The sequence below is a fragment of the Patella vulgata genome, chromosome 7 (assembly GCF_932274485.2).
Source record: "Patella vulgata chromosome 7, xgPatVulg1.2, whole genome shotgun sequence".
In the NCBI taxonomy this organism is placed as follows: Eukaryota; Metazoa; Mollusca; class Gastropoda; family Patellidae; genus Patella; species Patella vulgata.
In genome coordinates this window covers 25,731,952-25,861,076 of record NC_065885.2, presented here as the reverse complement: position 1 = coordinate 25,861,076, position 129,125 = coordinate 25,731,952, and the positions used below count along the sequence as shown (strand labels likewise).

The window sequence follows — 129,125 nt, the reverse complement described above, 5'->3', positions numbered from 1 at the left end:
TTGCGCTTCCCTCGAGGGGACATTTTTGCGATTTCGTTCTACTGTGTTGATATTGGTTGGTTTTGTTTGTTATATGTATTTTGTCATTCCTATTTTTTCAACAAAGTCCCAGATAAGCTGAGATGTCCAGTATCTCTCATTAGGTGATGGAGAGAGTAGGGATTTAAGACAGAGAGTTTTTCCCCTCTCCGTTAGTTTTTTGATCATTGGTTGACGTTCATCGTATAGTTGATTACAGTTGATTAGCAGGTGTGGTGTGGTTGCAATTTGTCCACACGGGCATTTTATTGGTGTATAGGTGAAATCTCTGATTACATTTACTGTTTTAAGCCTAGTGATTAGTTTGCATATTTTGATGGAAGGATGGTTGATGTAAACCTTGTCGACAAGATTGCTATCTATTTGATAGCGATGGGTGTTTTCTTGTTGTAGACGGGTTTTCCATGCTTCTTTGATCTTTGTTTTAGCTATGCTTGTAAATTCCTGGCTGCTGTATTCTAAATAGTCTAATTCCTTGAGTGACGTCCCCTCCTTGGCTAATGTGTCGGCTTTTTCGTTGCCGAGAATATTGATGTGGGAGGGGATCCACGCAAGGATTACCTCCCTTCCGTTGTTTCTAATTTTTTGGTTGATATCCCTAATTTGACCGATTATGTCCTGCCTACTTTTTGAGGAATCTGATTCTATGGATTTCACGCTACTCAGGGAATCGGTCAGGATTACGGCTTTTTGGTGCGTTTGCGTGGCTAGCCATTCTAGTGCAGTTTTAATGGCCATCAGTTCAGCGGTGTACACAGAACAGTGTTCTGGTATCCTTTTCCTGATGTTTAGCTTTGCTTTGGGTATGTGTATGCCGTACCCTGTAGATCCCTGTGTGGTATTTTTGGATCCGTCTGTGTAGATTTTGAGATGATCTGCCCATTTGCTGTTTATCAGTTGGAGTGCTAGAGCTTTAGCTTCTGTGGGATTTACATGTTTGTTTGTAATGTTGCTTAGGTGCGTGTTGGTGATTGGATTGCTTAGTTTCCAAGGTGGGATGGTAGGATATGTTTTTGTCTGTATAATTGTACCTTTCAAGCTATGTTTGTTTAAAATATCGTTGGACATTTGTCCGAATGTCATAGGACGGGTGTTTTTCCTGAAGCCTATACGTTGGAATTGATTGAGGCACTTGTATGTTGGACATCTCTCTTTTAACATTTGTAGTTTTCCCCAATACTTGAGTGACAGTTCCTCCCGCCTGAGATCAAGCGGGAGTTCTCCCATCTCTTGTAATAGGGCAACTGTTTTGGTTCCTATGGCGGCTCTTGTTATCAGTCTTAGTGCTTTGTTTTGTATTATGTTTAGTTTGTTTAGTTGTGCATCACTTGCATTGGCATAAGCCAAACATCCGTAGTCGATTACCGAGCGGATTAGTGATCTGTAGATTAGCATGAGTGTATTTCTGTCTGCGCCCCATTGCGTCCCTCTGATATATTTCATCATGTTGAGTGTTTTAGATGTTCTGTTTATTAAGCCATCAATATGAGGTTTCCAAGATAGTTTTGAGTCGAATGTCATGCCAAGAAATTTGGCCTCTGTTTTGAATTCAATTCTTGAGCCATTGAGGTTTAACTCGATTATCCTGTTATTGTCTGTTGGATGAAACAGTATTGCTACTGTTTTGCCTTCTGAAATTTTGAATCCCCATTCGTTTGCCCATTTTGAAATTTGTTTTAGTGTGTATTGAAGAGATTTTTTGATTATGCCTAGGTTGTCTGAGGCTTTCCAGAATGAACTGTCATCAGCAAAGAGTGCGGATTCAGTGCCGTTCCCTACGTAGCTAATAAGATCGTTAATCATTATATTGAAGAGTATTGGGCTGATGACGGATCCCTGTGGCGTTCCGTTTTCCATTTTAAATTTGTCACTTAAGCAATTTCCTACGCGTACCCTGATATGCCTATCGTTGAGGAAGTCTTCTATCCACTTGTACATTCGGCCTTTGATTTTTGCATTATGGAGTTTGTGTAAAAGACCATCCACCCATACTAGGTCGAAGGCCTTTGTTAAGTCGATGAAAATGGCACAAAGGTATCTGTTATGTGTAAATGCTCTGGAGATGTCATGTTGTAATCTAATGATGTGGTCTGCTGTTGATCTTTCGGACCGATAGCCGCTTTGTTGCTTTGTGAAAATGTTGTTGCTTTCGCAGTGAAATTTTAGCCTATTTGTGATTATTGTCTCTAGTGTTTTGCATAAGGTGGATGTAAGACTTACTGGACGATATGACGATGTTTCATTTTTGTTTTTGTTCTGTTTATGTAAAGGAACGACTGAGGCAGTTTTCCATTCTTGTGGTGTTTTTCCTTTGGACCATGAGAGATTAAAGACATCTAAGACTAATGATAGTGCTTTCTCGGGTAGATTTTTTAACATTGTGTATTTCACACAGTCTAGCCCTTCTGCACTATCGGATTTAGCCCGCAATGCTTTTTTCAGCTCATCTATATTAATGGGTTTATTTATATCTGATTCATTATCTGCTTCTTCGTGTATTATTGGCTGTTGATTTTTTAAGAATGTATTTTTGGTGATTTTGAATGTTTCATTATGTTGGCTGTTGCTAGAGCCATCAGCATAAGTCTGTCCTAACAAGTTTGCTTTGTGCGTGTTGTTTAAAGCTGTTTCGTTTTTATAGGTTAATAAAGGAATTTTTTCTCTTACTTTTTTACCGGTGATTCCTGATATTTTGTTCCATACTGTTTTTATATTTGATCGGTCATTCAGGGAGGTACAGAAGTTTTGCCAGTTTTCTACTTTGGCCTTTTTTATTTCTATTTCTGCGACATTTTTTGCTTCGAGGTAGTCAGTTCTAGTTTCCTCATTCGGTCTACGCTTGTATTTTCGTAGCGCCGATTTTCGGGTGTTGACTAGAGTTTGTAGATTATCTGACCACCAGGGTTTAGGGGATTTCCTGTTAGTTTCCTTTGATCGGGGAATAGATTGTTCTGCTGAACTTATTATAGCCTCTGTTAGATTGTTTGAAAATGTGTCTATATTGTCATGTCTAATTGATTCAAAATCCCAACAATTGCACAAGTTTTTGTATAGATCCCAATTTGCCTTATCCATTTTCCATTTAGCCTGACATTTGGTGTTTTCTGTATTGGTTTTGCAAGATATTGAAGTGTGTATTGCTATATGGTCACTGCCTAAAGTTTCGTTGCCTATTTCCCAATTGCAATGCGGGAATATTTTTGTTGAGACTAATGTCAAGTCTATGTGGGTTCCTTGTTTACTATTTTTCCCTACAAAAGTTGGTTCACTGTTGTTTTCGTTAAGTAGTAGAAGACTGCTGTCTTCTATATACTCATATAATTCCTTCCCATCTGTGTCGCTTGTTGGTGAGCCCCATGTTGTGTGATGGCAGTTGAAGTCCCCGCATATAATTAGATTGTCACCCTGAATTTGTTTAAGTATCCTATCATAATCTTTACTTTTTAATTTGTTAACTGGTGGGTTGTAAATGTTTATTATGTTTAGAGATTGATTGTTTTCTATAGTAATGTTAATCGCCATTAGCTCTAATTTGTTTGTTTGTTTTACTGTTAGTCTGCTGTAAGAGATGTTGTTTTTGACGTAAATGGCAAGGCCGCCTCCGTTTGATTGACCCGGTCGATCGTGCCTTGCCATTGTGTAATTATCTAGTTTGATGTCTTTGTTTTTGTGAGTGAGCCGTGTCTCTTGTAGGCATAGTATGTCTGGATTGTTTTGATAGACATATTGTTTGAGTTCAATCAAACGAGACCGCAGCCCATTCACGTTGAGTTGAAAGATTGTGAGTGGTTTCGCCATTGTGACAGATAGTGATTTGTTTGTTTAAGGTATTAGTGTGTTTTACAATGCGTCTTCCCTACTGCTTACACTACAGCTGCGTTTGTTTTGATTAGGTATTTCGGCTTCTGTGATCATTGGATTAGCCCCGTGTCTTAGTGAAATGTCTTCGTCTTCTGTGACTACTAAATTTATGTTCCTTTTTGCCGATTGCTTTGTTTGGCTTCTGCTTCTGCTTCGGTCCTTTGTTTGTTTAGTTTCGGAGGGTGGGGGCATTTGACTGTTTGTTGGGGTCTTCTCTGCTTGAGAAGGCTTTCCCTTATTTTTGGGGGTTTGGCTAATTTCAACTATTTTCGATGTGTTCGACACATGGGTTAGAATGCACTTCCCTATCTCTATATTTCTTTCATCCTCGTTTTTAATGCTTCCTAGTTTTGTTAGTTCCCTGCAGAAATTTACAAATTCTTTTGTGTTTTTGAAGGTCGGTGTGAAGTGTTTTTGTTCTTTTGTGTGTACCTCTTTGCTAGGAGGGGTTACCTCTTTCTTTTGTTCTGGTGTGGTTTTATTATTGACGTGTGAGGTCGCTTCCTTGTGGGATATGCCATGTACATATTGCATGGTCAAGATGGATTTTGTATTTATGTATTTAGGGCATTTTGGAGAATCAGCTCCGTGATTCCCTTTGCAGTTGACGCATTTTGCCTGTGATGCCCTGCATTCTTCAGTTTTGTGGTTATTACCACATTTGCCACAGATGGCTGTACCCCTACAAAATTTTTCTAGATGCCCTATTCTTTGGCATTTAGTGCATCGTTTTACCTTTGGAATGTAGGGGTGGACAGGCCTTCTTTCGTAAAGCATGTAGATGATGCCCTGCGGGGTATCATCTTTTTTAAATGTTAGTTGTACTGTTCTGATTGCTTTACCCTGTCTTATCGGGTATTGATAAATTGCTAGGGGATTGTAACCTCCCAGTCTAAGATTTTCCAGTATCTCGTCGTCCGAGTAATCCTTGGGAATGTTGTAAATTATCACCCTTTCAGTTTGGTTGAACTCCGACGTGGAGACTTCAACCTTGAAGTTGCCTAGCCGTTGGATGTTGGTTGCTAGTTGGGCATCCTCCATGTTTTGAAAACCTAGTTTTAGGTTTCCGTTAGCCAGTACTCTAATGTCGGGGAGAGCTGCTGTTCCCCATTTTTGTCGTATTTCGTCTCCTATTTTGGAGACTTTTGTGCCCTTGAAGGATTTCCCCTCTTTAGGCGTACATAGCACTATATGCTTGTACTCTCGCACCAATCTTGATGCCAGAGCCGGTTGGGTTTGTCTTGGTGAGTTAACCAAGGCGTTTGCATAGTTCATGGCCATTATGATGATATTCAATACAGTAGAAAATAAAAAAAAAAGGAGAAAAATAGAAACAATAATAAAAATAAAAGGAATAGGAGTGGTATAGGGACAATTAAAGTTGTGAAAAGGGGTGGGAGATTTGGAGAGGGAGTCGAAAGTGACGAAAGTCTGAAGCCTAACTTTGTTGAACAACTAAGATTAGCCCGCCCGCTAACTTGAGTTGTTCAGATGACGAATTATTTAGTTAAATTTTAGAACAAATAACAAATAAGATAAGAAGAAAATAAATTTGACTTACAGTGTAGAGTAATCCTAGTAATCCCAGTAATCCAATAATCCACTAAGCACAGCTAGTTGTTAACTCGCCAGAAGCTAATTAACAAGTGAGTAGCGAAAACTAGTTAGTTTTCCTTTTATGCCCGCCAAACAGAGTCGGGGGCTGTATATCATGCTTACGATGAGGTCCGCGCGATCGTCGCTAGCACGCTCGATCCGATTTCCCGACTCACATGGTCTGTATAAAAGGCTTTTTGGCCAGTTCGGGCCAACATTCACTGTTCTAACTTGTTACAGCAGTCATGCCACCAAAGGTCTCATCGAAAGGCGCCAAGAAAGCCGGAAAGGCGAAAGCCGCACGCTCCGGGGACAAGAAAAGGAAGAGGAGACGAAAGGAATCGTACAGCATCTACATTTACAAAGTCTTGAAACAAGTCCACCCCGACACCGGTGTGAGCAGCAAGGCGATGTCCATCATGAACAGTTTCGTCAACGACATCTTCGAAAGAATCGCTGCCGAAGCCTCAAGACTGGCCCATTACAACAAAAGATCAACCATCACAAGCAGGGAGATCCAGACTGCCGTCAGACTTTTGTTGCCCGGTGAATTGGCTAAGCACGCCGTCAGCGAAGGTACCAAGGCTGTCACCAAATATACCAGCAGCAAATAAATGTTTCCCACCCGAAACCGAAACAAAAACGGCCCTTTTCAGGGCCACCGAAATCATTCAGAAAGAAAACCTTCATGTTCTATACGAATCAAATGCCACACCCACCCCGTTCCATTCAGTTCAATGCGATCCAACCCCAACCCTAAGCCTAACCCTAAAGCGATAATTGGAAAAGAAAAATTACATCAAAGTACATATATCAAATATATAAATAGACAGACAAAAAGAAAACAAACAAATATATAAATAGACAAAAAAAAAACCCAGAAAACAAATACATAAACATACAAAGAACGATCTCGCACAATATGACAAACAGTTTACCTGAAAAATGACACTTCTCAATATAGCACTGATTACGACTTGGGTCTACTCGTCTATCCCTGGCTGATAGACGCGTAAGACAAGGGGTACGGGCGTGAGGTGAGGTGACAAGGGTGAATGACGACAGATCAATTCATATGATTATATAGGCACAAGCTCCTCGTGCATGTTTTCATAGCATGTTTTCTTAGCAATTAAGTTGAGGCAAGTCTCGATGCCCAGTCTTGTCTTATGAAAACACGGAAGCTCCCGAAAAAGCATGAGCGAGCGAGCGAGCGAACGAACACAAAACAAAAACAAAAAAAAGAAACGAACAAGCGATAAAAGGAAACGGGGGGAAAAGAAAAAGAGTAGAAAGGAGAGGAAAGGGGAAAAAGAAGAAGGGTAGACAAGAACCAGAAATGCAGTTTGGGACATGCATTCTAAAATCGGATCGAGAAATGGAGTTGGGAAACAGTGTTGGAATTCAACCAATGAAAGCGTTTCATTTTGAACCAATGGGAGGGCCGGATTCTGGCTGAGGCGACCAATGGCGTTGCGTGCCGCGCTTTGCGAGCTTTGTGAATTTGTGTGTGTATTTATAGTAGAAGGAGAGGTGTTTGGTGTTTCATTTCTACTCGGACTCGACAAGAAGAAGAGAAGACTAAAGTAAAGATGGCTCGAACCAAGCAGACTGCCCGTAAATCGACTGGAGGCAAAGCCCCACGAAAACAGCTCGCCACCAAGGCCGCTAGAAAGAGTGCCCCCGCCACCGGCGGTGTGAAAAAACCCCATCGATACAGGCCAGGTACCGTGGCTCTCCGAGAAATCCGTCGATACCAGAAGAGCACCGAGCTTCTCATCCGAAAGCTCCCCTTCCAGCGATTAGTCCGTGAAATCGCCCAGGATTTCAAGACCGATCTCCGGTTCCAGAGCTCCGCCGTCATGGCCCTGCAAGAAGCCAGCGAGGCTTACCTGGTTGGACTTTTCGAAGACACCAACTTGTGCGCCATCCACGCCAAGCGAGTCACCATTATGCCCAAGGACATCCAGCTCGCCCGAAGAATCCGAGGAGAACGAGCCTAAATTACTTGGCTTTGTGTTATTAAAACGGCCCTTTTCAGGGCCACCTAACTCGTTCAGAAAGAAACGTTTCCATGTTCTATAATAAAAGCAAAGCAAAGCAAAGCAAAGCAAAGCAAAGCAAAGCAAAGCAAAGCAAAGCAAAGCAAAGCAAAGCAAAGCAAAGCAAAGCAAAGCAAAGCAAAGCAAAGCAAAGCAAAGCAAAGCAAAGCAAAGCAAAGCAAAACATTACATTACATTACATTACACTCCCCCCTCCCCCCTATCAAATGAAATGAAATGAAATCATGGAAAGAAATTACGCACGCACACACAGGGAATACATCTGCAGAATAGAATAACAGATGGATGAATGAATTTCACTTGTCGATGGCATGAAGCAATAAAGCCCGTCCGTAATGGCGGTTCATTGAGTGAACGTGTTTTTAGTGTCCGCGTGGGAATCCTGCCACAGCCCTTCGTGCCGTATCAATTTGAAAGAAAATGGGCTGAACTGCAAGTCTGATGTTTCTTCTAGTCGGCTCTCGCCCCCTGCACGAAATCAAAGCTAAAATTCGAGGGTAAAAGTGAGTGTAAAAGGACGGGTTTGTATTTGAGAGACTCAATGTGCGCCTTTCAAGCCTGGTTCTCAGACTAAGTATACACTGGGAGTACACAATATTTGTATGAGTGTAAAGCCCGATTTCTTCTCTTTCGAATGGCGTAGTCCAATTTTTCTCCCATCTAAAACTAAGTTTGAATTTGGGAGAAAATGCGAAGCAATAAACACATAGTTGTGGTGATTTGCGTCCGGGGCGAATAAGTGCTCTCTACGAAGTCCGCGCCCGCCTGGTATGTTTTTTCACGAACCATCGCGGCTCATTCCCTAGTTGACAGCGGAAGAAGTACGACGTTTTTGCATCCTACGCAAACACAGACCTTATTCTAGTGAAAATGGCAGATGTAGCAGCTCAAGCACCCGCGACAAAATCACCAAAAAAGAAGATGGCATCCAAGCCCAAGGCAGCCGCCACACACCCGAAATACGTTGACATGATCCGCGCTGCCATTGGCAGTTTGAAGGAAAGGAGTGGTTCATCACGACAAGCTATCTTGAAATACGTCATGGCTAACTACAAGGTCGGATCCGATTCGAACATGGCTAACTCCCGGGTAAAAACCGCCCTGAAAAACGGTGTCAAGTCCGGAGTTATTAAGCAGGCCAAGGGCACGGGAGCAGCCGGTTCCTTCAAACTTGGTGACGTAAAGGCCGAAAAACCCAAAGTGAAGAAAGCCGCTAAAAAGTCTCCTGCTAAGAAAACGGCCACCGCCAAGAAACCCAAGGCAAAGAAAGCAGCACCCAAGAAAGCCGCTACACCGAAAAAGGCTAAAGCCGCCGGAGCCAAGAAGACAGTAAAACCAAAGAAGGCCAAGTCACCCAAAAAGGTGAAAACCCCTAAAAAGGTTAAAACCGCAAAGCCAGCCAAAAAGGCAGCCCCCAAGAAGAAAGCTGCCGCCAAACCTAAAAAGGCCTAAATGTCTTTCCCCGAGCTTTATTGCACGACTGTAAAACGGCCCTTTTCAGGGCCACCCCAAATTTCCACGAAAGAATGCCTTTCCATATTCTAATCGAAAAAATGTAACCATTTGTCGCATAGTAAGTGATCAATTCACACATAAAGCCTATCCCCTGACCTGTCGTGTTTATTGTCCTATGTACATATATATGAAAACCTAATCATCCTATTATTTCTCACTAATCACATTGTAAATTAATGCACCTTGTACACATAACACGTCATTGTCTGAGATATCACCTCGGTGGAAGCGGACGTAAAATACAACTAACCCATCATCATCTGTCGGGCGAGCACGCATGCTGAATACTACTCTATAAGAGTTTCCAGATATTTTAAGTCCTAAATGGACGCTTTTAGCCGAAAGCGCTAAATTCTGTTCTTGTGTATTAAAATTAGTCCTTATGCTTGTAACAGGTGGGAATTGGAGTCGGGTCGCACCACAAAACAGTATACCAACCAATTGTTGAATAGGGGGCAGATATATATCGCCGAAGTAGAGTACATAGTTCTCCGGAGTGGACATTGGCACCTTGAACATGGAGGCTGTCAGCTGAAATGTGTCGGGTTGTGCGCGAGTATTATGTGTGTAAAGAACTACTTGAAGCATTAAATCGGGTACGGCACGGGTCTTATGGGTCGCCCTAAACTACCGCACCTCTTGTTTGTGCTATTTTCTGAAGGGGGTCGGGTTTTTTTTTTTTTAATTTTTGTTTTGTTTGGGTTTTACTAATTAATTAGAATATGAAGGTTTTCTTTCTGAATAATTTAGGTGGCCCTGAAAAGGGCCGTTTGATATGCTTTGTGAGCGTTGTCAGATCTAACCTCCGAAACCGTACAGAGTTCGGCCTTGTCTCTTCAAAGCGTAGACGACATCCATGGCTGTGACGGTCTTTCGCTTGGCATGCTCGGTGTATGTGACAGCATCTCGGATGACGTTTTCCAAAAATACTTTAAGGACACCACGGGTTTCTTCGTAGATCAAACCAGAAATACGTTTTACACCACCTCGTCGGGCCAAACGTCTGATGGCTGGTTTAGTGATACCCTGGATGTTATCACGAAGGACTTTCCTGTGACGTTTGGCTCCTCCTTTTCCCAAACCTTTTCCTCCCTTTCCTCGTCCAGACATTTTGCAAGAGTTGATTCGATGTTGCTCGTTCAAAGAAAACAGCAAGTATGATTACCCTACACTGAATTTCGGTTATTATAGGAGTTAAGCGCGGACCTGTGAGAGAGACTGTGTTTTCTCGTTCACGCCAGCTTCAATTTTCTGCGTTCCACCACACATCACATATATGTCCTGTAATGTCAATCTTTCTTCCCTACTTTTTCATTCATTCATTCATTCATTCATTCATTCATTTATTCATTCATTCACTCCTTCATTCATTCACTCACTCCTTCATTCATTCGTTTCTTCTTTTTCGGTGAATGAATGAATGAATGAATGAATGAATAAATAAATAAATAAATGAATGAATGAATGAATGAACGAACGAACGAACGAACGAACGAACGAACGAATAATGACCGCACGCACGCACGCGCGTACGTACGTACGTATGAATGAATGAATGAATGAATGAATGAATGAATGAATGAATGAATGAATGCGCCTATGTCATTATGTTATGGCGTGGCGTGGCATCTCATATAATCTTATGGTTTCATTTGATTGGATTCGTAATTTGTTTTGTTTTCTTTTCCTTTCCTTTTATTTCGTGTTGAATTGAATTGAATTGGATTGGATTACGCCGGCTGCAGATAATAAGGGTAGTGATAGTAATAATTAAGGTAAGGGGTGGGGGTAAGGTAAGTTGATGTTTTGTGTCGAGTTTCAGGCTTGGGGCTGCGCACATCTACATGTACGTAATTTTGCGAATATTAGAATATGTTCGTTTTCTCTCTGATATATTTAGGTGGCCCTGAAAAGGGCCGTTTTTTTTTTATCAACAAAAAGCTGCTTTTTATTTTGAAGTAGCCTTCTCGGATTTCTTGGGCAGGAGCACAGCTTGGATGTTGGGTAGAACACCACCTTGGGCGATAGTTACTCCGGACAACAGCTTGTTCAATTCCTCGTCGTTTCGGATGGCCAACTGGAGATGACGGGGAATGATTCTGGATTTCTTGTTGTCACGGGCGGCGTTGCCAGCCAACTCGAGAACTTCGGCAGCTAGGTACTCAAGGACTGCAGCCAAGTAAACTGGGGCTCCGGCTCCAACTCTCTCGGCATAGTTTCCCTTTCGGAGAAGTCGATGGATACGACCGACGGGGAACTGTAATCCAGCCCGGGATGATCGGGTCTTACTCTTTCCCTTTACTTTTCCTCCCTTTCCTCGTCCAGACATGTTGAATGATGATCGTTCGTCGTTTAACTTAAACAGACAAATGAGTAGCGAAAACTGTGTGTGAGTTAGTTTTATTTAACGTCCGCTTCCACCGAGGTGATATCGCAGACAATTACGTGTTATATGTGCATGGTGATAGTATTTACAACGTGATTAGTGGATTAGTGTGGATTAATTAGGTTTTTTTTTTTTTTTTTTTTTTTTTTTTAATAGATATATATGTGCCACGAATATACAGAGACGAGACGTGATTTAACAGGTGTAACAAGTGCAAACTGGGACGGTTACAGACATATGGTAGGACAGACATGGACATGGACGAACATTTACACAGACAGAGACATTTGTATACACACATTTTACAGACATGAAGGTGGACGAACATATATATATATCTATTTTGTTATCTTGGTTGGTCAGGTCGTTCTGTCCGGTCGAATGGCAGGGCGGTGCAACTCTTCCTTGGGGCTTGTTGGTGAGTTTTAGGGCCTGGTCCATTCTTCCTTCCATTTGGATATGTTGTCCGGTATGGTGGTATTGTTTGTATTTTGTTTCTATGGTTCATTCCTTTGTTGTTGGTTCTCAGAAGGAAGAATCCAGCTCCTGAAAAGAGAGAAGGAAAAAGATAGTATCTGGTCTTACAGTGATATGTGTGACGGTTTCGTCTGGTTAGGCTTCTGGGTGGTGGGGGGGAGGGGGCTAAAAATAATAATAATAGTAAAGAAGATAATAAGAGTAAAACAAAAATGAAAGTAAGAGTAATTAGATAAGAATAATAATAGTAGTAATTTACTGTAGAGTAAGATGAATCTGGAAGGTAATAATATTGAATGATGTTAGGGGTATTTAGGTTTTTAATACAATAGTAGTAAAAGAGTTTTAAAAGATACTTATTGAGTCATGGAAGAGACTGAGGCAGTTGTCGATCTTCCATGACTTTCCTATGTACTGTGGTGGTTTTTCTATCCCATAGTAATATTGGGCTGTTTCATATATTAATATTCGTATCATGTCCATTAGATTTTGGTGTTCCGTGTCGTTTAGGTGGATTCCGTCTGTCTGGAGCATCTTTTCCGTAGCCTTTTTCCATTTGTTCGTCTTGTAGGAGTAGGTGCCCCCGTAGTGCAGCATGGGGTGTTCGGCCAGTTTCCTGAGCATGTGCTGATTTAACCTCTCTTGTATACGAATATACTTGAGGGGATCAGCGAAGTATCTGGGTAATAGCCTTGGGTATGAATTTATCCAGATGACAGGTATCATCCCCACTCTACCCTGGATGGCAAGCATGACCTCGATGATGTGGTCAGCGAGTGTTTCAGGGTCAGTGCGGGGTCGAATGTCGTTGCCCCCGATATAGACAAGTGCTATATCTGTGGCTCTGGTTATTTGGTTTACCCTACTTCTGCATTTGGCAACTGTGGCCCCACCTACTCCGTAGTTCTGAATGTTGTGGTGATGGTGGATTGGTTGGTTGGTTTTCCTGGCGTACCTCTGGAGATGCGTCATATACGAAGATCCTGTTAGTGCGACGTTCAATTTACTGGCCATGACGATGAATGATTTGCATTTTTTCGTGAGTTAATTTATACCATCTGTTTGACACCCTGGGCGTGATTGATTTGTGTAAGCTGGGTCTCGGCTGTTTGTTTGATTGCCAAGACGCTCGGCTTGCCGTAGAGTTTTTGATTGAGAGATGATAAATCGATAATCAGTTGCAGTATTCGTTAATTATTAGTGGTAGTACTAGGGGTAATGAGTTCCGTTTATATAGTCAATCTTTATTAATAGACAATCAGTTACAATATTTGTTAATTACAAGTGGTAAAAATCCGTTATGGCATATATGTTAATCAATATACAATCAATATTTATTTAATCGACATGAAGTAATAAAAAATATGATCTATAAACTAATTTTATTCAAATTTCATAAGGTACAATAAAGCATATATGGTTGATTATTTAGATCTACAATCAATGTTTTGTTTAGTCGAATTAAAATAAAGATGATATAATCCATTGAGTTTTCAGGGTATGTAGCGTTTCCCTCGGTGGGGACAGTTTTGCGCCAATACCCTGCTGCCAAGTATTTTTAGAGGTGTAGAATGAATGAGCTTCCTTCGAGAGGACGTTTTTACTCATCATCCTGCTGTGTGATTTTGTGTGAATGTGCTTGGTTAATTAGTTTTAATGTAATATTATCTGTGTCGTAGAACGATTTGCGCTTCCCTCGAGGGGACATTTTTGCGATTTCGTTCTACTGTGTTGATATTGGTTGGTTTTGTTTGTTATATGTATTTTGTCATTCCTATTTTTTCAACAAAGTCCCAGATAAGCTGAGATGTCCAGTATCTCTCATTAGGTGATGGAGAGAGTAGGGATTTAAGACAGAGAGTTTTTCCCCTCTCCGTTAGTTTTTTGATCATTGGTTGACGTTCATCGTATAGTTGATTACAGTTGATTAGCAGGTGTGGTGTGGTTGCAATTTGTCCACACGGGCATTTTATTGGTGTATAGGTGAAATCTCTGATTACATTTACTGTTTTAAGCCTAGTGATTAGTTTGCATATTTTGATGGAAGGATGGTTGATGTAAACCTTGTCGACACGATTGCTATCTATTTGATAGCGATGGGTGTTTTCTTGTTGTAGACGGGTTTTCCATGCTTCTTTGATCTTTGTTTTAGCTATGCTTGTAAATTCCTGGCTGCTGTATTCTAAATAGTCTAATTCCTTGAGTGACGTCCCCTCCTTGGCTAATGTGTCGGCTTTTTCGTTGCCGAGAATATTGATGTGGGAGGGGATCCACGCAAGGATTACCTCCCTTCCGTTGTTTCTAATTTTTTGGTTGATATCCCTAATTTGACCGATTATGTCCTGCCTACTTTTTGAGGAATCTGATTCTATGGATTTCACGCTACTCAGGGAATCGGTCAGGATTACGGCTTTTTGGTGCGTTTGCGTGGCTAGCCATTCTAGTGCAGTTTTAATGGCCATCAGTTCAGCGGTGTACACAGAACAGTGTTCTGGTATCCTTTTCCTGATGTTTAGCTTTGCTTTGGGTATGTGTATGCCGTACCCTGTAGATCCCTGTGTGGTATTTTTGGATCCATCTGTGTAGATTTTGAGATGATCTGCCCATTTGCTGTTTATCAGTTGGAGTGCTAGAGCTTTAGCTTCTGTGGGATTTACATGTTTGTTTGTAATGTTGCTTAGGTGCGTGTTGGTGATTGGATTGCTTAGTTTCCAAGGTGGGATGGTAGGATATGTTTTTGTCTGTATAATTGTACCTTTCAAGCTATGTTTGTTTAAAATATCGTTGGACATTTGTCCGAATGTCATAGGACGGGTGTTTTTCCTGAAGCCTATACGTTTGAATTGATTGAGGCACTTGTATGTTGGACATCTCTCTTTTAACATTTGTAGTTTTCCCCAATACTTGAGTGACAGTTCCTCCCGCCTGAGATCAAGCGGGAGTTCTCCCATCTCTTGTAATAGGGCAACTGTTTTGGTTCCTATGGCGGCTCTTGTTATCAGTCTTAGTGCTTTGTTTTGTATTATGTTTAGTTTGTTTAGTTGTGCATCACTTGCATTGGCATAAGCCAAACATCCGTAGTCGATTACCGAGCGGATTAGTGATCTGTAGATTAGCATGAGTGTATTTCTGTCTGCGCCCCATTGCGTCCCTCTGATATATTTCATCATGTTGAGTGTTTTAGATGTTCTGTTTATTAAGCCATCAATATGAGGTTTCCAAGATAGTTTTGAGTCGAATGTCATGCCAAGAAATTTGGCCTCTGTTTTGAATTCAATTCTTGAGCCATTGAGGTTTAACTCGATTATCCTGTTATTGTCTGTTGGATGAAACAGTATTGCTACTGTTTTGCCTTCTGAAATTTTGAATCCCCATTCGTTTGCCCATTTTGAAATTTGTTTTAGTGTGTATTGAAGAGATTTTTTGATTATGCCTAGGTTGTCTGAGGCTTTCCAGAATGAACTGTCATCAGCAAAGAGTGCGGATTCAGTGCCGTTCCCTACGTAGCTAATAAGATCGTTAATCATTATATTGAAGAGTATTGGGCTGATGACGGATCCCTGTGGCGTTCCGTTTTCCATTTTAAATTTGTCACTTAAGCAATTTCCTACGCGTACCCTGATATGCCTATCGTTGAGGAAGTCTTCTATCCACTTGTACATTCGGCCTTTGATTTTTGCATTATGGAGTTTGTGTAAAAGACCATCCACCCATACTAGGTCGAAGGCCTTTGTTAAGTCGATGAAAATGGCACAAAGGTATCTGTTATGTGTAAATGCTCTGGAGATGTCATGTTGTAATCTAATGATGTGGTCTGCTGTTGATCTTTCGGACCGATAGCCGCTTTGTTGCTTTGTGAAAATGTTGTTGCTTTCGCAGTGAAATTTTAGCCTATTTGTGATTATTGTCTCTAGTGTTTTGCATAAGGTGGATGTAAGACTTACTGGACGATATGACGATGTTTCATTTTTGTTTTTGTGTGTGTGTGTGAGTTAGTTTTATTTAACGTCCGCTTCCACCGAGGTGATATCGCAGACAATTACGTGTTATATGTGCATGGTGATAGTATTTACAACGTGATTAGTGGATTAGTGTGGATTAATTAGGTTTTTTTTTTTTTTTTTTTTTTTTTTTTTTTTAATAGATATATATGTGCAACGAATATACAGAGACGAGACGTGATTTAACAGGTGTAACAAGTGCAAACTGGGACGGTTACAGACATATGGTAGGACAGACATGGACATGGACGAACATTTACACAGACAGAGACATTTGTATACATGAAGGTGGACGAACATATATATATATCTATTTTGTTATCTTGGTTGGTCAGGTCGTTCTGTCCGGTCGAATGGCAGGGCGGTGCAACTCTTCCTTGGGGCTTGTTGGTGAGTTTTAGGGCCTGGTCCATTCTTCCTTCCATTTGGATATGTTGTCCGGTATGGTGGTATTGTTTGTATTTTGTTTCTATGGTTCATTCCTTTGTTGTTGGTTCTCAGAAGGAAGAATCCAGCTCCTGAAAAGAGAGAAGGAAAAAGATAGTATCTGGTCTTACAGTGATATGTGTGACGGTTTCGTCTGGTTAGGCTTCTGGGTGGTGGGGGGGAGGGGGCTAAAAATAATAATAATAGTAAAGAAGATAATAAGAGTAAAACAAAAAATGAAAGTAAGAGTAATTAGATAAGAATAATAATAGTAGTAATTTACTGTAGAGTAAGATGAATCTGGAAGGTAATAATATTGAATGATGTTAGGGGTATTTAGGTTTTTAATACAATAGTAGTAAAAGAGTTTTAAAAGATACTTATTGAGTCATGGAAGAGACTGAGGCAGTTGTCGATCTTCCATGACTTTCCTATGTACTGTGGTGGTTTTCCTATCCCATAGTAATATTGGGCTGTTTCATATATTAATATTCGTATCATGTCCATTAGATTTTGGTGTTCCGTGTCGTTTAGGTGGATTCCGTCTGTCTGGAGCATCTTTTCCGTAGCCTTTTTCCATTTGTTCGTCTTGTAGGAGTAGGTGCCCCCGTAGTGCAGCATGGGGTGTTCGGCCAGTTTCCTGAGCATGTGCTGATTTAACCTCTCTTGTATACGAATATACTTGAGGGGATCAGCGAAGTATCTGGGTAATAGCCTTGGGTATGAATTTATCCAGATGACAGGTATCATCCCCACTCTACCCTGGATGGCAAGCATGACCTCGATGATGTGGTCAGCGAGTGTTTCAGGGTCAGTGCGGGGTCGAATGTCGTTGCCCCCGATATAGACAAGTGCTATATCTGTGGCTCTGGTTATTTGGCTTACCCTACTTCTGCATTTGGCAACTGTGGCCCCACCTACTCCGTAGTTCTGAATGTTGTGGTGATGGTGGATTGGTTGGTTGGTTTTCCTGGCGTACCTCTGGAGATGCGTCATATACGAAGATCCTGTTAGTGCGACGTTCAATTTACTGGCCATGACGATGAATGATTTGCATTTTTTCGTGAGTTAATTTATACCATCTGTTTGACACCCTGGGCGTGATTGATTTGTGTAAGCTGGGTCTCGGCTGTTTGTTTGATTGCCAAGACGCTCGGCTTGCCGTAGAGTTTTTTGATTGAGAGATGATAAATCGATAATCAGTTGCAGTATTCGTTAATTACTAGTGGTAGTACTAGGGGTAATGAGTTCCGTTTATATAGTCAATCTTTATTAATAGACAATCAGTTACAATATTTGTTAATTACAAGTGGTAAAAATCCGTTATGGCATATATGTTAATCAATATACAATCAATATTTATTTAATCGACATGAAGTAATAAAAAATATGATCTATAAACTAATTTTATTCAAATTTCATAAGGTACAATAAAGCATATATGGTTGATTATTTAGATCTACAATCAATGTTTTGTTTAGTCTAATTAAAATAAAGATGATATAATCCATTGAGTTTTCAGGGTATGTAGCGTTTCCCTCGGTGGGGACAGTTTTGCGCCAATACCCTGCTGCCAAGTATTTTTAGAGGTGTAGAATGAATGAGCTTCCTTCGAGAGGACGTTTTTACTCATCATCCTGCTGTGTGATTTTGTGTGAATGTGCTTGGTTAATTAGTTTTAATGTAATATTATCTGAGTCGTAGAACGATTTGCGCTTCCCTCGAGGGGACATTTTTGCGATTTCGTTCTACTGTGTTGATATTGGTTGGTTTTGTTTGTTATATGTATTTTGTCATTCCTATTTTTTCAACAAAGTCCCAGATAAGCTGAGATGTCCAGTATCTCTCATTAGGTGATGGAGAGAGTAGGGATTTAAGACAGAGAGTTTTTCCCCTCTCCGTTAGTTTTTTGATCATTGGTTGACGTTCATCGTATAGTTGATTACAGTTGATTAGCAGGTGTGGTGTGGTTGCAATTTGTCCACACGGGCATTTTATTGGTGTATAGGTGAAATCTCTGATTACATTTACTGTTTTAAGCCTAGTGATTAGTTTGCATATTTTGATGGAAGGATGGTTGATGTAAACCTTGTCGACAAGATTGCTATCTATTTGATAGCGATGGGTGTTTTCTTGTTGTAGACGGGTTTTCCATGCTTCTTTGATCTTTGTTTTAGCTATGCTTGTAAATTCCTGGCTGCTGTATTCTAAATAGTCTAATTCCTTGAGTGACGTCCCCTCCTTGGCTAATGTGTCGGCTTTTTCGTTGCCGAGAATATTGATGTGGGAGGGGATCCACGCAAGGATTACCTCCCTTCCGTTGTTTCTAATTTTTTGGTTGATATCCCTAATTTGACCGATTATGTCCTGCCTACTTTTTGAGGAATCTGATTCTATGGATTTCACGCTACTCAGGGAATCGGTCAGGATTACGGCTTTTTGGTGCGTTTGCGTGGCTAGCCATTCTAGTGCAGTTTTAATGGCCATCAGTTCAGCGGTGTACACAGAACAGTGTTCTGGTATCCTTTTCCTGATGTTTAGCTTTGCTTTGGGTATGTGTATGCCGTACCCTGTAGATCCCTGTGTGGTATTTTTGGATCCATCTGTGTAGATTTTGAGATGATCTGCCCATTTGCTGTTTATCAGTTGGAGTGCTAGAGCTTTAGCTTCTGTGGGATTTACATGTTTGTTTGTAATGTTGCTTAGGTGCGTGTTGGTGATTGGATTGCTTAGTTTCCAAGGTGGGATGGTAGGATATGTTTTTGTCTGTATAATTGTACCTTTCAAGCTATGTTTGTTTAAAATATCGTTGGACATTTGTCCGAATGTCATAGGACGGGTGTTTTTCCTGAAGCCTATACGTTTGAATTGATTGAGGCACTTGTATGTTGGACATCTCTCTTTTAACATTTGTAGTTTTCCCCAATACTTGAGTGACAGTTCCTCCCGCCTGAGATCAAGCGGGAGTTCTCCCATCTCTTGTAATAGGGCAACTGTTTTGGTTCCTATGGCGGCTCTTGTTATCAGTCTTAGTGCTTTGTTTTGTATTATGTTTAGTTTGTTTAGTTGTGCATCACTTGCATTGGCATAAGCCAAACATCCGTAGTCGATTACCGAGCGGATTAGTGATCTGTAGATTAGCATGAGTGTATTTCTGTCTGCGCCCCATTGCGTCCCTCTGATATATTTCATCATGTTGAGTGTTTTAGATGTTCTGTTTATTAAGCCATCAATATGAGGTTTCCAAGATAGTTTTGAGTCGAATGTCATGCCAAGAAATTTGGCCTCTGTTTTGAATTCAATTCTTGAGCCATTGAGGTTTAACTCGATTATCCTGTTATTGTCTGTTGGATGAAACAGTATTGCTACTGTTTTGCCTTCTGAAATTTTGAATCCCCATTCGTTTGCCCATTTTGAAATTTGTTTTAGTGTGTATTGAAGAGATTTTTTGATTATGCCTAGGTTGTCTGAGGCTTTCCAGAATGAACTGTCATCAGCAAAGAGTGCGGATTCAGTGCCGTTCCCTACGTAGCTAATAAGATCGTTAATCATTATATTGAAGAGTATTGGGCTGATGATGTTTTTGTTAGTTAGTTTTCCTTTTATGCCCGCCAAACAGAGTCGGGGGCTGTATATCATGCTTACGATGAGGTCCGCGCGATCGTCGCTAGCACGCTCGATCCGATTTCCCGACTCACATGGTCTGTATAAAAGGCTTTTTGGCCAGTTCGGGCCAACATTCACTGTTCTAACTTGTTACAGCAGTCATGCCACCAAAGGTCTCATCGAAAGGCGCCAAGAAAGCCGGAAAGGCGAAAGCCGCACGCTCCGGGGACAAGAAAAGGAAGAGGAGACGAAAGGAATCGTACAGCATCTACATTTACAAAGTCTTGAAACAAGTCCACCCCGACACCGGTGTGAGCAGCAAGGCGATGTCCATCATGAACAGTTTCGTCAACGACATCTTCGAAAGAATCGCTGCCGAAGCCTCAAGACTGGCCCATTACAACAAAAGATCAACCATCACAAGCAGGGAGATCCAGACTGCCGTCAGACTTTTGTTGCCCGGTGAATTGGCTAAGCACGCCGTCAGCGAAGGTACCAAGGCTGTCACCAAATATACCAGCAGCAAATAAATGTTTCCCACCCGAAACCGAAACAAAAACGGCCCTTTTCAGGGCCACCGAAATCATTCAGAAAGAAAACCTTCATGTTCTATACGAATCAAATGCCACACCCACCCCGTTCCATTCAGTTCAATGCGATCCAACCCCAACCCTAAGCCTAACCCTAAAGCGATAATTGGAAAAGAAAAATTACATCAAAGTACATATATCAAATATATAAATAGACAGACAAAAAGAAAACAAACAAATATATAAATAGACAAAAAAAAAACCCAGAATACAAATACATAAACATACAAAGAACGATCTCGCACAATATGACAAACAGTTTACCTGAAAAATGACACTTCTCAATATAGCACTGATTACGACTTGGGTCTACTCGTCTATCCCTGGCTGATAGACGCGTAAGACAAGGGGTACGGGCGTGAGGTGAGGTGACAAGGGTGAATGACGACAGATCAATTCATATGATTATATAGGCACAAGCTCCTCGTGCATGTTTTCATAGCATGTTTTCTTAGCAATTAAGTTGAGGCAAGTCTCGATGCCCAGTCTTGTCTTATGAAAACACGGAAGCTCCCGAAAAAGCATGAGCGAGCGAGCGAGCGAACGAACACAAAACAAAAACAAAAAAAAGAAACGAACAAGCGATAAAAGGAAACGGGGGGAAAAGAAAAAGAGTAGAAAGGAGAGGAAAGGGGAAAAAGAAGAAGGGTAGACAAGAACCAGAAATGCAGTTTGGGACATGCATTCTAAAATCGGATCGAGAAATGGAGTTGGGAAACAGTGTTGGAATTCAACCAATGAAAGCGTTTCATTTTGAACCAATGGGAGGGCCGGATTCTGGCTGAGGCGACCAATGGCGTTGCGTGCCGCGCTTTGCGAGCTTTGTGAATTTGTGTGTGTATTTATAGTAGAAGGAGAGGTGTTTGGTGTTTCATTTCTACTCGGACTCGACAAGAAGAAGAGAAGACTAAAGTAAAGATGGCTCGAACCAAGCAGACTGCCCGTAAATCGACTGGAGGCAAAGCCCCACGAAAACAGCTCGCCACCAAGGCCGCTAGAAAGAGTGCCCCCGCCACCGGCGGTGTGAAAAAACCCCATCGATACAGGCCAGGTACCGTGGCTCTCCGAGAAATCCGTCGATACCAGAAGAGCACCGAGCTTCTCATCCGAAAGCTCCCCTTCCAGCGATTAGTCCGTGAAATCGCCCAGGATTTCAAGACCGATCTCCGGTTCCAGAGCTCCGCCGTCATGGCCCTGCAAGAAGCCAGCGAGGCTTACCTGGTTGGACTTTTCGAAGACACCAACTTGTGCGCCATCCACGCCAAGCGAGTCACCATTATGCCCAAGGACATCCAGCTCGCCCGAAGAATCCGAGGAGAACGAGCCTAAATTACTTGGCTTTGTGTTATTAAAACGGCCCTTTTCAGGGCCACCTAACTCGTTCAGAAAGAAACGTTTCCATGTTCTATAATAAAAGCAAAGCAAAGCAAAGCAAAGCAAAGCAAAGCAAAGCAAAGCAAAGCAAAACATTACATTACATTACATTACACTCCCCCCTCCCCCCTATCAAATGAAATGAAATGAAATCATGGAAAGAAATTACGCACGCACACACAGGGAATACATCTGCAGAATAGAATAACAGATGGATGAATGAATTTCACTTGTCGATGGCATGAAGCAATAAAGCCCGTCCGTAATGGCGGTTCATTGAGTGAACGTGTTTTTAGTGTCCGCGTGGGAATCCTGCCACAGCCCTTCGTGCCGTATCAATTTGAAAGAAAATGGGCTGAACTGCAAGTCTGATGTTTCTTCTAGTCGGCTCTCGCCCCCTGCACGAAATCAAAGCTAAAATTCGAGGGTAAAAGTGAGTGTAAAAGGACGGGTTTGTATTTGAGAGACTCAATGTGCGCCTTTCAAGCCTGGTTCTCAGACTAAGTATACACTGGGAGTACACAATATTTGTATGAGTGTAAAGCCCGATTTCTTCTCTTTCGAATGGCGTAGTCCAATTTTTCTCCCATCTAAAACTAAGTTTGAATTTGGGAGAAAATGCGAAGCAATAAACACATAGTTGTGGTGATTTGCGTCCGGGGCGAATAAGTGCTCTCTACGAAGTCCGCGCCCGCCTGGTATGTTTTTTCACGAACCATCGCGGCTCATTCCCTAGTTGACAGCGGAAGAAGTACGACGTTTTTGCATCCTACGCAAACACAGACCTTATTCTAGTGAAAATGGCAGATGTAGCAGCTCAAGCACCCGCGACAAAATCACCAAAAAAGAAGATGGCATCCAAGCCCAAGGCAGCCGCCACACACCCGAAATACGTTGACATGATCCGCGCTGCCATTGGCAGTTTGAAGGAAAGGAGTGGTTCATCACGACAAGCTATCTTGAAATACGTCATGGCTAACTACAAGGTCGGATCCGATTCGAACATGGCTAACTCCCGGGTAAAAACCGCCCTGAAAAACGGTGTCAAGTCCGGAGTTATTAAGCAGGCCAAGGGCACGGGAGCAGCCGGTTCCTTCAAACTTGGTGACGTAAAGGCCGAAAAACCCAAAGTGAAGAAAGCCGCTAAAAAGTCTCCTGCTAAGAAAACGGCCACCGCCAAGAAACCCAAGGCAAAGAAAGCAGCACCCAAGAAAGCCGCTACACCGAAAAAGGCTAAAGCCGCCGGAGCCAAGAAGACAGTAAAACCAAAGAAGGCCAAGTCACCCAAAAAGGTGAAAACCCCTAAAAAGGTTAAAACCGCAAAGCCAGCCAAAAAGGCAGCCCCCAAGAAGAAAGCTGCCGCCAAACCTAAAAAGGCCTAAATGTCTTTCCCCGAGCTTTATTGCACGACTGTAAAACGGCCCTTTTCAGGGCCACCCCAAATTTCCACGAAAGAATGCCTTTCCATATTCTAATCGAAAAAATGTAACCATTTGTCGCATAGTAAGTGATCAATTCACACATAAAGCCTATCCCCTGACCTGTCGTGTTTATTGTCCTATGTACATATATATGAAAACCTAATCATCCTATTATTTCTCACTAATCACATTGTAAATTAATGCACCTTGTACACATAACACGTCATTGTCTGAGATATCACCTCGGTGGAAGCGGACGTAAAATACAACTAACCCATCATCATCTGTCGGGCGAGCACGCATGCTGAATACTACTCTATAAGAGTTTCCAGATATTTTAAGTCCTAAATGGACGCTTTTAGCCGAAAGCGCTAAATTCTGTTCTTGTGTATTAAAATTAGTCCTTATGCTTGTAACAGGTGGGAATTGGAGTCGGGTCGCACCACAAAACAGTATACCAACCAATTGTTGAATAGGGGGCAGATATATATCGCCGAAGTAGAGTACATAGTTCTCCGGAGTGGACATTGGCACCTTGAACATGGAGGCTGTCAGCTGAAATGTGTCGGGTTGTGCGCGAGTATTATGTGTGTAAAGAACTACTTGAAGCATTAAATCGGGTACGGCACGGGTCTTATGGGTCGCCCTAAACTACCGCACCTCTTGTTTGTGCTATTTTCTGAAGGGGGTCGGGTTTTTTTTTTTTTAATTTTTGTTTTGTTTGGGTTTTACTAATTAATTAGAATATGAAGGTTTTCTTTCTGAATAATTTAGGTGGCCCTGAAAAGGGCCGTTTGATATGCTTTGTGAGCGTTGTCAGATCTAACCTCCGAAACCGTACAGAGTTCGGCCTTGTCTCTTCAAAGCGTAGACGACATCCATGGCTGTGACGGTCTTTCGCTTGGCATGCTCGGTGTATGTGACAGCATCTCGGATGACGTTTTCCAAAAATACTTTAAGGACACCACGGGTTTCTTCGTAGATCAAACCAGAAATACGTTTTACACCACCTCGTCGGGCCAAACGTCTGATGGCTGGTTTAGTGATACCCTGGATGTTATCACGAAGGACTTTCCTGTGACGTTTGGCTCCTCCTTTTCCCAAACCTTTTCCTCCCTTTCCTCGTCCAGACATTTTGCAAGAGTTGATTCGATGTTGCTCGTTCAAAGAAAACAGCAAGTATGATTACCCTACACTGAATTTCGGTTATTATAGGAGTTAAGCGCGGACCTGTGAGAGAGACTGTGTTTTCTCGTTCACGCCAGCTTCAATTTTCTGCGTTCCACCACACATCACATATATGTCCTGTAATGTCAATCTTTCTTCCCTACTTTTTCATTCATTCATTCATTCATTCATTTATTCATTCATTCACTCCTTCATTCATTCACTCACTCCTTCATTCATTCGTTTCTTCTTTTTCGGTGAATGAATGAATGAATGAATGAATGAATAAATAAATAAATAAATAAATGAATGAATGAATGAATGAACGAACGAACGAACGAACGAACGAACGAACGAACGAATAATGACCGCACGCACGCACGCGCGTACGTACGTACGTATGAATGAATGAATGAATGAATGAATGAATGAATGAATGAATGAATGAATGCGCCTATGTCATTATGTTATGGCGTGGCGTGGCATCTCATATAATCTTATGGTTTCATTTGATTGGATTCGTAATTTGTTTTGTTTTCTTTTCCTTTCCTTTTATTTCGTGTTGAATTGAATTGAATTGGATTGGATTACGCCGGCTGCAGATAATAAGGGTAGTGATAGTAATAATTAAGGTAAGGGGTGGGGGTAAGGTAAGTTGATGTTTTGTGTCGAGTTTCAGGCTTGGGGCTGCGCACATCTACATGTACGTAATTTTGCGAATATTAGAATATGTTCGTTTTCTCTCTGATATATTTAGGTGGCCCTGAAAAGGGCCGTTTTTTTTTTATCAACAAAAAGCTGCTTTTTATTTTGAAGTAGCCTTCTCGGATTTCTTGGGCAGGAGCACAGCTTGGATGTTGGGTAGAACACCACCTTGGGCGATAGTTACTCCGGACAACAGCTTGTTCAATTCCTCGTCGTTTCGGATGGCCAACTGGAGATGACGGGGAATGATTCTGGATTTCTTGTTGTCACGGGCGGCGTTGCCAGCCAACTCGAGAACTTCGGCAGCTAGGTACTCAAGGACTGCAGCCAAGTAAACTGGGGCTCCGGCTCCAACTCTCTCGGCATAGTTTCCCTTTCGGAGAAGTCGATGGATACGACCGACGGGGAACTGTAATCCAGCCCGGGATGATCGGGTCTTACTCTTTCCCTTTACTTTTCCTCCCTTTCCTCGTCCAGACATGTTGAATGATGATCGTTCGTCGTTTAACTTAAACAGACAAATGAGTAGCGAAAATTTTGTGTGAGTTAGTTTTATTTAACGTCCGCTTCCACCGAGGTGATATCGCAGACAATTACGTGTTATATGTGCATGGTGATAGTATTTACAACGTGATTAGTGGATTAGTGTGGATTAATTAGGTTTTTTTTTTTTTTTTAATAGATATATATGTGCAACGAATATACAGAGACGAGACGTGATTTAACAGGTGTAACAAGTGCAAACTGGGACGGTTACAGACATATGGTAGGACAGACATGGACATGGACGAACATTTACACAGACAGAGACATTTGTATACACACATTTTACAGACATGAAGGTGGACGAACATATATATATATCTATTTTGTTATCTTGGTTGGTCAGGTCGTTCTGTCCGGTCGAATGGCAGGGCGGTGCAACTCTTCCTTGGGGCTTGTTGGTGAGTTTTAGGGCCTGGTCCATTCTTCCTTCCATTTGGATATGTTGTCCGGTATGGTGGTATTGTTTGTATTTTGTTTCTATGGTTCATTCCTTTGTTGTTGGTTCTCAGAAGGAAGAATCCAGCTCCTGAAAAGAGAGAAGGAAAAAGATAGTATCTGGTCTTACAGTGATATGTGTGACGGTTTCGTCTGGTTAGGCTTCTGGGTGGTGGGGGGGAGGGGGCTAAAAATAATAATAATAGTAAAGAAGATAATAAGAGTAAAACAAAAATGAAAGTAAGAGTAATTAGATAAGAATAATAATAGTAGTAATTTACTGTAGAGTAAGATGAATCTGGAAGGTAATAATATTGAATGATGTTAGGGGTATTTAGGTTTTTAATACAATAGTAGTAAAAGAGTTTTAAAAGATACTTATTGAGTCATGGAAGAGACTGAGGCAGTTGTCGATCTTCCATGACTTTCCTATGTACTGTGGTGGTTTTTCTATCCCATAGTAATATTGGGCTGTTTCATATATTAATATTCGTATCATGTCCATTAGATTTTGGTGTTCCGTGTCGTTTAGGTGGATTCCGTCTGTCTGGAGCATCTTTTCCGTAGCCTTTTTCCATTTGTTCGTCTTGTAGGAGTAGGTGCCCCCGTAGTGCAGCATGGGGTGTTCGGCCAGTTTCCTGAGCATGTGCTGATTTAACCTCTCTTGTATACGAATATACTTGAGGGGATCAGCGAAGTATCTGGGTAATAGCCTTGGGTATGAATTTATCCAGATGACAGGTATCATCCCCACTCTACCCTGGATGGCAAGCATGACCTCGATGATGTGGTCAGCGAGTGTTTCAGGGTCAGTGCGGGGTCGAATGTCGTTGCCCCCGATATAGACAAGTGCTATATCTGTGGCTCTGGTTATTTGGCTTACCCTACTTCTGCATTTGGCAACTGTGGCCCCACCTACTCCGTAGTTCTGAATGTTGTGGTGATGGTGGATTGGTTGGTTGGTTTTCCTGGCGTACCTCTGGAGATGCGTCATATACGAAGACCCTGTTAGTGCGACGTTCAATTTACTGGCCATGACGATGAATGATTTGCATTTTTTCGTGAGTTAATTTATACCATCTGTTTGACACCCTGGGCGTGATTGATTTGTGTAAGCTGGGTCTCGGCTGTTTGTTTGATTGCCAAGACGCTCGGCTTGCCGTAGAGTTTTTGATTGAGAGATGATAAATCGATAATCAGTTGCAGTATTCGTTAATTACTAGTGGTAGTACTAGGGGTAATGAGTTCCGTTTATATAGTCAATCTTTATTAATAGACAATCAGTTACAATATTTGTTAATTACAAGTGGTAAAAATCCGTTATGGCATATATGTTAATCAATATACAATCAATATTTATTTAATCGACATGAAGTAATAAAAAATATGATCTATAAACTAATTTTATTCAAATTTCATAAGGTACAATAAAGCATATATGGTTGATTATTTAGATCTACAATCAATGTTTTGTTTAGTCGAATTAAAATAAAGATGATATAATCCATTGAGTTTTCAGGGTATGTAGCGTTTCCCTCGGTGGGGACAGTTTTGCGCCAATACCCTGCTGCCAAGTATTTTTAGAGGTGTAGAATGAATGAGCTTCCTTCGAGAGGACGTTTTTACTCATCATCCTGCTGTGTGATTTTGTGTGAATGTGCTTGGTTAATTAGTTTTAATGTAATATTATCTGTGTCGTAGAACGATTTGCGCTTCCCTCGAGGGGAGTAGCGAAAACTAGTTAGTTTTCCTTTTATGCCCGCCAAACAGAGTCGGGGGCTGTATATCATGCTTACGATGAGGTCCGCGCGATCGTCGCTAGCACGCTCGATCCGATTTCCCGACTCACATGGTCTGTATAAAAGGCTTTTTGGCCAGTTCGGGCCAACATTCACTGTTCTAACTTGTTACAGCAGTCATGCCACCAAAGGTCTCATCGAAAGGCGCCAAGAAAGCCGGAAAGGCGAAAGCCGCACGCTCCGGGGACAAGAAAAGGAAGAGGAGACGAAAGGAATCGTACAGCATCTACATTTACAAAGTCTTGAAACAAGTCCACCCCGACACCGGTGTGAGCAGCAAGGCGATGTCCATCATGAACAGTTTCGTCAACGACATCTTCGAAAGAATCGCTGCCGAAGCCTCAAGACTGGCCCATTACAACAAAAGATCAACCATCACAAGCAGGGAGATCCAGACTGCCGTCAGACTTTTGTTGCCCGGTGAATTGGCTAAGCACGCCGTCAGCGAAGGTACCAAGGCTGTCACCAAATATACCAGCAGCAAATAAATGTTTCCCACCCGAAACCGAAACAAAAACGGCCCTTTTCAGGGCCACCGAAATCATTCAGAAAGAAAACCTTCATGTTCTATACGAATCAAATGCCACACCCACCCCGTTCCATTCAGTTCAATGCGATCCAACCCCAACCCTAAGCCTAACCCTAAAGCGATAATTGGAAAAGAAAAATTACATCAAAGTACATATATCAAATATATAAATAGACAGACAAAAAGAAAACAAACAAATATATAAATAGACAAAAAAAAAACCCAGAAAACAAATACATAAACATACAAAGAACGATCTCGCACAATATGACAAACAGTTTACCTGAAAAATGACACTTCTCAATATAGCACTGATTACGACTTGGGTCTACTCGTCTATCCCTGGCTGATAGACGCGTAAGACAAGGGGTACGGGCGTGAGGTGAGGTGACAAGGGTGAATGACGACAGATCAATTCATATGATTATATAGGCACAAGCTCCTCGTGCATGTTTTCATAGCATGTTTTCTTAGCAATTAAGTTGAGGCAAGTCTCGATGCCCAGTCTTGTCTTATGAAAACACGGAAGCTCCCGAAAAAGCATGAGCGAGCGAGCGAGCGAACGAACACAAAACAAAAACAAAAAAAAGAAACGAACAAGCGATAAAAGGAAACGGGGGGAAAAGAAAAAGAGTAGAAAGGAGAGGAAAGGGGAAAAAGAAGAAGGGTAGACAAGAACCAGAAATGCAGTTTGGGACATGCATTCTAAAATCGGATCGAGAAATGGAGTTGGGAAACAGTGTTGGAATTCAACCAATGAAAGCGTTTCATTTTGAACCAATGGGAGGGCCGGATTCTGGCTGAGGCGACCAATGGCGTTGCGTGCCGCGCTTTGCGAGCTTTGTGAATTTGTGTGTGTATTTATAGTAGAAGGAGAGGTGTTTGGTGTTTCATTTCTACTCGGACTCGACAAGAAGAAGAGAAGACTAGAGTAAAGATGGCTCGAACCAAGCAGACTGCCCGTAAATCGACTGGAGGCAAAGCCCCACGAAAACAGCTCGCCACCAAGGCCGCTAGAAAGAGTGCCCCCGCCACCGGCGGTGTGAAAAAACCCCATCGATACAGGCCAGGTACCGTGGCTCTCCGAGAAATCCGTCGATACCAGAAGAGCACCGAGCTTCTCATCCGAAAGCTCCCCTTCCAGCGATTAGTCCGTGAAATCGCCCAGGATTTCAAGACCGATCTCCGGTTCCAGAGCTCCGCCGTCATGGCCCTGCAAGAAGCCAGCGAGGCTTACCTGGTTGGACTTTTCGAAGACACCAACTTGTGCGCCATCCACGCCAAGCGAGTCACCATTATGCCCAAGGACATCCAGCTCGCCCGAAGAATCCGAGGAGAACGAGCCTAAATTACTTGGCTTTGTGTTATTTAAACGGCCCTTTTCAGGGCCACCTAACTCGTTCAGAAAGAAACGTTTCCATGTTCTATAATAAAAGCAAAGCAAAGCAAAGCAAAGCAAAGCAAAGCAAAGCAAAGCAAAACATTACATTACATTACATTACACTCCCCCCTCCCCCCTATCAAATGAAATGAAATGAAATCATGGAAAGAAATTACGCACGCACACACAGGGAATACATCTGCAGAATAGAATAACAGATGGATGAATGAATTTCACTTGTCGATGGCATGAAGCAATAAAGCCCGTCCGTAATGGCGGTTCATTGAGTGAACGTGTTTTTAGTGTCCGCGTGGGAATCCTGCCACAGCCCTTCGTGCCGTATCAATTTGAAAGAAAATGGGCTGAACTGCAAGTCTGATGTTTCTTCTAGTCGGCTCTCGCCCCCTGCACGAAATCAAAGCTAAAATTCGAGGGTAAAAGTGAGTGTAAAAGGACGGGTTTGTATTTGAGAGACTCAATGTGCGCCTTTCAAGCCTGGTTCTCAGACTAAGTATACACTGGGAGTACACAATATTTGTATGAGTGTAAAGCCCGATTTCTTCTCTTTCGAATGGCGTAGTCCAATTTTTCTCCCATCTAAAACTAAGTTTGAATTTGGGAGAAAATGCGAAGCAATAAACACATAGTTGTGGTGATTTGCGTCCGGGGCGAATAAGTGCTCTCTACGAAGTCCGCGCCCGCCTGGTATGTTTTTTCACGAACCATCGCGGCTCATTCCCTAGTTGACAGCGGAAGAAGTACGACGTTTTTGCATCCTACGCAAACACAGACCTTATTCTAGTGAAAATGGCAGATGTAGCAGCTCAAGCACCCGCGACAAAATCACCAAAAAAGAAGATGGCATCCAAGCCCAAGGCAGCCGCCACACACCCGAAATACGTTGACATGATCCGCGCTGCCATTGGCAGTTTGAAGGAAAGGAGTGGTTCATCACGACAAGCTATCTTGAAATACGTCATGGCTAACTACAAGGTCGGATCCGATTCGAACATGGCTAACTCCCGGGTAAAAACCGCCCTGAAAAACGGTGTCAAGTCCGGAGTTATTAAGCAGGCCAAGGGCACGGGAGCAGCCGGTTCCTTCAAACTTGGTGACGTAAAGGCCGAAAAACCCAAAGTGAAGAAAGCCGCTAAAAAGTCTCCTGCTAAGAAAACGGCCACCGCCAAGAAACCCAAGGCAAAGAAAGCAGCACCCAAGAAAGCCGCTACACCGAAAAAGGCTAAAGCCGCCGGAGCCAAGAAGACAGTAAAACCAAAGAAGGCCAAGTCACCCAAAAAGGTGAAAACCCCTAAAAAGGTTAAAACCGCAAAGCCAGCCAAAAAGGCAGCCCCCAAGAAGAAAGCTGCCGCCAAACCTAAAAAGGCCTAAATGTCTTTCCCCGAGCTTTATTGCACGACTGTAAAACGGCCCTTTTCAGGGCCACCCCAAATTTCCACGAAAGAATGCCTTTCCATATTCTAATCGAAAAAATGTAACCATTTGTCGCATAGTAAGTGATCAATTCACACATAAAGCCTATCCCCTGACCTGTCGTGTTTATTGTCCTATGTACATATATATGAAAACCTAATCATCCTATTATTTCTCACTAATCACATTGTAAATTAATGCACCTTGTACACATAACACGTCATTGTCTGAGATATCACCTCGGTGGAAGCGGACGTAAAATACAACTAACCCATCATCATCTGTCGGGCGAGCACGCATGCTGAATACTACTCTATAAGAGTTTCCAGATATTTTAAGTCCTAAATGGACGCTTTTAGCCGAAAGCGCTAAATTCTGTTCTTGTGTATTAAAATTAGTCCTTATGCTTGTAACAGGTGGGAATTGGAGTCGGGTCGCACCACAAAACAGTATACCAACCAATTGTTGAATAGGGGGCAGATATATATCGCCGAAGTAGAGTACATAGTTCTCCGGAGTGGACATTGGCACCTTGAACATGGAGGCTGTCAGCTGAAATGTGTCGGGTTGTGCGCGAGTATTATGTGTGTAAAGAACTACTTGAAGCATTAAATCGGGTACGGCACGGGTCTTATGGGTCGCCCTAAACTACCGCACCTCTTGTTTGTGCTATTTTCTGAAGGGGGTCGGGTTTTTTTTTTTAATTTTTGTTTTGTTTGGGTTTTACTAATTAATTAGAATATGAAGGTTTTCTTTCTGAATAATTTAGGTGGCCCTGAAAAGGGCCGTTTGATATGCTTTGTGAGCGTTGTCAGATCTAACCTCCGAAACCGTACAGAGTTCGGCCTTGTCTCTTCAAAGCGTAGACGACATCCATGGCTGTGACGGTCTTTCGCTTGGCATGCTCGGTGTATGTGACAGCATCTCGGATGACGTTTTCCAAAAATACTTTAAGGACACCACGGGTTTCTTCGTAGATCAAACCAGAAATACGTTTTACACCACCTCGTCGGGCCAAACGTCTGATGGCTGGTTTAGTGATACCCTGGATGTTATCACGAAGGACTTTCCTGTGACGTTTGGCTCCTCCTTTTCCCAAACCTTTTCCTCCCTTTCCTCGTCCAGACATTTTGCAAGAGTTGATTCGATGTTGCTCGTTCAAAGAAAACAGCAAGTATGATTACCCTACACTGAATTTCGGTTATTATAGGAGTTAAGCGCGGACCTGTGAGAGAGACTGTGTTTTCTCGTTCACGCCAGCTTCAATTTTCTGCGTTCCACCACACATCACATATATGTCCTGTAATGTCAATCTTTCTTCCCTACTTTTTCATTCATTCATTCATTCATTCATTTATTCATTCATTCACTCCTTCATTCATTCACTCACTCCTTCATTCATTCGTTTCTTCTTTTTCGGTGAATGAATGAATGAATGAATGAATGAATAAATAAATAAATGAATGAATGAATGAACGAACGAACGAACGAACGAACGAACGAACGAACGAATAATGACCGCACGCACGCACGCGCGTACGTACGTATGAATGAATGAATGAATGAATGAATGAATGAATGAATGAATGAATGAATGAATGAATGAATGAATGCGCCTATGTCATTATGTTATGGCGTGGCGTGGCATCTCATATAATCTTATGGTTTCATTTGATTGGATTCGTAATTTGTTTTGTTTTCTTTTCCTTTCCTTTTATTTCGTGTTGAATTGAATTGAATTGGATTGGATTACGCCGGCTGCAGATAATAAGGGTAGTGATAGTAATAATTAAGGTAAGGGGTGGGGGTAAGGTAAGTTGATGTTTTGTGTCGAGTTTCAGGCTTGGGGCTGCGCACATCTACATGTACGTAATTTTGCGAATATTAGAATATGTTCGTTTTCTCTCTGATATATTTAGGTGGCCCTGAAAAGGGCCGTTTTTTTTTTATCAACAAAAAGCTGCTTTTTATTTTGAAGTAGCCTTCTCGGATTTCTTGGGCAGGAGCACAGCTTGGATGTTGGGTAGAACACCACCTTGGGCGATAGTTACTCCGGACAACAGCTTGTTCAATTCCTCGTCGTTTCGGATGGCCAACTGGAGATGACGGGGAATGATTCTGGATTTCTTGTTGTCACGGGCGGCGTTGCCAGCCAACTCGAGAACTTCGGCAGCTAGGTACTCAAGGACTGCAGCCAAGTAAACTGGGGCTCCGGCTCCAACTCTCTCGGCATAGTTTCCCTTTCGGAGAAGTCGATGGATACGACCGACGGGGAACTGTAATCCAGCCCGGGATGATCGGGTCTTACTCTTTCCCTTTACTTTTCCTCCCTTTCCTCGTCCAGACATGTTGAATGATGATCGTTCGTCGTTTAACTTAAACAGACAAATGAGTAGCGAAAACTGTGTGTGAGTTAGTTTTATTTAACGTCCGCTTCCACCGAGGTGATATCGCAGACAATTACGTGTTATATGTGCATGGTGATAGTATTTACAACGTGATTAGTGGATTAGTGTGGATTAATTAGGTTTTTTTTTTTTTTTTTTTAATAGATATATATGTGCAACGAATATACAGAGACGAGACGTGATTTAACAGGTGTAACAAGTGCAAACTGGGACGGTTACAGACATATGGTAGGACAGACATGGACATGGACGAACATTTACACAGACAGAGACATTTGTATACATGAAGGTGGACGAACATATATATATATCTATTTTGTTATCTTGGTTGGTCAGGTCGTTCTGTCCGGTCGAATGGCAGGGCGGTGCAACTCTTCCTTGGGGCTTGTTGGTGAGTTTTAGGGCCTGGTCCATTCTTCCTTCCATTTGGATATGTTGTCCGGTATGGTGGTATTGTTTGTATTTTGTTTCTATGGTTCATTCCTTTGTTGTTGGTTCTCAGAAGGAAGAATCCAGCTCCTGAAAAGAGAGAAGGAAAAAGATAGTATCTGGTCTTACAGTGATATGTGTGACGGTTTCGTCTGGTTAGGCTTCTGGGTGGTGGGGGGGAGGGGGCTAAAAATAATAATAATAGTAAAGAAGATAATAAGAGTAAAACAAAAATGAAAGTAAGAGTAATTAGATAAGAATAATAATAGTAGTAATTTACTGTAGAGTAAGATGAATCTGGAAGGTAATAATATTGAATGATGTTAGGGGTATTTAGGTTTTTAATACAATAGTAGTAAAAGAGTTTTAAAAGATACTTATTGAGTCATGGAAGAGACTGAGGCAGTTGTCGATCTTCCATGACTTTCCTATGTACTGTGGTGGTTTTTCTATCCCATAGTAATATTGGGCTGTTTCATATATTAATATTCGTATCATGTCCATTAGATTTTGGTGTTCCGTGTCGTTTAGGTGGATTCCGTCTGTCTGGAGCATCTTTTCCGTAGCCTTTTTCCATTTGTTCGTCTTGTAGGAGTAGGTGCCCCCGTAGTGCAGCATGGGGTGTTCGGCCAGTTTCCTGAGCATGTGCTGATTTAACCTCTCTTGTATACGAATATACTTGAGGGGATCAGCGAAGTATCTGGGTAATAGCCTTGGGTATGAATTTATCCAGATGACAGGTATCATCCCCACTCTACCCTGGATGGCAAGCATGACCTCGATGATGTGGTCAGCGAGTGTTTCAGGGTCAGTGCGGGGTCGAATGTCGTTGCCCCCGATATAGACAAGTGCTATATCTGTGGCTCTGGTTATTTGGCTTACCCTACTTCTGCATTTGGCAACTGTGGCCCCACCTACTCCGTAGTTCTGAATGTTGTGGTGATGGTGGATTGGTTGGTTGGTTTTCCTGGCGTACCTCTGGAGATGCGTCATATACGAAGATCCTGTTAGTGCGACGTTCAATTTACTGGCCATGACGATGAATGATTTGCATTTTTTCGTGAGTTAATTTATACCATCTGTTTGACACCCTGGGCGTGATTGATTTGTGTAAGCTGGGTCTCGGCTGTTTGTTTGATTGCCAAGACGCTCGGCTTGCCGTAGAGTTTTTGATTGAGAGATGATAAATCGATAATCAGTTGCAGTATTCGTTAATTACTAGTGGTAGTACTAGGGGTAATGAGTTCCGTTTATATAGTCAATCTTTATTAATAGACAATCAGTTACAATATTTGTTAATTACAAGTGGTAAAAATCCGTTATGGCATATATGTTAATCAATATACAATCAATATTTATTTAATCGACATGAAGTAATAAAAAATATGATCTATAAACTAATTTTATTCAAATTTCATAAGGTACAATAAAGCATATATGGTTGATTATTTAGATCTACAATCAATGTTTTGTTTAGTCGAATTAAAATAAAGATGATATAATCCATTGAGTTTTCAGGGTATGTAGCGTTTCCCTCGGTGGGGACAGTTTTGCGCCAATACCCTGCTGCCAAGTATTTTTAGAGGTGTAGAATGAATGAGCTTCCTTCGAGAGGACGTTTTTACTCATCATCCTGCTGTGTGATTTTGTGTGAATGTGCTTGGTTAATTAGTTTTAATGTAATATTATCTGTGTCGTAGAACGATTTGCGCTTCCCTCGAGGGGACATTTTTGCGATTTCGTTCTACTGTGTTGATATTGGTTGGTTTTGTTTGTTATATGTATTTTGTCATTCCTATTTTTTCAACAAAGTCCCAGATAAGCTGAGATGTCCAGTATCTCTCATTAGGTGATGGAGAGAGTAGGGATTTAAGACAGAGAGTTTTTCCCCTCTCCGTTAGTTTTTTGATCATTGGTTGACGTTCATCGTATAGTTGATTACAGTTGATTAGCAGGTGTGGTGTGGTTGCAATTTGTCCACACGGGCATTTTATTGGTGTATAGGTGAAATCTCTGATTACATTTACTGTTTTAAGCCTAGTGATTAGTTTGCATATTTTGATGGAAGGATGGTTGATGTAAACCTTGTCGACAAGATTGCTATCTATTTGATAGCGATGGGTGTTTTCTTGTTGTAGACGGGTTTTCCATGCTTCTTTGATCTTTGTTTTAGCTATGCTTGTAAATTCCTGGCTGCTGTATTCTAAATAGTCTAATTCCTTGAGTGACGTCCCCTCCTTGGCTAATGTGTCGGCTTTTTCGTTGCCGAGAATATTGATGTGGGAGGGGATCCACGCAAGGATTACCTCCCTTCCGTTGTTTCTAATTTTTGGTTGATATCCCTAATTTGACCGATTATGTCCTGCCTACTTTTTGAGGAATCTGATTCTATGGATTTCACGCTACTCAGGGAATCGGTCAGGATTACGGCTTTTTGGTGCGTTTGCGTGGCTAGCCATTCTAGTGCAGTTTTAATGGCCATCAGTTCAGCGGTGTACACAGAACAGTGTTCTGGTATCCTTTTCCTGATGTTTAGCTTTGCTTTGGGTATGTGTATGCCGTACCCTGTAGATCCCTGTGTGGTATTTTTGGATCCATCTGTGTAGATTTTGAGATGATCTGCCCATTTGCTGTTTATCAGTTGGAGTGCTAGAGCTTTAGCTTCTGTGGGATTTACATGTTTGTTTGTAATGTTGCTTAGGTGCGTGTTGGTGATTGGATTGCTTAGTTTCCAAGGTGGGATGGTAGGATATGTTTTTGTCTGTATAATTGTACCTTTCAAGCTATGTTTGTTTAAAATATCGTTGGACATTTGTCCGAATGTCATAGGACGGGTGTTTTTCCTGAAGCCTATACGTTTGAATTGATTGAGGCACTTGTATGTTGGACATCTCTCTTTTAACATTTGTAGTTTTCCCCAATACTTGAGTGACAGTTCCTCCCGCCTGAGATCAAGCGGGAGTTCTCCCATCTCTTGTAATAGGGCAACTGTTTTGGTTCCTATGGCGGCTCTTGTTATCAGTCTTAGTGCTTTGTTTTGTATTATGTTTAGTTTGTTTAGTTGTGCATCACTTGCATTGGCATAAGCCAAACATCCGTAGTCGATTACCGAGCGGATTAGTGATCTGTAGATTAGCATGAGTGTATTTCTGTCTGCGCCCCATTGCGTCCCTCTGATATATTTCATCATGTTGAGTGTTTTAGATGTTCTGTTTATTAAGCCATCAATATGAGGTTTCCAAGATAGTTTTGAGTCGAATGTCATGCCAAGAAATTTGGCCTCTGTTTTGAATTCAATTCTTGAGCCATTGAGGTTTAACTCGATTATCCTGTTATTGTCTGTTGGATGAAACAGTATTGCTACTGTTTTGCCTTCTGAAATTTTGAATCCCCATTCGTTTGCCCATTTTGAAATTTGTTTTAGTGTGTATTGAAGAGATTTTTTGATTATGCCTAGGTTGTCTGAGGCTTTCCAGAATGAACTGTCATCAGCAAAGAGTGCGGATTCAGTGCCGTTCCCTACGTAGCTAATAAGATCGTTAATCATTATATTGAAGAGTATTGGGCTGATGACGGATCCCTGTGGCGTTCCGTTTTCCATTTTAAATTTGTCACTTAAGCAATTTCCTACGCGTACCCTGATATGCCTATCGTTGAGGAAGTCTTCTATCCACTTGTACATTCGGCCTTTGATTTTTGCATTATGGAGTTTGTGTAAAAGACCATCCACCCATACTAGGTCGAAGGCCTTTGTTAAGTCGATGAAAATGGCACAAAGGTATCTGTTATGTGTAAATGCTCTGGAGATGTCATGTTGTAATCTAATGATGTGGTCTGCTGTTGATCTTTCGGACCGATAGCCGCTTTGTTGCTTTGTGAAAATGTTGTTGCTTTCGCAGTGAAATTTTAGCCTATTTGTGATTATTGTCTCTAGTGTTTTGCATAAGGTGGATGTAAGACTTACTGGACGATATGACGATGTTTCATTTTTGTTTTTGTTCTGTTTATGTAAAGGAACGACTGAGGCAGTTTTCCATTCTTGTGGTGTTTTTCCTTTGGACCATGAGAGATTAAAGACATCTAAGACTAATGATAGTGCTTTCTCGGGTAGATTTTTTAACATTGTGTATTTCACACAGTCTAGCCCTTCTGCACTATCGGATTTAGCCCGCAATGCTTTTTTCAGCTCATCTATATTAATGGGTTTATTTATATCTGATTCATTATCTGCTTCTTCGTGTATTATTGGCTGTTGATTTTTTAAGAATGTATTTTTGGTGATTTTGAATGTTTCATTATGTTGGCTGTTGCTAGAGCCATCAGCATAAGTCTGTCCTAACAAGTTTGCTTTGTGCGTGTTGTTTAAAGCTGTTTCGTTTTTATAGGTTAATAAAGGAATGTTTTCTCTTACTTTTTTACCGGTGATTCCTGATATTTTGTTCCATACTGTTTTTATATTTGATCGGTCATTCAGGGAGGTACAGAAGTTTTGCCAGTTTTCTACTTTGGCCTTTTTTATTTCTATTTCTGCGACATTTTTTGCTTCGAGGTAGTCAGTTCTAGTTTCCTCATTCGGTCTACGCTTGTATTTTCGTAGCGCCGATTTTCGGGTGTTGACTAGAGTTTGTAGATTATCTGACCACCAGGGTTTAGGGGATTTCCTGTTAGTTTCCTTTGATCGGGGAATAGATTGTTCTGCTGAACTTATTATAGCCTCTGTTAGATTGTTTGAAAATGTGTCTATATTGTCATGTCTAATTGATTCAAAATCCCAACAATTGCACAAGTTTTTGTATAGATCCCAATTTGCCTTATCCATTTTCCATTTAGCCTGACATTTGGTGTTTTCTGTATTGGTTTTGCAAGATATTGAAGTGTGTATTGCTATATGGTCACTGCCTAAAGTTTCGTTGCCTATTTCCCAATTGCAATGCGGGAATATTTTTGTTGAGACTAATGTCAAATCTATGTGGGTTCCTTGTTTACTATTTTTCCCTACAAAAGTTGGTTCACTGTTGTTTTCGTTAAGTAGTAGAAGACTGCTGTCTTCTATATACTCATATAATTCCTTCCCATCTGTGTCGCTTGTTGGTGAGCCCCATGTTGTGTGATGGCAGTTGAAGTCCCCGCATATAATTAGATTGTCACCCTGAATTTGTTTAAGTATCCTATCATAATCTTTACTTTTTAATTTGTTAACTGGTGGGTTGTAAATGTTTATTATGTTTAGAGATTGATTGTTTTCTATAATAATGTTAATCGCCATTAGCTCTAATTTGTTTGTTTGTTTTACTGTTAGTCTGCTGTAAGAGATGTTGTTTTTGACGTAAATGGCAAGGCCGCCTCCGTTTGATTGACCCGGTCGATCGTGCCTTGCCATTGTGTAATTATCTAGATTGATGTCTTTGTTTTTGTGAGTGAGCCGTGTCTCTTGTAGGCATAGTATGTCTGGATTGTTTTGATAGACATATTGTTTGAGTTCAATCAAACGAGACCGCAGCCCATTCACGTTGAGTTGAAAGATTGTGAGTGGTTTCGCCATTGTGACAGATAGTGATTTGTTTGTTTAAGGTATTAGTGTGTTTTACAATGCGTCTTCCCTACTGCTTACACTACAGCTGCGTTTGTTTTGATTAGGTATTTCGGCTTCTGTGATCATTGGATTAGCCCCGTGTCTTAGTGAATTGTCTTCGTCTTCTGTGACTACTAAATTTATGTTCCTTTTTGCCGATTGCTTTGTTTGGCTTCTGCTTCTGCTTCGGTCCTTTGTTTGTTTAGTTTCGGAGGGTGGGGGCATTTGACTGTTTGTTGGGGTCTTCTCTGCTTGAGAAGGCTTTCCCTTATTTTTGGGGGTTTGGCTAATTTCAATTATTTTCGATGTGTTCGACACATGGGTTAGAATGCACTTCCCTATCTCTATATTTCTTTCATCCTCGTTTTTAATGCTTCCTAGTTTTGTTAGTTCCCTGCAGAAATTTACAAATTCTTTTGTGTTTTTGAAGGTCGGTGTGAAGTGTTTTTGTTCTTTTGTGTGTACCTCTTTGCTAGGAGGGGTTACCTCTTTCTTTTGTTCTGGTGTGGTTTTATTATTGACGTGTGAGGTCGCTTCCTTGTGGGATATGCCATGTACATATTGCATGGTCAAGATGGATTTTGTATTTATGTATTTAGGGCATTTTGGAGAATCAGCTCCGTGATTCCCTTTACAGTTGATGCATTTTGCCTGTGATGCCCTGCATTCTTCAGTTTTGTGGTTATTACCACATTTGCCACAGATGGCTGTACCCCTACAAAATTTTTCTAGATGCCCTATTCTTTGGCATTTAGTGCATCGTTTTACCTTTGGAATGTAGGGGTGGACAGGCCTTCTTTCGTAAAGCATGTAGATGATGCCCTGCCTTGCCATTGTGTAATTATCTAGATTGATGTCTTTGTTTTTGTGAGTGAGCCGTGTCTCTTGTAGGCATAGTATGTCTGGATTGTTTTGATAGACATATTGTTTGAGTTCAATCAAACGAGACCGCAGCCCATTCACGTTGAGTTGAAAGATTGTGAGTGGTTTCGCCATTGTGACAGATAGTGATTTGTTTGTTTAAGGTATTAGTGTGTTTTACAATGCGTCTTCCCTACTGCTTACACTACAGCTGCGTTTGTTTTGATTAGGTATTTCGGCTTCTGTGATCATTGGATTAGCCCCGTGTCTTAGTGAATTGTCTTCGTCTTCTGTGACTACTAAATTTATGTTCCTTTTTGCCGATTGCTTTGTTTGGCTTCTGCTTCTGCTTCGGTCCTTTGTTTGTTTAGTTTCGGAGGGTGGGGGCATTTGACTGTTTGTTGGGGTCTTCTCTGCTTGAGAAGGCTTTCCCTTATTTTTGGGGGTTTGGCTAATTTCAATTATTTTCGATGTGTTCGACACATGGGTTAGAATGCACTTCCCTATCTCTATATTTCTTTCATCCTCGTTTTTAATGCTTCCTAGTTTTGTTAGTTCCCTGCAGAAATTTACAAATTCTTTTGTGTTTTTGAAGGTCGGTGTGAAGTGTTTTTGTTCTTTTGTGTGTACCTCTTTGCTAGGAGGGGTTACCTCTTTCTTTTGTTCTGGTGTGGTTTTATTATTGACGTGTGAGGTCGCTTCCTTGTGGGATATGCCATGTACATATTGCATGGTCAAGATGGATTTTGTATTTATGTATTTAGGGCATTTTGGAGAATCAGCTCCGTGATTCCCTTTACAGTTGACGCATTTTGCCTGTGATGCCCTGCATTCTTCAGTTTTGTGGTTATTACCACATTTGCCACAGATGGCTGTACCCCTACAAAATTTTTCTAGATGCCCTATTCTTTGGCATTTAGTGCATCGTTTTACCTTTGGAATGTAGGGGTGGACAGGCCTTCTTTCGTAAAGCATGTAGATGATGCCCTGCGGGGTATCATCTTTTTTAAATGTTAGTTGTACTGTTCTGATTGCTTTACCCTGTCTTATCGGGTATTGGTAAATTGCTAGGGGATTGTAACCTCCCAGTCTAAGATTTTCCAGTATCTCGTCGTCCGAGTAATCCTTGGGGATGTTGTAAATTATCACCCTTTCAGTTTGGTTGAACTCCGACATGGAGATTTCAACCTTGAAGTTGCCTAGCCGTTGGATGTTGGTTGCTAGTTGGGCATCCTCCATGTTTTGAAAACCTAGTTTTAGGTTTCCGTTAGCCAGTACTCTAATGTCGGGGAGAGCTGCTGTTCCCCATTTTTGTCGTATTTCGTCTCCTATTTTGGAGACTTTTGTGCCCTTGAAGGATTTCCCCTCTTTAGGCGTACATAGCACTATATGCTTGTACTCTCGCACCAATCTTGATGCCAGAGCCGGTTGGGTTTGTCTTGGTGAGTTAACCAAGGCGTTTGCATAGTTCATGGCCATTATGATGATATTCAATACAGTAAAAATTAAAAAAAAGGAGAAAAATAGAAACAATAATAAAAATAAAAGGAATAGGAGTGGTATAGGGACAATTAAAGTTGTAAAAAAGGGTGGGAGATTTGGAGAGGGAGTCGAAAGTGACGAAAGTCTGAAGCCTAACTTTGTTGAACAACTAAGATTAGCCCGCCCGCTAACTTGAGTTGTTCAGATGACGAATTATTTAGTTAAATTTTAGAACAAATAACAAATAAGATAAGAAGAAAATAAATTTGACTTACAGTGTAGACTAATCCTAGTAATCCCAGTAATCCAATAATCCACTAAGCACAGCTAGTTGTTAACTCGCCAGAAGCTAATTAACGAGTGAGGGATGATCGGGTCTTACTCTTTCCCTTTACTTTTCCTCCCTTTCCTCGTCCAGACATGTTGAATGATGATCGTTCGTCGTTTAACTTAAACAGACAAATGAGTAGCGAAAACTAGTTAGTTTTCCTTTTATGCCCGCCAAACAGAGTCGGGGGCTGTATATCATGCTTACGATGAGGTCCGCGCGATCGTCGCTAGCACGCTCGATCCGATTTCCCGACTCACATGGTCTGTATAAAAGGGACATGGCGACCGCACATCAAATATGTGGTAACACGTACTCAGCGCATCCTGAACCTTATGAGGAAAATAACGGGACGTGAATGGGGAGCAAACCGAGTTGCCCTCATGATGATCTACCGTTCTCTAATACGTCCTGTATTAGATTACGGCTGCATGGCTTTCTTAAATGCAAGACCCGTTACACTAAGCCAGTTGGACACGATACAATACAAAGCCATTTGTATTGCCACAGGCTGTGGCTTAGGTGCCAAGCGCGAGTCGTTACTACAGGATGTCGGCGAACTCCCTCTGTCACTCCGAAGAAAGAAACTGACCCTGGGGCATTGGGCCAAACTAAGCCGATTGGGTGAAAGGTGTCCAGCCTTAAACGAAATCTCGAGGTTCAAAAGAGTCAGGGACCCTACCAAGAAGTCATACGGCCAGGCAGTCGGCGAAATGGTTAGGGACTACGGTCTCGATAAGCTCACCATTAATGGTATAGAGGATACGATCAGGGCCCCCTGGACCCTCCCAGTACCCCCGGTAGATACCACCCTCGTCCTGAGGGTAGACAAAGGGAATAACCCATTGGCGGCCAAGCATCTCTCTTTAGCTCATATTGAGGATAATTGGTCAAAATGGACTCACATTTACACGGACGGATCGCACAACCCCGAGAACGGTACGACGGGCTTCGGGATTTATATCCCGGGGAAAGAGTTACAGGTAGCAAATAGACTACCAAATATGTGCTCTGTGTACACCTCGGAAATGTATGCGATCAAAGAAGCCGTAGTGTGGATATCCAGCCAAAGAAATTCAAACTATGTTGTCCTCAGCGACTCACTGAGTAGTCTGGAATCTATAAGAAATCAGAGGTCGGACGCCCGTCCCGAACTGCTGACCCAGATCTACCTAGCGTACGAAAAGTCTCTGGCAAAGGGCAACCAGATAGTATTGACATGGGTCCCTTCGCATATCTACCTTAAGGGGAACGAAGAGGCGGACAGGCTCGCCCTAAAGGGGTCACAATTGGAGAAACCTAGCGTCGAGCTCCCTTATAGCATCAACGAATTTAAAAGCATGGTCGAGTTACGCGTCAGCTCTGAATGGGAAAACTCCCTCGTGGAACTCGACACCTTTAGATTCAGATCCGATGAGTCCTTAAAGGCTAAGTTATCAGTAAATCATCCCAGCAGGAAAATCTGCCGGTTAATAACAAAGCTGAAGGTGAAAGAAACACTCAGATATCGCACATTTAAGCCTATAAGGTGCAGCTGTGGCTCAGACGTGTCTCCTACCCATATTCTAGTAGACTGTGCTCGCCTCTCAGCTGAAAGGAAACCTCTCACGGATAAACTGAGTTCCCTTAACACGGCTCTCAGTGTTCCGAACTTACTTTTTCCAAAAGTAAGCAAACACGAGATCTATGAGTTAATCTACGAATTCGTGTGTGAGATCGGTATCATTGATATGATGATGTGACCCCGCAGAGACGAAAAGAGTGTTCTACTCTATGAAGATTTGGGGGCCCACCCCAAGACCCAACGGACGGGATCCATAAGTGATCATCCCGAGGGCTACTGCTAGTCGGACGTCCCTAAGTGAAGGGATGTCGGGTATCCTGTGGGGGGCCGTTTTTTGTCTTGGTTCTGGTCCGGAGGCATCGCTGCACCCCTGAACCTAGGTCGGACAGGCGGCGGGGCCCTTGGGCCCGGCTGACAGTCCTACCTACCCCTACCCCCCCAAAACAACGATCGAAACATTTATGGCCAAGCGGACCAGACTGCGCCCGCTCGCCACCCCTTTTCTACCCCAAAACTTTCTCCGCTCCTTTCGATGAGATTTTTAACTTGGGCATTCCCTGCTAAGACACTATGTCTCAAATTAAACTGGACCAAAGCTTAATCCATACGGCTTCCTCCAGTAAGTTTCCTAGGAAACATCCTTGTCTACGATATCACCTTAGGTGGAAGTGGACGTAAAACCCCAGAAACGAACGAACGTTCGGGCCAACACACCTAATGCACCAGAGCTCCAGAGCTATCGTCTAAATTTATCTAAAGATAAAGTAGCCTAGCAAAGACTCGAGAAAGACTCTCCAATCGACTTTAAGACTCTACAAAGATTCTTCAGTCCCAAGGTTGTCTTTCTATCTTTTTTTTCTACTTATTTCGTTCTTTATTTTCTATACCTGTATAAGGTATAAGTTTCTCTTCTTTATTTTTCCTTCTCTTTTTAATTTTTATTTTTGACAGTTCTTTTCGGTTATTCTGTGTCATTTTTACTTTTATTTTTCACATTTAGTTGGGTCTATCTCTCTTGGTATTCTTTGTTATCTAAGATTTTTTTTTTTTTTTTTTTCTTTTATTTTGGACAGTTCTTTTCGGTTATTCTGTTTAAATTTTTATTTTTTTTTATTTTTTACATTTAGTTGAACCTATCTCTTTTGGTACTTCTTTTCTTTCTAGGATTTTTTCCTTTTATTTTTCATACTTTTCGTCTATTCTAGATTAGTTTTTATTTTTCTTGTTTCTTTTCCTTTAACTTTGGTTTCTAGTTTACTTTTCTTGTATCAATAGCCTCATATTTTTGTTTATTTTGGTAGTTATTTCTCATATTTTTCTCTCATTTACTTTCTTAGTTACATTATCGTTACAAGGGCTTCATTTCTATTTTCTTTGTTAGGCAATCAGTGTCCAAGCGATCGGAGATTAGCTCAAGCGATTGAACTACACTCAGATCAAAGATATTAAATCAAGGGCTTAGCCGCCTTTGTTGAGCTAACGATCTGACAGCTGATCTGCTAATTGGCTTATACAAACACTAGGAACCTATAGTTAATTAGTGTAATCAAAACTGATTAACTAGTGGATCTGTGTGGAAAGGGTCAATCGCAGATCATCAGGTAATCAACCAATCAATTACTATTTAATCCTAACCACTCTACTTTAGAGTAACAATTAGAACCATCTCTTGTTGATCCCTCTTTAAATTTAGATTTTCGAAACAGGAAAAGGGAAATGGAGTCCGTGACTAAGCTCAACATGTCGATGGTTGAGGCTTTCAACAGCAGTCCGGCACCATCGACCTTTCCAGCGGCTAAAAAGAGGGAGGAACAAGCCTTCGTCGTCCGGGTGAGTCCCGCTGAAGGCAAGTCCTTCAAAGGGACCAAGCTGACGGCGATAGGGAAGGAGATTAGGAAGACCTGGGGTATTATCGATATCCCAGACATCAGAGTAACTGTCCCTGGACACGTCCGACTGGCTTTAAAATCACAGGAGGACATGAACAGGGCAGTGAACCAGGTATCCCTTCTCGGCATAGAAGTGAGGGTATCCCAGCCGTCAACCTTGTCAACCGAAAAGGTGGTGGTTCACGGGATTCCCTCCGAGTATGACGGAGAAGAAATCCTGGAAGATTTGAAAGACAGAGGATATGCGGTCACGGAGGTGTACAGATTCAAGATTGCTGAAGGTAAAAGCCAGGGAAGCGTCGCCCTGACCTTTAACAACAAAGCACCTGAACTGTTAAAGGTAGTATATCTATCCCGAAGGACCCACGCCTACATCAACAGGGTAAGGCAATGTTCCAACTGCCAAAAGCTGGGCCACACAGTCAAGTACTGCAAGGGAAGGACTGTATGTGCCCAGTGCGGTGGGAGTCACGCGATGGCCGAGTGCAGGGCGGGCATTCAAACAAAATGCTCGAACTGCAAGGGCGGTCACGCCGCGAACTCCCCCGAATGTCCCAAGATACAGAGCACCAAGGCTGCGCTAAAGATACAGGGGAAGGAGAAAGTGAGTTTCAGTGAGGCTGCACTCATCCTCAAGAAAAAAGAGCGGGCAATAAACGATGTCAGGAAGACGGCTCCGGTTAATAAACCAACTACGGGGCCAATTCCATCGACATCGACGCCGGAAGAACCACCAAAGGCAACCCGCTCAGAACCACTACCAAAGGCAACCCGCTCAGAACCACTACCAAAGACTCCAAAGAAGAAAACCAACCCAAAGAAAAAAGAGGAACCAAAAACGAAAGCTGATGAAACTCACTTTATTCCGAAATTCAAAACGGAAAGTGGTTTCATGAGCTTCATGACTGAATTCCTGAAGGTGGCAGTGTCAAATGAAGACCAAACGACAAAAATGGCAAGCCTCCTAGGGAAACTTAGAGCGTATATGGTCAACGCAGACGCTCTAATCAACTCTATCAACACAGTCAAGAAAAGATTCAGAGATAAAGACGAGGAAGATGAAAAGAACGATCGAGAGGTAAATCTCGCTCTACGTAGGAGGATATCTCATGTTCGCCACTACAGCACTGGCGATATGCCCAGTTGCTTGCCGGTGTTAACACCAAAGGCGAACACAAATGAGGTACCTTCTATGGAAAGCGAGACACCAGTAGATCAATAGAACACAACCAATGAGAGGCATCAATCCGGACAGTCATCATGGCGGGCCAGGTAAAGGTTCTTCAACTTAACGTTAACGGACTGGCCCCCAGATGTGCTGAGCTGAGAAAATACATCACCCACAACCCCAAAGATGTAATATGCCTCCAGGAAACCAAGCTACTACTAACTAAGAAAGACATCTACCTACCCGGATACACTTGTCAGAGAAGGGACAGACCGGGCAGCATGACTCGTGGCGGCGGACTTGCCATCTACGTCAGTGATAACTTAAATTATACTTCTGTTACGCTGGACGTAGCGGGCCCTCTAGAAGCAATGGGCATAGCCATCACATTGAGCAATAATAAAAAATTGACAATAGTGAATGTCTATGCACCCCCAATAGTCACGATAAAATCAGTAGACTTCCAGTCACTTCTCGACCAGCTTCCACAGGGCGAATCGGTGTTTTGCGGGGATTTCAACGCAAAACACGCTCTGTGGGGGTCACCGAGGAATGACTGTCGGGGGACTAGCCTGTGCTCAATAATCGAAGGGAACGACCTATGCGTACTAAACGACGAGAGCCCTACTTTTGTTGGAGGAAATGCCCCACCTTCACACCTGGATCTCACGCTCTGTACGCTTGGTATGGCAAACCGCTGCGACTGGCAAGTACACGAAGATGAAACACTTGGCAGCGACCATCTACTGATAGAACTCTACATCCAATGTGAAACAACCAGGGAAGTCTTTAACGGGAAACCCAATTGGAAAATAAAAGAAGCTGATTGGGCTAACTTCCGTGTAGGCTGCCTTGGGTGGAAAGAAGAAGACATCATCGATGCCAACATCGACGTGTACGCAGCCAACATCACGAGTGCTATTATAGGTGCCGCAGACGACTCCATTCCCAAGACTTCTGGAGGGCAATCAAGGATTAGAAAACCTTGGTGGTCACCAGAATGTCAGAAGGCGGTTAACGATAGAAAGAAGGCACTACGCCTACGGAAACGTCACTACAATGAAGTCAACCACCAAAACTACCTGAAGTTGAAATACGCTGCTAGAGACACCATCCGGAAGGCACAAAGTGGGCACTGGATGACATTCTGTAATGCGTTGAATCAAAACACGCAAACAGGTGCCGTCTGGAAGAAGCTAAACGCCATGAACGGGAAGCGCAGATCATTCAACATACCAAACCTAAAGAATGGAGATGAGTACGTTACCAACGGCAATGAAAAGGCAGATCTACTTGCAAAAGCCTTCGCTGACGCAAGCAGGGACGAAAACCAATCACCAGAGTTCCTGAAGAGAAAGGAAATCTTTTACTCACAGCACCCTTCATTAGAAATTGAACCTAATGAAGGGGCTAAACCAATCAATCTACCCTTCTCTGAGGAGGAGTTAAATAAGGCTCTTTCCCTCAAGAAGGATAGTGCGGCTGGTGAGGACAAAGTAAAATACTCAATGCTCAAACATCTGCCTAGAAATGCCAAAAGGATACTACTAAACTTCTTCAACACATCCTGGCTGGCAGGAGAGGTACCTAAAGAATGGCGGAAAGCCAACGTCATCCCTCTTCCAAAACCAGGTAAAGAGAAAACAAAGGCAGAGTCCTATCGACCAGTAAGTTTGACATCCACACTGTGCAAAACCTTGGAAACAATGGTTAACATACGACTACAGTTCTATCTGGAAAGCAACCGACTGATCGACGAAAATCAAAGCGGGTTCAGGAAAGGGCGTTCAACAATGGACCACTTGGTAAGACTGCAGCAAGTCATGTCGCAGGCACTCCTCTCTGGGAACCTGTTATGTGTCGTGTTCGTAGATTTAACTAAGGCTTTCGATTTAGTCTGGCTAGACGGGCTGCTATTCAAGTTAGGACGTATTGGTATAACGGGCATAATGTTTCGGTGGATCAAAAGCTTTCTGAGCGATAGAAGGATACAGGTGAATGTTGGCAGATTCCTGAGTGCCGAGCAAACATTAGAAAATGGCACGCCTCAGGGGTCGGTTATCAGTCCCACTCTCTTCAATATCATGATCAACGACATACAGAAATCTTCCTACCTCGACGCCAAAACTGAGTTAGCTAAATTTGCTGATGACAGTACCATATGGAGGAAAGGGAGGAACTTCTGTGAACTACAAAAGAACATGCAGAAGGCCTTAGATAAATTCATGGCATGGGCAAACGATTGGGGATTCAAGGTCTCGGAGAAGAAAACAGTCGGCATGCTTGTAAGCAGGGATAGAGGGATAAGCAGAATGACTCTGTCTATGAACGGGAAAACCATCGAGTTTAAAGACCAAACCAAGTTCCTTGGCGTAATCTTAGACCGAAGGCTGACCTGGAAACCGCACATCGACGAGACTGTAGATAGATGCACCAAAATCCTAAACTTAATGAGAAAAATAACGGGCAGTACTTGGGGGTCCAACAGAGTAACACTAATGATGGTGTATCGTGCTCTAATACGATCTGTATTAGACTACGGCTCTCTGGCCTTCATGAACTGCGCGCCATTACTCTTAAGGAAGCTTGACACCATCCAATACAAAGCTCTGTGTATTGCGACTGGCGTAGGGCAAGGGACTGGGAGAGAGGCACTACTGCAGGAAGTCGGGGAGTTGCCCCTATCCCTAAGAAGAAAAGAACTAGCGACAAGGTACTGGGCTAAGATCTCGCAACTGGGCGAAAGATCCCCAACCTTTGTCAGTCTACAAAAAACAAGATATGTGAGAGATCCTAGAAAGAAAAGCTTCGGCCAGGGTATCAGGGAAACAATCAAGGAACTGCGACTGGGGGAGCTCGTGATAAATGAACACGACCCCCCAGCGATCGCCCCTTGGACGCTCCCTATACCGCCGGTTAATCTAGATCTACTACAGAAAACCGACAAGAAAAACAACCCCACTGCAGCACGTGCTTTTTCTCTAGAACACCTGGAAGACAACTGGCCGTCTGATGACTGGGAACATGTGTACACGGATGGCTCACGCAATCCTGAAAGGGGCACCAGCTCGTTTGGAATATACCTGCCAAACGGGGAACAGGGAATAAGCAGGAAACTGCCCAATAACTGTTCGGTGTACACTGCAGAACTTGTGGCCATTCGTGACGCTATATCATGGATTTCCCATCAAAAGACTAGTAAGTTCGTCATTCCAAGCGACTCTCTGAGCAGTCTGATTTCAATCCAAAATGACAACTCGGACTCAAGACCAGAAGTCATTTTGGAAATCAGGCAGCTGTACCAGAGGGTTTTAGAGAAGGGAAGCAAATTAGAACTCGTGTGGATTCCATCACATGTCAACATTAGAGGAAACGAGCAGGCAGATCGACTAGCCAATGAAGGTCTCAAGGACACAGCACCACTCCGCACCATAGACTACAGCACCACGGAAATCTACAGTATGGTCAAAAGACAGGTCAATTCAATCTGGGAATTAAATCTCGTTGAACTTGACACATACAGATTCCGGCTGGATGACAAGATCTATACAAAGACAACACTCAATCACCCTAGAAGAGATATATGTAGACTTATATCGAAGCTAAGGGTGAAAGAGCGGCTGCGAGACTACAAACACCAAGTCATCATCTGTGAATGCGGAGAAGAATGTACCACCAACCATGTCCTGGTAGACTGCGAGGTATACAAGGAGGAGAGAATGGACCTAGTGAGAACAATGGAGACTAACAACATACCATTCAACACTAAGAATCTACTCTTCCCGCGACCAGATTTGAAACTGCAAATCTTCGAACAAATCCACGCCCTAATGGACACAGTTGGACTAAGTAGAATAGTGAAGTAAGAGGGGGTCACGGCTAGACGGGCTCGGCATCTAAACACTAAACTACATAGGGGATTTATACCACACTGGCAGGATAGTGGAGTAAGGGGGAGTCACGACCAGACGGACTCGGCATCTAAACACTATTCCGCCAAAAACAGACACCAAACCTACAGAGTGGGATAGTGGAGTAAGGGGAGGTCACGATAAGACGGGCCTGGCACCTAAACACAAACCCCTCAAAGATGACATCTACCAAACTAGCAGGATAGTGGAGTAAGGGGGAGTTACGATCAGACGAACTCGGCACCTAAACACTATTCTGCAAATAAAAACTAACACCAAGCCCAAAGAGTGGGATCGTGGAGTAAGGGGAGGCCACGACAAGACGGGCCTGGCACCTAAACACTAACCCCAAACGATGACATCTACCAATCCAGAAGCAGACGAAATCATCCATCAAACGATATGTTTTATATTAAATAAAGGGAAGAACTTCCCACTAAACCAAATCCATGGCCTAATGCCAAATGGAAAGATTGCAAAATCATATTCTAAAAACAGGAATCAGCTAAATTCGGCTCTCCTATGTCTTGTCTGCGATATCACTTATGTGGAAGCAGACGTTAAACACCAAGAACTACTACTACTACTACTTCGGGCCAACATTCACTGTTCTAACTTGTTACAGCAGTCATGCCACCAAAGGTCTCATCGAAAGGCGCCAAGAAAGCCGGAAAGGCGAAAGCCGCACGCTCCGGGGACAAGAAAAGGAAGAGGAGACGAAAGGAATCGTACAGCATCTACATTTACAAAGTCTTGAAACAAGTCCACCCCGACACCGGTGTGAGCAGCAAGGCGATGTCCATCATGAACAGTTTCGTCAACGACATCTTCGAAAGAATCGCTGCCGAAGCCTCAAGACTGGCCCATTACAACAAAAGATCAACCATCACAAGCAGGGAGATCCAGACTGCCGTCAGACTTTTGTTGCCCGGTGAATTGGCTAAGCACGCCGTCAGCGAAGGTACCAAGGCTGTCACCAAATATACCAGCAGCAAATAAATGTTTCCCACCCGAAACCGAAACAAAAACGGCCCTTTTCAGGGCCACCGAAATCATTCAGAAAGAAAACCTTCATGTTCTATACGAATCAAATGCCACACCCACCCCGTTCCATTCAGTTCAATGCGATCCAACCCCAACCCTAAGCCTAACCCTAAAGCGATAATTGGAAAAGAAAAATTACATCAAAGTACATATATCAAATATATAAATAGACAGACAAAAAGAAAACAAACAAATATATAAATAGACAAAAAAAAAACCCAGAAAACAAATACATAAACATACAAAGAACGATCTCGCACAATATGACAAACAGTTTACCTGAAAAATGACACTTCTCAATATAGCACTGATTACGACTTGGGTCTACTCGTCTATCCCTGGCTGATAGACGCGTAAGACAAGGGGTACGGGCGTGAGGTGAGGTGACAAGGGTGAATGACGACAGATCAATTCATATGATTATATAGGCACAAGCTCCTCGTGCATGTTTTCATAGCATGTTTTCTTAGCAATTAAGTTGAGGCAAGTCTCGATGCCCAGTCTTGTCTTATGAAAACACGGAAGCTCCCGAAAAAGCATGAGCGAGCGAGCGAGCGAACGAACACAAAACAAAAACAAAAAAAAGAAACGAACAAGCGATAAAAGGAAACGGGGGGAAAAGAAAAAGAGTAGAAAGGAGAGGAAAGGGGAAAAAGAAGAAGGGTAGACAAGAACCAGAAATGCAGTTTGGGACATGCATTCTAAAATCGGATCGAGAAATGGAGTTGGGAAACAGTGTTGGAATTCAACCAATGAAAGCGTTTCATTTTGAACCAATGGGAGGGCCGGATTCTGGCTGAGGCGACCAATGGCGTTGCGTGCCGCGCTTTGCGAGCTTTGTGAATTTGTGTGTGTATTTATAGTAGAAGGAGAGGTGTTTGGTGTTTCATTTCTACTCGGACTCGACAAGAAGAAGAGAAGACTAAAGTAAAGATGGCTCGAACCAAGCAGACTGCCCGTAAATCGACTGGAGGCAAAGCCCCACGAAAACAGCTCGCCACCAAGGCCGCTAGAAAGAGTGCCCCCGCCACCGGCGGTGTGAAAAAACCCCATCGATACAGGCCAGGTACCGTGGCTCTCCGAGAAATCCGTCGATACCAGAAGAGCACCGAGCTTCTCATCCGAAAGCTCCCCTTCCAGCGATTAGTCCGTGAAATCGCCCAGGATTTCAAGACCGATCTCCGGTTCCAGAGCTCCGCCGTCATGGCCCTGCAAGAAGCCAGCGAGGCTTACCTGGTTGGACTTTTCGAAGACACCAACTTGTGCGCCATCCACGCCAAGCGAGTCACCATTATGCCCAAGGACATCCAGCTCGCCCGAAGAATCCGAGGAGAACGAGCCTAAATTACTTGGCTTTGTGTTATTAAAACGGCCCTTTTCAGGGCCACCTAACTCGTTCAGAAAGAAACGTTTCCATGTTCTATAATAAAAGCAAAGCAAAGCAAAGCAAAGCAAAGCAAAGCAAAGCAAAGCAAAGCAAAACATTACATTACATTACATTACACTCCCCCCTCCCCCCTATCAAATGAAATGAAATGAAATCATGGAAAGAAATTACGCACGCACACACAGGGAATACATCTGCAGAATAGAATAACAGATGGATGAATGAATTTCACTTGTCGATGGCATGAAGCAATAAAGCCCGTCCGTAATGGCGGTTCATTGAGTGAACGTGTTTTTAGTGTCCGCGTGGGAATCCTGCCACAGCCCTTCGTGCCGTATCAATTTGAAAGAAAATGGGCTGAACTGCAAGTCTGATGTTTCTTCTAGTCGGCTCTCGCCCCCTGCACGAAATCAAAGCTAAAATTCGAGGGTAAAAGTGAGTGTAAAAGGACGGGTTTGTATTTGAGAGACTCAATGTGCGCCTTTCAAGCCTGGTTCTCAGACTAAGTATACACTGGGAGTACACAATATTTGTATGAGTGTAAAGCCCGATTTCTTCTCTTTCGAATGGCGTAGTCCAATTTTTCTCCCATCTAAAACTAAGTTTGAATTTGGGAGAAAATGCGAAGCAATAAACACATAGTTGTGGTGATTTGCGTCCGGGGCGAATAAGTGCTCTCTACGAAGTCCGCGCCCGCCTGGTATGTTTTTTCACGAACCATCGCGGCTCATTCCCTAGTTGACAGCGGAAGAAGTACGACGTTTTTGCATCCTACGCAAACACAGACCTTATTCTAGTGAAAATGGCAGATGTAGCAGCTCAAGCACCCGCGACAAAATCACCAAAAAAGAAGATGGCATCCAAGCCCAAGGCAGCCGCCACACACCCGAAATACGTTGACATGATCCGCGCTGCCATTGGCAGTTTGAAGGAAAGGAGTGGTTCATCACGACAAGCTATCTTGAAATACGTCATGGCTAACTACAAGGTCGGATCCGATTCGAACATGGCTAACTCCCGGGTAAAAACCGCCCTGAAAAACGGTGTCAAGTCCGGAGTTATTAAGCAGGCCAAGGGCACGGGAGCAGCCGGTTCCTTCAAACTTGGTGACGTAAAGGCCGAAAAACCCAAAGTGAAGAAAGCCGCTAAAAAGTCTCCTGCTAAGAAAACGGCCACCGCCAAGAAACCCAAGGCAAAGAAAGCAGCACCCAAGAAAGCCGCTACACCGAAAAAGGCTAAAGCCGCCGGAGCCAAGAAGACAGTAAAACCAAAGAAGGCCAAGTCACCCAAAAAGGTGAAAACCCCTAAAAAGGTTAAAACCGCAAAGCCAGCCAAAAAGGCAGCCCCCAAGAAGAAAGCTGCCGCCAAACCTAAAAAGGCCTAAATGTCTTTCCCCGAGCTTTATTGCACGACTGTAAAACGGCCCTTTTCAGGGCCACCCCAAATTTCCACGAAAGAATGCCTTTCCATATTCTAATCGAAAAAATGTAACCATTTGTCGCATAGTAAGTGATCAATTCACACATAAAGCCTATCCCCTGACCTGTCGTGTTTATTGTCCTATGTACATATATATGAAAACCTAATCATCCTATTATTTCTCACTAATCACATTGTAAATTAATGCACCTTGTACACATAACACGTCATTGTCTGCGATATCACCTCGGTGGAAGCGGACGTAAAATACAACTAACCCATCATCATCTGTCGGGCGAGCACGCATGCTGAATACTACTCTATAAGAGTTTCCAGATATTTTAAGTCCTAAATGGACGCTTTTAGCCGAAAGCGCTAAATTCTGTTCTTGTGTATTAAAATTAGTCCTTATGCTTGTAACAGGTGGGAATTGGAGTCGGGTCGCACCACAAAACAGTATACCAACCAATTGTTGAATAGGGGGCAGATATATATCGCCGAAGTAGAGTACATAGTTCTCCGGAGTGGACATTGGCACCTTGAACATGGAGGCTGTCAGCTGAAATGTGTCGGGTTGTGCGCGAGTATTATGTGTGTAAAGAACTACTTGAAGCATTAAATCGGGTACGGCACGGGTCTTATGGGTCGCCCTAAACTACCGCACCTCTTGTTTGTGCTATTTTCTGAAGGGGGTCGGGTTTTGGGGTTTTTTGTTTTTAATTTTTGTTTTGTTTGGGTTTTACTAATTAATTAGAATATGAAGGTTTTCTTTCTGAATAATTTAGGTGGCCCTGAAAAGGGCCGTTTGATATGCTTTGTGAGCGTTGTCAGATCTAACCTCCGAAACCGTACAGAGTTCGGCCTTGTCTCTTCAAAGCGTAGACGACATCCATGGCTGTGACGGTCTTTCGCTTGGCATGCTCGGTGTATGTGACAGCATCTCGGATGACGTTTTCCAAAAATACTTTAAGGACACCACGGGTTTCTTCGTAGATCAAACCAGAAATACGTTTTACACCACCTCGTCGGGCCAAACGTCTGATGGCTGGTTTAGTGATACCCTGGATGTTATCACGAAGGACTTTCCTGTGACGTTTGGCTCCTCCTTTTCCCAAACCTTTTCCTCCCTTTCCTCGTCCAGACATTTTGCAAGAGTTGATTCGATGTTGCTCGTTCAAAGAAAACAGCAAGTATGATCACCCTACACTGAATTTCGGTTATTATAGGAGTTAAGCGCGGACCTGTGAGAGAGACTGTGTTTTCTCGTTCACGCCAGCTTCAATTTTCTGCGTTCCACCACACATCACATATATGTCCTGTAATGTCAATCTTTCTTCCCTACTTTTTCATTCATTCATTCATTTATTCATTCATTCACTCCTTCATTCATTCACTCACTCACTCACTCACTCACTCACTCACTCCTTCATTCATTCGTTTCTTCTTTTTCGGTGAATGAATGAATGAATGAATGAATGAATGAATAAATAAATAAATAAATGAATGAATGAATGAATGAATGAATGAATGAACGAACGAACGAACGAACGAACGAACGAACGAACGAACGAACGAACGAATAATGACCGCACGCACGTACGTACGTACGTACGTATGAATGAATGAATGAATGAATGAATGCGCCTATGTCATTATGTTATGGCGTGGCGTGGCATCTCATATAATCTTATGGTTTCATTTGATTGGATTCGTAATTTGTTTTGTTTTCTTTTCCTTTCCTTTCCTTTTATTTTATTTCGTGTTGAATTGAATTGGATTGGATTACGCCGGCTGCAGATAATAAGGGTAGTGATAGTAATAATTAAGGTAAGGGGTGGGGGTAAGGTAAGTTGATGTTTTGTGTCGAGTTTCAGGCTTGGGGCTGCGCACATCTACATGTACGTAATTTTGCGAATATTAGAATATGTTCGTTTTCTCTCTGATATATTTAGGTGGCCCTGAAAAGGGCCGTTTTTTTTTTTATCAACAAAAAGCTGCTTTTTATTTTGAAGTAGCCTTCTCGGATTTCTTGGGCAGGAGCACAGCTTGGATGTTGGGTAGAACACCACCTTGGGCGATAGTTACTCCGGACAACAGCTTGTTCAATTCCTCGTCGTTTCGGATGGCCAACTGGAGATGACGGGGAATGATTCTGGATTTCTTGTTGTCACGGGCGGCGTTGCCAGCCAACTCGAGAACTTCGGCAGCTAGGTACTCAAGGACTGCAGCCAAGTAAACTGGGGCTCCGGCTCCAACTCTCTCGGCATAGTTTCCCTTTCGGAGAAGTCGATGGATACGACCGACGGGGAACTGTAATCCAGCCCGGGATGATCGGGTCTTACTCTTTCCCTTTACTTTTCCTCCCTTTCCTCGTCCAGACATGTTGAATGATGATCGTTCGTCGTTTAACTTAAACAGACAAATGAGTAGCGAAAAGTAGTAGTAGTAGTTCTTGGTGTTTAACGTCTGCTTCCACATAAGTGATATCGCAGACAAGACATAGGAGAGCCGAATTTAGCTGATTCCTGTTTTTAGAATATGATTTTGCAATCTTTCCATTTGGCATTAGGCCATGGATTTGGTTTAGTGGGAAGTTCTTCCCTTTATTTAATATAAAACATATCGTTTGATGGATGATTTCGTCTGCTTCTGGATTGGTAGATGTCATCGTTTGGGGTTAGTGTTTAGGTGCCAGGCCCGTCTTGTCGTGGCCTCCCCTTACTCCACGATCCCACTCTTTGGGCTTGGTGTTAGTTTTTATTTGCAGAATAGTGTTTAGGTGCCGAGTTCGTCTGATCGTAACTCCCCCTTACTCCACTATCCTGCTAGTTTGGTAGATGTCATCTTTGAGGGGTTTGTGTTTAGGTGCCAGGCCCGTCTTATCGTGACCTCCCCTTACTCCACTATCCCACTCTGTAGGTTTGGTGTCTGTTTTTGGCGGAATAGTGTTTAGATGCCGAGTCCGTCTGGTCGTGACTCCCCCTTACTCCACTATCCTGCCAGTGTGGTATAAATCCCCTATGTAGTTTAGTGTTTAGATGCCGAGCCCGTCTAGCCGTGACCCCCTCTTACTTCACTATTCTACTTAGTCCAACTGTGTCCATTAGGGCGTGGATTTGTTCGAAGATTTGCAGTTTCAAATCTGGTCGCGGGAAGAGTAGATTCTTAGTGTTGAATGGTATGTTGTTAGTCTCCATTGTTCTCACTAGGTCCATTCTCTCCTCCTTGTATACCTCGCAGTCTACCAGGACATGGTTGGTGGTACATTCTTCTCCGCATTCACAGAAGATGACTTGGTGTTTGTAGTCTCGCAGCCGCTCTTTCACCCTTAGCTTTGATATAAGTCTACATATATCTCTTCTAGGGTGATTGAGTGTTGTCTTTGTATAGATCTTGTCATCCAGCCGGAATCTGTATGTGTCAAGTTCAACGAGATTTAATTCCCAGATTGAATTGACCTGTCTTTTGACCATACTGTAGATTTCCGTGGTGCTGTAGTCTATGGTGCGGAGTGGTGCTGTGTCCTTGAGACCTTCATTGGCTAGTCGATCTGCCTGCTCGTTTCCTCTAATGTTGACATGTGATGGAATCCACACGAGTTCTAATTTGCTTCCCTTCTCTAAAACCCTCTGGTACAGCTGCCTGATTTCCAAAATGACTTCTGGTCTTGAGTCCGAGTTGTCATTTTGGATTGAAATCAGACTGCTCAGAGAGTCGCTTGGAATGACGAACTTACTAGTCTTTTGATGGGAAATCCATGATATAGCGTCACGAATGGCCACAAGTTCTGCAGTGTACACCGAACAGTTATTGGGCAGTTTCCTGCTTATTCCCTGTTCCCCGTTTGGCAGGTATATTCCAAACGAGCTGGTGCCCCTTTCAGGATTGCGTGAGCCATCCGTGTACACATGTTCCCAGTCATCAGACGGCCAGTTGTCTTCCAGGTGTTCTAGAGAAAAAGCACGTGCTGCAGTGGGGTTGTTTTTCTTGTCGGTTTTCTGTAGTAGATCTAGATTAACCGGCGGTATAGGGAGCGTCCAAGGGGCGATCGCTGGGGGGTCGTGTTCATTTATCACGAGCTCCCCCAGTCGCAGTTCCTTGATTGTTTCCCTGATACCCTGGCCGAAGCTTTTCTTTCTAGGATCTCTCACATATCTTGTTTTTTGTAGACTGACAAAGGTTGGGGATCTTTCGCCCAGTTGCGAGATCTTAGCCCAGTACCTTGTCGCTAGTTCTTTTCTTCTCAGGGATAGGGGCAACTCCCCGACTTCCTGCAGTAGTGCCTCTCTCTCTCCCAGTCCCTTGCCCTACGCCAGTCGCAATACACAGAGCTTTGTATTGGATGGTGTCAAGCTTCCTTAAGAGTAATGGCGCGCAGTTCATGAAGGCCAGAGAGCCGTAGTCTAATACAGATCGTATTAGAGCACGATACACCATCATTAGTGTTACTCTGTTGGACCCCCAAGTACTGCCCGTTATTTTTCTCATTAAGTTTAGGATTTTGGTGCATCTATCTACAGTCTCGTCGATGTGCGGTTTCCAGGTCAGCCTTCGGTCTAAGATTACGCCAAGGAACTTGGTTTGGTCTTTAAACTCGATGGTTTTCCCGTTCATAGACAGAGTCATTCTGCTTATCCCTCTATCCCTGCTTACAAGCATGCCGACTGTTTTCTTCTCCGAGACCTTGAATCCAAATCGTTTGCCCATGCCATGAATTTATCTAAGGCCTTCTGCATGTTCTTTTGTAGTTCACAGAAGTTCCTCCCTTTCCTCCATATGGTACTGTCATCAGCAAATTTAGCTAACTCAGTTTTGGCGTCGAGGTAGGAAGATTTCTGTATGTCGTTGATCATGATATTGAAGAGAGTGGGACTGATAACCGACCCCTGAGGCGTGCCATTTTCTAATGTTTGCTCGGCACTCAGGAATCTGCCAACATTCACCTGTATCCTTCTATCGCTCAGAAAGCTTTTGATCCACCGAAACATTATGCCCGTTATACCAATACGTCCTAACTTGAATAGCAGCCCGTCTAGCCAGACTAAATCGAAAGCCTTAGTTAAATCTACGAACACGACACATAACAGGTTCCCAGAGAGGAGTGCCTGCGACATGACTTGCTGCAGTCTTACCAAGTGGTCCATTGTTGAACGCCCTTTCCTGAACCCGCTTTGATTTTCGTCGATCAGTCGGTTGCTTTCCAGATAGAACTGTAGTCGTATGTTAACCATTGTTTCCAAGGTTTTGCACAGTGTGGATGTCAAACTTACTGGTCGATAGGACTCTGCCTTTGTTTTCTCTTTACCTGGTTTTGGAAGAGGGATGACGTTGGCTTTCCGCCATTCTTTAGGTACCTCTCCTGCCAGCCAGGATGTGTTGAAGAAGTTTAGTAGTATCCTTTTGGCATTTCTAGGCAGATGTTTGAGCATTGAGTATTTTACTTTGTCCTCACCAGCCGCACTATCCTTCTTGAGGGAAAGAGCCTTATTTAACTCCTCCTCAGAGAAGGGTAGATTGATTGGTTTAGCCCCTTCATTAGGTTCAATTTCTAATGAAGGGTGCTGTGAGTAAAAGATTTCCTTTCTCTTCAGGAACTCTGGTGATTGGTTTTCGTCCCTGCTTGCGTCAGCGAAGGCTTTTGCAAGTAGATCTGCCTTTTCATTGCCGTTGGTAACGTACTCATCTCCATTCTTTAGGTTTGGTATGTTGAATGATCTGCGCTTCCCGTTCATGGCGTTTAGCTTCTTCCAGACGGCACCTGTTTGCGTGTTTTGATTCAACGCATTACAGAATGTCATCCAGTGCCCACTTTGTGCCTTCCGGATGGTGTCTCTAGCAGCGTATTTCAACTTCAGGTAGTTTTGGTGGTTGACTTCATTGTAGTGACGTTTCCGTAGGCGTAGTGCCTTCTTTCTATCGTTAACCGCCTTCTGACATTCTGGTGACCACCAAGGTTTTCTAATCCTTGATTGCCCTCCAGAAGTCTTGGGAATGGAGTCGTCTGCGGCACCTATAATAGCACTCGTGATGTTGGCTGCGTACACGTCGATGTTGGCATCGATGATGTCTTCTTCTTTCCACCCAAGGCAGCCTACACGGAAGTTAGCCCAATCAGCTTCTTTTATTTTCCAATTGGGTTTCCCGTTAAAGACTTCCCTGGTTGTTTCACATTGGATGTAGAGTTCTATCAGTAGATGGTCGCTGCCAAGTGTTTCATCTTCGTGTACTTGCCAGTCGCAGCGGTTTGCCATACCAAGCGTACAGAGCGTGAGATCCAGGTGTGAAGGTGGGGCATTTCCTCCAACAAAAGTAGGGCTCTCGTCGTTTAGTACGCATAGGTCGTTCCCTTCGATTATTGAGCACAGGCTAGTCCCCCGACAGTCATTCCTCGGTGACCCCCACAGAGCGTGTTTTGCGTTGAAATCCCCGCAAAACACCGATTCGCCCTGTGGAAGCTGGTCGAGAAGTGACTGGAAGTCTACTGATTTTATCGCGACTATTGGGGGTGCATAGACATTCACTATTGTCAATTTTTTATTATTGCTCAATGTGATGGCTATGCCCATTGCTTCTAGAGGGCCCGCTACGTCCAGCGTAACAGAAGTATAATTTAAGTTATCACTGACGTAGATGGCAAGTCCGCCGCCACGAGTCATGCTGACCGGTCTGTCCCTTCTCTGACAAGTGTATCCGGGTAGGTAGATGTCTTTCTTAGTTGGTAGTAGCTTGGTTTCCTGGAGGCATATTACATCTTTGGGGTTGTGGGTGATGTATTTTCTCAGCTCAGCACATCCGGGGGCCAGTCCGTTAACGTTAAGTTGAAGAACCTTTACCTGGCCCGCCATGATGACTGTCCGGATTGATGCCTCTCATTGGTTGTGTTCTATTGATCTACTGGTGTCTCGCTTTCCATAGAAGGTACCTCATTTGTGTTCGCCTTTGGTGTTAACACCGGCAAGCAACTGGGCATATCGCCAGTGCTGTAGTGGCGAACATGAGATATCCTCCTACGTAGAGCGAGATTTACCTCTCGATCGTTCTTTTCATCTTCCTCGTCTTTATCTCTGAATCTTTTCTTGACTGTGTTGATAGAGTTGATTAGAGCGTCTGCGTTGACCATATACGCTCTAAGTTTCCCTAGGAGGCTTGCCATTTTTGTCGTTTGGTCTTCATTTGACACTGCCACCTTCAGGAATTCAGTCATGAAGCTCATGAAACCACTTTCCGTTTTGAATTTCGGAATAAAGTGAGTTTCATCAGCTTTCGTTTTTGGTTCCTCTTTTTTCTTTGGGTTGGTTTTCTTCTTTGGAGTCTTTGGTAGTGGTTCTGAGCGGGTTGCCTTTGGTGGTTCTTCCGGCAGTAGCGAAAACTAGTTAGTTTTCCTTTTATGCCCGCCAAACAGAGTCGGGGGGCTGTATATCATGCTTACGATGAGGTCCGCGCGATCGTCGCTAGCACGCTCGATCCGATTTCCCGACTCACATGGTCTGTATAAAAGGCTTTTTGGCCAGTTCGGGCCAACATTCACTGTTCTAACTTGTTACAGCAGTCATGCCACCAAAGGTCTCATCGAAAGGCCCCAAGAAAGCCGGAAAGGCGAAAGCCGCACGCTCCGGGGACAAGAAAAGGAAGAGGAGACGAAAGGAATCGTACAGCATCTACATTTACAAAGTCTTGAAACAAGTCCACCCCGACACCGGTGTGAGCAGCAAGGCGATGTCCATCATGAACAGTTTCGTCAACGACATCTTCGAAAGAATCGCTGCCGAAGCCTCAAGACTGGCCCATTACAACAAAAGATCAACCATCACAAGCAGGGAGATCCAGACTGCCGTCAGACTTTTGTTGCCCGGTGAATTGGCTAAGCACGCCGTCAGCGAAGGTACCAAGGCTGTCACCAAATATACCAGCAGCAAATAAATGTTTCCCACCCGAAACCGAAACAAAAACGGCCCTTTTCAGGGCCACCGAAATCATTCAGAAAGAAAACCTTCATGTTCTATACGAATCAAATGCCACACCCACCCCGTTCCATTCAGTTCAATGCGATCCAATCCCCACCCTCCCTAACCCTAACCCTAAAGCGATAATTGGAAAAGAAAAATTACATCAAAGTACATATATCAAATATATAAATAGACAGACAAAAAGAAAACAAACAAATATATAAATAGACAAAAAAAACCCCAGAAAACAAATACATAAACATACAAAGAACGATCTCGCACAATATGACAAACAGTTTACCTGAAAAATGACACTTCTCAATATAGCACTGATTACGACTTGGGTCTACTCGTCTATCCCTGGCTGATAGACGCGTAAGACAAGGGGTACGGGCGTGAGGTGAGGTGACAAGGGTGAATGACGACAGATCAATTCATATGATTATATAGGCACAAGCTCCTCGTGCATGTTTTCATAGCATGTTTTCTTAGCAATTAAGTTGAGGCAAGTCTCGATGCCCAGTCTTGTCTTATGAAAACACGGAAGCTCCCGAAAAAGCATGAACGAGCGAGCGAGCGAGCGAACGAACACAAAACAAAAACAAAAAAAAGAAACGAACAAGCGATAAAAGGAAACGGGGGAAAAGAAAAAGAGTAGAAAGGAGAGGAAAGGGGAAAAAGAAGAAGGGTAGACAAGAACCAGAAATGCAGTTTGGGACATGCATTCTAAAATCGGATCGAGAAATGGAGTTGGGAAACAGTGTTGGAATTCAACCAATGAAAGCGTTTCATTTTGAACCAATTGGAGGGCCGGATTCTGGCTGAGGCGACCAATGGCGTTGCGTGCCGCGCTTTGCGAGCTTTGTGAATTTGTGTGTGTATTTAAAGTAGAAGGAGAGGTGTTTGGTGTTTCATTTCTACTCGGACTCGACAAGAAGAAGAGAAGACTAAAGTAAAGATGGCTCGAACCAAGCAGACTGCCCGTAAATCGACTGGAGGCAAAGCCCCACGAAAACAGCTCGCCACCAATGCCGCTAGAAAGAGTGCCCCCCGGAACCGGCGGTGTGAAAAAAACCCATCGATACAGGCCAGGTACCGTGGCTCTCCGAGAAATCTGTCGATACCAGAATAGCACCGAGCTTCTCATCCGAAAGCTCCCCTTCCAGCGATTAGTCCGTGAAATCGCCCAGGATTTCCAGACCGATCTCCGGTTCCAGAGCTCCGCTGTCATGGCCCTGCAAGAAGCCAGCGAGGCTTACCTGGTTGGACTTTTCGAAGACACCAACTTGTGCGCCATCCACGCCAAGCGAGTCACCATTATGCCCAAGGACATCCAGCTCTCCCGAAGAATCCGAGGAGAACGAGCCTAAATTACTTGGCTTTGTGTTATTAAAACGGCCCTTTTCAGGGCCACCTAACTCGTTCAGAAAGAAACGTTTCCATGTTCTATTATAAAAGCAAAGCAAAACATTACATTACACTCCCCCCTCCCCCCTATCAAATGAAAACAAATGAAATGAAATCAAGGAAAGAAATTACGCACGCACGCACACACACACAGGGAATACATCTGCAGAATAATAGATGGATGAATGAATTTCACTTGTCGATGGCATGAAGCAATAAAGCCCGTCCGTAATGGCGGTTCATTGAGTGAACGTGTTTTTAGTGTCCGCGTGGGAATCCTGCCACAGCCCTTCGTGCCGTATCAATTTGAAAGAAAATGGGCTGAACTGCAAGTCTGGTGTTTCTTCTAGCCGGCTCTCGCCCCCTGCACGAAATAAAAGCTAAAATTCGAGGGTAAAAGTGAGTGTAAAAGGACGGGTTTGTATTTGAGAGACTCAATGTGCGCCTTTCAAGCCTGGTTCCCAGACTAAGTATAGACTGGGAGTACACAATATTTGTATGAGTCTAAAGCCCGATTTCTTCTCTTTCGAATGGCGTTCGTTCGTTCGTTCGTTTCTGGGGTTTTACGTCCACTTCCACCTAAGGTGATATCGTAGACAAGGATGTTTCCTAAGAAACTTACTGGAGGAAGCCGTATGGATTAAGCTTTGGTCCAGTTTAATTTGAGACATAGTGTCTTAGCAGGGAATGCCCAAGTTAAAAATCTCATCGAAAGGAGCGGAGAAAGTTTTGGGGTAGAAAAGGGGTGGCGAGCGGGCGCAGTCTGGTCCGCTTGGCCATAAATGTTTCGATCGTTGTTTTGGGTGGGTAGGGGTAGGTAGGACTGTCAACCGGGCCCAAGGGCCCCGCCGCCTGTCCGACCTAGGTTCAGGGGTGCAGCGATGCTTCCAGACAGGAACCAAGACAAAAAACGGCCCCCCACAGGATACCCGACATCCCTTCACTTAGGGCCGTCCGACTAGCAGTAGCCCTCGGGATGATCACTTATGGATCCCGTCCGTTGGGTCTTGGGGTGGGCCCCCAAATCTTCACAGAGTAGAACACTCTTTTCTTCTCTGCGGGGTCACATCATCATATCAATGATACCGATCTCACACATGAATTCGTAGATTAACTCATAGATTTCGTGTTTGCTTACTTTTGGAAAAAGTAAGTTCGGAACACTGAGAGCCGTGTTAAGGGAACTCAGTTTATCCGTGAGAGGTTTCCTTTCAGCTGAGAGGCGAGCACAGTCTACTAGAATATGGGTAGGAGACACGTCTGAGCCACAGCTGCACCTTATAGGCTTAAATGTGCGATATCTGAGTGTTTCTTTCACCTTCAGCTTTGTTATTAACCGGCAGATTTTCCTGCTGGGATGATTTACTGATAACTTAGCCTTTAAGGACTCATCGGATCTGAATCTAAAGGTGTCAAGTTCCACGAGGGAGTTTTCCCATTCAGAGCTGACGCGTAACTCGACCATGCTTTTAAATTCGTTGATGCTATAAGGGAGCTCGACGCTAGGTTTCTCCAATTGTGACCCCTTTAGGGCGAGCCTGTCCGCCTCTTCGTTCCCCTTAAGGTAGATATGCGACGGGACCCATGTCAATACTATCTGGTTGCCCTTTGCCAGAGACTTTTCGTACGCTAGGTAGATCTGGGTCTGCAGTTCGGGACGGGCGTCCGCCATCTGATTTCTTATGGATTCCAGACTACTCAGTGAGTCGCTGAGGACAACATAGTTTGAATTTCTTTGGCTGGATATCCACACTACGGCTTCTTTGATCGCATACATTTCCGATGTGTACACAGAGCACATATTTGGTAGTCTATTTGCTACCTGTAACTCTTTCCCCGGGATATAAATCCCGAAGCCCGTCGTACCGTTCTCGGGGTTGTGCGATCCGTCCGTGTAAATGTGAGTCCATTTTGACCAATTATCCTCAATATGAGCTAAAGAGAGATGCTTGGCCGCCAATGGGTTATTCCCTTTGTCTACCCTCAGGACGAGGGTGGTATCTACCGGGGGTACTTGGAGGGTCCAGGGTGCCCTGATCGTATCCTATATACCATTAATGGTGAGCTTATCGAGACCGTAGTCCCTAACCATTTCGCCGACTGCCTGGCCGTATGACTTCTTGGTGGGGTCCCCGACTCTTTTGAACCTCGAGATTTCGTTAAAGGCTGGAGCGAATGGCATAGTCCAAGTTTGAATTTGGGAGAAAATGCGAAGCAATAAACACATGGTTTTGGTGATTTGCGTCCGGGGCGAATAAGTGCTCTCTACGAAGTCCGCGCCCGCCTTTTATGTTTTTTCACGAACCATCGCGGCTCATTCCCTTCAGCACAGAGGTTAATTAGTACTCGTACTGATAACACCTAATGTACCAGAGCTCCAGAGCTATCGTCTAAATTTATCTAAAGATAATAAACCAACTACGGAGCCAATTCCATCGACATCGACGCCGGAAGAACCACCAAAGGCAACCCGCTCAGAACCAGTACCAAATACAAAGACTCCAAAGAAGAAAACCAACCCAAAGAAAAAAGAGGAACCAAAAACGAAAGCTAATGAAACGCACTTTATTCCGAAATTCAAAACGGAGAGTGGTTTCATGAGCTTCATGATTGAATTCCTGAATGTGGCAGTGTCAAATGAAGACCAAACGACAAAAATGGCAAGCCTCCTAGGGAATCTTAGAGCGTATATGGTCAACGCAGACGCTCTAATCAACTCTATCAACACAGTCAAGAAAAGATTCAGAGATGAAGACGAGGAAGATGAAAAGAACGATCAAGAGGTAAATCTCGCTCTACGTAGGAGGATATCTCATGTTCGCCACTACAGCACTGGAGATATGCCCAGTTGCTTGCCGGTGTTAACATCAAAGGCGAACACAAATGAGGTACCTTCTATGGAAAGCGAGACACCAGTAGATCAATAGAACACAACCAATGAGAGGCATCAATCCGGACAGTCATCATGGCGGGCCAGGTAAAGGTTCTTCAACTTAACGTTAACGGACTGGCCCCCAGATGTGCTGAGCTGAGAAAATACATCACCACAACCCCAAAGATGTAATATGCCTCCAGGAAACCAAGCTACTACCAACTAAGAAAGACATCTACCTACCCGGATACACTTGTCAGAGAAGGGACAGATCGGGCAGCACGACGCGTGGCGGCGGTCTTGCCATCTACGTCAGTGATAACTTAAATTATACTTCTGTTACGCTGGACGTAGCGGGCCCTCTAGAAGCAATGGGCATAGCCATCACATTGAGCAATAATAAAAAATTGACAATAGTGAATGTCTATGCACCCCCAATAGTCACGATAAAATCAGTAGACTTCCAGTCACTTCTCGACCAGCTTCCGCAGGGCGAATCTGTGTTTTGCGGGGATTTCAACGCAAAACACGCTCTGTGGGGGTCACCGAGGAATGACTGTCGGGGGACTAGCCTGTGCGCAATAATCGAAGGGAACGACCTATGCGTACTAAACGACGAGAGCCCTACTTTTGTTGGAGGAAATGCCCCACCTTCACACCTGGATCTCACGCTCTGTACGCTTGGTATGGCAAACCGCTGCGACTGGCAAGTACACGAAGATGAAACACTTGGCAGCGACCATCTACTGATAGAACTCTACATCCAATGTGAAACAACCAGGGAAGTCTATAACGGGAAACCCAATTGGAAAATAAAAGAGGCTGATTGGGCTAACTTCCGTGTAGGAAAGAAGAAGACATCATCGATGCCAACATCGACGTGTACGCAGCCAACATCACGAGTGCTATTATAGGTGCCGCAGACGACTCCATTCCCAAGACTTCTGGAGGGCAATCAAGGATTAGAAAACCTTGGTGGTCACCAGAATGTCAGAAGGCGGTTAACGAAAGAAAGAAGGCACTACGCCTACGGAAACGTCACTACAATGAAGTCAACCACCAAAACTACCTGAAGTTGAAATACGGTGCTAGAGACACCATCCGGAAGGCACAAAGTAGACACTGGATGACATTCTGTAATGCGTTGAATCAAAACACGTAAACAGGTGCCGTCTGGAAGAAGCTAAACGCCATGAACGGGAAGCGCAGATCATTCAAAATACCAAACTTAAAGAATGGAGATGAGTACGTTACCAACGGCAATGAAAAGGCAGATCTACTTGCAAAAGCTTTCGCTGACGCAAACAGGGACGAAAACCAATCACCAGAGTTCCTGAAGAGAAAGGAAATCTTTTACTCACAGCACCCTTCATTAGAAATTGAACCTAATGAAGGGGCTAAACCAATCAATCTACCCTTCTCTGAGGAAGAGTTAAATAAGGCTCTTTCCCTCAAGAAGGATAGTGCGGCTGGTGAGGACAAAGTAAAGTACTCAATGCTCAAACATCTGCCTAGAAATGCCAAAAGGATACTACTAAACTTCTTCAACACATCCTGGCTGGCAGGAGAGGTACCTAAAGAATGGCGGAAAGCCAACGTCATCCCTCTTCCAAAACCAGGTGAAGAGAAAACAAAGGCAGAGTCCTATCGACCAGTAAGTTTGACATCCACACTGTGCAAAACCTTGGAAACAATAGTTAACATACGACTACAGTTCTATCTGGAGAGCAACCGACTGATCGACGAAAATCAAAGCGGGTTCAGGAAAGGGCGTTCAACAATGGACCACTTGGTAAGACTGCAGCAAGTCATGTCGCAGGCACTCCTCTCTGGGAACCTGTTAGGTGTCGTGTTCGTAGATTTAACTAAGGCTTTCGATTTAGTCTGGCTAGACGGGCTGCTCTTCAAGTTAGGACGTATTGGTATAACGGGCATAATGTTTCGGTGGATCAAAAGCTTTCTGAGCGATAAAAGGATACAGGTGAATGTTGGCAGATTCCTGAGTGCCGAGCAAACATTAGAAAATGGCACGCCTCAGGGGTCGGTTATCAGTCCCACTCTCTTCAATATCATGATCAACGACATACAGAAATCTTCCTACCTCGACGCCAAAACTGAGTTAGCTAAATTTGCTGATGACAGTACCATATGGAGGAAAGGGAGGAACTTCTGTGAACTACAAAAGAACATGCAGAAGGCCTTAGACAAATTCATGGCATGGGCAAACGATTGGGGATTCAAGGTCTCGGAGAAGAAAACAGTCGGCATGCTTGTAAGCAGGGATAGAGGGATAAGCAGAATGACTCTGTGTATGAACGGGAAAACCATCGAGTTTAAAGACCAAACCAAGTTCCTTGGCGTAATCTTTGACCGAAGGCTGACCTGGAAACCGCACATCGACGAGACTGTAGATAGATGCACCAAAATCCTAAACTTAATGAGAAAAATAATGGGCAGTACTTGGGGGTCCAACAGAGTAACACTAATGATGGTGTATCGTGCTCTAATACGATCTGTATTAGACTACGGCTCTCTGGCCTTCATGAACTGCGCGCCATTACTCTTAAGGTAGCTTGACACCATCCAATACAAAACTCTGTGTATTGCGACTGGCGTAGGGCAAGGGACTGGGAGAGAGGCACTACTGCAGGAAGTCGGGCAGTTGCCCCTATCCCTAAGAAGAAAAGAACTAGCGACAAGGTACTGGGCTAAAATCTCGCAACTGGGCGAAAGATCCCCAACCTTTGTCAGTCTACAAAAAACAAGATATGTGAGAGATCCTAGAAAGAAAAGCTTCGGCCAGGGTATCAGGGAAACAATCAAGGAACTGCGACTGGGGGAGCTCGTGATGAATGAACACGACCCCCCAGCGATCGCCCCTTGGACGCTCCCTATACCGCCGGTTAATCTAGATCTACTACAGAAAACCGACAAGAAAAACAACCCCACTGCAGCACGTGCTTTTTCTCTAGAACACCTGGAAGACAACTGGCCGTCTGATGACTGGGACCATGTGTACACGGATGGCTCACGCAATCCTGAAAGGGGCACCAGCTCGTTTGGAATATACCTGCCAAACGGGGAACAGGGAATAAGCAGGAAACTGCCCAATAACTGTTCGGTGTACACTGCAGAACTTGTGGCCATTCGTGACGCTATATCATGGATTTCCCATCAAAAGACTAGTAAGTTCGTCATTCCAAGCGACTCTCTGAGCAGTCTGATTTCAATCCAAAATGACAACTCGGACTCAAGACCAGAAGTCATTTTGGAAATCAGGCAGCTGTACCAGAGGGTTTTAGAGAAGGGAAGCAAATTAGAACTCGTGTGGATTCCATCACATGTCAACATTAGAGGAAACGAGGAGGCAGATCGACTAGCCAATGAAGGTCTCAAGGACACAGCACCACTCCGCACCATAGACTACAGCACCACGGAAATCTACAGTATGGTCAAAAGACAGGTCAATTCAATCTGGGAATTACACCTCGTTGAACTTGACACATACAGATTCCGGCTGGATGACAAGATCTATACAAAGACAACACTCAATCACCCTAGAAGAGATATATTTAGACTTATATCGAAGCTAAGGGTGAAAGAGCGGCTGCGAGACTACAAACACCAAGTCATCATCTGTGAGTGCGGAGAAAAATGTACCACCAACCATGTCCTGGTAGACTGCGAGGTATACAAGGAGGAGAGAATGGAACTAGTGAGAACAATGGAGACTAACAACATACCATTCAACACTAAGAATCTACTCTTCCCGAGACCAGATTTGAAACTGCAAATCTTCGAACAAATCCACGCCCTAATGGACACAGTTGGACTAAGTAGAATAGTGAAGTAAGAGGGGGTCACGGCTAGACGGGCCCGGCATCTAAACACTAAATTACATAGGGGATTTATACCACACTGGCAGGATAGTGGAGTAAGGGGGAGTCACGACCAGACGGACTCGGCATCTAAACACTATTCCGCCAAAAACAGACACCAAACCTACAGAATGGGATAGTGGAGTAAGGGGAGGTCACGATAAGACGGGCCTGGCACCTAAACACAAACCCCTCAAAGATGACATCTACCAAACTAGCAGGATAGTGGAGTAAGGGGGAGTTACGATCAGACGAACTCGGCACCTAAACACTATTCTGCAAATAAAACTGATACCAAGCCCAAAGAGTGGGATAGTGGAGTAAGGGGAGGCCACGACAAGACGGGCCTGGCACCTAAACACTAACCCCAAACGATGACATCTACCAATCCAGAAGCAGACGAAATCATCTACCACTATTCTGCAAATAAAACTGATACCAAGCCCAAAGAGTGGGATAGTGGAGTAAGGGGAGGCCACGACAAGACGGGCCTGGCACCTAAACACTAACCCCAAACGATGACATCTACCAATCCAGAAGCAGACGAAATCATCTACCAAACGATATGTTTTATATTAAATAAAGGGAAGAACTTCCCACTAAACCAATTCCATGGCCTAATGCCAAATGGAAAGATTGCAAAATCATATTCTAAAAAACAGGAATCAGCTTCGGCTCTCCTATGTCTTGTCTGCGATATCACTTATGTGGAAGCAGACGTTAAACACCAAGAAGTACTACTACTACTACTCATTCCCTAGTTGACAGCGGAAGAAGTACGACGTTTTTGCATCCTACGCAAACACAGACCTTATTCTAGTGAACATGGCAGATGTAGCAGCTCAAGCACCCGCGACAAAATCACCAAAAAAGGAGATGGCATCCAAGCCCAAGGCAGCCGCCACACACCCGAAATACGTTGACATGATCCGCGCTGCCATTGGCAGTTTGAAGGAAAGGAGTGGTTCATCACGACAAGCTATCTTGAAATACGTCATGGCTAACTACAAGGTCGGATCTGATTCGAACATGGCTAACTCCCGGGTAAAAACCGCCCTGAAAAACGGTGTCAAGTCCGGAGTTATTAAGCAGGCCAAGGGCACGGGAGCAGCCGGTTCCTTCAAACTTGGTGACGTAAAGGCCGAAAAACCCAAAGTGAAGAAAGCCGCTAAAAAGTCTCCTGCTAAGAAAACGGCCACCGCCAAGAAACCCAAGGCAAAGAAAGCAGCACCCAAGAAAGCCGCTACACCGAAAAAGGCTGAAGCCGCCGGAGCCAAGAAGACAGTAAAAACAAAGAAGGCCAAGTCACCCAAAAAGGTGAAAACCCCTAAAAAGGTTAAAACCGCAAAGCCAGCCAAAAAGGCAGCCCCCAAGAAGAAAGCTGCCGCCAAACCTAAAAAGGCCTAAATGTCTTTCCCCGAGCTTTATTGCACGACTGTAAAACGGCCCTTTTCAGGGCCATCCAAAATTTCCACGAAAGAATGCCTTTCCATATTCTAATCAAACAAATGTAACCATTTGTCGCATAGTAAGTGATCAATTCACACATAAAGCCTATCTCCTGACCCGGGCGGGCGGGCGAGCACGCATGCTGAATACTACTCTATAAGAGTTTCCAGATATTTTAAGTCCTAAATGGCCGCTTTTAGCCGAAAGCGCTAAATTCTGTTCTTGTGTATTAAAATTAGTCCTTATGCGTGTAACGGGTGGGAATTGGAGTCGGGTCGCACCACAAAACAGTATACCAACCAATTGTTGAATAGGGGGCAGATATATATCGCCGAAGTAGAGGACAAAGTTCTCCGGAGTGGACATTGGGACCTTGAACATGGAGGCTGTCGGGTTGTGCGCGAGTATTATGTGTGTAAAGAACTACTTGAATCATTAAATCGGGTACGGCACGGGTCTTATTGGTCGCCCTAAACTACCGCACCTCTTGTTTGTGCTATTTTCTGAAGGGGGTCGGGTTTTGGGTTTTTTTTTAAAATTTTTGTTTTGTTTGGGTTTTACTAATTAATTAGAATATGAAGGTTTTCTTTCTGAATAATTTAGGTGGCCCCGAAAAGGGCCGTTTGATATGCTTTGTGAGCGTTGTCAGATCTAACCTCCGAATCCGTACAGAGTTCGGCCTTGACTCTTCAAAGCGTAGACGACATCCATGGCTGTGAAGGTCTTTCGCTTGGCATGCTCGGTGTATGTGACAGCATCTCGGATGACGTTTTCCAAAAATACTTTAAGGACACCACGGGTTTCTTCGTAGATCAAACCAGAAATACGTTTTACACCACCTCGTCGGGGCAAACGTCTGATGGCTGGTTTAGTGATACCCTGGATGTTATCACGAAGGACTTTCCTGTGACGTTTGGCTCCTCCTTTTCCCAAACCTTTTCCTCCCTTTCCTCGTCCAGACATTTTGCAAGAGTTGATTCGATGTTGCTCGTTCAAAGAAAACAGCAAGAATGATTACCCTACACTGAATTTCGGTTATTATAGGAGTTGAGCGCGGACCTGTGAGAGAGACTGTGTTTTCTCGTTCACGCCAGCTTCAATTTTCTGCGTTCCACCACACATCACATATATGTCCTGTAATGTCAATCTTTCTTCCCTACTTTTTCATTCATTCATTCATTCACTCCTTCATTCATTCATTCATTCACTCACTCACTCACTCCTTCATTCATTCGTTTCTTCGTTTTCGGTGAATGAATGAATGAAAGAATGAATGAATGAATGAATGAATGAATGAATGAATGAATGAACGAACGAACGAACGAATAGTCGGCCCGCCCTCTGGGATAGACCATCCCCGCTTATTGTAAGACAATGGTATTGGCAGTTGTATCCCACATGCATTAATTAAGTTAGTTAGTAAGACATGACGTCAATATCATTAGATCATATTATATGAAAGCTACTAAAATATATTATTACTTATGAATGGCTGTTAAATGACCTCAGGTAGAAGCATAGCGCAGAAAAACTTATCGAGAGACCATAGAATGCAGACCGGAGACCGCTGTACAAGACAGAACGAGGGCGTGTTACAATAGAGGCAGACGTGAATTATGACGATGGTCGTAACGACTACAATCTGTTATGATGTTACGTTCCTTTATGCTGTATTGGTTGTTAGAATTATAAATGTAATGACTTAATGTTTGTTCCTGCATTGTTGAAATAAAGAAGTCAAATCCACAGTCATCGTTAACAATAGATCCTTTTATCCTATGTTACATTATTCCGTGCACGAAATATTCAGGCTCGGGGTTTTGGCCTGTATTTATGGTAGACATAAATTGTGGCGGGCTCTCTCCCGCAAAGGGGAGAGGAACGATGCAGGATCACCAAGTCTGCCTCGCCCCGCACACAAGTTAGGATATGTCAATAAATCTCAAATTGGGTCCGCAACGTGTAACGCCAGACCATGCAATCGCAGCAACTCCGATATAGGCTAACTGAGCTGGAATTATCTCCAATCGTTCCTCGTACGTCACATTATTTTAGTCACTACCTCCCCGTGTCGGGATTTAGTAAGTTCCGAGCCTGGTGCCCCCTCTATTTCCCGTCATCACCGTGGTAGACAGGTCGCTGACCATCGCCAATGGATGGGCCAGACACTTCAAAGCAAGGACGTCGGAGGCACAGTTATTCGGATTTCAACATCTGTCGTTTCGCCCCGTCGCTACTACAGAGAATAAATGCCGGGACCTCGATGTATTGCATGTATTAGCTCTAAAATCACCACATTAAACCCGCTTTTCGCCAAGGAACTTTATCTGACTAATGAGCCGTTCGCAGTTAAACTTTGTGAAAAGCATATTGATCACTGGCAGGATCAACCAGATAGCCGTTAACGAGCTCGACGAGAACCACTAATAACCACGCCCACTCGCCGCTATTATCGAGAGGATTTGGCGACCGGTGCGGAACCTAAATCTCAACTCGCCCAGCCTCGTTTGCTTCGCAATACTGAACGAGGAGAACGACACCCTGGCAACGTGATAGCCTTCTGAGAACCAATGTGAGCCGAGACGGGTGGTGCAAAGAGACGATTAATATCAGGCGTTAAAAGCTCAGACGCGAGCGGGTTCAGCCGGGAATTCCCCCTCTCTCTGTCTCTCTGTCTGTCTGTCTCTCTCCCCCTCTCTCTCTGCCGAATTCATATATTCTCGATCCACCAGCTTACGCAGGGACAGTTCTGTCCCTCTAAATTCATCAATTCGCGTCCATTCTGGCCAGGGACCCTCGTTCCAACAATTATCGCCGGGATCTGTCAGGCTAACGGATAATTTAATTGACCTTCCAGCAACAAACAACCGAAATTTAACGGACGGTGAAAAAACGACACTTTAACATGATAACGATTCGTTATAGTTTTGAAAAACTGGGCACTGGGCTTTAATCTGCCTTTTTCAATGTAGACATGGATGCCGCGAAGGAGATAAAAAGCGGGGCAGTGTGGTATGCTTCGCGCCGCTCAACAGTTGGGGCACACATCCCTGGAGTCAACTTCCCTGTAATAGCCCCTCGCACACTTTTAAGTCGATGGGATCTCATTGATTTATCTTCGCACACGCCGGCATAGTTGCACTTTCTCGGCGAATTCATTGCGCGTTAACAGGACGAGTGATCCGGCTGATCCAGTTAAACGATCCCATGCCTTATGACCGCTGCAATGCCTTCGAGAGAACCGGCGGAGCAACAAGCGCACCCCGAAGGATTCTGAGATGGGCAGCCGAGAGCTGCACAAAGCATATTATCAGACCTTCACTTAATCACGTACGCAATGATCATGAGGAGACCGACAGCCCTCGAGCGCAACAAGATCGTCTCGAGAAACACGACCATACAAATGTCCCGGCTGTCACCCTCACAGCTTCTATGTTCGGCGACAGCTTCCATGTTCGCGGCAAAACAAGTCGAAATAATTGTAGTTTGCGGAAAGGGTCATGTGACTAACTAGTTTCTTCGGCATTATCGATCTGTCTACACCGGACACTCGTTAACCTGACCACATTCCGAATCCTAGTACTCCCTGTGGATATACCGTAACTCCTCATGACAAGCATTTCCGGGGAAGCTGGAAGACAATCACCAAGGCGGTCAACAAGAGACACCTGGTTAATAACCTTATCTTGTACGTGTCTCGTTACGTATGCTTATGTAACTTTGAAACAGATGGGTGTCGACGGGTGTTATCATCTATTTTAGAAAAGGGAGAACATACATGACAATAATCCGTCCATAAGATCCGCTTAAGAAACCTTGTTATTACGTTTAATATTCCTCTAAAAGATTATACTCGAACGCCTTTCCGTGTCCTTGAAAGGCAAGTCTCAAGCCCAAAAGTCACGCTTAACATATCTAATAGACCGGTGGTTTGAGCGGGTGGTGCGTAGGAATGGCATCAACTTCATTGGCGCCAGCTAATGACGGAGGCCTACTCGAAATTCCTTGTTCACTGGATTTCCAACCCCCGATCGCCAATAATAAAACGATTAGCACGGTTAACCAGTAGTACGTGTTACCCCCTCACCCTCTCTGGGCTGGTTCACCGGATCAACAGAGCTGGTTAATAACATACCCCGTACATGTCTCGTAATTACAACCCCATGTTGCACGAAGTCGCCGTGAACGGGTTGTCACGCCACTCTTCATTTCAGACACAATATATATAAAAGTCATTTATTAATTCACCAGACCTTGTTTTATTCATCACATTACAATCCATGGGCTACTTTACACATAACTATAATGATATGTTCAAAACTACAATTGGCTAACCGCCTATAAACTGCTACTATATGGCTAACTGCCGAGAAACCTCTCCACTCAATTCCTGTCATGCTATGTACTTTTTCACCAACTCACTACTCCCTTCACTTATGCTATAGTCCATGTTTTCCAGACACGGACGTGTACCCTATCATTACTGAATAACTATTGAAGGGGGATAACTCAAAATAACATCTTACTAAACTTGGTCTCAGAGCACAACACAGGGGTCTGACACGGGTTACAAATCACTTATCTTGAGCAGCGTCCGCGACCCGATCACCAGCAACGTTGGATTAAGGAAGAATTACATGTACACGTATCCCAGTGCCATGGCAACGCTGCTGGTTCCATAAAGTTCATGCAGAATCCTAGCTCTGTCATGAGACCTCGGTTTTTCGTCCCATCCGAACGACTAGACACTGTTCCTTGTCAGGTCTTCCGCCCTGCACCACTGACAACGGCAAACCACGCCTGAAAATTCCGAGTAACTACAAACCTCCCGATTAGCGAGTCACAATTTACTCACTTAGTCACAGCGACTTTGTTCGATACGATGCCAGAGGAATGACGAAACGATTAATTTCTGTAATTTTAATGAATCCTCACATCATATACAATTAATGATGTAAACAAACGATGTCAATCAAAACAACGATGTAAGGTAAACAGCCATTCCCCCCTCCCCTCATCTATAGCGGACACTAAAGAAACTAACCAAAAAACTATTAAGAGTTACCTCCAATTGACTACTTTGTAATATTATATAATTACTACGAATATCTCATTTCGAACAGGATTTTACCCTGCCTCATAAAACTGTTAATTTCCAGCTTTCGCGAACTTTAATTCGGTTCGGTTTCTTTGAAGGTAATTAGAAGGGTGTCTCTGGTTGGTCAACATTAACCAGATAGTGTTGTTTACATGTAGATATTATCTTCTTATATTTCATATTTTACCATTGCTTGATAATGACTAGAGAAGCCTAGTCGAAACGTTACTCACTGGTAAGCAGTAATAGTGTATTTCATAGAATTGTGGCCTATATATGCCAGTTCAATTACTAAATGCCATTGAAACAATTTTTCGAGAGAACTCGTGTATGCAAGGAAGTGCGGAAGCATGTTGTGGCCATATACATATATTATAATCTTAACTTTTCTCGTACTGTCTGTCGTGTTCTCGATCGACATCCTGTTTTCGCACCATCCCGCCCCAGGAAGATGACGTTATCCGTTTGTACCCGGACTACCGAACTCATTTTGACACCATAGCACTATTTACCCAGATCTTCCGAAATTTTATCCCATCACAAATATATTGATAAAATGTAGATTTTATATACGAAATATCCGGATTTCATGTACAATACTTTCATGTATAATCTAAAAGGGGCCATATCACGGCTATTGGAAGTTCGAACATGCTAGCTGGCCTGTGACTTGGTGCGGATGGTCCGATAGGTAAAATTGTCTATTCGTTCCGATAGAATGAAAATTACCGGTGTAACGTTGTCGTACAAACCGTTAACATCAAGAATTCGATAAAGATTGCGAGGAAACCCAACTGTCCCCAGGCACCATTATTGAAATATCCAGCTCCATGATGTATTTCCGTCTCCCCATTTGTTCTGTTGGTGGAGGAAAATGGGATATTAAACCCCATTTTGTTTCATTTATCGAGCAAGCTAACATTAATTTTGGTCTGCATCCGTTTATTGTCGTAAAAGGTACACATTTAGAACATACAGTATTGTCACATACGTGTTGCTAAAATTATTATCTAAAGTTGTTGAGTTTTACATTACCTAAATCTGCCCCCCCCCCAAAAAAAAAACCAAAACAACCCCCAATAAACAACAAAAAACAATACCCCGTAAACTGGGGGGGGGGGGGGGTCATATGTTTTATCACGCATTTTCATACAAAAACGTGCGAGGACTGTTTATTTTTGTTCCGTATTAGAGCGCGAGGAACCGACAAATCGAGAAAATAATCCCCTAGTGTTCGCGTGCTGTCGGGCCTTCATCATCGACTTCTTGTCTTTACATGGTAGTCATGTGTCTTATTGAATAATGCACTGGATCCCCTGTTCGAGCTCGAAGTTGGTCGCGAAATGTCATCTGGATTTCCTCTGTGGTGCAAGACAAGACAGAGGCCCTGGCAAGAAAAGGCGTCTAGTCGTTCGGATGGACCCAAAAAGAACCATTAACGGTTGCAATTAGAAATAAGTGTAGGCCGCAGTGTTGCGTCCCAGGCAACATTTCCGTCATAACACACTGCATGGCGTATACCCTTTTCATCTCTTAGTTTTTACTTTTTGTCCTTTAAGTGGACATTCCTGTGTTTGACCTTAAAATAACATTACTGAAAAAATATATATATATATATTTAACATGCTGGAACAGAGCATCTAACAAGTAAACAACGATGCTTTCTCAAATAAAAATGTGTGAGTGTCCCTTTCAGAAATCCTAAATTATCATCCATCTAAATGTGTTAAACTATATAAATTCAAATTGTTGGGTTCATATTATAATTGTCAGATGCAAATCTGAGAAAGCTTACTGAAATTTATTGAATAAAATATTATTTAGATCAAATCAGACCAGTCGGTACAACAGGCCCCATCTTATTTCATTTCTTGTCCTTACGGTCCCTGAATGGCCGCAACTGTCTTCCATAGAGAAAGAGGCAATCACGTGATCCCCCTCGTGCGACAGCTCACTGTCTATTAGCGCTGTTTCGTTCGAACGACGAGTACGCTGAATTCATACTTTTAGCAGCATGGTTGGTGCAGTTCATAGACAGAAGGGGATAGGCCATGGCGGGGTCAAGCGACACAGGGAGCTATGTTGTGATAATATTCTGGGTGTCAACAACGAAACTGTTCGTCGTATTGCTCGACGAGGAGGTGTAAAACGTATTTGTGGATTGATTTACCAAACCAAACGTACCATCCCCCAAATATTTTTGGAACACGTCATACGAGATGCTATTGCATTTGCCGAGGACGGCCACCGAGAAGTCACCTCTGCCGATGTAAAGAATGCTTTAAAGGAACAGATTTTTGTTTTCTGTTGTGCTATGTTCTTCAAACGTGAGGATCTGCTTGGTCATAGATATTATGCAGAAGATAATAAAGTTTCAGTTTAAAATAAAAAACGTTCCCTTTTAGGGTCATATAATTTATTCAGAAAGAGAACCTTCATATTCTAGTCTTGGGGATAGGGAGGGGGGGGGGGGGCGAAGGTGTTCTGTGTCTTTGATTTACGAAATATCAAATTAATAGTCTTAAGGTGTCGTTATGAAACTTTTGCACATAAATGTTTTGGAGAAATTTGAGTTCCTATTCCCTTAGTAATGAGTTTAGCCGTTAAAAATTGTAAGTAGGGGCTGGATCGCTAACCCGGAGGTCCCGGAGGTCCCGGGTTCGATCCCGGTATTGACCGAGAAAGTTTCTCAAGGTCTTCCGGCGTGGACTCCCTTTTCAGGGGTGCAAGACAGACTGCTGGTAAGAAACAGCGTCTTGTCGTTCGAATTGGATGGAAAACCGAGGTTCTGTTCACACTTTAGCGTGCATGCAAAAGAATACCTGACTGTTGAAATACGAAATTTCCTTCATAGCACACTGTATAGGGTAAGTGCAGTCTTAATTATCCCGGGTAGAGCAGTAATGTAAAACGTTAAACCCTATTTCATTTCACCATTCCTGACTTACATGAAATAGATAGCGGGCACAATTTCATATTCAACATATCTGTTTGTCAACTGACGTGGTTTTAAAGACCAATCGGTATTCTCAGACAAAATTTAATCCCTAACAAACTTAGATAAAAACCTTTTTTGTTTTTAAAAGAAATTAGAGATACGTTGATTGCTTTAAATCAATGTAAAACATTATTCTATCGCTTCCAGCTGGCCTGTAAAAAATTAAAATATTAGTCGTCTTTTCAAATTACGGTCGATTTGTACTTAACAATAGTCGTTTGAAAATCTTATCAATCTTTAGACGTTGAGCAACTGGTTAGGCCTATTATATAGAGTGTGGTAAAATATAGTCATAACAACTCAAGTGAATTTGTCAACAACTTATTTTGTCAATTAAAACATAAAATTAGATGTGCTCTGGTGCACAGGATATTTTAAAGTCGCGGTGCGTTATTTACCGCTTTTAGCAGTCCTTGCAAAGGACACCATTGTGAGTTTTAATATCTTTAATGGATATATCAGTTCAAACATGGTTCAATTCTGTCCTGTATTAAGGATAAATTGAACTTTCACTGAGCGTGACAAGACTGCCATATTTTATTGGTGGGCTTAGTTTAAATCTGATTGAATTCAAATCGAGAGATGATCTAGTCTTTGCATTTTGATTTTTTGTTCTTAATTAAATGCGAAATAATCAATCTGGTTACATTTTAGCGTGTATTAAGCCGCAAGTAATTTTATATTTTAGCCAAAATACAAATGACGCATATAGACTTTAAGTTAGTAAGACGCTGGCTCGCTGTTGGTCGCGGGTTCGCACCCGGTGTAGGCCGAGAAAGTTCATCGGGATTTTTCAGCGTGGTTTCCCCTTGTCAGTGATGCAGGACGGAGGATCTGGCAAAGACAGCCGTCAAGTCATTCGAATTAAAGAAGAATCGAGGCCCCGTGTACACATTGAAGTGCACGAAACAGATCACTTGGCAATGGAATTCGATATAAGAGTAGACCGAACGCAGCTGCCCGGTCAAAATTTTCCCCGTAGCACACTGCTTATGCCCGTCTTCATTATCCCAGTAGGAGCACAAAAGTCGGACGTTAAACCCCATTTCATTTCATATAAAGAACAAAAATATGATATTCAAAAATATCCATGCACTGTCTCTTTAACGTCAGAAACGCTGTCCTGGGGCTGTTTATCACTATTTAGATAAAGGTTCAGATTTCGCACGTGCATTATGTATTTTGTCTATTCTTTGATGCCATTACATGTTCGTGTTCAGTCAGATGTTTTTTTAACAGAATATAAGGCCAAAGAAATAATGCTCATGTTTACGGTTACTTGACCCACCCAGATCGGAAAAATCTGTTAGGTTGTTTATGTGGGGTTTGCATGGTAAGATTGGGAGAACCAACTAAACTAATAAATTCATCTTCTAATAACCTACATCGATACTTGCAATATATAGTCATTGCCATGCCATTTTAAATACGGTAAACTGTTTATTATTTATTTCTTACCCCCTTAGCTTGATTCCCGAAAAGGGGCCGACGTGACTCGGTGTGTGTATTCCCCGTTCGATCCCAGTGTTAACTGAGAATGTTCGTCTGAATTTTCCAGCCCACCCCCCCCCCCCCTTGCCTGTTATGCATTCCAGGGCCTGTCAAGGGACAATGAAAAGTCGTTCAGATGGCACGAAATACCGAGGTCCGTGGTACACACTGGCATGCACGTAAACGAATATGACGATTATTATTTTCATACAAAACCCCACAGATACAGATAAGCGAATACTTGTGAAATAAGTGAATAGGAAACATGTCTTTAAATGGAATTAAAAATAGATTGATGCATGCTTTCTCGTAATATCAGCACATTATTATGGCGGTATATTAGATTCAAAATTCTATGCTTTCGTCTAACTTCTAACTTCTGTTCATGTATTTTTTAACTTCTATTCATGTAATTTCTAACTTCTATTCATGTAACTTTTAAATTAAGACAATGTATAATCCAACTTCTTTATTTGTTCAGTGTAAATTTTAATTCTATTTCATCTTATTTCTATTATTTAGACGAAAAACATCTTCTTCATTGATGCTTTACACGTTTAGCATCAACATCAACGAATTTAGAATTTTTACATTCTACTTATCAACCATCATTATGAAGTCGTGTGGTGTCGCCACTGCGTGCTCATTTGGCGATTGCGCACCTAGTTGGGACCATAATGTTGATATAAACGACTCGTCTTTCGTCGGGTTGAAGGTTGGACAGAGTGCTGAAATTTGCTGAGAGAGGGAGAGAGAGAGAGAGAGAGAGGGAGAGAGAGAGAGAGACCGGCTTGATGCAGACGAGTGTATCCTCGTCGAAAAGTCGCTTAGTATTAAACTCAGTAATTGTGTATCCATAAAATTGTACCCTGTGTTAATATTGACCGTACAGTATATAAATATTAATAGGCTCAATTGTAAAAAAAAATCAAATAAAATTCTCCAAATCCTGCACTTGCCTTAAATAAAAATTAGCAAATGCTGTTTAGCTTATATTTGAAATAGTATTTACAAACCATATAACGTTCGATGTCGTTTGGGGGGTTGGGTGGCCGAATGGTTAGCACGTGTGCGCTGTATCATAAGGACTGTTATCGAGTCAACTGGTGTGCTTTCCATTTCCCGGTTGTACGTGCCAAGGAGTATGCGTTCGCGTGTCCACCTCATGGGTTTTCTCCGAGTCCCTCCCACTGCTAAAGACCTTACGCGAATTATTGAAATAAAATTGAGCCATATGTTAGTCCCGAAATGACTTAGTTTGTGTCGCGTGGACGTTAAACCACTCCATTTCTCTCTCTCTCTCTCTCTCTCTCTCTCTCTCTCTCTTCTCTCTCTCTCGATGTATTCAACCTGACGAAGAGCGAGTCGTTTGTATCAACAGAATGGTCCCGATCAGGTGCTCAATCGCCAAATTGAGCACACGGTGGCGACACCAAACGACGACATAATGACGGTTGCTAGGTAGAAGTATCAAAATTCTAAAGTGACAATGAAGTAGACATTTTTCGTCTTAATAATAGAAATAAGATGAAACAGAATTAAAATTTACATTGAACAAATAAAGAAGTTGGATTATACATTGTCTTAATTTAGAAATTACACGAATGGAAGTAAGAAATTAGACGATAGCATGTTAGAATTTTGAATCTAATATACCGCCATACATTATAGCATTTCTTCGTTTCTTTGAGAATTTTCCGACAATTCTAATTTGTATAACAGAATAAGAAATACGTGGGAAATAAACGAATTCCGATCATCAAATCGCATAATTCCTATTTTTTGTCGTTCGCCGTTTTGGGAGAATCAAAGACAAATGAACATCCTATCAAACCCATTACTTCATTTTATACCTAGCTCTCAAAGAGATTAGATCATTTTGAACCTGATACAATTTCGCAGTAGGTAGTGCACATGGCTTTCAGTAATGTTATGCCTATATCTTAGTATGTGACTTCTCAAAGATTTTTTTAACCCGGTTTGCATGTATAATTTAAAAAAATACTAAGTAAGCAAACAAGTCACGAACTGGGGAAGATCCTTTTGTAATGTTTCCGCCTTCCTTTTTCAAAATTAATACAATGTTTCAAAACCTACGGCTTAGTCTTTGTGCACGTCAACAATGTTGAGATTTGGGTGTGTATTACATAAACTCGAGCGTGACGTTATAATTATCAAGAAGTTATAGCATGTCGGCTCCGGGTGCGGGCTTCTGAGAACAACTAGTGCCAGTACACTCTAATAATATAAGCAAGAAAAAATATCGGAAAAAGCCAAGTTCTAGTCCTACTGATCCAACGTGAATGTAATTGTATGAAAAAACTGTCAAGCCAATATAAGTCTCCTGACAGCGACGCTTTGTTTTAATTAATTTGTTCAATACTTGAAACGATTGTATAAGATTTAGATAAAGAACTGATAGCTCTTGCCGTAATAGTTCAAAAAAAGATAATGCAAAATGAATATTATTGAAAATTTCATTCAAATTACTTTATTCTGAGCGACGTTATCAATGTTTGTAGTTTTTACAAGATGTGGGCATTGATTGTTTATTATCGTAACCACGGTGCTGGTTAACTAAAATGGCCGAAGCGTTCTAATCTACTTAAAATTGGAGCCATCCGATGGCATCGTGATCATGGTCTTGACCTGTTAATAAATCTCAATTTAATAATTTAACTAATATTTAAGGTCTAAAGAGAGACATGCAAATAGGCAGATTCAGCTCTCGACTAATGCATCTTTAATAAATACACACGAGAATGTCTAATTGAAAAGTATTTTACTCCGACACGTATTCCATCACTCATTCCCTCAGCGTTCCGTTTCGAGATTTTACTTGCATTTTTTACAGTGTAGTGGAAGTTTCCCCCACTTGATTAACCTTTATAAACGAAAGTTTTGATCCCGCGTCATCATAAACTCTGTTTGATTAGACTGAGCAGTGTATGATTTCTGCTACTCTTGTTGTCTACTACTCTGGTGTGTGATATTGGAAAAATGGTTGGTGCAGGTAATCAACGAATCGGATCTGGAGGAGACAGGTGTTATAGAGGAATGAGGTGTTTTAAATATTCGAGTGTCACGAAACACATAATAAAACGTTTAGCTCGGCGGGGTGGTGTAACATGTGTCTGTCGAATAATTTACCAGGAAAACCGTGTTGCCTTTAAATTATTTTTGGAAAAAGTCATCCGAGATGCTTTTACATCAGCCATGTACGAATGGAGACATGTCACTGCTACGCATGTGAAGAATGCTTTCAGAAAACAGTTTCTTCTGTTAAGTGGTGTTGTGTGCCTGAAATCTGAAGAATAGTGGATAACAATTTTAATTTGTGGAATATTGTACCAGGAAAACCGTTTTGCTTTTTAAATGTCTTTGGAAAAGGTATTCCAAGATGCTATTACATTCGCCAAGAATGGCGAAAACTTTCATAAACCATGTTTTGTTTCCATTTACATCGTGTTGTGTACGTGAAGCCTGAAGAATAATATAGTTTATAGATACCTGGAACCTTAAGAATAATTTACCCGGGAATCCGTGTTGCCGTTCTTAATTTCTTTTGGAAAAAGTCACCCGAGATGCCATTACATTCGCCAGCAACGACTGGGGACAAATATTTTACCGGAAAACGTGCGAGATTTAAATTGTATTTGGCAAAAGTCTTCCAAATGTTGTTACATTCGCCAGGAACTACGCACGTGAAGAAGGCTTTCAGAAAACAGTTTCTTCTGTTACGTGGTGTTGTGTACCTTACACCTGTAGAATAATAAATGTTAATTTGTCGAATAATTTGCCAGGAAAACGTGGAAATAGTCTTCCGAAATGCTATTACATTTTCAGTGTTAATTTATTTATCTAATACCTTTTATATTGGTGGTCTAAAGTTCACCGTTCCTTCATGTATTTTGTTTGATTTTGTAAAAGATCCTTTCCTTTAGGCATATTTACGTCACTGCTGCAAATTTGTAGAATGCTTTTATAAACCCTCTATCCCTTCTTAAATGGTGTTATGTACCTGAAACCAGGTGCATTATTCATGAAAACTTAAATTAAAATATTTTAAGAACACGGATGGTCCATTGGCTTAGCAAGCAAATCATAGCCAAATTGTAGCTCTTATCCAATGAAAATACATACTTAAACTATTTTGTAAATTACAAAATTGTAGTTTTAAACACATTTTCCTATTAAACTACTAATGCATATACATGTGTATGCTAATTTTAATACGTGGAACTTCTCATATTTTTTATTTTGGATTTCCTTGACTAATATCTTAACTATTGTACTACTATAGTTAGAATTTGTATTTTGTTCTATTTCCGTTATGGGTTTTAATTTACCGTGATATTTTTATATTAAAGCAGACTATAGTTCCGTAAACATTTTGATATTTTACAAATGTTAAAAGATCGGTAAAGGCAAGGCGACACAATTCTAATTCTCATGATGGTAACGACAAAATAATATAATCTATCACCTAGTTTCATCGTAACGTCCTTTTCTACAAGATATAAAAATACAAACTATACAGTATCTTCTTTGATTGGCATTTAGTAATTGAACATATTAGTAGAAGTTAAAGGACAATATTGGTCTTAAACACGTTCAAAATATAATTTTGAACACAGGGATCATTGCTACGATAGATGCGTAACGAAGAATTGAAGAAATGGAAGTGACGAAAGAAAATTGAAAACACGACTTATCCTTCTATATAACTGGCTGAAATAACGAGCACCGGAGCATTTCTGCTCACTGATAATTCCTTTGAAGACCAAGAGTTGTAACGCGAGACTGTCAGGGGATATCTGACAATTCAAAAAAAATAATTGAATGTCACTAGGTAAGATACAAATATAAATAGCCCGTACATCCTTTTGTTTTTATTCAGTCTACACTTAACAAAAATATGGTAATGCACGCATTTTTTTTATTTTATTCGTTTTCTCTTATCTAGTGACAGCCAATTCTTTTATACATTGTCATATATCCTCTCACATAAGCAATGATCCCTGTGTTAAAATTATATTTGGAACGTGTTTAACCAGTACTACCGTATATGTGAAAATAGCTGAAGCCAATACCATCGCGTAATTGTTCTTATTTGATTGGTCTCTTGCTATAAGACACAAAATTACATATCCTTTCCAGCACTATAGTTGGAACTCACTATATCATGCTAGAAACTGAATAATTAAATAAATATAAATACATGTAATACTGGTAAAATAGATATTTAGAAATAATATTGATTTATTTATTGTTTTCAAGATAAAGAAATAATTTATGCACAAAAGTAAATTAGTCTTGGCGTCCTTCAAGTAAGCGTAGAAAGATTCTCTGTTTTTATTGGCGTCATAACTTCTCCGGGGAAGGCATATAGAATTGAAAATTGGTACACTGTGAACGCCATCTAAAAGTACTATAGTATGGTTTCGGACTAATCTTGGACATGACTGTAATATAAGATAGTAAAGACAAACATTATGCATTTCAAGATTTCTTGAATTAGTATAAAAAAAAATAAATACACTTTTACTTCATACCCACGGGCTTCAAAAGGTGTCGAAGACAAGACACGATATGTTTACTTTTTCCATGACACTTATATATCATTTTCCGTTCTAGGAATTTATATGTCTGACAAACTTTTGGCCTGCAGATGTGTTTCTAGAGTATTTGAGTCAATAATAATTTATTTTTGTGCCTGTGTGTAAAATATTTCATTATTTTTAGAAAAAACAACAGGCCAAATTTACCAGTATTGTTCTTGAATCTAGCTTTATACCATCATTACTTATAGTTATATTTATATCTTCGGCTACAAGCATGATGTCATGAATTCCTACAATAATTTAGTTAAGATTTTGTATTTTATGTCTTGGGGAAAGAAACATTACGTTACCTAGATAGATTACATTTGAGGTACATTCGCCCTAATAATTGCCATTATTAGCCACCATATACATTTTAAAAATGTCATATGTGACCATAATAAATACCCTTTTACCGCGAATTGTAACATTTGTGAAATATCAAAACAGACTATGTACAATCAAGATGCATTATATTAGAGCTAAATCTTCCTGTTGTAGAGTTTTTTTCTATCTTCAAACGTTGCTAATTTATTATTTAAACATTTATTCATGTGGCAAGACCATAATCAAATCTCTGGGTCATAGGATGGCTTAGATATTGAATGAATTGGTACACCTTCGCAATTATTAATATAACGATACAATAGATATTCGAGAGTTAGTTTATTATTGTAGTAATGGTACTGGACAATCGAGGCTATTTTGTAAAAACTTCAAACACTAAGTTATAACTTCGCCCAAAATAAATAATTGGGCCGAAATATTAAATATGTTGATTTATAATTATCAATTTCTGAACTAAATGTCAAGAACTGTCAGCTCTTTATCTAAATCAAAATATCACAGAAAAGTAAATGTAATAGTGGAAATGAAACAAAACACATATCCAAACCGCAATATTTAAGAAATATAAGTCATATAAATTAACCGCCGTATAGACAGTCGATTCAATTAGCATGCATTTAATACGCATTTCTAATTTAAAAAGTTGGAATCATGTCGTTAATTACGCATCGTATTTTTGATCCGCCGAAAAGTGTGAAAGTAGAGAAATGGGACATGATCAGAATTACCCGCATATTTAGCAACGAAACCAATGCACGTATGAGTGCAAAGAAAAAATGCCTAATTAACATACCATTTAAAGCCATGTCTTCTATTCACTTATTTATTTTATTCATTAAATCTTTGCCTTTCTATTTTTTGTAATAAGATAAAATGTCTAATCGACATACCTTGTTCTGTGTTGTTTTATTTCATTCAGACACTTTTGTACTACCGAGTATTTATCTCAAATTTGTATTTATTTTTTACCATTCATTAAAATACTACTACTTTTGAAAATTGTACAATTACTTTCAAGTCTTTCTGATGTTTTTCTTTCCTTGTTGATCTTATCCTCCAGACCTAGGCCTTTACATGCGTTTTAATTTTATTCAGGTCTATAAATGCATTTAGTTTTGTATTATAATTCTATACAAGACTATAAAATCATTTGGCCTAAGATAAACCCATTTGATTATCTCAGCTCTGACCTACGAACATTTTGCTGAAATTCTTCAAAACCACTAAAAAATGGGAAAGTAATACAAAATGGTATGAAAAGTCACACTGGTGAAGTTTGAGAATTCTCCTTAACGAGTCATGCTGGTAATTGTATTTTGATATGTTTGTGTGTTGGTCGAGAAAGTTCATCGTGATTTTCCGGTGTGGTTTCCCCTTGTCAATGGTGCAGGGCGGGGGTGGGGGGCTGACAATTACAACTGTCTAGCCTTTCTGTTGGAGGAATACCGGCGTCCCGTGAACACATTGGTGTTGACGTAAAATGTCCCTCATTTCACACAGCATGGCGCATGCTGGCTTCATTAGCTCAGTCGGATTAGAACAGTAGAACGTTGAACCCCGTTTCATTCATTTCCTAACATCTTAGAGCATAGCTAAATGACTATGCATCCCAATATTGAGTAGTCCCCGATATGCTCCAAAGTTTCCATATTAGGTATGTTCCCAACAAATTACCCTTCCCCAAATTTTGGTTTCCGTTTCACCATTTGCTAACAATCATTCTATCCCATTTTGGTGGAACACAAGCAGTGACGCAAGAAAGGTCGAGAAGAGTTAAGTTTTATTTTTGAGGTGCGCTCGCTGACCCTGGAAGCGGTTCGGCCGGAGAGAGGGAGCGAGAGCAATCATCTTTATCCACAAAACCAGCTACGACTTGTCGTTCCTTGAGACTCCGACGGCTAATCTCAGAGACAACTTTATTTACGCTATCGCCTCTGGCCGTACTTTAATCCGCCGCAGATCAAGGTAATGGAAGTCGGCAAAATAAATATATCCGTAACTTAGGGTGAAAGATTGGTTGAGGTTGGGCGGCCTGCTGCTAGCTCGGAAGGGGGAGTCCGCCAGGTGGCATATTATGTTGGGCGCACCTGAACGACGACCGTTCTACCACCGGATGTGCAGGCGAACGTGAGCGGTATAGGGGTAACAGTATCCCTGTAATTGTTCGAGGCACGGGCGCCAAGGACGGCTCAATCAGAACTGGCACGACTCGGAGAATCCGGTGAAGAAATTTACGGAAGCGCGGGTAAACGGCGAGAGTAACCATGGCCATCTTCTATGGCGGGGTATCGGGTTCAAAATGAAATCTAGAGTAAAAAGCAAAAAGTCAACAGTAAAAAGTAGAAAATCTAAAGTAAACGGGAAAATTCTTATCTAAAAGGGTATTTTTATGGTGAAAACCTATAAATTTATGTACTTAGTCTGCAGAAACAAGCTTTTCAACTTTCATGGACATAATTTCTTTTTTCTACTATCAGCTTTTGACTTTCGACTTTCCGCTTTCTACTTTCTACTGTCAACTTTTAACTCTCGACTTTCCACTTCAGATTTTCTACTCACGATTTTCTAACGCAGATTTTCTCCAATACTATGGTGGCTGATAGTGGCCATGCAATTTTTCGCCATTTTCATAACCCGTCAACACGACATAACGACAGTATTACTTAGTGAGACCATACGTCAAAGTAGACTTGGATATTAGAGACTTGGCAAGCGTAAATTCCTGGTCCGCATCGCGTATCCGTATGGATTTTGTGTGTGACGTCATCAATGTGTATATTTCTCATACGTGATACGGCACACGGATGCGGCAGCACGTATCGAACAGCTTTCATACGGAAAGGGTCCGTATAACATCTTCGTCTTTTTATCGCCTTTTTTGCTACTTTTATACGCTGAAATGTTGTTGCATAGCGTTTTTATGAATCTATGTGTATCCTAGAACACGAAGGTGTATATTTGATGTGATTTTAACCACGATAAAGACTGGAATTTAATCATTATTTTTGATAAGTGTTTTCGGTATTTTCATATTTTTCCTGTTTGTCTGCATGCTGAATGATCTACGTGCTAAATTTAGGGAGGTGGGACCATGCAAATCTGTAACTGGTGTGATTCTACCGTAAAGGGGTATAAACTTTCTGAAATGAGTGAAACCAAAAATTGCTGTCGAGTCTAGGCATTTGTGGCTAGGCACTTGACTAGCACTGATGGTTATTTTGGTAGATAACCGTCGTCATGTTGTAAGATAATTACGCTAAGCTCAACTACTCATACGTACGCGGCACGAACGTCTGTCAAAACTCTAAAACTACACTGACGCAACGTATCACGTATACGATACGGATACGCGATACGGACGTGAAAGATTCCGCTTGCCAAAAGTCTATAATATCCATGTCTACTTTGACGTATGCTCTCACTAATACTGTCGTTATGTCGTGTTGACGGGTTATGAAAATGGCGAAAAATTACATGGCCATTATCAGCCACCATAGTATTGGAGAAAATCTGTGTTAGAAAATCGTGAGTAGAAAATCTGAAGTTGAAAGTCGAGAGTCAAAAGTTGACAGTAGAAAGTAGAAAGCGGAAAGTCGAAAGTCAAAAGTTGAGAGTAGAAAGTAGAAATTATGTTCACGAAAGCTGAAAAGCTTGATGTTTCTGCAGACTAAGTACATAAATTTATAGGTTTTCACCATAAAAATACCCTTTTAGATAAGAATTTTCCCGTTTACTTTAGATTTTCTACTTTTTACTGTTGACTTTCTGCTTTTTACTCTAGATTGCATTTTGCACCCGATACCCCGCCATACTCTTAAGGTAGCCAAATACCTCGTCATGTAAATAGTGACGCATGAATGGATTAACGAAAATCCCGCTGACCCAATCCATTTGTCGTGGGCTGGTATCGAAATGAAATGAAATTAAATGAAATGGGGTTTAACGTCCTACTGTTCTGCTCCAAACTGGGCTAATGAAGACGGGCATACGCCATACAGTGTGCTATGAGGGGAAATTTTGCCCGGACAGCGGCACTACGGCCTACTATTATATCGAATTCCAACTGTCAAGGGATATTTTACGTGAACGCCAATGTGTACACGGGACGTCGGTTTCTCATCTCATCCGAATGACTAGACAGCTGTCCTTGTCAGGCCCTCCGTCCTGCATCACTGGCAAGGGGGAACCACCCCGGGAAATCTGGATGAACTTTCCCGGCCTATGCAGGGATCGAACACCCGACCTCCAGGCTAGCGAGCCAGCGCCTTACCCACTTAGCCAGCGAGATCCCCGGGGACTGGTATCAGCCATGACAGTGTTGTGAAAACCCATGACAAAACACAAAACGAAGATACTAGTCCACGGCATTGCAGCTCCTCCTTCGAGAGTTAAGCTTTAGATACAGGAAGAATACTCATATTTATACCGATGGCTGGAAAGATGGTGATCGGGTAGCCTTGGTTATCACCGCGGTATCTGAGACCATTTTGTGTTTGCCTTCCACATGCTGCTTCTTTTTTCACGGCTGAACTCCAGATCATTTTAAGGTGCTTTAGAGTTCACTTCATTCAATCATTACCTATTGAATACATGTCATATTTACTGTTTCTTCTCCCTCGCTAAATAATACACAATAAGCACATTGTGTATTATGATTTGTGTATCTTGTTTTTTTTTGTTTTTTTTTTTTCTTGTTTTTTTTTTTTTTTGGGGGGGGGGGGTGTCTTACCCAATGAGGCGTCCTTGTTGCGTAATATTAAACAGTCGTTTTTATAGCTTTGAGATGGAGATGTAATTATTCACAGACGCGTGGATAAATGTAGAATCTTTATTAATCGGAGTATAAACTGTGACATCTGACGTAGGCCAGTACGTGTAGGTGACTCTCCGTATACCTAATGGACATATGTCATAATAATGTCTGTTGGCAGGACAACATCGACAGTCAAGCTTTCAATGCTTATACAAGAACGTCTTCTTTTATATCTTGTATATTAGTTTTGTAACTGCTAGAATAAAATGTTCTTAAATCCACTTAGTATTCGATTCCTATAAACTCGAACTATGGTATGGTATGTTTTGGAACGCTCTTTAGACCCATTCGATGAAATCTGTAGACCCACGAATTTGCCTTCACTTGTCTTACACAGTACCATGTAATACTTTTCTTTACTGTTGTTTAATATTGGACTTGGCCAGAACTTTCATGAAGTTGACTGAAATGTCTGCCATTTTAGAGAGAATATTTATGATGTACTGAGTGAGAAGGTAGTGTTTGGGAAAATGCAAGGTGTCGAACACTATATTATAACATACCTTTACTAACAATACACTTGTTCTAATAATCAATCCAGTGAAAACATTTATTTACAGAATATAATTAACAGAACACAGTTTTTATGGGATACAATCACTAGTTTATTCTAAAAGCACGACGTTTCGACAAGTATCCTCTTATCGTTATCAATGTGCTTGATAACGATAAGAGGATACTTGTCGAAACGTCGTGCTTTTAGAATAAACTAGTGATTGTATCCCATAAAAACTGTGTTCTGTTAATTTGTTCCCTGATCGCTAAATGCCACTTAATGAATTACAGAATATACTTCGTCGATTAAAAACTGCGAAGAATCAATAGGAAGAATGCATTATGTAAGATTTAGATAAAGAGCTCGTCAAAAATAAATAACCATATTTTGAGCGATGTTATCAGCCTCTGAAATGTTATCATTGTAGCGATAATGAACAAAGTCTCGATTATCAATTGATTAAATCAAATTAATTAAACGGAGGCCGTGTTTCAATACATTTAAAATAGGATCATCCAATATTCTAGAGAGGTGCTTATAGGCTTGTCATGTGTATAAATTCCTAAATAATAGTTTATATAACATTTGAGGTCCATAGAAAAAATGTGATAGACAGATTTAGCCCTTACAAAGTATATCTTTAAAAAAAGTTTTATTTTTACATTGAATTAATATAATCATTGCAAATCGTTTTAAAATGGTCTAAACCGTTGCACTGCGGTTGGCCCAGAACTGAGACCAAGTCGATCGTGGGTTCGCTCCAACAATGTGATAATGTGTAGAATTGGTTGCCTAACTTCGCGCTAACCCATGCGAATTATTTAGAATTTAAGTTTTGTTGTTCCGGCAGCCTGGCAGCATATGGTCATTGGGATGGTTCAATAAACAGAGATTGTTCAAATCTGAAAAGCATATACACCAATCTTTGATATTAGGAGTCCTCCCCATCGATACACAAGTACCCACAGTGAAATAACCACAGGTTAGTCTAACACTACATTCGTATTCATGAAATAAAAAGTATTACCATAAATAATATTACTAATTTAATTGAATGAACATTGGTCACGTCTTAGATTTTCGAGTTGCTTTCCTGATTCCATGAAGTGTGAGATTTCGGCGTTCTTGCTACCACGCGGTTGGGGTCCGCTATTTTTTTTTCAGTTTTGGAAATGACCCTTCATGTCTTTATACGAGCGATGCGAATACTCGTTAAACTGACAGCGTTTACCGGAAAATTATACCGATATGTAAAGGTTTCATTTACACCACCATACACAATATTATGCCGTTTTCAGTTTGATAATAAAACACTTCACCGTTTTATAAACGTAAACACTGTGAACGATTTCTACCATCGCGTCCGAACATCTAACGCCCCTGCTAATATCAATGGACAAAGTGTTAATTTTAATTACAAATTTTTTATATTTTGAATTTAAACAACAGCGGAATAAGATTAATTCATATCTGAATACAAATGAGGTGTCATTTACGTGATTTGATAATATTAGAAAATAAAGTATTCACGAACGTATTGTCGTAATCAGCACTTCCGTTGCGCGGCAATTCGACACAAAAAGATAAATAAATATGCAGTAAATACTTTTTGACTTATACATCACAATTATCGATAAATCAGATGTTTAATTGAAATATTATAGACTATTGACCATCATTTGCAAGAACTGTCACATCCTGATGAGCTCGAAATTAAAAAAAACCTCTGAAAGTGACAATTACGCTTCCTACTTTGATCTGCGTCTCGATTTTGACAATTGCCATAAACTTAGTGTTAAATTGTACGATAAACGTGGTGACTTTGACTTTCCGATTGTTAACTTTCCATTTATTAGTAGTAATATTCCGATATCACCAGCTTATGGAGTGTTTGTGTCTCAGCTAATCCGTTACGCGAGAGCTTGTTCATTTTATTCTGATTTTTTTAAGTACATCGAGGCATTTGTCACCTAAGCTTCAACTACAGGTATACTTGCGAACTAAACTTATTAAAACTTTTAAAAAGTTTTATGGCCGTCATATTGACTTGATTGGTAAATATAACATGTCTCTCTCGGCTATTATTCTAGATATATTTAATTGACGCGTATACTATCTCCCTGATAATGTCTGTCTACTACACGTGCATTTTGCATACCGATAGTCCATTGGCCAATCACGCTATTTTACCGAGATTTCGCCTAATAGTTTGGATGCAGCTATGGCGGGTGTGGCGCCAGGCAGGGTAAGCTTACTCTTCCGGACACCTGTTACCACTGTTTGTCGTGTATTTTGTACACGGTAAACAGTCCATATGCTGATTACACTATTTTGCCTGATTACACTATTTTGCCTATGCCGTTTTTTTAGGACTTCGAATTTTGTCTAATGGTTTGGATTGTTCGTACTTAGTTTTATTTTATTTATATCTTTTAATATCAACATTATTCATATGGAGCGTTCTATAAATTGATGAAAACAGAACTGTCAAAGTGTAAGCTATCATGGCTACCGTTGTCAAGTGTTGGTAAATGTAAACAAAAAGGCACATTTATAAATTATTATTCATTTATGTTAAAATAATAAGCATTTTGAGGGTTTGGTATAGAATTTGTTACCTAAATATAATTCTTGTATGGCAAATTCTTTTCTGTGGAGTACCATTTGCAAAATATCATATGTTCTAACCAAACATTCAACTGAACATTTCCACATTCAAAGATTAAACACTGCCATGAGTTTGAATAAATATTGAATAAAACGTATTGCAATATATTTTAATGTAAAACTTAGTAAATACGTATGTCCAATGTTTAATTGTCAGTGTATCTTTATGCTTCCAGGCCAAAAGTTTCAAAAGGGTGAAATTATAAAAGTGTTAGCAATGTGTATTCATTAGGCCTATAAAAATAGCTGAAAACAAAAGGAGTTTGAAGGAAATTATCATTCAGGATTTACTATTTTCAATAAAGACTCGAAATATTTCATCTAGATGATGTTTATAATGGTATTCCATACAAAAAGTCTGAAAGTAGTCCCTTGAAAAAATGGAGGATATTTGAAAAAAAAGGTTTGATTATATGGACTTCTAAAACAAAGATAGTTTTCAAAATTTGAAGTTTTGATGGTTGAAGTGTATATAATATTCAGGCATCTATGTGAGACTTTGTGATTTCCCAGGTTGTCTTGTTTACCCTGTAGCTGCGCAGTGTTGAATGGCATATTTGTTTCATATTATCCAAAGTCATTATTTTTAATATACATTCATTTTTTTTATTGTTAAAGCGGAAATTGCAAATTTTCTAAGAAAGTCAAAACGTAATTATTTCTATGTCTTTTGCTCAATAGGTTGTCAACTCACAATTATACGATCGTAGGTATCATTCTCACACTTAAAACTCATTTACACAGGAAATAATAACACAATTACCTCCCAATTACCTGCCTTGTTTTCTATTCTCCACCATGGAGTAGCTTTTTACAAACGTTTGAAAATGAAGAGGAAAATGATATTTTTGCCAATTTCTCAGCTGGCAATAGTGAATTATAGGATTAATAGGACTGTTATGGATACCATCTATTTTCAGGCTTTATTTTAATAACTTTTTTTTTGGGGGGGGGGGGGGGGTTGGATGGCTGAATGGTTAGCGTGCGCGCGCTGTATCATACAGTCTGTCATTGAGTCGACTGGCGTGGTTTCGAATCCCCGGTTGTACGTGGCAAGGAGTAGGGTCGCCTGTCCAACCTCGTGGGTTTTCTCCGGGTCCTCCGGTTTCCTCCAACTGCTAAAGACCCCTACGCGCAAGCGAATTATGTAAATAAAATTAAACCATATGTTAGTCCCGAAATGACCTAGTTTGTGTCGATGGACGTTAAACCTCATTTCTCTCTCTCTCTCTTTAATAACTTTTAAAAATATAACTTAAAAATTTGCAATTTCCGCTTTAAGTATCACCTCAAGCACATTTAGATACCAAAATATCGGCACTAAGACTGTTGTAAATGATTTTTTGAGGACACCCCCCACCCATTTAAGGTGTTGTGACAATTTTTGTCAATTTACCTTGACCTTAATCAAAAATAAAAGTAATAAGTTTCTGAAGGGTTTAAGGCTATATAAAATAGATTTTCTGGCTCTCAGATACCCCGTAACACTTTAAAAAAAGACCACATGACCCGTTTCTATTTTAAAAAAGTGTCTCATTAATTACCGCAGGTAAATATTTTACCACAGTTACAGGAAGAAAATTATACAAAACTTTGAATGAATCCAGAAATATAATATATAGGATTAATATCAGGTAGTGATTAAAATTCCCTTCTACATATTTTTGGTAATGATTATCAGAGAACCAGATTTTAAATAGACTAAATAAGAAACCGTTTAGATTACAAACATCAACAACCGCCATCTACACATCTCTTTCCTGAGCAGGAAGATTTGATTCTCTATTGTGACGTCGCCTAAGCACCCAGATTAGAGTACCAAAAGCTGCGGCACCGAGTAAAGCTGCCCCTGTCGTTATTCCGACTATTGTTGCCCATTCATTGATTAATTTATCCAAATTTAATTTATCGGTCCCATTTGTGTCCATGTCTGTGGATAGATTGACCATAGTTGTTTTATTCTGGAAACTAACCGTAATTGGATATATATTATTCTCCGTAACCAACACAGTTTCTGTTGTACTGTGATTTTCTTGTCTGCTTTGGGCTTTTTTAAATGTGTGAATTCTAGTTTGAAAAGTAGATAATTTAAATTTTGATTTAACAAACGACCGTGATGATCGAGTTAAGGAACTGTTAGTCATTAATTCATCTGGTATTTCGACGGTGAGCGGTTGTTGCGCTTTCTTAGTAACAAGAGTCGAAGTTGTGAATGGAACAGTTGTATGTCTTTCTGCCATGTTGCTGTAAACTGTACCTTCAAAATCTGTTGTTGAAAGCATAGTCGATGTGGTGGTCTCAATATTCAAATCGACTAAAGTTTTAAAACTTGACCTAGTTCGACTGTTCGTTGGCGTTGTGAAATATCTTCCTGGTTTGGTGTCATTTGTTATGTAAGTAGCAGTCGTGCCAGATGGATTCGGTGTTGTGAAACTTTCACTAGTTGTGCCAGATGAATCCGGTGTTGTGAAATCTTCACTTGTAGCAGTAATTAATGAACGTGTATTATAAGAATCGTACATGTTAGTTGGTCTGTCAGATCCAGTCTGTTCTGTAGAATCGGTTGCTACATCACTGAACATTTTATACAAAGTTGTATCAGTCAGTCGACGTGCGGAAGTCACTTCTATAGCTGTGGTTCTTCTTGTAGTTGTCTTTAATCCTAAAATTATGAAATAAATTGTTTTTTCAAGACATCCTGCTCTCAATACAGCTCAATTAATGTTGAAAACATTGCAAAAGGAATCAAAATGAAATAATATGGGGACTGTCGGGTGCTGGGATGTGGGGGGGGGGGGGGTCTACTTTTCATCGCATTCAAACTGCTACAGGTGTATTTTACGAACAATTTTACGTACACGCCAATGTTTGCACGGATATAATTAACATGTGCACTAGACACGTGTTCTGTTGTCTGGAATATAATCAATAGAAATTATTCAACGTAGGCAGGGGTCTGTCCACGCCAACCAGCAACGCCGTTCGTCCTACCTATAAAACCAAGCTCTAGAAAAACGATAATGGTGTCCTGTACTGCGATTTAATATTAGTAAAAATCTTAATTTTGTTAAGGTTCTAGCTTAGCCACCCACCCACCCTAATTAAAAATTGAAACATCTAAACTGTTTTCTTTTTTCACAATCGATAAATGAAATATTATCGTTACAATTGTCCTATATCGTGTTTCTTAGCTTAAAAATGTTAGAAGGGAGACAACTCCTTACGTCCCAATGAATAATCGAATCATTTAATAAAACTTTCAGTCGAGTACTACCTCTAAATGAACTAAAAGGTCCCTTGGCAGAAGGTTTTTACCATCAAAAGAGTTGCATATAATAACGTCCTACTTTTCTGCACCGACTGGACTAATGGAGATGGACATAGGGTGTGCTCTCGGCTTTTCGTTCCATCCGAACGATTATACACTGTCCTTGCAAAGTCCTCTGACCTGCATCACTAACAAGCAGGAAACACACAGAAAAATCTCGAAGGCCTTTTTCAGCCAAAACCAGGGGGCGAAACGGAGACCTCATAGTAACCAAGCCAGCGTCTTACTCGCTAAGTCACCGCAACTTCCACAGAATCATTAAACAATGCGTCCCACTGATCGTTAAAGGGCCAATGTTTTGGAGAATAGTACTGCTTAAGTTTGTGTTAAAAGCCCTAAAAATCCGTTACCTTAGGGCCGAGGAACTAACTCAATATACGTGATACGTTTTCAAACAACTTAAACCCGCCAGTCTTCATCTGAAAATGGAGACCGAAGTCCCAAGCTGTCTGGATAATAAAACTGTGTAATAAAATGCTAACCACCTACCTTCACACGCTGCCTGGAACAATGTAGTTTTTAAATTATTTAATTTATCAAAATTATCGACCTGAATAGCCAAATTTCTATCAGAGGCTATAGTGTGTAATTCTGTGGCATCAACTTTATCTCCAACTCCTATAGATACAATGTCAACACCACGGTCGTGAAGTACCTTAGCTGAAGAAATCGTTTCTTCTGGCTTGTTTGACTTTCCATCAGTGATCACAATTATCAAATCTGGTGCTGCTTCTCGGTCACCATGGTCATTTGATAGTACATAGTCATTCGTAAAACGCAACGCATGTGCAGTAGCTGTGCTTCCACCTCTGTAGGGAATTTTCATAACCACACTTTTGATTTTGGCTTTATCACTGAAATCATTCAACCAAAATATTTTCTTTGGTTTTGTGCTAAATAGAATTAAACTTACTTGCACTTTATCCGCAGCAATTTGTAAACTGTCAACGAAATTCCTTACGAATAATTTTGATTTGTAGAAATTATGCGCTCCCACACTTCCCGAAGAATCTAATAAAAGAACGATATCCCTCTGGCCTTCATCATATTCTGAAATAAATAGAAAAGTAATCCATTCTTCCATTCTTCGATGATCTTATACCATATCATCACTATCATATTCACAGTTATAAATGATTGCCCATTTAGTTGTACCACAAGTGGGTGGGTCGTGGGGTGACTGTACAAATGACCTGGCAACTCTCATAAAACAGGCGGAATTGACAGGCAGGTCTCGAGATTCTGTCCCATTTCCTACCTTCTGCTTCACGAGAATTTCCTCTATAAATGAACTCCAATGCCAGGAAATTGACTAAAAATTTTCTGGCCCAGTCCCAGGGGTGTTCTCTCACACCGGAGCTGAAGGGGGGGCTTCCTTCCCCGAGAAAATTGTTGACAATAGGGTGCAGAAACGATGATATCTGTCTTCAGACAGGCTACCAGTTAAAACCTATCAGATCAAAATACAACTCAGATCACTAGAATCAATAACCGATTCGGTTCTCTTCAAATCGAACAACAATCTTGAATCCTGTATTTATACAATTTCATCAGATATCTTAAAAAATAAAAAAATCTTATCATGACATACACTGTAAAATATTCATTATTTATGTGGCCGAATTCCGTAGTTTAACACATTTTTTCTGTTAATCGATGGCCTTTTTGGGAGAAATTGTGTTAAAAGTGTGAACTATTTCTTCAAATTACGTGTTTTATGTATTTCTATGGAACATTCAGTATTAAACAGGAAAGAGCTTAATTCTGTTATTTTACGGAATTAACGGTGGAATGACCAGGAATTTCCGTGAAATGTAGGGATAAAATGTTTTATTCCATTCTATAATGGACTTAATTATAAAATGGAATGACCAGAAATTTACGGATTATTTCTGTTTTAAAATACAACGATAAGTAATCGTATACATATATAATCATTCCTAATGATTATCATGTTATAGTATTCATTTCAAGTTATTAACCATAATATGCAGAATTATATTTTGTAAACTTTGGTATATTACATGTCATGTATATCCAATTTCCATTATTTATAAAATCTATAAAGTTTATTGTTATTCATCATACGTTAATCAGATTGTAAGTATTTTCATCAATGTATAAAAATATGTTTTAACGCTCCGTATGTATAGGTTGTATTATCTGGTGATCAAGCACGCTTAAATCCGAATAGTATAGTATAGTATAGTATTGGCTAGTTTCAGCCGGTTTGTCTCTATGGCAGAGTTTGCATACCTGAAAGCCTTACTGACGAGCAGTGGTTTGTGATACCTTGCTCTCGAATAAGATATTCGGTATTCTTCTATTAGGGGAAAAAGGTTGCGAATAAATGCATCTACTTCGTCCAATCGATTTTTATGAATAGAAGCCAACTGTGTGAACCCACACTCAAGTATCTGCTCACTAACCGGACATGAGCACGAGATAGGATCTTCCCCTTACCTAAGCAACCAGTGCTCGAACACATATCGATTGTTATAACCGGTGAAGATTTGAAGCGAGAAGGATGGTCAGACAATCTCATTACTGGTATACGAAAAACATTTCAAAGGACAGTCAGCAAAAAAGTAAGGACAGCGGTTCAATTGCTCCGTGCTTTTCGGGACAGGGGGTATTTGCTTGCACCCATAGCCCCGCCGTTTCGGCGCCCATGTCCAGTCCCAAACATTAAAAGCTGAGTTAAATAGTGTATGTTGTTATCTGAATTTTTTTTCGCGGCTACCGCGCTAGATTCCATTATGGCAACATTATTCCACTATCACATCACTATCATATTCACAGTTATAGTGAAGAGCTCAATTTGTAGTACCAGAAAACTGGCGGAATTGAAAAACAGGTTTCGGGTTTGTGTCCCATTGGCTCTCATTTCTGATCCTCTCTTTCACAAGAATTTGCTCTCAGCAATGACCTCACACGATAGGATATTGACTCAAATTTTCAAAATTTTCTCACGGGGTTACCCCTCTACCCAATCCCCTCAGATTGCTCACTGTGATAATGCCACTGCCCCTAGGGTTCACAAAAAATGTGTACACGGAACCTCGGCTTTTCGTCCATCTGAACGACTAGATAACTGTCTTTGTCAGGTCCTCCGTCCTGCGCCACTGACAAGGGGAAAACACGCCGGAAAATCCTGATGAACTTTCTCGGCCAACACCGGGACAGATGTGGAACCGCCCCCACCCCGTATTCGCAGAATCTAGATCTGCTACTGAAAACCCCAAACATAAATCTAAATACCAGAGATTGAAAACAAAGGATATAACTTCGTTATAAATCTCAAGGATAATATTATGAAACCATACTATAATCGTTTCTATAACAATTTATCTATATCAAATATTATGTAATAATCCCTTTAGATGTCTTCGATAATGTACACGCTTTATTGTGGCGGACCGAAAGAGATATAGTAGAGGCTGTTGTTGGCAAGCGCATATTCCTGGTCATTATCCGTATCGATTTTGCTTTTGACGTCATCAAGGTCTTTTTACCGTCTTTTTTGCTTTTAGACGCTGAAATGTTTCTATGAATCTATGTATATCCTAGAACACGAATATGTATATTTGATGTGGTTTTAACCATGATAAAGACTGGAATTTAATCAGTATTTTTGACGAGTTTTTCTCGGAATTGTCATGTTGTTCCTGTCTGTCTGTCTTCCATGTTGGTTAAACTACGTGCTAAATTTAGTTAAGTGGGACCTTGCAAATGTGTAAATGAGGTGATTCTAACGGTGGCTAATAAGGGACATGAAAAATAATATAATTTGTTTTTTTATAATTTTCACCCAAGTCAATTTTAATTTTCACCCAAGTCAATTTTAATTTCCACCCAAGTCAATCTTAATATAATTTGGTTTTTTTTTATAATTTTCACCCAAGTCAATTTTAATTTCCACCCAAGTCAATTTTAAAATAATTTGTTTTTATAATTTTCACTCAAGTCTGTTTTAATTCCCATCCAAGTCAATTTTAATTACCACCCAAGTCAATTTTAATTTAATTTGTTTTTTATAATTTCCACCGAAGTCAATTTTAATTTTCACCCATGTCATTTGTAATATAATTTCAATTCTGTTGAATTTCCACCCAGCGCGCGATGTCATCTCAATTAGCCTCGTTTCCAATATAATGTATTATGTTTTATCTTATATTAAAGAGATATTTTCATGTGGACGTATATTTTCGTTTCCCTTGTCCGTCCGGACGTCCATCCACAATTTGTTTCTGGACACTATACAGGTCACAATTCTTAACCGAATTTGACGATATAGGCTTATCTCCAAAAGATCTAGGTTCCTTTCGATATATGCATGTGGAGGCAGACCACCATTAAATTTCACCATCTCGGTACCCACGAATTGTAGTTCGTCTATTTATAGCAATTCTTTCTCCCTCTCTTTTCTCCCCTTTTGCATGCCCATTTTTGTTGATTTTTTTGTCTAGAATGGACGAAGAGGGTTTGAATTAACATTTTCTGCCAGGTTTTGGTAAATATTCATCATTTTGAGGCGGAAGGATAACAGGGTCATCAGGTTGGCTACGGCGATATGTACGGCAACTAGTTACATGTTTTTAGTATGCTTCTTCAAGTTTGTGTATCTCAAAATTTTGGTGGTCAACCTCATACAAATTTTAGTGAAAAGACATGACCATTTGTTCCTCTGTCTGTAGTGAAAAGCATTCAGCCCAACGAAAATTTGGGGAAAAGTCGGATTGAAACTTCATGGATTATGGCCCCTGATTGTAAGAAAAGTCACTTTTTTTAGCGTGTGGACACTCAAGAGGTCACAATTATCATCTGATTTTGGTTAAATTTGAAATGCATGTTTATAGCTCAAAGACCTTGGTTCCTTTCGATATTCGCGCTTATCGGATCTTAACTTTCTGAATTATGTCCCTTGATTGTACGAAAAAACTCGTTTTTGCTTGTGGTCCCTCTAGAGGTCACAATTTTTATCCGATTTAAAAAATAGTTTGAATATATCACCGTTACGCCCTAATGATGATTGAGTTCGAATTTTCTGAAAATCTGATCGAACCTGCCGGACAAAATGGCCGCCCCTCGTACGCAAACTTTGATGAAACTTGGAATATATATCCCAAATATCTCAGTCCATGTCGATATTCGCGCATTTCAGACCATAACTTCCTGGATTATGGCCCCTGATTGTATGTAAAATAGCTTTTTTTTGCTTGTTCTCAATCCATCTCATGCAAAATATGGGCTTATCTTGCCTGGCAACCGCTGGTTCTCATACTGTAATTAGCAGATTGCAATGTATTATGTTTTACCTTATATTAAAGAGATATTTTTCTCATTCTGTAATTACATGTATCAGATTGTAATAGATTATGTTTTACCTTATATCAAATAGATATTTTTCTCATACTTTAATTATCAGTTATTGTTTAAATTATATATGTCACCAGAAAAAACATTACTAGTGTAATAAAGATTTTTGATATTATAACATGATGACTTTTTATGTGAACACAAGCAGACCTGTCAACGTATCAAAGCCAGAAATGAGGCCTGTCATTACATTTGATTTATACTTTATGGACTGAAATTATCACAAGATCTCTAAATCAAAGGGAAGAAATCTTGACTTTCATTAAATTTTCAGAATTGAAAAGGAGGGGGGGGGGGGGGCGAATAGTTAACGTGTGTGCATTAGAGCACATAGGCCAAGTTGTTTTTTGTTATCTCTTTCCAACAAACTAAGCTGAATTCTATGTCTGGATGTTCGGTAGCGTTGTCTATGACGGATGCATACTGATATCAATACCCAGGTCCCTTGTACCCTAGTGCATTGGCGAGCATGTAAAATAACTCTTGACAGTTGAAATTTCATGTCGTGCCGCTGACAGCGGAAAATTTCCCTTCTGGCATACTGCATTCAGTAACCCAGTCGGCGTAGGACGTTAAACCCCCATTTCATTTTATTTCAGTACGTTTCACTGTCAGCTCCCGACTAAGATTGTGTCGACCCCTGCACGTTTATTTTCCCAATGGCGGGCGAAAATTAGTGTTTTGGAAACGAGGCTAATTGAGATGACATCAGGCGCTGGGTGGAAATTCAACAGAAATTATATTACAAATGACTTGGGTGAAAATTAAAATTGACTTGGGTGAAAATTATAAAAAACAAATTGAATTAAAAATGACTTGGATGGAAATTAAAATTGACTTGTGTGAAAATTATAAAAAAAAAAAAAATTATATTAAAATTGACTTGTGTGAAAATCATAAAAAAACCAAATTATATTAAAATTGACCTGGGTGGAAATTAAAATTGACTTGGGTGAAAATAAAAAAAAAATATTAAAATTGACTTGGGTGAAAATAATAAAAAAACAAATTATATTAAAATTGACTTGGGTGAAAATTATAAAAAAAACAAATTATATTAAAATTGACTTGGGTGGAAATTAAAATTGACTTACGTGAAAATTATAAAAAAAAAAAATTATATTAAAATTAAGTTGGGTGAAAATTATAAAAAACAAATTATATTACAATTATAAAAAAAAAAAAATTATATTACAATTATAAAAAAAAAAAAATTATATTACAATTGACTTGGGTGAAAATTAAAATTGAATTGGGTGAAAATTAAAATTGAATTGAGTGAAAATTACAAAAAAAAAAAATTATATTAAAATTGACTTGAGTGAATATTAAAAAAAACCCCCAAAATTATATTATTTTTCATGTCCCTTATCAGCCACCGTAGATTATATGGTAAAGTGGTATTAACTTTCTGAAATGATACGTTAGTGAAACTGAAAATTGCTGTAGAGTCGAAGTCGAAGAATTTTAATAAGATATTCGTCATTAATTTTTTTTAATAGCTCAGCTGATGGTGATCTTTGTAGATAACTGCCATCATGCTGTAATAAAAGTAAGCTCAGCTCAGCGACTCATACGTATCCGGCGCGTAAATCTGCCAAAACTCTAAAACTACATTGACGGAACGTATACGTTTGGATAGCACGAAAACCCGATGTCCCATATACACAATGGCGAGAGCACGTAAAAAAACCCCATAGCAATTCCCCTCATAGCACACTGTATGAAGTCTTCATTAGCCTAGTCGGAGTAGAAAAATAGGACATTTAACCCCATTTCATTTCATTTCATATAAAACTATCACGATAGAATAATTTATAACTATTACTAGATGAAACGAAATATTAAACAATGGATTCTAGTTATAAAAATTAATTAGAAAATAAAATTAACTATAAGTAGATCGAATGTAACAATATATGCAAAATCTATTTATGCTTTAAGAAGAAATATTGCATTTTTAACAGACGATCGCTTAAACACGTACATATTTACTATCAAGCCCTACCATATAAAAATAAATATTCGAAGTATCCGTTCAAACAAAGTCATGCATCCTGTAAAGACACCAAACAGAACTCAGGGAGCACAAGACCACGCAACAATCGTTCAAAATGCGGTTTAATACAAAGATATTTAAATGAATCCTTTAGCGTACTTCTTAAGTTACCATAACCCCACTGTAAATTAGGAGATGTCGCAAATGTCCAAACCTGCTTAAAATGCCACCTTTAAGTAATACGATTCGTCCATATAACTCGTCGAACTCCTAACCGTTTGAACTTTTGTTATCAGTTTATGCCATCCAACTTTCCTTTAATACGCCCCCACCCCTCGACACCCATCTCATATTTCCATTCCATCCCGACTTTTCATTTAATATTGGAACAACTAAATATACAGAAGTATCCAAAATTGAAATATGAATTGAGTCTTTAAATTTATAATTTGCGTAAATACTTACTCTGTGAATTTAGGCTGATGGCACAAAAGATGATAACTGAAACCAATTGTTTACAACAGTACATGTTTGTGTCAGTTTGATTTCTTAATTTCAAATTCACTTCTTCATTCTACAAATGTCTTTAAAAATAATTAGACTGGGCTAGATGTTGATGTTATTTACTCTTATTACACGTCACGTTAATACCAGGAAATTGTCATTGCATTTCCGTTAGCTACAATAATACCAGGATTCAAACCACTTAATTTGGGAATTCGGAAGTATTATATCGCCAAACATCGCTATTTGTTTTCCGTCTCAGGCGCGAGCATTGCTTTGCTGATAACGCGAGAAAGTGAAGTCGTGCAATATTAAACAAATATTAGAAATGACGTAAGCGCGTGATTTACGACCCAGATTCCAAGAAAACCAACTTTGTTGTATACACCACTGAAATTTTACCATTTAAACCCCATTTCTTACTGCAGAATGCTCTCGGTGTTGGGCTCTGCTCCTGTTTTCCGAAATTCTATCCGGAATGTCTCCTTTATTATTGTTCATTTTTGTTGCTGTTTGAACTCACGGCGTAAAGATACGACCGCAGTTGGGACTGGTCGCATTATTTGTATTGCGTCTGTCTTGTAAGTGTGGTTTAATGGTCGAGAGCAAGACATTAAGTAATATATTGTAACAACATGAGGGCCGTGAGGCCCGAATGTTTTTACAATATATTACGCAATGTCTTAAGCTCGAGACCATTAAACAACTTAAAATACAGACACTTGCACGTGCTTTGCAATGAAATACGTCACTCGAGTTCAATATTTTACCAAGTTACGCTTGGCACATTGCCCGTACGATTATTTGAAATAATGGTACTCAAACATCAAAGGGTGACTTCACATCTGTATTTTAAATCATTTTAATTGAAGACTATCATTACAGTCCTGGTACTCTACACCACAGTTGGCGGTTACGGCTGGCCTCCGGACCCATTTACTATATTTGAAATAAAATGAAATGAAATGAAATGGGTTTAACGTCCTACTGTTCTGCTCCTATACTGGACTAATGAAGACGGGCATACGCCATATAGTGTGCTATGAGGGAAATTTTGCCCGGGTAGCGGCACTATGGCCTACTCTTATATCGAATTCCAACTGCCAGGGGATCTTTTACGTGCATTTCAATATATACACGGGACCTTGGTTTTTCGTCTCATCAAAAGGACTATATTTGAAATATATATTGCTTATTTCTTGCAATGTATGTGTTTTCTGTCTTATCCGCGGGTTATTATTTCGGTTTTGTGTATGTAGTGCAGTCCCCCAGCACTTACTAATATTTAAATTCCAGATAATAATACTGATATATATTTTCGGAAATATTCAAAGGCCGATTTTCTCATTATAGATGACACGTCATTAGATATTTTACTTCATTGCGTATAGGCTACAACAGAGACCCGTTTTTTCTGGACCCCCGATAATTGTGAAACCTCGGATTTCGGATGGATTAACATTTAAAAGGGGAAATTAAGAATGAAATTTGTATCGTTACTGAGACTAATTCAGAAACCTCGGATTTCGGACGAATTAATATTTAGAGAGAATTTTTTTTTATATAAAATGATCTAACTCTCAGTTAAACATATAAGTAAAATTCAAGTATTAGAGAAAAAACACTAAAATTAAATTTTTGGCTAGTACTTTCATCGTTATCAAACTAATCGTCGGGTCACTTTAATGCGTTACTATGCTGTTACAATAACGTTACGTCATAACAGAGGAAAATGACTATGTAAAATATAAAAACTAAAACGAAATAACATTAATTAAACTTCAAATATAATTAAAATAATCACCCCTTAGCATTCAAAATTGGGTTATATTTACAGATAAAGTTGCTTTCTTTTGTTTCCAAGTGATCATTATTATTAATATTGAGCTTGCACAAAGGAAAAATCTAGAACTGACATTTACCACAAATATCCAAATGTTCGCTCGCCGACAAGACTCTATTTCTTGCGAGTTTTATATTAGTACGATGTTGGTTAATTCGTAAATTCAACTGATCAGTAGTTTTTCCAATGTACTTGCCATTATATATCCCCTACTTTTTTTTAAAAAAGTAGGGGATATTGAAATGCAAATACCTATGCAGGTTGTGATATGATAAATAGTCATGCACACTTGACATGCTTTGAGAGTATGTTCACAGATGAAGAACTTATCGCCCCAACAAGCCACGGTGGGGGCCTGACAAGTACAGCTGTCTAGTCCTTCGGATATATTGGAATGCTTGTATATATTGGAATGCACGTAAAAGATCCCCTGGCAGTTGGAATTCGATATAAGAGTAGGCGATAGTGCCGCTGCCCGGGCAAAATTTCTCTCATAGCACACTGTATGGCGTATGCCCGTCTTCATTAGCCCAGTATAGGAGCAGAACAGTAGGACGTTAAACCCCATTTCATCTCATTTCATTTCATTTATCGTCCCAACAGAACCACTGAGCTGCACATGCGACACGCAATAGCGCCATACACGTGGAAGGGATTCATTGTCAAATTTGACAATCCTAGGAAGGATTGATGAAAACTGCCGCGTGCTGGTTTATCTACCCATGTTTGCTTTCCTGTCGGTTCTTGCATAAGATTTACTGTTCAGCGTATTTTTGCTTTAGTGTGCTACCTTTAATTTGATCGGGAGACGTGTTCGTCGTCGTCAACGTCAACCGACAACACTGCAAGAATTGGCCGTGGCACTGCAAGAGGAGTGGGTCAGGTTGCCCCAAATCCTGATTGGACGGTTGATTAGGAGCATGCCACGACGAATTGCTGAATGTCTGAGGATTGGTGAAGCAATTACTCATTATTAAGACAAAAATCAAAAACGTCCATTTTCACTTTTGACGGTGTATCTCTTTGCGAATGAAATGGGGCCGTCAGATAAGCCGCCCATATTACTGTTTATGTTCATGTGTGGGCAATTGGCCTGTCATTAACATACACTAGTTACTTCTAATAAAAACAGCACTGCATTTCCGCAGTTTTGTATTGTTTCTGAATATCCCCTTCTTTTTTTGAAGAGTATGTATACCACAACTGTAGATTAAATGTCATGAAAATAAGTATCTTTAAAAGGTTAAAAAGGTAACTTGTGATTTGCCAAATTTTTACTATTAACACAGTAGGATTAGAGGTTTGCTAATGAGGTTGTAAGCAAATACATTTACACATGATTAAATTAAATTTGTGATTGAAAGTAAAATGACTCATAAAGATGCATTATGTAAGATTTAGATAAAGAGTTGAACGTTCTTCCTATGAATATATTGAAATTTTCATTCAAAGTACTTTATTCAGAACGAAGTTATGGGCGTTTTATGGATTGACAAGATCAAGCATAGATTGTTCATTATCGTAGCAACGCTTCTTGACAACCGAGACTTAGCCTCGATTATCTATTTTATCGTTAAATTTTGAAATCTCACGGGTGTTTTAATCCAATTAAATCTCAGCCAGCTGATGCTCTAGAGTTGATTATAGGCATGTTATGTACATAAATGTCTAATTAATAATTATTATAACATTTGAAGCCAAAATAAACACCTGGAATAGGCCGAATCGGCTCTTACATAATGCATGTTTAAGAAAGAGTATTTCATATTTTATTTTAATTTCTGGATTTCCGCATATCTAATTGTATTAGTTATTTTGTTTCTCAAGTATTTGGGTACCTTACATTTTCTTTTCTTTTGGACTATGTTTTCGTTTTAGAACGTAAAGACTATGTTATATAAACAGTGGAAGTTTAAGCACCCCCTTTCTGTGGTGTTATGTTTCGGCCACTTGCCGCGTCGCACTCGAAAAAAGCCTTCGATAAAATAAGCGACGTCGACTTTTTGACACGACGCCGCCTTTCAAAAAGCTGCGCGTCGCCCCTGGTCGCGTCACCCCTCGCGTCGCGTTGCGCGTCGCTGTTTAAAACGGATATTGTTTATAATTTTGGTGATGAAATGGGCATGTACCAGGAGAATTCATTTGCAATTTATTTGCGTTTGGTATTTTATCTTTAATACAGTAATTTATATTGGATACAAGGAACTGCCAATAATATCATTTATAGAACAGAACATTTCTATAATATCCAGATTATATGTTATATTTAAAGTTCTCTTCTAAACTTAAAATCGTAAACTCTAGTGTGAATGAGTGACCCCGTGCTCTCCGCAAATACTGTCATACACTATAGTCAAACACACGATGGCAGGGTACTGTATAGGTATGGTTTCCGTTATGTACATCAGTTGTTTTATAGGTTTTCAAGTGTTGTATTACTTATAGTATAAACATTCATTGACATTTTTACAGACAGAATTAATAGAGAATATATATTTTTGGGGATATCCTACGACGAATATATTAGCAACCCTGAAGAAATCAGATTAAGACAGTGTTGTGAATACCCCTTACAAAACACAAAATGATGATACTAGTCTACGGCGTTGCTGGTCCTCCTTCGAGAGTTAAGCTCTAGATACAGGAAAGAATACATATATTATATTTATAACGATGGCTGGAAAGTTGGTGATCGGGTAGCCTTGGCTATCACCACGGTATCTGAGACCGTTTTGTGTTCGCCTTCCACATGCTGCTTCTTTTTTCACGGCCGAACTCCAGATCATTTTAAGGTGCTTTAGAGTTCATTCAATCATTACATATTGAATACAAGTCATATTTACTGTTTCTTCTCCCTCGCTAAATAATACGCAATAAGCACATTGTGTATTATGATTTGTGTATCTTGTTTTATTTTCTTTTTTGGATTTTTTTTCTTACCCAAGGCGTCCTTGTTGCGTAATATTAAACAGTCGTTTTCATAGCTGTGAGTTGGAGATGTAATTATTCACAGACACATGGATAAATGTATTCTCTTCCTCCCCTGCTCCATATCAAAACCCATAACACTTCTAGTGGTATGCAGTGTCGAACCGCCTTTAATTATATATCAGCTTTTTCCTTATATACAAGCAACATTATAATTTACAATCATTACTATCTTACACCACTACTCAGACATAAATCTATGTCCTACACCGTTCCTTATATACAAACATTATTATAATCTACAATCATTACTCTATATCTTACACCATTACTCAGACATAACTCTATGTCTTACAACATTCCTCCATCACCGACAGTCCCGCCAACCAGAAAAAAACTAAAAATACCCTTTGGGAAAATAGGGAGTCTGTGTCCGCCTTCAAGCAATAACTGTCACCGGACCTATACGCGGACGTATATGCAATTCCATTACAAATTGATAAATAAGATATCAGAAATATCACAATTATTATACATTCTATCTCACAACATACTGTAAATCAAATTACTCAGTTGTAAAAAAAAAAACGTCTGTTGAATCTGGCGACTTCGACCTGAATGACTCCGTAAGACTATTTACTGAAAAATAGTACTTCATACCCCATATATTACTACGCATATGGAGAGAAATTTTTTTACTCCTAATTCGGTTCCCTCAACCGCAGGAAAATATATTTGACTTCCTCCCCTGCTCCATATCAAAACCCATAACACTTCTAGTGGTATGCATTGTCGAACCACCTAAATGTCAAAGACAGACCTAGTATCATAAATCACAATTTAAATTACAAATTCGCCTTATAAGCCCAAACTGAATGACACGCTTAAACGCTGTTTTAAATCGTCCTTGACATAACCATCTTTAGCATTTTCAGATTTCCATCTCCCATGAAGTTTGAACAAACGATCAGGAATACCCCTAATTGCACATGCTGTCGCGCCTCCCGCACGCAAACTATGTAACCCATATTTTGAACAATCTTTTACCCCTTGAAACGCTTCTTTAAACAATTCTAATAATCTAGTATAACTAAGTGCTCTTTTAATACTCTTCATACAATAACCCGTCGAACACCTACACAAAGCCTGAAATAAATACATGTCTTCATCTTTATTTATCCAAGCCCAATCCAAATAGCGCTCTAAATTCTTAACAGGGCATAATTTGTTGCCCGTTCGTGCTATTACAACCCATGCACTATCTCTATAAATATCAGTCTTACTTTTCTGAAGAAAAATAGACAAATGAGTGTCGTCAAAACTTAAATCCGAAGTAGATAGGTTTAATAGTTCGGCACTTCTAAGAAAACCACTGTACGCCAACAAACAAGCACAAATTATTCTTTGTTTATACGCACATCCGGATGTTTTATCATACATACATTCTAAATGTTCTGTGATAACAGGAAGCTTTTTATTAACAGGTTTCGCTAAACGTCGTTGTCCAGCTTGTAACACATTAATCACTAATTGAGAACTTGTAAGACATGTCAAATTAGCTAACGAATGAGCCCACTTTAGACTATAGAAAGCATGAATCACCGGACTTGCACTGTTCTTTTCTTGTATCAAAGATGTTAAATATAACGCAACATGTAAAGGGTTAACAGGTAAAACATTCCCTTGCACATTATTACATCGAAACCAATTCTTCCAGGCTAAATAACCTCGATAATATTTCACAGTTGTAGATATCGCCTTTAACATCGGTTAATAACTCAAGTAATACATTCACAGATGACGATAAACTTACTGGTAACTCTAACTCTGTCCCATAAGCAGTTCTAAAAATATTTAGAAAATAGCAATAATTAAAAGTTATAACATGACAATAGTGATATACAAAATATAATATTATTATATGTGATTAACATCAACATTACATGTACATTATAAACCACTCCAATAAACAGAAAAATCTCAGTTATACTATAAACATTACATCATATAATCAACCATTAGTTATCTCAACTAATCCAAGTCACCTCGACTTATCTCTAGCTTTCTCAAGCTACAATTATCGTATCTAACTACGACAGTCAATTCGTAATGCCAACAACCGAAACGTTAAATCTTTCGTTCCAAATATACTATCATAATGTAACGAGGACTTATAAAACTCTTTTTCACGTGGTGGTAAATCAACCCAATCTTTAATAACAGATATAAACTTGTAACCATTCGGACAAATCAACGGCCAAAAACTCGCCGAATTCCATAACGGAATAATTACTGTACCATAAGCTTTACATTCAACCACATATTTCATGATACGTGATATCAAACACACGAGTGGTACAATAAAACAATTTCTACCCTGCCATGATAAAGAAAATGCATCTATTCCTGAGGAATTTGGACTGCAATATCTAGAATAGAACACATCACACTTATGGTTATGTTCTGATGCAAATACATCAATTTCGTAAGGTACCGATATATTACTAATATCTTTAAAAATCCCATCTCCAACAGCCTAATCATCATAATCAACAATTCTGCTTAGACAATTTGCTCTAACATTCCCGGTTCTAGGTATGCATTCTATCTCTAGAATAATTCCGTTTTCTAAACAAATGTCAAATATCTCAAATGCAATACATTGCAATTCTGTCTTCATACTACCTTTCTGAACAATAGAAATCACACTCTGATTATCTGAAAACCATTTCAACCTTTTATTTTTTAAGATATGTACTATAGATTTAAGAATACGTCGAACGGCTTCTAGCTCTCTCCAGGTAGAGCTCTTAATCACTTCCTCAGCAGTCCAAAAACCACGAACAACATCCCGATAGGCCTGTACACAATAGCCCCCTTACCCTTCTTTACTAGCATCTGAGTACACTATTCGTTCACAGCCAGGATGACAATTTAAAACTTTAGAATTAATTTTACTTATATTTTCCTTCCAGAAAAATAACTGTTGAATACTCTGTTCCGAAATACGTACTTTAGAATCCCAACTAGACCCATTTAAAATATCAATAGACAATAATCGTGTCATGATTTGGGAAATACTTCCAACAACAATAACTCTGCATAATTTAGAAATATATATGTGCTGTACTTAGATCAAATGGTAGCACCAAAAACTTATAATAGGTTGCAACTCCATTCATCACCCATGAGAAACCTAGAAACTGAGTGTGTGAATCACAAATCTCGACATGATGATAAGCAGCATGTATATCATACTTGAACATCCAGGACTTTTCCTTAACATATAACAATGCTGTACGAATATCCTCATAATTAACCGTCTGCTTGCCGACAAATTTATTAACCTCTCTCAAATCTAAAATTAACCTTTTCTTACCATTGCTCTGAATAGACACTGATAGTGGATTAACAACTCATGAAGGAACTTGACATCTACTCACGAGACCCCTTACCTCTAAATCTTTAATAGCCCCTTCTACAAAATCTGAAATAATCATGCGGAAACCTTTTTATAACCGACTGATCTACACTACAAACATTGATATCATGAAAATACTCATCTTTTATACGGTTGTGGTGTTGTTGTAAGAGTTAGTGTGGGGACAATCTCTTCTGTAATGGTTAAACTCTCCACAGTTGAAACAAGACCCTCTGTTTTGTTGGGAACGAAAGGGTTAATTTCTACCCCCGCCACCGGTTGCAGGAACACTGGAAGCCAAGTTAGATGAACTTGCTGTCACCGAACTGCCATAGCTATCATACAATCTCCTAATCAGCTATTTTAATAAATTTATTTCTTTCACTTAGTTTGCTCAAAACATCATCTAGTAAACCATCTACAATCTCTCTGTCGTCATTATTAACTGCATTTCTAATATGTTGTATCTTATCTCCCAGTTCTACGTTAAAACCAAATTGAATTTTATTTCCCTTAAACTTCCAGTCATGATCTTGATCTGCCTTGATCTTCTTCACGTCAGATGAGAATTTCTGCACGGTCCCTTGTAATTCTGCCCGTAACATATCAAACTTCTTTTCTGTCTCGATTCTTTGATTTTTCACTTCATTTAAAATGTCAGCTAGAGATACATCAGCCTGATTGTTTTCGTGTTGATTCATTATGATATCGTAGATAAACAACCTATCCGTCGAAACGTACACGTAGTGACAACAAATCAGTGTTCAGTTGTAAACACGTCTGTTGAATCTGGCGACTTCGACCTGAATGACTCCGTAAGACTATTTACTGACAAATAGTACTTCATACCCCATATATTACTACGCATATGGAGAGAGAAATAATTTCCATCCTATTCGGTTCCCTCAACCGCAGGAAAATATATGAATTTTTATTAATCAGAGTATAAACTGTGACATCTGACGTATGTCAGTACGTGTAGGTAACTCTCCGTATACCTAATGGTCATGTGTCGATAGCGACAGTCAAGCTTCCAACGCTTATACAAGAACTTCTTCTTTTATATCTAGTATATTAGTTTTGTAACTGCTAGAATAAAATGTTCTTAAATCCACTTAGTATTTGATTCCTTTAAACTCGAACTATGGTATATCCTCCATGTTTTGGAACGCTCTTTAGGCCCATTCGATGAAATCTTTATACCCACGACTTTGCCCTCACTTGTCTTACACAGTACCATGTAAGAATTTTCTTTGGTTTCGGGGTTTTGCTGTTGTTTAATATTGGACTTAGCCAGAACTTTCATGAAATTGACTGAAATGCCTGCCATTTTATAGAGAATATTTATGATGTACTGACTGAGAAGGTAGTGTTTGGGAAAAAGCAAGGTGTTCTAATAATCAATCCAGTGAAAACATTTTTATACAGAATATACTTCGTCGATTAAAAACTGCGAAAAATCAATATGAAGGATGCATTATGTAAGATTTAGATAAAGAGCTCGTCAAAAATAAATAACCATATTTTGAGCGATGTTATCAGCCTCTGAAATGTTATCATTGTAACGATAATGAACAAAGTCTCGATTATCAATATTGATTAAATCAAATTAATTTGATAAATGTGTTTCAATACATTTAAAATCGGACCATCCGATGATCTAGAGAGGTGCTTATAAATTCCTAAATAATAGTTTATATAATATATGAGGTCCATGGAAAAATGTGATAGACAGATTTAGCCCTTACAAAGTACATCTTTAAAAAGGTTTATTTTTACATTGAATTAATATAATCATTGCAAATCGTTTTAAAATGGTTTAAACCGTTGCACTGTGGTTGGCCCAGAACTGAGACCAAGTCGATTGTGGGTTCGCTCCAACAATGTGATAATGTGTAGAGTTGGTTACCTAACTTCGCGCCAACCCATGCGAATTATTTAGAATTTAAGTTCCGTTCCGACAGCCTGACAGAATAGGGTCATTGGGATGGTTCAATAAACAGAGATTGTTCAAATCTAAAAAACATATACACCAATCTTTGATATTAGGATCCAAAACAAAGTCCTCCACATCGATACACAAGTACCCACAGTAAAATAACCATAGGTTAGTCTAAAACTACATTCGTATTCATGAAATAAAAAGTATTACCATAAAATAATATTACTAATTGAATTGAATGAACATTGGTCGTGCACTCCATAACTGTCTAATCTATACTTTAACAATATTTGGTGTTCAATAATATCCTGCGAGCGGGAATTTACTTTTTCTGTTCAAATAATAGATAATGGTTTTAATAAAAACAAATAAATAAACAGCTTTAAATAAAGGATTAAAGTACAATTAACGGCAAGGTAAAGTGACGCCATCTTGTTGCAAACTAGTCGCGACAACAACAAGGCTGAACATATTATTTTCAAACGCAGAATAGTGGATACAAAAGACCAAAATGAACTACGTTACTCTCAATACGCTATTTCACTGTCAATACCCCTCTAAGTCGTACACCCGTGTATTATCAACAAAACGATATAAGTTAGGGACAGCTATTATCTCTCTATTGATACTCTGATCCATGTAGTACAGTAATCTGGTCTTAGATTTTCGAGTTGCTTTCCTGATTCCATGAAGTGTGAGATTTCGGCGTTCTTGCTACTATGCGGTTGGTGTCCGCTATTTTTTTTTCAGTTTTGGAAATGACCCTTCATGTCTTTATACGAGCGATGCGAATACTCGTTAAACTGGCAGCGTTTACCGGAAAATTATACCGATATGTAAAGGTTTCATTTACACCACCATACACAAAATTATGCCGTTTTCAGTTTGATAATAAAACACTTCACCGTTTTATAAACGTAAACATTGTGAACGATTTCTACCATCGCGTTCGAAAATCTAATATACTATTCAAAAAAAGTAGGGGATATTTGATTTTGGGGGCATAATACTAAAATAGGCAAATGACTACGAAAAAAGTCACTATAGAACCTAACAGAAGAAACATTTCCAGTTACATGTGACGCCCAAACGCACCAATAGCTACCGCATGGAATGCAGGTGATGCTTGGGATCATCATGGGGGTCCAACCCAAGATTTGCACGACTCTGACTTTGAATGTTACAGTCATCGTGGCATTGAATTCCAGGGTGGAAACATCAGTTTAATTGTTTTAGTGACCAGAAAACAAATTTTGATATGCGTCGGCTTACCCAAAATGAAAGGTTACGTGCCCTTGGCATGCTACAGATCGGCACAACACAGGCGGTTGTGGCGCGGACGATGGATGTTTCTCAGTCTGTCATAAGCAGGCTATGGTCCAGATACCGTGATACACAATCTGTACAGGACAGACCACGCTCAGGTCGACCAAGGGCGACAACTCAAGCCCAGGATCGATTTATTCGTACCTTGGCCTTGAGAAATCGTGTCATCACAGCAAATCAGATCAGCGCTCGTCTTCAAACAGACACTGGTGTGAGAGTGAGTGGCCAGACGATTCGGAATCGACTGCATAGGGGTCACCTTCGCGCCCGACGTCCTCGCGTGATCCCTTGTTTGAGAGATCATCACATTCAGGCAAGACGTCGTTGGTGTAGGGATCGTCAACACTGGGATAATCGACGCTGGAGCAATGTGATGTTTTCAGATAAGTCAAGGTTCACTGTTGATTTTTTGGACAGACGTAGGAGGGTGTGGCGTCGTCGAAACGAGCGCTTCCAAGACGTTAACGTCATCAGACATGATCTATTTGGGGGTGGTTCTGTTATGGTGTTAGGAGTCATCACTGTTGCTGGAAGAACGGCTTTACATGTTGTTGCAGGGCGTGTTACAGGCCAGTACTACCGGGATAACATCTTGGCAGTCCATGTTGTGCCGTTCGCACGACGTCATGGCCGCCGTTTCATCTTCCAGGATGACAACGCAAGATGTCACAGGGCCAGGATCGTTACAGGTTACCTCCAACAACAGAACATCACCACATTACCTTGGCCAGCACTGAGTCCCGACCTCTCCCCCATCGAGCATGCCAATGTCCAAGAACTTGCTGCTGCGTTGCAACAGGAATGGGACAATCTGGACCAAAATGACCTTAGACGTCTCATTAGGAGTATGCCACGTCGGATCAATGTTTGTTTGGCAAACAAAGGAGGATTTACCCGTTACTGACTTGGTTGTGATGCTGTGGTAACTTTGCTGTTTGACCCCGGGTATCATTTTACCCTTATAATGGTCAGTCTGTGCCTTACTTAGTCTAACGATCATTTGGAATAAATCGATGAATGTGAACTTCATTTCATTTTGTCATTTGTTTCTTCGTCAGTTTCATAAGTTGATGATGAATTAGTTGTATTTTACGTCCGCTTCCACCGAGGTGATATCGCAGACAACTTCATAAGTTGACTTTGATAACACTTAAAAATCAAATATCCCCTACTTTTTTGAATAGTATATCAATGAGCAAAGTGTTAATTTTAATTACAAATTTTGATATTTTGAATTTAAACAACTGCGGAATAAGATTAATTCATATCTGAATACAAATGAGGTGTCATTTACGTGATTTGATAATATTAATAAATAAATTATTCACAAACGTATTGTCGTAATCACCAGTTCCGTTGCGAGGCAATTCGACACAAAACGATAAATAAATATGCAGTAAATATCTTTTGACTTATAATAATAATATCGTCATTTATAAAGCGCGTTAATACTGAAAAAAAAAGTTTCTAGGTGCTGTTGGTTTTTATATTCACTGATCGATTATTTACAGATCAGGGGTTTGAAATAAGAATCTTTTGTTCTTTGATTGGCATTTAGTAATTGAACATATTAACAAAAGGTACAATTTTATGGATACAAAATTACTGAGTTTCATACTAAGCGACGTATCGACGAGGATACTCTCGTCTTTATCAAGCAAATGATACAAATATGTGAATTGTGGGCAATATATATATATACAGAATATGCAACAAAGATAATAATCAAATGCAATTAAAGCTTAACACCTTTGATTAGGGGGCCATTAGGAACTAAACCTACACAACGGAAATCTCCTACAGGGATTAAAAGGAGGTGAAACCTATTATTTATAAAGATCAGGGTATTAACACTGTTAATGGAAAACCAATTAACCTGAGCTATAGATAAACAATAATATAAAGAGAAGTGGGTATGTATAAGTGAACAAGAGGGATTGCTGATGCAGGTGTAAAGAAAAATAATAATAAATTAAAAATAAAAATATAAAATATATTAATTCAATGAACAAAAAATCATGGAAGATATATAAAGCTTGTTATTAGACTGTAAAATGGACGGGGGGACGCCGTAAATATATTGATTCAATAAACTGAAAATAGAGGATTGTGAAACATATCTCCAGGCTATAAAAAAACTGGTTAAGTACTGAAAACGAAGATATGTAGGATGTATAATTAGACTGTGAAAAACTGGATAAGCACTGAATCAATAAGTTGGAAGTCCTGAAGGATAAACCCTATTATTAGAGTGTAAACCTGGAAGAAAGAAACCGTAATTATATTATTTTTATGTATTAAACAGAAACCAATAAATGGGAAATATATCCTCAGACTGTAAAATTGGGTAAGTGCTGAAAGTCAAGATATGTATGATGTGTAATTAGACTGTGAAAACCTGATAAGCGCTGAAATAGAAATAAAGTATTCGAATCAATGTATAAGTTGGTCATAAGCCCTTGGTATAAATAGTCCGACATCACGGTTTAACTTGGGCTTGATGCGTTTTATATTGATGGCCTCAAGAAGTTTCCTGGTTTTTTTCTAGTGATGATGTACTGCAAGGGATCTTGTTTGGTCCACAAGATTGTATGATGTTCGTTGTTATTAATGTGCTCTGCTACGGCTGAGCGATTGGTGGAAGCCAGTGACGTGTGCTCTTTTATTCGTACATCAAGCGGGCGCTTCGTTTCCCCTACATACTTTTCAGAGCAGGAGCATGTTATCTCGTAAATACATCCTTTGGGCTGTGGGGGATTGGTTTGTGTTGATCTACCATTAGCTTGCAGTAAATTCTGTATGGTTCTGCAACTAGAGAAGGTCACGTCTATGCCCACTTCTTGTTTCATCAACCTTTTGATCTGGTAAGAGATATAGACAAGAGTAGCCTCGTCGAAACGTCGCTCAGTATCAAACTCAGTAATTGTGTATCCATAAAATTGTACCTTGTATTAAGAATGTTTTGAGTTGAGATTTAAAATGGCCCACAGACGGTAATTGTTTCATTGATTGTGGTAGTCTATTCCATAGAAAAGGACCAGCATAAGAAAAGGCACGTTTTCCAAGTTGTAAGTTAATGGCTGGAGATTTTAGAAGATGTTTTTTTTCTGAAAACGGAGATTTCTGCTGGTAGTATAGGGTTCTACCAGACTTTTTATACAAGGTGGAGCTTGGCCGTTTAACGCTTTGAAGACGAAGAGGAGTAACTTAAACTTAATTCTTTGCTGAATTGGGAGCCAATGTAAAGATTGCAATACAGAGCAGATGTGTTGATGTTTTCTAGTTTTAGTGAGGAGTCGAGCTGCTGAATTTTGAACATGTTGTAGTTTGTTAATCTGATGGTCTGGTAAGCCGTATAGCAAACCATTGTGGTAATCTAGTTTAGTTGAGATGAATGCGTGAATGAGTTTTTCTTTATTTTCATAATTGAGATAGCGTTGGATCTTTCCAATTCGATGTATATGATAGAAGGCAGTGGAGCAAATACTTTGTATGTGATCTTTAAACGATAGGTTCGAGTCTAATATAGCACCAATATTTCGAGCTTTATGGGTTTCTAAAATTATTTCTTTATCAAAATTAACTAAAGTTTGATCAATTTTCCAGATTTGTTGCTTGGTTCTAATTACTAGCAGTTCTGTTTTTTATTGGATATAATTTTAAGAAATATTCTGTCATCCACGCAAGAATGTGAGACAAAGTTCTATATTTTGTATCATAGAATGTTGAGAGTCTGTGTCAAATTCAAGATAAATTTGGGTGTCGTCTGCAAACAAATGAATATTTAGCCCATAGCCTTCAGCAATCTTAGTGATAGGCTGTGTGAAGATAATAAAAAGTACAGGTCCGAGTACAGAACCTTGCGGTACCCAACAAAGCATTGTATTATCGTCGGATGTTAAATCTCTAATTCTGACAGCTTGGGTGTGATTGGTTAGATATGACATAAACCAGTTACACGCAAGCCAATTTCACACCATAATGCATCAAGAAGATCCTCGGTATCGAGCGTATCAAATGCGGCTGATAGATCTAGGAGTACCAAGATAACGCATTTCTGTTGATCTATAGCTCGGTAAATATCGTTGGTAATTTTTAGTAAAGCAGTTTCTGTGCTGTCGTATTGTTTGTAGGCAGATTGGAATGGATTTCCAAGGTTATTTGAATAAATATGATCATTTAATTTATGCAGACACACTTTTCTAGTAGTTTTGAAATATAAGATAGGTTACTGACTGGACGGTAATTCGACAGAATATCTGGATCCATGTTTGATTTCTTCAGTAATGGTTTAACAATGGATTTTGCTAGTGCCGTGGGGAAGTGACCAGATGAAAGAGATCGGTTAATAATTTCGGATATGATGGGTACAAATAGATCGATGCGTGTCTTCAAAAGATGTGTAGGCATAGGGTCTAGAAGAGCTTTCTGATATGATGAGCTTAATTTGCTTTTGAGTCAGATTGGTGAATGATGACCACAAAGCTGTTGGTTTGCTTCTATATGACGATACAGGTTGAGCATTTGATTTTCTTTGTAATATATCAGATCGTATTTTGACTATTTTATCATGGAAATAAGAAACAAATTTATTTGCAAGGTCCCGTGTAGAACTGTAGAACTGTAAGCTCGAGAACTTATTTCTGTCTAATAAATGATTTACGACTTGAAACATTTTCTTTTGATCAGTTCCAGATTGAGCCAATTTGTTGTTGTAATATTCGTTTTTTTGAGAAACTACAAGTGATGCAACACGCTTACACTCCGCCTTAAATATATCTTTGTGAACTGTTAATTTTGACCGTCGCCATGTTCTTTCCGCCTTGCGTCTTATTTTTCTGGCATTCCTGATTTTGTCATTAAACCAGGGATTATGTGGCCCAATCGCCATGTTTCTTGTGATCGATAAATAAGGTGTTAAATTGTAATATTATAGACTATTCACCATCATTTGCAAGAACTGTCACATCTTTTAATATTAACATTATTCATATGGAGCGTTCTATAAATTGATGAAAACAGAACTGTCAAAGTCTAAGCTATCATGGCTACCGTTGTCAAGTGTTGGTAAATGTAAACAAAAATGCTTGTTTATAAATTATTATTCATTTATGTTAAAATAATAAGCATTTTGAGGTTTTGGTATAGAATTTGTTACCTAAATATAATTTTTGTATGGCAAATTCTTTTCTGTGGAGTACATGTGCTAAATATCATGTTCCAATCAAACATTCAACTATACATTCCCACATTCAAAGATTAAATACTGCGATGAGTTTGAATAGATATTGAATAAAATGTATTACAAAATATTTTAATTTAAAATATTTATGTCCGATGTTTAATTGTCAGTGTATCTGTATGCTTCTAGGCAAAAAGTTTCGAAAGGGCAATGTGTATTCATTAGGCCTATACAAATAGCTGAAAACAAAAGGAGTTTGAAGGAAATTATCATTCAGGATTTACTATTTTCAATCAAGACTCGAAATATTTCATCTAGATGATGTTTATAATGGTACTCCATACAAAAAGTCTGAAAGTAGTCCCTTGAAAAAATGGAGGATATTTGAAAAAAAAAGGTTAGATTATATGGACTTGTAAAACAAAGATAGTTTTCAAAATTTGAAGTTTTGATGGTTGAAGTGTATATAATATTCAGGCATCTTTGTGATTTCCCAGGTTGTCTTGTTTACCCTGTAGCTGCGCAGTGTTGAATGACATATTTGCTTCATATTATCCAAAGTCACAAATTCCAAAGTCATTATTTTTAATATACATCCATTTTTTTATTGTTAAAGCGGAAATTGCAAATTTTCTAAGAAAGTCAAAACGTAATTATTTCTATGTCTTTTGCTCAATAGGTTGTCAACAATTATACGATCGTAGGTGTCATTCTCACACTTAAAACTCATTTACACAGGAAATAATAACACAATTACCTCCGAATTACCCCCCTTGTTTTCTATTCTCCACCATGGAGTAGCTTTTTACAAACGTTTGAAAATGAAGAGGAAAATGATATTTTTGCCAATTTCTCAGCTGGCAATAGTGAATTATAGGATTAATAGGATTATTCTTTAACAAGGTAGGACTGTTATGGATACCATCTATTTTCAGGCTTTATTTTAATAACTTTTAAAAATATAACTTAATAATTTGCAATTTCCGCTTTAAGTATCACCTCAAGCACATTTAGATACCAAAATATCGGCACTAAGATTGTTGTAAATGATTTTTTGAGGACCCCCCCCCCCCCCACCCATTTAAGGTGTTGTGACAATTTTTGTCAATTTACCTTGACCTTAATCAACAATAAAAGTAATAAGTTTCTGAAGGGTTTAAGGCTATATAAAATAAATTTTCTGGCTCTCAGATACCCCCGTAACACTTTAAAAAAAGACCACATGGCCCGTTTCTATTTTAAAAAAGTGTCTCATTAATTACCGCAGGTAAATATTTTACCACAGTTACAAGAAGAAACCTATACAAAACTTTGAATGAATCCAGAAATATAATATATATGATTAATATCAGGTAGTGATTAAAATTCCCTTCTACATATTTTTGGTAATGATTATCAGAGAACCAGATTTTAAATAGACTAAATAAGAAACCGTTTAGATTACAAACATCAACAACCGCCATCTACACATCTCTTTCCTGAGCAGGAAGATTTGATTCTCTATTGTGACGTCGCCTCAACACCCAGATTAGAGTACCAAAAGCTGCGGCACCGAGTAAAGCTGCCCCTGTCGTTATTCCGACTATTGTTGCCCATTCATTGATTAATTTATCCAAATTTAATTTATCGGTCCCATTTGTGTCCATGTCTGTGGATGGATTGACCATAGTTGTTTTATTCTGGAAACTAACCGTAATTGGATATATATTATTCTCCGTAACCAACACAGTTTCTGTTGTACTGTGATTTTCTTGTTTGCTTTGGGTGTTTTTAAATGTGTGAATTCTAGTTTGAAAAGTGGGTAAATTAAATGTTGATTTAACAAACGACCGTGATGATCGAGTTAAGGAACTGGTAGTCATTAATTCGTCTGGTATTTCGACGGTGAGAGGTTGTTTCGCTTTCTTAGTAACACGAGTCGAAGTTGTGAATGGAACAGTTGTATGTCTTTCTGCCATGTTGCTGTAAACTGTACCTTCAAAATCTGTTGTTGAAACCATAGTCGATGTGGTGGTCTCAATGTTCAAATCGACTAAAGTTTTAAAACTTGACCTGGTTCGACTGTTCGTTGGCGTTGTCAAATATCTTCCTGGTTTGGTGTCATTTGTTATGACAGTAGCAGTCGTGCCAGATGGATTCGATGTTGTGAAACTTTCACTAGTTGTGCCAGATGAATCCGGTGTTGTGAAATCTTCACTTGTAGCAGTAATTAATGAACGTGTATTATAAGAATCGTACACGTAAGTTGGTCTGTCAGATCCAGTTTGTTCTGTAGAATCGGTTGCCACATCACTGAACATTTTATATAAAGTTGTATCAGTCAGTCGACGTGCGGAAGTCACTTCTATAGCTGTGGTTCTTCTTGTAGTTGTCTTTAATCCTAAAATTATGAAATAAATTGTTTTTTCAAGACATCCTGCTCTCAATACAGCTCAATTAATGTTGAAAACATTGCAAAAGGAATCAAAATGAAATAATATGGGGACTGTCGAGTGCTGGGATGTGGGGGGGGGGGTCTACTTTTCATCGCATTCAAACTGCTACAGGTGTATTTTACGAAAAATTTTACGTACACGCCAATGTTTGCACGAATATAATTAACATGTGCACCAGACACGTGTTCTGTTGTCTGGAATATAATCAATAGAAATTATTCAACGTAGGCAGGGGTCTGTCCACGCCAACCAGCAACGCCGTTCGTCCTACCTATAAAACCAAGCTCTAGAAAAACGATAATGGTGTCCTGTACTGCGATCACAAACTGCGATTTAATATTAGTAAAAATCTTAATTTTGTTAATGGGACAATAACACTCTTGCTGGCTTGAAAGCTCCAGAAAATAAATAATATTTCTATCTAAGTACTAGATGTTTAAGTGTCCTACCTGTTTAAATTATCCATTACATCCTATTTTACTTGTCCAGAGAGTTCGAAAATATTTTTAAATCGGAGTTTCATTTGAAAAGGTTTACGTTAGACGTTTCAAACCATTGTGTTGAATTTTTCAAAATTTATAAATAAGGTGTGTTAAGATGAAATTTGTATCATCAATTAATTGAAATATTCTACAATAGTACAATTTGTTGACCAGAATAAAGACTGGGACATATTATTCAGTTAACAACAAGAGTGGTATTGAGCCTTTAAGGTTCTAGCTTAGCCACCCACCCACCCTAACTAAAAATTGAAACATCTAAACCGTTTTCTTTTTTCACAATCGATAAATGAAATATTATCGTTACAATTGTCCTATATCGTGTTTCTTAGCTTAAAAATGTTAGAAGGGAGACAACTCCTTACGTCCCAATGAATAATCGAATCATTTAATAAAACTTTCAGTCGATTACTACCTCTAAATGAACTAAAAGGTCCCTTGGCAGAAGGTTTTTACCATCAAAAGAGTTGCATATAATAACGTCCTACTTTTCTGCACCGACTGGACTAATGGAGATGGACATAGGGTGTGCTCTCGGCTTTTCGTTCCATCCGAACGATTATACACTGTCCTTGCAAAGTCCTCTGACCTGCATCACTAACAAGCAGGAAACACACAGAAAAATCTCGAAGACCTTTTTCAGCCAAAACCAGGGGGCGAACCCGAGACCTCATAGTTACCAAGCCAGCGTCTTACTCGCTAAGTCACCGCAACTTCCACAGAATCTTTAAACAATGCGTCCCACTGATCGTTAAAGGGCCAATGTTTTGGAGAATAGTACTGCTTAAGTTTGCGTTAAAAGCCCTAAAAATCCGTTACCTTAGGGCCGAGCAACTAACTTAATATACGTGATACGTTTTCAAACAACTTAAACCCGCCATACTTCATTTGAAAATGGAGACCGAAGTCCCAAGCAGTCTGGATAAAACCAGACCTTTATTTTATAAAAACAACATGTAGGTGACATTTACCTTTCATTACCAAGTACAGCACGTGGTTCATGCACTGTATGGACCTCTGAAGGGCCGGCAATAGATTATCGGGTAACCCAACGAAAAAACTGATCCGAAATCTTAAAAGGACTGCTGTGCGGATAAGCGGTTTTGACGTTCACGTCCAAGCGACTCAATCATTTTGAACTGGAATTTTGATACGAGGTAAATAAACCATTCCTCTATAGGCCTATTTTGGCGTTTCAATTTCATACCTACACGGACTTTATTTCTAAGACTTCGTTAAAATCGGAATGGCCCCTTTAAATTCTCAATAAAACTGTGTAATAAAATGCTAACCACCTACCTTCACACGCTGCCTGGAACAATGTAGTTGTTAAACTATCTAATTTATCAAAATTATCGACCTGAATAGCAAAATTTCTATCAGAGGCTATAGTGTGTAATTCTGTGGCATCAACTTTATCTCCAACTCCTATAGATACAATGTCAACACCACGGTCGTGAAGTACCTTAGCTGAAGAAATCGTTTCTTCTGGCTTGTTTGACTTTCCATCAGTGATCACAATTATCAAATCTGGTGCTGCTTCTCGGTCACCATGGTCATTTGATAGTACATAGTCATTCGTAAAACGTAACGCATGTGCAGTAGCTGTGCTTCCACCTCTGTAGGGAATTTTCATAACCGCACTCTTGATTTTGTCTTTATCACTGAAATCATTCAACCAAAATATTTTCTTTGGTTGTGTGCTAAATAAAATTAAACTTACTTGCACTTTATCCGCAGCAATTTGTAAACTGTCAACGAAATTCCTTACGAATATCTTTGATTTGTGGAAATTACGCGCTCTCACACTTCCCGAAGAATCTAATAAAAGAACGATATCCTTCTGGCCTTCATCACATTCTGAAATAAATAGAAAAGTAATTCATTCTCCCATTCTTCGATGATCTTATACCATATCATCACTATCATATTCACAGTTATAAATGATCGCCCATTTAGTTGTACCACAAGTGGGTGGATCGTGGGGTGACTGTACAAATGACCTGGCAACTCTCATAAAACAGGCGGAATTGACAGGCAGGTCTCGAGATTCTGTCCCATTTCCTACATTCTTCTTCACGAGAATTTCCTCTATAAATGAACTCCAATGCCAGGAAATTGACTAAAATTTTTCTGGTCCAGTCCCAGGGGTGTCGGAACGTCCAAGAGGCAAGGAGGGCCCGGGGGTGTTCTCTCACACTGGAGCTGAAGGGGGGTCTTCCTTCCCCGAGAAAATTGTTGACAATAGGGTGCAGAAACGATGATATCTGTCTTCAGACAGGCTACCAGTTAAAACCTATCAGATCAAAATACAACTCAGATCACTAGAATCAATAACCGATTCGGTTCTCTTCAACGTAACATATCGAACAACAATCTTGAATCCTGTATTTATACAATTTCATCAGATATCTTAAAAAATAAAAAAAATCTTATCATGACTTACACTGTAAAAAATATTC

General features: G+C 40.5%; 7 protein-coding genes and 1 long non-coding RNA gene across 8 annotated transcripts in view; 5 read left to right on the top strand and 3 right to left on the bottom strand.

Moving 5' to 3' along the window:
* The first annotated feature begins 8,081 nt into the window (after positions 1-8,081).
* LOC126827441 (histone H1-delta-like) lies at positions 8,082-9,169 on the top strand. Its single transcript, XM_050556761.2, has one exon. It carries the CDS (start codon positions 8,430-8,432, stop codon positions 9,009-9,011), a length of 582 nt encoding a protein of 193 aa, XP_050412718.1. The 5' UTR covers positions 8,082-8,429; the 3' UTR covers positions 9,012-9,169.
* Positions 9,170-22,386: 13,217 nt separating this feature from the next.
* On the top strand, positions 22,387-23,474 carry LOC130013649 (histone H1-delta-like). Its single transcript, XM_056102501.1, has one exon. It carries the CDS (start codon positions 22,735-22,737, stop codon positions 23,314-23,316), a length of 582 nt encoding a protein of 193 aa, XP_055958476.1. The 5' UTR covers positions 22,387-22,734; the 3' UTR covers positions 23,317-23,474.
* A 6,902-nt stretch (positions 23,475-30,376) lies between these two features.
* Positions 30,377-31,464, top strand: LOC130013606 (histone H1-delta-like). The gene has a single exon (XM_056102389.1). It carries the CDS (start codon positions 30,725-30,727, stop codon positions 31,304-31,306), a length of 582 nt encoding a protein of 193 aa, XP_055958364.1. The 5' UTR covers positions 30,377-30,724; the 3' UTR covers positions 31,307-31,464.
* Positions 31,465-33,865: 2,401 nt separating this feature from the next.
* LOC130013607 (uncharacterized) lies at positions 33,866-36,468 on the bottom strand. The gene is made up of 2 exons (XR_008788792.1): positions 35,068-36,468; positions 33,866-34,275 (listed from the first exon to the last, which is right to left on the bottom strand). It is a non-coding gene; the product is annotated as an uncharacterized LOC130013607 (long non-coding RNA).
* Positions 36,469-53,845: 17,377 nt separating this feature from the next.
* On the top strand, positions 53,846-55,270 carry LOC130013605 (histone H1-delta-like). The gene has a single exon (XM_056102388.1). It carries the CDS (start codon positions 54,194-54,196, stop codon positions 54,773-54,775), a length of 582 nt encoding a protein of 193 aa, XP_055958363.1. The 5' UTR covers positions 53,846-54,193; the 3' UTR covers positions 54,776-55,270.
* A 16,468-nt stretch (positions 55,271-71,738) lies between these two features.
* LOC126827443 (histone H1-delta-like) lies at positions 71,739-72,351 on the top strand. The gene has a single exon (XM_050556764.2). The coding sequence runs from the start codon at positions 71,739-71,741 to the stop codon at positions 72,318-72,320; it is 582 nt and encodes a 193-aa protein (XP_050412721.1). The 3' UTR covers positions 72,321-72,351.
* A 25,012-nt stretch (positions 72,352-97,363) lies between these two features.
* On the bottom strand, positions 97,364-107,157 carry LOC126827437 (collagen alpha-1(XII) chain-like). The gene is made up of 3 exons (XM_050556753.2): positions 107,048-107,157; positions 99,694-100,254; positions 97,364-98,538 (listed from the first exon to the last, which is right to left on the bottom strand). Exons 1-3 carry the CDS (start codon positions 107,109-107,111, stop codon positions 97,622-97,624), a joined length of 1,542 nt encoding a protein of 513 aa, XP_050412710.2. The 5' UTR covers positions 107,112-107,157; the 3' UTR covers positions 97,364-97,621.
* Positions 107,158-124,296: 17,139 nt separating this feature from the next.
* LOC126827436 (collagen alpha-1(XII) chain) overlaps positions 124,297-129,125 on the bottom strand; it is a 10,636-nt gene continuing 5,807 nt past the window's right edge. The window contains exons 2-3 of the mRNA XM_050556752.2: positions 127,963-128,523; positions 124,297-126,108 (exon numbers count right to left, since the gene is read on the bottom strand). Of these exons, the coding sequence (XP_050412709.1) occupies positions 125,192-126,108; positions 127,963-128,523 (1,478 nt within the window). The 3' untranslated portion in view covers positions 124,297-125,191. The remainder of the gene's footprint in view (positions 126,109-127,962; positions 128,524-129,125) is intronic.

What these genes read in the sequence shown, in the direction of transcription:
- LOC126827441 (XM_050556761.2), top strand. Translation starts at nt 8,430, where the DNA reads ATGGCAGATGTAGCAGCTCAAGCACCCGCGACAAAATCACCAAAAAAG.
- LOC130013605 (XM_056102388.1), top strand. Translation starts at nt 54,194, where the DNA reads ATGGCAGATGTAGCAGCTCAAGCACCCGCGACAAAATCACCAAAAAAG.
- LOC130013649 (XM_056102501.1), top strand. Translation starts at nt 22,735, where the DNA reads ATGGCAGATGTAGCAGCTCAAGCACCCGCGACAAAATCACCAAAAAAG.
- LOC126827437 (XM_050556753.2), bottom strand. Translation starts at nt 107,111, where the DNA reads ATGTACTGTTGTAAACAATTGGTTTCAGTTATCATCTTTTGTGCCATC. An exon ending in CATCAGCCTAAATTCACAGA is followed by an intron (nt 100,255 to 107,047) that starts GTAAGTATTTAC and finishes TATTTATTTCAG; the next exon opens with AATATGATGAAGGCCAGAGG. An exon ending in GTTCCAGGCAGCGTGTGAAG is followed by an intron (nt 98,539 to 99,693) that starts GTAGGTGGTTAG and finishes TCATAATTTTAG; the next exon opens with GATTAAAGACAACTACAAGA.
- LOC130013606 (XM_056102389.1), top strand. Translation starts at nt 30,725, where the DNA reads ATGGCAGATGTAGCAGCTCAAGCACCCGCGACAAAATCACCAAAAAAG.
- LOC126827443 (XM_050556764.2), top strand. Translation starts at nt 71,739, where the DNA reads ATGGCAGATGTAGCAGCTCAAGCACCCGCGACAAAATCACCAAAAAAG.